The sequence below is a fragment of the Giraffa tippelskirchi genome, chromosome 13, assembly GCF_054371585.1.
Source record: "Giraffa tippelskirchi isolate mGirTip1 chromosome 13, T2T-mGirTip1v1.2.pri, whole genome shotgun sequence".
Lineage (NCBI taxonomy): Eukaryota > Metazoa > Chordata > Mammalia > Artiodactyla > Giraffidae > Giraffa > Giraffa tippelskirchi.
The window spans coordinates 95,934,832-96,067,268 of NC_137287.1; the positions used below are offsets into that span (position 1 = coordinate 95,934,832).

At 57.0% G+C, this 132,437-nt stretch overlaps 9 protein-coding genes, 1 long non-coding RNA gene and 1 pseudogene across 73 annotated transcripts; 6 read left to right on the forward strand and 5 right to left on the reverse strand.

Moving 5' to 3' along the window:
• The first annotated feature begins 28,086 nt into the window (after positions 1-28,086).
• NPBWR2 (neuropeptides B and W receptor 2) lies at positions 28,087-29,097 on the forward strand. Its single transcript, XM_081554009.1, has one exon. It carries the CDS (start codon positions 28,087-28,089, stop codon positions 29,095-29,097), a length of 1,011 nt encoding a protein of 336 aa, XP_081410135.1.
• Positions 29,098-32,672: 3,575 nt separating this feature from the next.
• On the reverse strand, positions 32,673-52,490 carry OPRL1 (opioid related nociceptin receptor 1). Of its 20 annotated transcripts, none has more exons than XR_014073235.1 (8): positions 44,690-44,754; positions 42,482-42,577; positions 41,794-42,117; positions 39,357-39,598; positions 38,192-38,284; positions 34,779-35,134; positions 33,400-34,667; positions 32,673-33,279 (listed from the first exon to the last, which is right to left on the reverse strand). XR_014073235.1 is itself a non-coding variant. In XM_081557393.1 (7 exons), exons 6-7 carry the CDS (start codon positions 35,122-35,124, stop codon positions 34,144-34,146), a joined length of 870 nt encoding a protein of 289 aa, XP_081413519.1. In that variant the 5' UTR covers positions 35,125-35,134; positions 35,324-35,405; positions 39,357-39,620; positions 41,794-42,117; positions 42,482-42,577; positions 46,003-46,087; the 3' UTR covers positions 32,673-34,143. The 20 variants fall into 20 exon arrangements, 14 of the variants coding, with proteins under 14 accessions (XP_081413519.1, XP_081413518.1, XP_081413508.1 ...); XR_014073240.1 differs by lacking the exon at positions 38,192-38,284 and adding an exon at positions 35,324-35,405 and having other exon boundaries at positions 39,357-39,620; XR_014073237.1 differs by lacking the exon at positions 38,192-38,284.
• Positions 44,828-48,133, forward strand: LKAAEAR1 (LKAAEAR motif containing 1). Of its 25 annotated transcripts, none has more exons than XM_081557431.1 (5): positions 44,828-44,886; positions 45,142-45,226; positions 45,773-46,173; positions 46,293-46,415; positions 46,516-48,133. In XM_081557431.1, exons 3-5 carry the CDS (start codon positions 45,781-45,783, stop codon positions 46,573-46,575), a joined length of 576 nt encoding a protein of 191 aa, XP_081413557.1. In that variant the 5' UTR covers positions 44,828-44,886; positions 45,142-45,226; positions 45,773-45,780; the 3' UTR covers positions 46,576-48,133. The 25 variants fall into 25 exon arrangements, with proteins under 25 accessions (XP_081413557.1, XP_081413538.1, XP_081413543.1 ...); XM_081557412.1 differs by having other exon boundaries at positions 47,549-48,133; XM_081557417.1 differs by having other exon boundaries at positions 47,552-48,133.
• On the forward strand, positions 50,114-56,313 carry RGS19 (regulator of G protein signaling 19). 10 transcript variants are annotated; one of them, XM_081557467.1, is made up of 8 exons: positions 50,114-50,232; positions 50,452-50,811; positions 52,140-52,276; positions 53,353-53,459; positions 53,670-53,791; positions 55,103-55,177; positions 55,256-55,502; positions 55,576-56,313. In XM_081557467.1, the coding sequence occupies exons 4-8, from the start codon at positions 53,430-53,432 to the stop codon at positions 55,765-55,767; spliced, it is 666 nt and encodes a 221-aa protein (XP_081413593.1). In that variant the 5' UTR covers positions 50,114-50,232; positions 50,452-50,811; positions 52,140-52,276; positions 53,353-53,429; the 3' UTR covers positions 55,768-56,313. The 10 variants fall into 10 exon arrangements, with proteins under 10 accessions (XP_081413593.1, XP_081413594.1, XP_081413592.1 ...); XM_081557468.1 differs by having other exon boundaries at positions 50,618-50,811; XM_081557466.1 differs by having other exon boundaries at positions 50,734-50,811.
• Positions 56,314-57,206: 893 nt separating this feature from the next.
• TCEA2 (transcription elongation factor A2) lies at positions 57,207-64,577 on the reverse strand. Of its 10 annotated transcripts, none has more exons than XM_081557400.1 (10): positions 64,390-64,577; positions 61,547-61,609; positions 61,132-61,237; positions 60,323-60,413; positions 59,184-59,314; positions 58,947-59,003; positions 58,452-58,606; positions 58,235-58,381; positions 57,588-57,659; positions 57,207-57,403 (listed from the first exon to the last, which is right to left on the reverse strand). In XM_081557400.1, the coding sequence occupies exons 1-10, from the start codon at positions 64,459-64,461 to the stop codon at positions 57,395-57,397; spliced, it is 903 nt and encodes a 300-aa protein (XP_081413526.1). In that variant the 5' UTR covers positions 64,462-64,577; the 3' UTR covers positions 57,207-57,394. The 10 variants fall into 10 exon arrangements, with proteins under 10 accessions (XP_081413526.1, XP_081413525.1, XP_081413531.1 ...); XM_081557399.1 differs by having other exon boundaries at positions 59,184-59,326; XM_081557405.1 differs by having other exon boundaries at positions 59,184-59,326; positions 63,708-64,577.
• A 169-nt stretch (positions 64,578-64,746) lies between these two features.
• LOC145532454 (uncharacterized) lies at positions 64,747-68,672 on the reverse strand. Its single transcript, XR_014073254.1, has 2 exons — positions 66,553-68,672; positions 64,747-65,155 (listed from the first exon to the last, which is right to left on the reverse strand). It is a non-coding gene; the product is annotated as an uncharacterized LOC145532454 (long non-coding RNA).
• A 6,705-nt stretch (positions 68,673-75,377) lies between these two features.
• Positions 75,378-77,249, forward strand: SOX18 (SRY-box transcription factor 18). Its single transcript, XM_081557397.1, has 2 exons — positions 75,378-75,849; positions 75,998-77,249. Exons 1-2 carry the CDS (start codon positions 75,492-75,494, stop codon positions 76,804-76,806), a joined length of 1,167 nt encoding a protein of 388 aa, XP_081413523.1. The 5' UTR covers positions 75,378-75,491; the 3' UTR covers positions 76,807-77,249.
• Positions 77,250-84,549: 7,300 nt separating this feature from the next.
• Positions 84,550-85,802, reverse strand: C13H20orf204 (chromosome 13 C20orf204 homolog). The gene is made up of 4 exons (XM_081552295.1): positions 85,764-85,802; positions 85,212-85,487; positions 84,976-85,128; positions 84,550-84,857 (listed from the first exon to the last, which is right to left on the reverse strand). Exons 1-4 carry the CDS (start codon positions 85,800-85,802, stop codon positions 84,711-84,713), a joined length of 615 nt encoding a protein of 204 aa, XP_081408421.1. The 3' UTR covers positions 84,550-84,710.
• Positions 85,803-89,028: 3,226 nt separating this feature from the next.
• On the reverse strand, positions 89,029-124,479 carry PRPF6 (pre-mRNA processing factor 6). The gene is made up of 21 exons (XM_081557347.1): positions 124,299-124,479; positions 122,430-122,598; positions 120,763-120,881; positions 117,947-118,025; positions 117,310-117,486; positions 116,958-117,113; positions 111,660-111,754; positions 111,082-111,238; positions 110,181-110,343; positions 106,061-106,179; positions 105,160-105,378; positions 100,057-100,179; positions 97,162-97,283; positions 95,586-95,724; positions 94,122-94,241; positions 93,755-93,931; positions 93,221-93,354; positions 92,509-92,600; positions 91,575-91,689; positions 89,654-89,780; positions 89,029-89,256 (listed from the first exon to the last, which is right to left on the reverse strand). The coding sequence occupies exons 1-21, from the start codon at positions 124,367-124,369 to the stop codon at positions 89,104-89,106; spliced, it is 2,826 nt and encodes a 941-aa protein (XP_081413473.1). The 5' UTR covers positions 124,370-124,479; the 3' UTR covers positions 89,029-89,103.
• On the forward strand, positions 119,255-119,329 carry LOC145533566 (U6 spliceosomal RNA; annotated as a pseudogene).
• Positions 124,480-124,613: 134 nt separating the features above from the next.
• Positions 124,614-130,665, forward strand: SAMD10 (sterile alpha motif domain containing 10). Of its 3 annotated transcripts, none has more exons than XM_081557475.1 (5): positions 124,614-125,625; positions 128,164-128,345; positions 128,426-128,597; positions 128,929-129,069; positions 129,283-130,665. In XM_081557475.1, the coding sequence occupies exons 1-5, from the start codon at positions 125,610-125,612 to the stop codon at positions 129,303-129,305; spliced, it is 534 nt and encodes a 177-aa protein (XP_081413601.1). In that variant the 5' UTR covers positions 124,614-125,609; the 3' UTR covers positions 129,306-130,665. The 3 variants fall into 3 exon arrangements, with proteins under 3 accessions (XP_081413601.1, XP_081413599.1, XP_081413600.1); XM_081557473.1 differs by having other exon boundaries at positions 124,680-125,625; positions 128,071-128,345; XM_081557474.1 differs by lacking the exon at positions 124,614-125,625 and adding an exon at positions 125,897-126,170.
• Positions 130,666-132,437: the final 1,772 nt, after the last annotated feature.

Consider the following 132,437-nt stretch of genomic DNA (forward strand, 5'->3'; position numbering starts at 1 on the left):
TAGCCGCAAGTTTTAAGGTTTCACAGCTTTGTCAGCCTGAGTGGTAGGGTCCAGACGCGCCTGGATCTGATCAGCACGTTGGACAGCGCTCCCTCGCCCGAGGGCCCTTTGTTCGCGCAGTCAGGACTGGCACTTGACAGTCCCTGAGCCCGGTGGGAGAGGCAATCCCAAACCAAGTCTCCCAGCCTTGCGTGTAAGTGACAGCAGCAAGGTGTCATGAAAACTTTCCCTCTTACACAGGGGGAAACTGTCAGGATTTTTTTTAATCATAAAATATTTCCTTTGCCATAACTAAGCAAGGAGCGCATTGTTCCTTTAAGCTTTATTTCATAAAAGGTCTGTGAGGAGGACACCTGTAATTTTAAAATTTGGAAGATCCACAGGGAAGCAACTTCCACTTGATTGGAAGGTTCTCAAATGCCACAGGGGACAAAAATGGGCAGATTTGCAAAAGCAAACTTGCAGCGCTCACTTAGGAAGTGTTTTGTGGGAGCTGGGGAGGCAGGCTCAAAGATGGCTTAGCTAGTAAGATCATTTCAAATAAAGTGTAATTACTTGTGCAAATCTGCACACAGACATTCCAAGTGTCAGTTCATTTGCTTCATAAAAACTCTTTCAAGTAATTTTGGTCTAAACTTTCTGCATCTGTAATTGGCACCACCTTCTCCGGTGACCAGCTGGGGGTGAGAGTTTTCTTGTTTCCCTCTGAAAGCGTCCCTGCAGATGGGCGCCCGCCTTAAAGCTGCAGACGACAATTAGGGCCGTTGTGTGTGGAGCCGCGATGGTCAGCATTAATATTGTATACGAACAGCTGAGGGCGAGGGGGGGTGCTGCCCCAGGCAGGCTCTGGCAGATGGAGCAAACAAAACCAAGAACACTCTCACCAGCATCCTGGGCTGACTCAGACACAGTCACACACACTCTGGCCGTACCATGAGAGTGTTTCGTGCTGACACAGCAAACACACCAACCCTCTGACACTGTGTGCACACTTACACACACAAACACACACTTAATTGGGAGAGTATTGCACTGTTAAAGTCTCCCACACACAGTAACTTTGCGTGTGATGGAAACACAAGCATCAGCGGCCCCAGGGAACCATTTGCTGCAGTGAGTCCCGGGTGGACAGGCAAGTCACACACACACACACCCACTGCCCTCTCCGCCTCCCACAGACAGGGCAGCCTCCACGGGCTCTGCAAGCCCCTCCATCAGTCTCTGAGGGCCCTGGCCTTGCTCTGAAGGGAGCGTGTGTCTGTCACCTCCTCAGCTGCCCAGAAAAGAGCACTGAGAGCTGATGGGGACACACAGCTAATTAGTCCCTTTGGCGTCTTGGCAGAAACCTGTGAACAAGCCGGGGGAGGGGTACTCAGGGGTGGGGGTGGAGGGGGGTACGCACCCAGGAAGGTCCCGCAGAGTGTCATCTTGGCTGAGCAGGCACACCTCCACTCAGAAACTTGTCCCGTGCGGTCACTTCATGCTGCAAAAGTTGTGACACAAACTTCTGTGTCCAGGGCCCTGGAGAGCTCCCTTCTCGTGCAGCCAATCGGGGGCCAGGGAGCAAATAATCACAAATTGATGCCCTGCCAATGAGGCTCCATTCCCCACACAAAGGGGCCCCGGGCCCCAGACAATGAGCCCTGCCTGCAGGTGGGAGGAGGCAGAGACACAGCCTCTTCTCACTAAGGGACCAATAAGTGAGGGAGGGGAGGGGCCCATCCTGAAGGTGCTCCCTTTCCCCTTCCCCTCCCCACTTTTCTGCCTTGCCCTCCCTATCCCTATCCCTCTTCGTCCTCTCACTTTCCTCTCCTTCCACTTCACCCCAGACCAAGTTAGGCCAGAAACCTGGCTGAAGACCACTCAGGCCAAGTGGGTGGGGTCAGGTCTAATTGGCCTTGACCTCCCCCAACACAAACATTGACTATGAGGGGCAGGCCCCTGTGGCCCCTGAACAATGGATGCCCCACCTCCCAGGTGCGAAGCTTGAGGGGAGGAGGGAAGATGAAGAGAGGACCAAGTCCCTCAGGGATGGAGGGTCAGGAGGGGGACCACAGAAGCAGGGCAGAGTGGGAGTACATGTGGGTGGGGGGTGGGTTAGACCTCTCTGTGGTGACCCCTCATGACCCACCCCATGCCCGTGACCCTTTGACGCCCATGGAAGTCTTTGGAGCAACAAGTTCAGCCATCACCAGACCTGGCTAAAGCCCCCCAGCTTCCCCTGATGCTGGGTGAAGCTCCCATTCACCCCTCAGGTGAGACAGCTCAAGTCTCCATCCCATCCTCAGCCTGAGTACTCCCCTGTCTGTGCGCAGCTGTCTGCCCCTGATAGGTGAGGCCCATACAGCCTGTGGCCACACTCAGGTCCCATGGGAGGCCCAGGAGATGGGCCTGAGGACAATGCTCTGTAAAGGTGGGAAGGGCAGATGAGACCCAAGGCCCCTCTGACATTCTTCGAGAGCAGAGGCCTCAAATCTGGTCCCTGGGGTTGTGGACCCCTCTTTACGAAGCCTGAGGGTGGTGAGTCACAGGCCCCAGGCTACCACACAAGCTGGAGGGATGGGTACTGGGGGCCGGGCTTCACTCTCCTGGAGCCAGGAGGAGGGAAATCTGGACAGAACCCAGGTTATCCCATGTTCCCTCATAGTCCTGTGACCACCTACAAACAGCTGACTGTCTCCACGCCTGTTGTGAGGCCTCCAGTGAGGGCAGCTGGGCAGGAAATGGACAAGCATGTGGTCCTAGGGGGAGCTGCCCATGTTAGGATGTAAGGCTGGGGGAAGGACTAGGCTGCTGAGGGTCTGTTGGGTCCAATCAAGGGACACAGGGGACTCCAGGGTTTGGCCTGAGCCCTGGGAGGGGCAATGAAATGAGCAGACAAGGGAGAGCAGGTGTGTGGGAACTGAAAGCCCTACTGTCTCCAGGACATGGGTTCCAGTCAGAGGTTCAGGGCCAAATAAGACTAGAAATAAAGGTGAGTCACCTGGTTAGAGGGCAGCAAGGTAAGGGGCAAATGTGCTTAGAGCCTAGTGAGGGGGAGGAGGGGGGAGGGTAGGGGCAGATGGGGGAACAGGGGCTCATGGGGAACAGGGGTAAATGGGGAAGAGAGGCTGGGGCTGGCTGGGAGGTCCCCTCCATGTCTGTCAGGGTCCCTCGTCTGCAGTGAGAGATATGCTTTCACAGAAGTTACCTCCATCGAGTTATCCAACCCTCCTGGGACTCCCCTGCAAAGCAAGGGCATCAGGGACACTGCCCACTGCCCTGCAGGTCCCCAGATGAGGCCACACCTGTTGGCTGGTGCTGAGTCATTGCTGACTATCTCTTATCACCTCCCATCCCCGGCCTGCCAACCTGGGAGACCACCAGGAAGACCAAAAGTCTCCCTCCTGGCACCACAGACACCAGGTCCCTGCGGTGAGCAATTCTGAGTCCACTAGGCTCCCAAAGCTTGGGGGAAATGCATCCTTGGATGGAGTTAACTAAGGCTAATGACAGAATAATAACGGGAGCAGCCTGGGAACACTTACGATGTTTCCCTTAATAAAACCAAATGACCTCGTAAGCCAGCACATGACAAAAGCCCTTGGACAAGCGCAGAGTCAGCTAAGACAAAGTCAGTGTCTTCTCTGAAGGCTTGGGGGCTGCAGGGGGTCCTCAGACTCCTTAGTTCTGCCTCCCCCCACTCAGTGTGCTCAGGAATAGTGGGGGCAGCACAGGAGTCCCAACATGAGATGTGAACTCTGAGGACTGAGTCAGAATTCACATTCCAACAAGACCCTGGGTTACCTGTGGGTCCCTTAGCATTTGAGGAGCATTTGCTGCTGGCCCAGTGGCCCCTGGGAGGGCTCCCTGCCCATACAGCTGTCAAGCGTGGCAGCCACCCCAGCCTCTCTTGGGCGGGGGCACTTATAGCTCCTCCCTTCCCTTGACCAGAAGCCAAGTCATTTGCTGAGCACAGCCATTCCACCCCAGGCAAGCCCTCGGGCTCCTTGGCCATGTTCCCAGTGAGACTGACACAGGCCACAGCCCTGCGGGACCAAAGTGACACAGGAGCAGGACCTGCTCCAAGGGTTAGGCGTGGGCTCCTGGGGCCACAAGGTGAGTAGGCTGGGAGGGCAGTGGGCACCGTGGCCAGCAGCACCATTTCTGGTCATGCTTTAGGAGGCCTTCATGTGTGTGCCCAGATGTCCCCTGGGGTATGCCCTGTGGTTCCCCTACTGGCTCTGCTAATAGCTAGCACCCGCAGGGGCCCGGGCACCGCCCTGCTTCCACAGACCAGAGGGGGCCCAGAGGTGATGACTTGAGCCATGAACAGTCCTGCCTGCTGCTCAGAAGCAGAAGGGGCAGCACTCTGGCAAGAACTGTCTCCTGGGGACACAGGCCCTGAAGCGGCTGGGTTCTGTGCATATTGACCCAAGGACAGCAGCTATTCCCAGATTCCAGGTTGAAGGACCCTCAGGCCTCTAGATTGAGGCTGGAGCCCAGTGGTCTTGGGGTCTGTGGGGCTCTCAGCAGATTCAGCTCAGGCCACGGGGGTAACTGAGGTGGGGACACAGCCCAGCCCATCATCCGGGTCCAGATGGACCCAGAGAGGCCTCATGTCCCCTCTCTGCAGTCTGGTATCAGAGGGCTGCTAGCTCAGAGTGAGGGGCTCAGAGAGTGAGGGGATCAGAGTGAGGGCATCAGAGAGCAAGGGGCTCAGACAGCAAGGGGCTGTAGTTACAGCTCAAAGCCCACCCCAGGTGTGTAGCCCTAGGATGCTGACAGCAGAGTCTGGTAGCCACCTGCCCCCCCCCCAACTCTGGCCATCTGGAAGGAAGGGAGGAAAGAAGAGAGGAGACAGAGGGACCCAACCCAGGGAAGGAGCGAGCAACTGGCCCATGGACTCTGCAGGATGTCCAGCTGCTCAGGGACCACAGCCTCCTGAGAGCTCAGTGCTGCCAGGACCGAGGGATGAGAAGAGGACGTACAGCTACAGTGCGGGAACAGGTGTGCGAGGCAGTGAGGGTGGAGTCCAGGGTTAGGGATGAGTACCGTGGTGGACACACAGGGACACAAGGGAGAAGCAGCAGGGAGAGGAGGCGGAAATCAGATGGGCTCAGACAGATGGACAGAGATGAGGGAAGCAAGAAGGCCAGTGCCTGCAAAGGGGTAGGTGGGAGACAGGCCCCAGGGCTCGGGGCCAGCAGCTGCCCCAGGAAAAAGTGAGGGTGAGCTAGGCGCCTCCCCTGATCCTGTCCTTCTCCAGGGCTTGCACCCTGCAGGGGTCGTGTCTCATCTGATGTGCGCGTGCATGTGTGCGCACACGAGCAGGAGGACAGAGAGCTGCAGGCTCTGTTTAAATGGCTTTGGAATTCTGCTCTCGGAACAGATGGCCTCAGAGATAAAGCCTCCGGAGAGCCTGGGCGAGAGAGAGGCCCTGGCGGTTGCCATGGTAGGCTGGGCCGGTGGCCTCTGCTTATTAGCGGCCACGAGAGCACGGCCCGCAAATGTCAACACGGGCTCTGGAGAGGGGAGCCCCAAGAGAGCCCCAGTGGGGAGACACCCTCACTTGGACATCCAGCCCCCACAGCAGCAAGAATGGAATGGAGCTTGAGGGAACCAGTGGGCGTTGGTTGGGCACAGGCTGGGAGGCTCGAGGACCCCCACCCCAAGATTCAGCCTTGGGACTCCTGGGCCGGACCCAGACACACTGATATCAGGTGGTTCCAGCTGCACCCCGAATTGGAGACCAAACCCAGGCTGGTGTCAGCGCCACACTCTAGGTATAACTGGATGGCTTCCCTGGTGAGTTGAGAAGTAAAGCCCTACCTCACACACAGTCCCCTGGTGTGAGGGCCAGGGTCTTGGAGCCCAGAAGGAGAAGGGGCTCCTGGACTGCTATCAGGGGACAGATCTTGGTGGCAGCTCTCTTTACCCCATCACCCCAACAGGCACAGGAATCCCATCTAAGGAGCCAAGCAGGACACCCATGAGGAGGGGGAGCCATGCACCCCTGCCCTGTGCAGGACCGACAGTGTGGGGGCCCCTTGTAGACCTGGTTGTTTCCAGGGCAGAGCCAAGACTGGAGCCCAGGAGTGTCTGGAGCCAAATCCTGGATCTGGGCTTTCGGCCCCATAAGGAGAGGCCTCAGGGGCCCCTTCCCCAAGCTGGGGAAAATTTCAGGGTGAGGAAGGTCCCACCTTAGGCTCCCAAGGGAGAATGGGGCAAGGGGAGGGTGACAAAGTGGGTGGTGTTGAGGTCTCACCCTGGTCTCTGCCTGGAGCGAACAGAAGGCATCTGATGGAGCATGAGAAGAGCCAGAAGGTGGGAGGCAGTGGAGATGGCCAAGGAGGGCTGGGCAGGCACCTGGAGGAAATCCACCAGGACAGCCACAAGGACCATGGACTGCAGGGCTTCCAGGAACCAGGACTACCCAACTTACCAGTTGGTCTAGACTAAGCCAGGCCTAGCAACAATGCCCAGGGTCCCAGGGTCCCAGGGCCACAGCGTCATCTGGGCCCCAACCAAATTCACGCTCTAGACATTCCATCTGGTTAGAGACTCTCACTGGTTAGAGCAGCTGGGAACCTTCCAAACCCTGTACTGTCCTCCCTGCCCCCCTGCACACAAAGGCAGAGCCCAGAACCTACTGGATGAGGCTTCAATTTGTCCATCAATAACCCTGACCTTTCTGCTATGAGGGCATGAATGAATGCATAGATGAGTAGGTGGGTGGATGATGGGTAGGTAGATGGGTGGGTGGGTGGGTGGGAGGATGGAGAGGTGAGTGGATGGATGGATGGGTGGGTGAGTGGGTGGGTAGATGATGGTTGGGTGGATGGATGGGTGAAAGGGTGGGTGGGTGCGCGGGTGGGTGGAAGGGTGGGTGGGGAGATAATGGATGGGGGAAAGAGTGGGTGAATGGGCAGGTGGGTGGGTGGGTATGTGGATAGATGGATGGGTAGGTGGGTGGGTTGGTGGGTGGATGGATGGATGGAAGTGTGTGTGGTTAGGTGCGTGAATGCATGGATGGACAGATGGGGGACAGCAAATGTATGAATGAATGGATGGATGAGCACAAGGTTTGCTGGTGCAGATCAGTACAAATGGGAAGGGCTACACGCAAGCTCAGGCACGGGGACATATCTCACTGGACCACAATGTGACAATCTACTGGGCCCTAGAGCCCTGTGTGCCCCTATCTCCTTGATCCTGACTCCACCACACACACCTCCAGAGCCCGAGACACATCCAGGCAAGGCCACCCAGTGCCAGAGGCACGTGTGACAACATCAACCTGAACCCCGCACACCAGGCATCCCTGAGTCTGGAAGACAAGAGGGACAGGCTGGCAAACATGGCCACCCCCAGCCCCAGGAGCACAGCCAGGGTAGGAGATGGAGAAGAGGTGCTGGGAGGGGGCGCCATGATCCCGGAGCCACCTGGGTCCTTCCCCTAGGTGGTAACCAGGAGGCTTCCACCCCACCTGGGGGAGCCCCAGAAGTCTTCATAGGAAGGTTTTGTGAAAGTGCAGACTGGGCTAAGGGTCCTCCAGCAACTGCAGGGAACCCCCTCACCCGTCCATCTGCAGCAGACGCAGGCCGACGGCTCACACAAGCCTGGGCGGGCTGTACCCCATCCCCCTGCCCCATTTTTGACCAGGTGCTGAGGCTCAGAGGGTGGCTGATGTGGAAGGCTCTCAGAGGCCCCCAGCACCAGAGCCCACCTCCCCCCACAGCACGGGGCCCGGCTGCAGCTCAAGCTGGCAGCGAGGGAATAAAACCCACTTTCTGAGGGACCATTGTCCCACCACCTGTGCTCCCGTGCTGCTGGCCTCCCAGCATGGCCGCTGGCTCCACCCCCAACCCCTCAGCTGCACCAGGCGGGGGCACCTGTATGCAAATCCCGCAGAGCACAGAGGGAGGAGGGTAGCCTCCTCAGGGAAGGCCCTGGAGACCTTGGGGTGACATCCATGTGCTTGGAGTGGCCAAAGGCCCCCCACCCCAAAAGGGATGAGTAGGATCCCAGGAGCAGGGGCTGCGGTCCCCAGCATGGGCCTGGAGACCCTGTGGCTGAGGGACAGGATACTCGGACTGTGGGCTTGCTGTGACTTGGCACAGCAGTCCCTGCTGAGCTTGAAGGTATGGCTGCACGAAAACACCACGATGGGCCCATTTGAGTTTGTGCCCAATAGTGGCAGGAGGAAGAGCAGCGACAGTAAGTGCCCTCAGCGGATGCCCACACAGTTATCTCAGTGCAATGTCACCGTGCTTCAGGTAAGACTGATCTGACCTGTTTTACAGGCTCACAGAGGTCAGAGGGCTTCTCTGATGGTCATGCAATCAAGTGACAGGGGAGCCACGGCCCAGTGCACTGTCCTGCTTCAGCCGAGGTGAGCTCCTTGGAAAGTCAAAAACCATGCCAATATCCCCCAGTATCTCCCGCGGGGCACAGGAGTGCAAGACAGATGCTCACGTGCACACCATGTACACCTGGGGTTTGGGAGGTGGGGGCCAGACAGACACAGAGCCCTAAGACCACACAGAGCCCTGTGACTGGTCCAGTCGTCCCAGCCCGTGACCTCAGCTATGTGTGTCGGCCTGACCATGTCCCACGGGATGCCCCTCCCTCTACAAGGCAGGGCCCACTGTCCTCCAGCACCTCCTTGGAAAGGGCCTGCCTAACCTCTGACATACCTCATGCCTAGAAGGGTGCTCACTCGTTCTCCACACTGGGAGCCTGTGTGTTTCCTGAAGGACATTCGAGCACAAGTTGTGCATGTCCACGTGTGCATACCTCTGCCTGGGCACGTCTGTGGGCATGTGACAGTGTACACACCTTGCACAAGGGTGAGTCCACATTTATGAGTGTGTGTGCACTTATGTGTGTGCCTCCTGTTGTGTGGTCACTATGTGAGCATCTGTGCATGTGTGTGCGCATACTTGTGTTTGCATATCTGTGCATGTGTGTGTGTGCATGCACACCTGTGTGCAAACACCATTCCTGCCCCTGTGCAGGGGAATGGCTGGAAACAAGCACAAAAGCTACAGGTCTAGCCAGTCACCATGGGAGGGCCCTGTGTGGACCCACCCCCATCAGCTGTGGGTGTACACCCAGATTCAGGCCAAGGTCCACGGATGCCCACTCCGCCCAACCCAGGGCCCATCGTGTTGCCTACATACCCCCCCTAGACTGTGAGCTCCCCCCAGAGCAAGGTGTCTTGGGTCTCAGCTCCCGGCAGCCCCTGTGCCTCCTGACAGGTACAGTTGTCCACACCAAGGAACAGGCTGCAAACCTGAGGCCACCAGTAAGAGCCCCCACCCAACACCTGCCCTGGGGGTGGCCCCTGCACTGCCTCTACTGCCCACTGGGTGAGGAGCCACGCAAGGTGGGCGTCTGGTCTGCTCTGCTCAGACTGGGTGCCTGTCTGTGCTTGATGGGTCTCCAGGCTGTGCAAGGGCCCAGCCTGGAGGTGCCTGCAGCCAGACTGCCTTCTGCAGATGATTTCCTAAAGTGTCTCATCTCCTTGCCTCTCCTTATGGTTCCTCACATTCACCCAGCGACACGGGGCCAGTATGTTGGAAACCGCTTCATCAGGAAGTGAAAACCTTGTAATGGGGACAGCCAGCACTGGGAGAGAATGTCCTGGCCATTAGGCATCTCCGGAGACCCCTCCGCCTTCCTGTGTTTGTGCAGGAAGCCTGGAGGAATGGAGAGGGGAACAGGAAGCAGCGCTTCACCACTGGGAGGCCCTCAACCAGGGAACAGGCATAGCAGGTCAGAAAGGAGCTCCACGGTTGGTCCCAGCATTTCCCTAGAATTTTGCTGGGTTGTGAGCTCTGCTCCCCTGCACCTCTCAGCATTCCTGCTTTGGGGAGCCCTCCCAGTGTGTTCTATGTCGCTTCAGTCGTTTCTGACTTTTTGCCATCCCATGGATTGTAGCCCTCAAGGCTCCTCTGTCCATGGGATTCTTCAGGCAAGAACAATGGATTGGGCTGCCACGTCCTTCTTCAAGTGGCAGCTGTGGGGACACAGGACATGTTCCAGCCCTGCGTGATGGGGCTCAGAGAAGGCTGCTGGCAGTGGGCGGGTGCAGACAGTCAGAGCAGGATGAGGTGGCTGGACATAGATGTCAGGTTAGCAGCTGGGGGTGGGCCAGTTGCCTTCATCTCCAGACCATCCCCGTGTCCACAGGAAACACTATCAGCCCTTCCTTAGCTGGAGAACGGGGGTACCCCTCCCCCGGCCCATGACCAGCATCTCCCTGCACCCTCCTGACAGCATCTACCACCCGCCAGGCCCCTGGGCTTCAGGGTAAAGCACAGGCCTCCACCCACCCTCCCTGGAGTGGGGCCACATACAGGAGGGTAGCTCCCTCTCCCCTGCCAGGATTTGCCCCATGCAGCTCCTTTCCTAGGTGCTTCCAGACTAGGTCAGCATCCTCAGTGTTCTCCTGGGCCCGGCCCCTCCTCCTGGGGGCCTTTATCACTGATGACCGAGTACTGTGTCATCATTCATCCAGAATCCAGCTCCCTGGGGAGGAGGGGGCAACACGGGCCTGTTTCACCCAATGCCCAGCTCAGGGCCTGCCCCAGTCTTGGGCCAGGGTAGACAGGTGAAGGAAGACAGGACACTGTAGACAGAAGATAGACTGCTGACCCCTACACACATCTGAGGGAGGCTGCATTGGTGGGGGGTCTCCCAGCAGAGATCCCCCAAATAGGCCTTTGCTGAGAGGCTGGGGGGTGGGGTGTGGTCGGGAGACAGGGGCAGGGTTGGAAGGGCACCAACACAAAGGGCTCTATCTGTGAAGTCAGATCCCTGCACCTGGCCTGCCCCCACCCACACCCTGGAGGGGAGGCACAGGCCTCCTTCTAGGGTGTCCCCAGCAGGGAGGAGTCACCTCCTCCAGGCAGACCCCTGGAACCCAGAAGGCCTCTGCCGCATGCAGGGGCAAAAGTGCCCTGTAGGCAGACGTCAGAGCCCTGAGCAGAGGCCACCCCACCAAGGGGTGTCGAGCTGCAACCCCTGGAGGCCATGGAGTAGGGGCAGAGGCTGGTACATCTCCCCTCCTCAGAAATCTGCTGCAGGCTCTTCCCTCAGCCAAAGACACAGAAGTAGGAGCAGCTGTGGCGACCTCGAATATCACATACTCAGTGTCCTCAGCAGAGGTTTAATCCCCCTTCTCCTCCTCCCCTTCCTTCCCCTCATCTCCCCCCACCCCCCACTGCCAGAGAGAAGAGGGAGAGGAAGGGAGGGAGGAAGAGGCGGGAGAGGCAAGAGGAGGGGGCCTTGAGTTTGCACCCAGCATTCTGGCTCAAGTGCTGAGCTTCTAACCAGCAGTCTTACTCTGGCCCCTCTGTTAGCAAGCCCAGGCCCCGGGTCCCAGGGAAGGCGGACCCTTTCTGTTCCTTTCCCCCACCCACTCCCACTCTTGGCCATGTCTCAGGGTCTGCCCCCACACCCACCCCACCGCAGACCCTCCGGAGAATGTGAGGCCAGAGCTGAGTCTCCGAGGAAGAGGACCGGCCAGGCTGGCGCAGCAGCTGCCGGACTGGAGGACGAGCAGGACTCATTCAGCTGATTCCCCCTAATTGCTTTAAAGTTGTACTAATTGAACTGATTGAAAACAGAGCCTAGGGGGTGAAGGAAAGGAAGGATGGGCTGGAGAATTCAGCGCCCATCCCCCAGGCCAAGCTGAAACCCCTCAGCTGCCCAGGGCCTCAGCCAGGGCGGCTCTTTGTTTCCTGACCCCTGCCCAGCCCCAGCCCCTGCCAGATTGGAAGGGGTCAGACTCAAACCCAGATTGGACAGAGCTGACTGGACAGGACAGGACCCAGTGTCCTTACACGTGCAGAATCCATGAAGGGGTTTGAGGTGAAACATCAGGCCCTGGGGGGCCACATGCAGCCCAACCCCCATCCACCATCACCCTTGACAAGCATCAGTCCTCACCCATCAGCCGCAGGCCCAGGGGTGAGCACCAGGGGTCCTGGACCCTCAGACCCCTCAGCCCTCTGTTCACAGGGCACTTTGCCGTTGTGTGACAGTTCGGCTCCCCCACCCAACCAGGAGAGCCAAAAATCAGGTTGGGACTTCCCTGGTGCTCCAGTGGTTAAGAATGCACCTGCCAGTGCAGGGGACACTGGTTTGATCCCTGGTCTTGGAAGATTCCACATACCACGGGGCAACTAAGCCCATGCACACACGCTCAGCAGCTGAAGCCCACATGCCCTAGAGCCTGTGCTCCACAACAAGAGAAGCCACTGCAGTGATAATCCCACGCAACCAGGGAGTAGCTCCCACTCGGCACAACTAGAGAAAGCCTGCACGCAGCAATGAAGACCCAGCACAGCCAAAATTAAAATAAGAAAGAAAAGCAGCTTGTCCCAGACTGTCCCCTGGAGCCCAAAAGAAGGGACCAGGACACAAGTGGGAAGGGGAGTGGGTAGGAAATGACCCTTCACCAGCTCAAAGCACAAAGACAGGCATGGGGTTTTGTTTCCCCGGTTAGTGTGCAAGCCTCCACACTCTCTGTCAGCACAAAGTCTGTGATTTCCTTCCTAAGCCTCTCTTCTGACACGTGCACTCAGCTGCCCAAAACTGCAGTGGGCTTGCCCAGTCCAGGCAGGCACAGTCCTGCCCCAGCCCAGATGGTGTTGCCCCAGTCACAGCCACCAGGCATTGCTGTAGATACCTACACAGCCCTGTGACCCAGCCCCCACCCCCCCACCCCTGTTCCGGCCCCAGCCCCAGCCGCTGGCGGGGGATGAGAGGGGGTGGGCAGGAGTCATGACTATGATCAGCTTAAGCATGGCACAGAACCAAAGCCTGGGGGCTCTCCACATGACCCCAACCACATCTACCCACTGGTCTCTAGGCCCTGTGTTGAACCTGGTCTTTCCCTTTTAATGGAGTGAGCCTCTTGAGGGGTGTGGGGGTGGGGGCTGGAGTCCTTTCCCACCAGCTAGCTTCAGTTTGGATAACCCCCCACCCATCCAGGTGCTCCAATCGAGTGGGACCTAAGAAATAAAGGGGCCAGTGGGGTGGGAATGGTTCACTCCTTTCCTCCTGCGAGACTTCAACAATGCAAATCTGTCTTCCCAACTTGGCCTGGTAACACTGCTGGGCCCCCAGCATGGAGAGGGGGCCCTCAGGGATCTGTACACAGGATGTACCCAGCCAGTGTCTGTCCTGAGGTGCCTGGAGAGGACTCTAGAAACCCTACCCAGAAGGTCACTCAGAGCGTTCAGACACTGAGGCCCGGGGCTGTCTGGTGGGGGCAGGGGTCAGCATGTCTGCATGCTGCCAGGGAGGTCCGGACCACCCAGAGGGTCTACAGCTCAGTTCCTCTGCTTCAGCACCACACAGGCTCACCCTGGGGCCAGCATGTGGAGGGGCCACAGGAAGGGGGGACCTGAGCCCCTGAGGGCCCAGCTTGCCCAGGACACAGGAGGTGGTCAGGGTAGGACAGAGGTGTGAGCAGGTCTCCTGGGGGGATGGAGGGGGAATGGAGGCAGGAGCTGGGCACTAGGTTCACCGCTTAAGGAAATGGTGAACCCTGGGGACCCAGGTGTCAGTTTATGTCATTCTCGGTCTTGTAGAGAGGTGGATGGGGAGACCCCCGACAGGCTGGGGGATTGTGATAAAGGTGGGGAGAGAGAAGAGATGAGGTCTGCCTGGGCCTCTGAAGTTGGGAAACCAGGAGAGGAGAATGTTAGAACAGGTCAGCATGGCCATCCTGCAGGGCTTCCTGCATTGGGCCTGGTCCCGACGGATATGAGAGACTCTCAGAGCAGGGATGGCAGGACAGAGTGGGCTGGGGCGGGGGCAAGGCTGCCCACCAGGACAGTGGGCAGGCATGGCCCAGGGGCCAGCAGGCCTGGAGGCAGACATTTCAAACAGCAGATTCGGGAAGTGGGGATATTAGGAACACGGGGAGAGGGAGCTGGAGAAGAAGCTGATTGGCAAGTGAGTAAATAGCAATTGCTTGATGAAAAAATGTTTATGGTGCAATTAGCAGCTGTGCCATAAATAAAAGTTTAACTGTGTTTATTATAAACTTGTTGAGCCACAGGAAACAGCTCTCCATGACTGAGCCAGCCTTTAAAACTCTGTTTACTTGGTGAAACGTCTTGCGTACAATGCATAATTAAGGGCCCTCTCAGCCTCGGAAGGCAATCTTTCTTCAGCTCTCCAGCCCTCTCAAACCCATCTCTCTGTGCCCAGTCTTGTTCTGAGCAGCACCAGACCTCTGAAGCCTGGACGGAGAGGCACTGATCCCTCCTAGGGCCCCTGTGGCCTCTGCCCCCAGTGCTGGGCATGTGACATCCCACCTGGGCTCCAGGTTCCTAAGTGCCCTTTCCACCTGGATGTGATCAAGTCAGCACAACCCACCCAGCCCTCTCCACTTCCTCCAGATGCCTTTGCCCTGGACTCTTTAGCTCTTCTTCCTGCCTAACTCTGCTTGGAACCCCTAAAGTCCTCCCTCTGCCCAGCCCCCACTGACTGCTCACTCCCTCCACCACCTGGGGGTCAACCTCCTTCAGCATGCTGCCTCCTCATCCCATCCCCCATACTCTTTGAGGATGAAAATATTCAAATACTTAGATGATGACAAACACTCAGGCCTCTGCCATCCTCCGCGTAGGGAGCATATCTGAAATTGGTTTGTATCATCTCTCCGCATGTTTTCATTGTTTTACCACCTACATACATAACCAAGAACAACGCATAACATTCCCTGCAGATTACATTTATATGATCACGCTGAACAAAATCCTCTGCAACTTGCTTTTACCGCTCAGTATTATTTTTGAGGTATATCAGGGCTGACCTGGCTGATTTTAACCCACACATTAACCCACACCTGTGTTTTCCTGCTCAGGTCCACTTTTTGTCACAATGAATCCATTTTTAGTGACCCTGTCTTCCTGCTGCTGGGTGCAGCCGAGGACCCTGGGTGCCTCAGTTGGCCCTGGTACACGGGCAAGGCTCCCGCTGCAGCATCCAGTCACGTCTGCTCACTTGTGCTTGGAGTATCCACATTCAGATGGGGCTCCCCTCCCTCCTTCAGTCATGAAACTTTCCACCCTAACCCCTGAACTTGCTCCCCACCCAGGCCCCCTGCCCACACCAAGGGGTCCCTGGGCTTCCTCTGGGAAGAACTGCCCCTTGGTTCTGCTGCTGCATGTGTTCTGGGTGGTTTTTAGAATTTTAGAATTTTTCATCATAGAAGGAAACAGGCCACGCTGCCACGCAGAAAGCAGGAAAAACAAGTACCTTTGGTGTCCTGAGGCAGGCTGTGCAGTGTTTGTGTCTCTCCCCCCAGGCAGGGGTACCTGGAGGAGGATGGAGTGTGGGGAGGGGATGGAGAGAGACCTGGGAGCTGAGCGTGTTAGGAGTCCCCAGGGCAGCAGGACTCAGCTGACAGGGAGAGAAGGAATGTGCCTGCTGCTCACAGTCCAGCCACTCCCACTCCTACCCACCCCTGTCCTCCCCACCCAAGACTGAACCCTCCTAGTTCCCCCCCCACCCCACTGCCCTGCAATGCTTCTGCTCTGCTTTCTGGGAATTGACACCTATGCTGGATTCTGTCAGTGCAGGGCTGAGAAGTAAAGGTGTTATCTCCAGCCCCACGTGGTTACCGACCCACAGGTGCACCCACCTTCCCCTCTGTGGGAAGAGTTGGATGAAGGCCCCCAACATTCGGTCAGAGGGCCACCAAACACAGCACTCATCAAGCCTGAACGATGGTGGAAAGGTGAGCTGTCCCTTTAATTTCTTCCCAGGCAGAAGACTTCCCAGACTACAGAAACAGCATTTTAATTTAAATTCTGATTCCACATTCATTCACAGAGAAGCTCTGAGCAGGGATTTCATTAAAGGCTTTAATAGATTTTATAGGACTTGTCACATCCAGAAGGTGATGGAGCAAATGCATTTTCTCTGCTTCCAGAATTTCAACAGCAACTCAGAAAACAAATTCACCATGAAAATGCAGAGCAAGGAGTTAGTAGCCTCACTCTAGGTAAAGGACCCATGGGTGACCCACCCTTCCTGCCCCAAACACCGGGCTATGGCCACCATAGAAATCAGAGGACAGTTAAGGCCCAAGGTGTGCAGACGATTATGTCAGGGGCAAGGGGGTTCCCAGTGGCAGTAGGCCCACAGGACGGCGGAGGCAGACACTTCGCCTAGGAGCAGGCAGCCTTCTGTGTCTATGGCTCCCTTGGTCTAGGGCAGGGGACCCAGGCCCTCAGACACAGGGCGGGGGCAGGCGGGCAGCTACCACTCGGCTCAGCCTCGTCAGAACAGACACACAAAGTGTGTGGTCAGCTCGTACAGGTTTGTCCCCGGGGAGCCCCACAGTCCTGGTGTTCTGGTGTCCAGGACAGCCCAGGCAAAACAGGGTCAGCCGCTCAGCCGCCTTCTGGTTCCCCGAGTGCAGCTGTCACCAGCAGGACCAGACACTGTCCTCAGGTCCCCTCCCCAGCCAGGGCACTGGTGGCCTCCTGTGGATCCTGGACCCTTCCCACAGGCACCCCAGGGAACCTTCTCCTTTGACCTGGCCAGGAACTGTGGGGGGCACTCCTTTGCACACCACATCCCACGTTGTCCCCACTCTGCTCGTTGCCACCTTCAAAGGCCCTGGGGACCCCTCCCCGGGACACCAGGGCTCAGTCATTGGCCAGTGATCAGTCATCATCACTGAACCCAGGCTCCTCCTCCTGCCCTAACATCTGCACCTTACGGCCCCTTCCATGAGGACCTCGCCTAGACACTGAATTTCTAACAGTCAGGGCCAGCGTTAGGGAACTATCAAAGCAGAGAGCCAAAACAATTGTTTTAAGAATTTGGCTTTTTTTTTTCCCCAGAAGGAGGCAAACAGTCACCCTGAGGAAAACTATCAGTGCTCAGAGCTTTGTGTGTAACACAAAGACTGTGGCTTCACGTTGTTTTCCTGTTGAATTTTATGTCAAGGAGCAGCATAACTTTTTGGCGAGGGCTACACGAGCGTGCTGAATGAGCAAACGAACAAAGGAGAGTATGACTCAAGGGGCAGTACAGGGCACTACTCCCCTGGGAGGAGCAGGGACCACCCCCCCAACCTCAACAGACCCTGCTCTGTTCAGTTTCACACGCCAGCCTCAGGCCCCCACTGCTCCAAAGACCAGCTCACCGGGGAGCCCCGAGCAGGAAAGGCCATCACAGGTGGGTACAGCTTGTGGTCAGCTCATTCCACACGGACCCTTCCCTTGGTCTCTGAGCCCTATAGCCCCCAACCCCATCCGGCACCCTAGGGTGCTCTGTCCAAGGCCCTTGAGGAGCTCCTCGAACCACCCATTCCCAAGTCAGTGTGTTGGCACAATAACTGGTGCACTGTCCTGTGCTATGTCTGGTGTCCAGCCAGTCCCATCTGCCCAGAGCCGGAGTGACCTGCAGGTGGGCCAGTGGGCTGTTGGTGGGGGCTGGCCAACAGGGAGCCCTCGGGAGCCCCACAGCCCTCCCTGCACAGGCCTCACTCCCAGGTCTCAGCTCCTGTTGGGCAGGCTTCTCAGGTTCCCTCAGGTCTAGGTGGACCCTACTTCTCCTGGGTAGTTGCTCTATACCCTGACCACATCTTAATTCCTTTATTCAGCTCTCCTCAAATTTCCCAATTTCAGGATGACGTGTCTCTAACTGGACCCTGACACAGATCCCTAACTTGGACCAAAATAAATTCTAAATGGGTCAAAGATGTAAATGTTTAAAAATAACCATAAAAGTACTAGAAGGGAACATGGAGAGCATATCACGAGCTCACAAAGCCCAAATTGCAAAAGACTGCTTACCTCACTTGATTTAAAATTTCCTACATGGCAAAACTCAAATAAATAAACAAAGCCAAAGTCAAATAACAAGTGAGGAAAAGTGTTTGTAAGTATTTAGGGATAAAGCCTTACTGTGTAAAGAGCCTGTCCAATCAATAAGGTCCAACCACCCAGTAAAAAAATGAGTCAAGGCTGTTACAGAACAAGCGAAAACGCAACTTTAAAATAAATTAAAACTGTTCAACCTGACTCATGGTAGGAGAAATGGAATTCTGAAGAGCAGGGTTGCCCTTAGTTTGGCAAAGATGCAAAGCTTTCCTAACATGGTTATGTTGGGAGGGTGTGGGGGACAAACACTTGATCCACTGACACGGGCAGGGACCAGGCGAACTCTGCGAAGGGCGACACGGAGGCAGACCTTTCAAAGTAAAGCCCACTCACACACGCACAGGTCTGTCCTGAAGCCCACCTGCCGCTTGGAAAGGCAAAGGTTCAGGGACATCACTGTCCATGAAAAAAAGACCCGTGAAATGTCCATCAACAAGGACTAACCAGCACTGTGGATGGGACAGCCTTATTGTTTGTGATGCTCAGAACAGCCTGGGGGTCCACAGGCCACTGATGGCGGGACCACAGGCCCCTGGGCTGAGAAGCAGGGGAGGGGAGGCAGGTGTGGGGGGTGGGAGAAGTGGGGGTGGGGGAAGTAAGGGAGAGAAAAGTGGGGTGGGAGGGGCAGTGGAGAAGTTGGGGAGGGAGGTCTGTTTCAACCATAACCCTCCTTGTCATACCCTTTTCTTCCTGAATCATCTGCGCTAATGGCTTAGTTTCCCTCCAAAAAAAGTAATAAAAAAATATATTAAAATATTTCATTGTTTAATCCCCAATCCTGCAGCGTATCCACTCAGGATAAGAGGTTCTGACCCTGGGATCTGGGGGTGGGAACACCTAAGTATTATGAACGCTGGGGGACCAGGGCTGGGGACAGCCCTTCTGCGAATGTTGTGGGTGTCTTCCAGCCACCCCAAAAAGAACCGTGGCAACCATCCTAAGGGCAAACTCAGGGAAACACTGAGTCCCTCTGAAGGCTGAGTGGGCAGCAGAGGTCTGGAGACACAGGGAGGGGGTCCCCAGGACCCTGTGGGATGGGTCAGGGCCACCCGGGCCCAGTTCTGTGTGGTCAGGCTGACAGCCCTTCCTGGAATGGCCGTGGACCCCAGGGAAGAAATGTGGCCAAGTCCCTGAGGCTCCACTGGCACAGACAGAGCTCAGGGTGGGGGATTATGAGGGTGGGCAAAGAGAGGGTCCCCACAGGATGAGAAAGGGCCCACCAGGCTAGTCTCCTTCCAGTGCAGTCTCCACTTTCAGCTGTCTCACCCCTCCCCCACCCCCAGCCTCGCCCGCTCCCCGTCACACTCCTCCACCCCTCCCCAATCCTAGGACCACAGCTCGAAGGCCACCACTCAGGGCTGGCCCAACCAGGTAAGCCTCTAGCGCAAGGAAGATCAACTCTGGATGGGAATTCCTGGGGGTGGGTCCCCTGGCCTCGGAACCCCAGGGTCACACCCCTCAACAGGAGCTCACACCTGTGTTGAATGAAGCCCTGCCGCCAAGTCTGGGGTTCCACCACAGGGCCTTCATTGGATACGTCCAGGCTAGACTTTGGGCACCTGGGCTAGGGCCACAGGACCTTCCCCCTGGGTCGCCCCCAGGCCATCGGTCCCAAGTCCTCTGCAGCAGTGCTCAGAATTGGCCACTGGGGGTCAGGGTTGAGCTGCACGAAGAGAACCCAGCTCCGCGGGGAACAGAAAGACCCTTCCCACCCACCCACCCAGCCCTGGGGAAATGGCTACCGCTCCAGTGGCCACCAGGCAGAGCTGATCCAAGAGGGCCTCTTGGAAGAGGGGGGCTTTGAGGGGCTTCCCTAACAACAGAGCTCCACAGCTCAGGCCAGTGGCTGGCCTTCTGGTCTCCCATTTCCCTGCATAAGCAGTGATTTCCACCCCCACCCCAAGGCCTCCAGGGAGTTCTCTCTCCTGCAGCTCCTGACCTGTCAGTAGCCTCTGCTCCCTCACAGCTGATGCAAAGCCAGCGTTCACTCTGAGCATCCACCTGGCCATATGAGCCCAAGGCTGGAACCCCAGACCAGGACCAGGGCAACAGGGGCAGGGGGGACTGGATGGGGTTCCTTCCAGCATCACAGAGCCCTCACTCCATCATCTCAGCTAACCTCTCCACACCGAGGCTTGAACACTATAATTCCCACCTGCACTCCTGACTGCCACCCGGAGGTGTGGACAGACCTCAGGAGAGACCTGTGTCCACAGCACAAGCACCAGCTCTGCTCAAGTCCACGCTCCTCCATGCTGGGAACGAAGCTGGGCTGTGAGTTTTCAGCTGCTCCAGCATCTGCCAGGCTCCTGGGGGCACCAGGCGGGGTGGGCACCGGGGCCAGCCCCCTGGACATCCTTTCATGGACATCACTGATGACAGCAGCTCCATTAGGAGCTAACTTGCCTCTTGCGCTAGGACAGTGAGCATTCGCCAGGGGAACGTCCACCAGAGCCCCTGCCCTCAACTGTGAAGTGGCCAGTGGGGTGGGGGGGGCAGTGAAGAAGCACGGACATGCGGGCCTCTGCCAGTGCCTGGCACACAGCCGGCACTGAAACCAGAGGAGACAGACCAAGGGTATCAGCAAAGGGGCCTCAGGCTGGGTGCAGGTGGGGGACGGGATTGTCTTCTGGCCACAGAAGCCCTCCCTCTGGGGAAAGTGTCCTCTCACATTCACCCGGGCAGGCCACCCCACCCCCGGTAAGTGGTGCGTCCTGGAACTGACGGTTTCCTGGAATGCAGATGTTCAGGGCTGAAACCTGGACAGTCACAGATAATCTGGCAGGGCTGGCCACCCTCCCTTCATAAAGGGGACGCTGGAGGTCACAGAGTCACAGGCAGAGAAGCTCTCAAGAGAACATAAAGTGGACACCAGGAAATGTGCCTGAGTAAGAACTGCTGGGACAGGGTCGCCATGGTGACAGAAGCACCCACACGTGGGCAGGGCCAGGTGGGAGCTGGTACTGACGCTGACTCACCAGGGCTGGGCATGGGGCCCGCGCCTCCTCCAGACCCGGCTGCTCCTGGAGCATTAAAAATAGGGCTGGGGGACTTCCCTGGCAGTCCAGTGGCTGAGAACCCTGTGCTCCCAAGGCAGGGGGCCCCGGTTCGATTCCTGGTTGGGGAACTAAGATCCCACATGCCACAACTAAGACCTGGCACAGCCAAATAAATATTAAAAAAAAAAAAAAGAATAGGTCTGGGAAGGAAGGACACCCAGGTCCTCGGCTTCACATGCAGCTCTGAGGACACTGATAGCACTGTGGGCCTCAGTCCAGGGAGAAGAGAGAAGCCCATGGAGCACCCACAGGGCCTCTGGGTACAGGAAGGTGGGCCTGACCAGGGCGAGAGGCCACCATGAAGCTGGGTCCTGGCTGACCCCCAACACGTCCACTGCTTCCTCCGCCCCCAGGCTGGCCTGGGCTCTGCTCTGTTCCCAGGTAGGAGCCATGAACGCTGTGCCCACAGCCCCTGCTGACCCTGATCTCCCCTCAGGGGCCCTCTCAGGCAGCGTTGGCCTTCCCAAGACACCCTCACCCAGCCTGGCCTCTGACCTCCTCTTTCCCATTGCCAAGTCCACCACCTGCAACGCAAGGGAGCAGTCTGCACAGGTGAAGTCCCCACCCACCCGTGTTCCCCGCTGATGCCAACTGAAGCTAAAACTGTGGTGGGCGAGGTAAGGGGAGCTATCTGTCTGGATTCAAACCTCTGTCCTCCCCCAGCAGCAAAAAGATGGTGCCTAGGGCCTTGAAACTGGACTTTCCCCACAGAGCTGTAGGACCCCGCAAGCCAGGCCAACCGGGTCAGCAGGCTCTCCTTCCCTCCCTACCACGACCCACGTTTACAGTTGGATGGGAGCTGAGGTCCCAGGCAAGGGAACCTGAGCTGTGTCCAGGCCCCAGACCTCACCCGTGCCCTGCACCAGCCCAGAGTCATCCTCACGGCCTCCATGCCCACAGCTGCGGGAGGCCTGTGCTCTAGTGATCTCCAGACACTGCAAACCTGTTCCGGGTCTTCGTCTACTGCTGGAAGCTCCTCTCACCGCCATCCCTAAGGACACATGAAGCTGAGTGCACTGTGGTGCTGACGGGATGGTCCCAGATCCCAGCCCAGCGCTTTCTGGAGGGCAGACAGGGAGGAGAGACGGCCAAAAGGGCCCAGACAAAGGGCTTCCAGACCCAAGTCATCACTCACAGCTCTAATCAGCTCAGTCCCCGGACAGAAGCCCCAAGCCGCCCCAAGCCAAAGGTTCCAGACTGGGCAGAGTCACTGCCCTAACAAGGCTAGTGGGTCCCAGCAGTCCCTATGGATGTGCTGCTAGGGTGATAACAAAAGGGCCCCCCCAAGAGCCCTAAACAGAGGCTCTGCCCCCAGGCCGGGCCCACAGAAGGGCATCACTGCTCCATGGACCAGCAGGGCTAATCCGGGGTCCAGGGCAGCCCCACCCTTAGGAGGCCCGCAACCCCCAGCTGAGGCTGTCTTCTTCCCATCCTGGAGGCAACCCCCACCCCCACCCCTCGCTCAGGTACTGGCTTGCACAGCCAATGCCCAGCCCTGCTTAGAGTCCTGGATGTCGCCTCCCTGGGCACCCTCAGCCGAGCCCTAACTCCTTCCCAGCACTCCAGCACTTACCCCTCTGTACTGCCCACCCCCAACCCCATGTGTGCCCCCTCCTAGATTCCCACATGCTGCTCCGAGATCCTCCCACAGGGCACTCAGAACCTCTCCCAGCCGTGGGTCTGGCAGGTCCTCAGAGCCCTGCAGACACCAGGCCTCTCCAGGGTCCCTCACAGCAGGACCCCAGAGACCACAGAGAGGGCCTGGCAGTGGGCAGTGCCCTGGCAAGGGCTCCTCCACAGGTTCTGAACATTATGGGAGAGCCTTGGACATGCCGACGAGACACAGCAAGGCGGAGGGCTGCTGCCACGTGCAGACCTAAGGGGGCCCAGAGGTGCATTAACAAGACACATGTGCGTGTGTGCGTGTCAGCCTGAGGGGAAAACGTAAACACAGCACGTGCCGGCAGCACGCTGCAAACGTGGGGCATGGAACACACACGTGTTCACCATACCCTTGCAACAGGTGCGTGACCGTGGGGCTTCCGGCCTGCCCTTGCCACCTCCCCCATCACGGATCCCCCTGCCAGAGATGCCCCCCCTGCCTGCACCCAGCCCCACCTGAGGAGGCTCAGTCTCTCAGTGACTGGCCTGGACAGCCCAGCTGGATCTAAAGGCACAGGCAGGACACAACCATGTGCAATCTGGAAAGAATGGGTGGTTCACGCAGACGCTGGGGACAGAGGGCAGGGCGCTGAGGTCTGTGTGCTGGGAGGACATGTGTATCTGTCTATCTGTCCGTGTGTCCGAGCCTGGGGTTGGTGCCAGGCAAGTGTGAAGGAGGAGGGAATAAGCAAAGCCAGAGGCCCGGCCCCGCAGGACCCAGTGCCCTGGCCCTACCAGCTTCATCTGTCCTCCCCGTCCCACAGACAGAGGGCTTGGTATGAGGTCAGCAAGTCTGGCTTCTGGAGCATCCCAGACCCTCTGGGCCCAGAAAGCAGCTGAGCTGTGTGGCCATGAGGCCATGTGAGAGGACAAGCCCTGCCCCCTCCAGGGTCATCAAGATGCCTAGCCTCCTGTCTGACTCACCTGCCCACCAACCTGCAGTAAGAACCACAGGTGAACCCAGAGGCCAGGTTCATGGACACTTCCTTCCTGGGTCTGGCTCTGACGCAGAGAGCTGTGCCGCCCCCCACACACAATCCCACCACCCACACGCATGTCCACAGGCCCAGCCATGCCTGTGACCCCTCCGGCCTGAGACCCAGAGGCAGCTGCTCCCTCCCTCCCAGTCCTGCCTGTGTGCTGAGTGACCAGGGAACTGGTCCACAAACACTCCATGAGCACGAAGACCTCCCAGGAGACGGCCCCACACTCACATCAGGGGCAGCACCTTCTAGTCGGCCCAGGAGGCCTGTCTCTGGCTGCTGGAGTCTGGGCAGGAGGGAGGGGACAGGGCCTTACCCCCACCCCTGGGGAAGGAAGTGGGAGTCCTCTGCTAACAGACCTAACAAACCCCCAGGCTGAGAAGGCTGGCACCCAGGGAGCCCTGGGCCTCCTTTCTGTATCCTGCTTCTCAGCATGGGGTGGGGCAGGTGGGCAGGGCAGGCTGCGGGCCCTCAGAGCATTCCCCAACCCAGGCTGTCCTTCAAACTCCCACATTCTGAAGGCCTCAGACGGGGTGGGCACCCACGGCCAGCCGGACTCTGGGCCCATCCTGACCTACCTTCCCACCCCACCCGACTCCCAGACCAGGCCTCCTGCCCAGGCCCCTTGCTCCCCCAACCCCTCACCCAACAGACCTTCTCAACCTGAGGACCTGACCTGCCCATCCTCCCCTCTTCAAAACTCTCAGGAAAGCCAGAGCCAGTGTCCCCGAAGGGGGGACTAAGCCCCTCCCCACCAGCAGCCTCCCTTTAGCCCCGTGCCCCCAAGCAGACCCCCCGCAGTCCCATGCCTCCCAACGTTGACCTGCCAGGCCTCCCCTACCTCCTCAATCTCAGCACAGGTATCGCCTTCTCAGCAAGACCACTCTGTGTATGGACGGCATCTCTGCTTTCTTCCTCCACTAGCTCCTTACCTCTGATTACACCCGCATTGCACTTGGCACTTCACACTGTTGCTTACTGCCTCTCCTGCTAAAGGGTCAGCCCTGGAAGGGCAGGGGCATTCCACTCCTGTTCACTGCTCTTTTCCTGGACAAACACTTGAAGGGCAGATGAATGACTGTGGGCCCAGGACTGGGATATCTGCGAACTGGCTGAGCGGAGCCCCCATAGTACCCTAGCCTGGCTGCCCCAGGCCTGTCCCACAGGCCCTGAGCCCAGGGCCTGCCTCCCGACCTGACCCAACCACCGAGTGTGCCCTGCCCCTGGGGTGGCTTGGTGCCCACTGGTGCTGAAGTGTTGAAGAGGGAGAGGCAGCCGGGCACCGAGTTCTCTCTCTGCTTCCCTGGAAACGGGCCCGAATCACCTGTCTCTTCTCATTGAGCCAAGCCTCCCAGCTATCTCCTTAGAGGCAGCACACTACCTGCAAGGCCGTCCCCCTGAGCCCAGAACCTGACAGCAAGAGAAGGGACGGGCCTGGACTCCAGCGCAGGGCATCTGCCCCCACCCACCGGGCCTGCCTGGACAGAGCCGAGCCCAGGTGGCCAAAGCACGCACAGAGGCACACGGGGGAGCATACACTCACCTCTGCCTGAGAATATTGATGTGTGTGTGTTAAGTGCATGCATCTGTGTGTGTGCGTGTGCGTCTGTGTGTGTGCACGGTTTGTGTGTGTGTGTCTGTGTCCGTGTGTGCATGTACGTGAGATGACTCGTCAGGGTCAGGTGTAAGGGGGCTGCCACACCAGGCGAATGACATACAAGTGAGAAAGCCGCTGGACTGAGCTTGCTTGTGACTTTACACCGTCTCTGGTCTTCCAGCTCTCTGGCCACGCTGGGCAGGGTCGGGGTGGCCACGCCCCCTCCCTCCTCCCTTACTCTTCCTCCCTTCCCTGGGGGTTGGTGGGTGGGGTAGTGGTAGGGTTCGAAAGGACCTGCTTCTCTCCACCCACAGTGAGTGGCTGTACAGAACACACACACAGCCCACGCAGACTCCCAAGGGCTCCCACTGCCTGGCCCAGCCCCCAGCCCCCAGCCCCCGGAGACAAGGCGGCCACCTCCCCACCTCGCCCTCCACAGCCTGAAAGCCCTCACAGGCTGACTGAAACAGCCGATTTATTTCTGAAAATGGAGCTCCTCTCCCCATAGAGACACGCACACAATGCCTGACCCACGTGCAGAAAAAGCCCCCTGCTGCTCCAAGGACCTAGAAGCAGAGGCTGGGGCACCCCTCCCCCTCCCCACTGCTGCACTGGGGATGAAGGACTTCTGAGTGATGGGCAACTGGGGGTCCCCACACCTGCAGGCCTAGTGCCTCCTCCTCAACCCCCCAACCCCTACTGCCCCAGGGCGCCCCATCTTCTCAGCTTCCACCCTCAGCCTACCTCAGATGTGACAGGCTAGGCAGGGAGCCAGAGGCCCCCAGCACAGACTCGGGAGAGCAGAGGTCAGACTGAGAAGGGCTCAGAGCCCCAGACCAGCCGTTCACTGGTGGGGTGAGCGGGGACCCCAGAATCATGGTTGGCCTCAAGGAGGCCAGGGCCAGGGTGGGAAACCACCAGGAAAGCTCCCCTGGTTCTGACACCACTGTGCCTCCAGCGGCTTGAGGGGAGACCTGCTTAGAAACCTGAAGTCTGGAGCAAGTTTGGGGTGGCATTCAGTGTCCCACAGAACTGGGGCAAAGAGAAGGAGGGGCCTGAGGGTGAGAACGCCCACCACAGGCCCAGGTCACGGGCCCAGAGGGACCACAAGTCCAGAAAAGGAAGCAGGCCTGCCAGGGTGGGGTGATGGCCTCAAAACCCTGCAGGCAACAGACCACCAGGCCTCCCTGAGCTGGCAGCTCACAGACCCTTGACCCAGACACCTACCCGAGGAACTACCTGGGAAGGCACTAGGTACTGTCACGAGAGCAACATCACGGCAAAAGCACAGAGACTGCCCAGCCATCCACACGCCACAGGTGTGTCCAGCAGAGAAAGAAAAGCACAGAGTCAGCCGGGGAAAAGGCGTGAAGCAGAGCAACACGCAGGTCTCACCACCTATGCAGGGTCCTGGGAGCCCAGCCGGTGACAGCGGGCCTCTCCAGGACGGACCAGGCACCAGGAACCACCTTTCGTCTGCAGCCTTCACCACTTGTGAGGTTTTTCACATGCACATGTTCCTCTTTTTAACAACAGAAAAGAAGCTGGGTTGTGTGTGGGCCACAGATTCTATATACATGTGAGGGCCCACAGAACCCCTGACCCCCACACCCAGCCAGGGACCTAAACAGACTCTCTCAGACACAGGTACAGAGATCAGCACAGAAAGCCCACACACACAGACATGCACACTCACAAGGTCAGACATGAGACCCACCGGGACACACACACATACAGGAAAGGGTGCCAAGGCCCACAGGGACCCAGAGACAGAGACACAGATGTGCTCACAGGAGCCCACGGGCCCACCCACACCAGGAGGCCCCTGTAACGCACACCTCCTGACACACGTGCACACTCGTGCACACACACACCCCAGGGCCGCCCCCTGGAGAGTCCAATCAGACAAGTGAGCCCCACAGTGATCCTGGGAATGAGAGCGCTGCCTCAGCTCCCCCACCCAGGGCTCCACAACAGCCAGCCAGACCGCCTTCCTCCCTACTCCTTCCCCCCTCCCCTCTCCCCTCCTCCCTCCCTCCCTCCCTGATGCAGCAGCACTGCCATCAGGCTAGAGACCTTGAGGGAAGCCAGTTCCTGCTGAGGCTGCCAGTGAGCAGGTCCTGAAAACCCCTCAGGTGGTTAAGGACGGTCTGGGACCCTGACTGGGGATCATCGGGGGAAGCCACACCTCCCCCATCCACCCTTGACGCTGCCTGAGCTGGCCACCACCAGTGCCCACCAAGGACACCAACTTCCAGCCACGTGTCTCCGAACAGGTCAGTGAGGAAAAGTGCAGGTGGCCACATGTGGAGGGTCTACAGTGTGACTGGGAGGGCACCACTCCAGGACTCCCCATCCAAGGGGGCCAGGGGTATACTGGGAGGTGCATTTTCCAAAGGCCTGCTTTGACTTTATGTAGCTTGTGCTGCGGGGTGTGGCTGGGACAGGGGCTGGGGTGGGGGGCAGACCCAAGCCCTCCCTTCTGAGGGATGTGGTCAGCAGGGGCTGGGGTGGGGGCAGATCAGAGACCACCCTTCCCAGAAGGGTTGTTGGCAGCCGCTTTCTGCAACAGGGAAGGTGCTTGGGAAGGGAGCCTGATCAGCTAGAAGCGCTGCCCGGGAGGAGGCACCCCTAGCACCCACCCAGGCTCTCCAAGGCCACTGGACAGGGTAGAAAGAGTCCCCCTGTGCCCATGACCCTGGCAAAGGGGCCACAGCCTCAGCCAGAAATCTTGAGGCACCTGTTGTTCTAAGCTGACAGTCAGGTCCCAGAGATTCTGGTTCTTTCTTTCGCAAGATCCAGCCCAAGGAAGCCCTTGCCCAGAACCCCAGCTTGGAAGCACCTCCCACCTTCCAGGGCACAAACCGTTACGGCCTCGCCCCATGATGGAGGCCACTGGGCCAGAGGGCCTGGAAAGCACAGGCTCCCCCTGCCCAGGTAGCGCAGGCACCAGCCTCTCATGGGACAATGGCACCAGACAAAATGTCACCTTCCCCGAGCCACTGCCTGCCCTCTACGTGCTGCTGCCAGTGGTATACTCCGTCATCTGTGCTGTGGGGCTGGTGGGCAATGCAGCCGTCATCTGTGTGATCCTGAGGGCGCCCAAGATGAAGACAGTGACCCACGTGTTCATCCTGAACCTGGCCATCGCCGACGGGCTCTTCACGCTGGTGCTGCCCACCAATATTGCTGAGCACCTGCTGCAGCGCTGGCCCTTTGGGGAGGTGCTCTGCAAGCTGGTGCTGGCCATTGACCACTGCAACATCTTCTCCAGCGTCTACTTCCTGGCCGCCATGAGTATAGACCGCTACCTGGTGGTTCTGGCCACTGCACGCTCCCGCCGCATGCCCCGGCGCACTGTCCGCAGGGCGAAGGTCGCCAGCCTGTGCGTCTGGCTGGGTGTCACGGTGGCAGTGCTGCCCTTCCTCACCTTCGCAGGCGTGTACAACAACGAGCTGCAGGTCACGAGCTGTGGGCTGAGTTTCCCACGGCCCGAGAGGGCCTGGTTTCAGGCGAGCCGCATCTACACGCTGGTGCTGGGCTTCGTGGTGCCCATGTGCACCCTCTGCGTGCTCTACGCAGACCTGCTGCGGAGGCTGCGGGCCCTGCGGCTCCACTCTGGAGCCAAGGCTCTGGGCAAGGCCAAGCGGAAGGTTAGCCTCCTGGTCCTGGCCGTGCTGGCCGTGGGCCTGCTCTGCTGGACGCCCTTCCACCTGGCCTCAGTTGTGGCCCTGACCACAGATCTGCCCCAGACACCGCTGGTCATCATCGTCTCCTACGTGGTCACCAGCCTCAGCTACACCAGCTCCTGCCTCAACCCCTTCCTCTATGCCTTCCTGGATCACAGCTTCCGGAAGAGCCTTCGCACTGCATTTCGGTGCCAGGGGGCATAAGCACCCCCCCTCATGGCCTGCGGACAGTAGAAAGGTTCTGTGCCTTTCAAGGACCACCCCACTGTTCACCTCTCATCACTATTTCCTCCAGACAGAGAGAGTAACACCCATGAAAGCTGCCCACTGAGCCTGCAGAGATGGCCATGGACCTTCTAGACCTGTGACTCTGCCCTCTGGACAGCCCCTGGGCAGTCAGCTGTGGGGATTCGGGTCTGACCAAACCCTCCCCCCACCCTGCCTACCCCAGGAGATGATCCTGGCACAACAGACATCCTGGGGGACAACTCAGGTAACAAAGCCAGGTTGTTGTTCAATCGCTCAGTCGTGTCCGACTCTTTGAGACCCCACGGACTGCAGCGTGCCAGGCTTCCCAGTCCTTCACCATTTCCCGGAGCTTGCTCAAAGTCATGTCCATTGAGTCGGTGATGCCATCCAATGAGCTCATCCTCTGTCATCCCCTTCTCGTCCTGTCTTCAATCTTTCCCAGCATCAGTGTCTTTTCTAAAGCCAGGGGTTGCTGCAGAAGCCAAAGACACACATCGAAGGAGGCCACAAAGCTCTCACAGCCTGAAACCCAGGTGACATTCCACCATGAGGCCTGTGCTGCATCCCTTTCTGGCTCCCAGATCAGGGTTCAGGGCCCCCCAAGAACCCCATGCCCCTTGTGCTTTCCGCACCATTGACTGTGACTCCCTCCTGTCCTGCTATGGGACCCAAGGCTCTTCTGCCAGAACTTCTGGATCCCACCGATAACAGGGGGCATCTGTAACCTAGAAGGCTGGCACCTGGACCCTTTCCTCCCTGACGTGTGGCCTGAGGAGCAGACTTGTGCTGAGCCTGGGGATGGAGTGGAACACTGATGGACTGGCTGCTCAGAGACCATTTCTGCCACTGGGGAGGGGAACAAGGGCAGGTCTCTGAAGACAGCTTTGGTGGGCCTTGGCCAGGCACCCCACTCTTGGCCCCACAGCACCCAGGTGCTCCCATGCCTGGGGCTCCAGCTTTACCATTCCGTGAGTCGTCTGCCTGGAACCCAGTAACCTGGGCCCTTTTGGGGCCTCAGGTTGGCTTTGGTCCTTGTGACATGGCTCCGGCTGGTCTGTCCAACTGGCAAGCAGGACCCACCTTTCAACACCCCATGAGGCGGCTACCAGGGTGCGTACCCACCTCTCCCAACCCAGGCACGTGAAACAGCTCAGGCACACCACCCCCCACCAGCCTGAAACAGGTCAGCGGCTACCTCCATCCTCTCATCTTCCCGACCACATCGTATTAGCAAGCTACTGCTTGATGACAAATTTTCCCCCCAAATTAGCAGCTCAGAGCAACTCTACTCGCTCACAAAGAATGTGGGTCAGGAACCCCAGGGCAGCTCTCAGCTGGTTCCAGCTCAAGGCCTCTCCTGAGATTCCAGGCAGGACTTCAGCTGAGGACCCAGTCACCAGAAGGCTGAACTGCGGCTGGAGAAGCGGCTTCCTCACAGGCCACTGGCAAGAAGCCTCACTTCCTGGCCAGGTGGACTGTCCACAGGCAGCTCGGGCATCTCCCAGACATGGCACCAGGTGGGTCTCCAGGGCAGCATCAGAGAGACATCCGGGGAGAACCTCCACACCATCAAGACCTATCTGGGAAGCCACTCCGCTACTTTCTGCTCCTTAGAAGCGAGTCCGCAAGTCCCCCCCGACACACACTCAGGGGCTGTGAACTTCTCCAGCCTCCACCAGCTCCCAGCCTCTCCAGGAAGAACCAGCTGTTCTCCAAGAAGACCGGCTTCCTCACAGCGTCGCAGTCACACCTCTCCAAGCAGCAGCCGTAATTACCTCGTCTGCGCTCATCCTGGGCCCCGTGAGCTCCTTGAGAGGAGAACTGAGACTCCCACACCCCAGCTGAGACCCCAGAGGCGCAGCAAGGTGTAAATGCGCTCGGCGGGAACACGGAGGGCGGGGGCCGGGCTGTGTCTGCGGGAAGCCGGCGGGAACGCGGGGGAGGGGCGCCGCGCGAGGGTCTCCCGCCCCGTCCACAGCAGAACATCGTCTCAGCACTGGAGGGGCCAACCAAGCCTCCTCAGCGGACCCCACACTCTTTGTTCCCCGAGGTGGCCTCCCCCACTCCCACAGCCGAGGCGGATCGGGCCGGCCAGGCGGTCCACAGGCCCCGCCCAGACGATGGGAGAGAGGGTCTTCACGCCAGACACCGAGGGTCGGGGAGCCAACCAAGATAGAGGGAGGGGAGAGTGAGTTACGGACCCCCGGGGGAAATGCCGCCCCTCCTCCACCGTGACGCCAGAGACGGGCTGGGGAGCGGGGAAGGGGTGTCCCCACGCTTTGGGCTCCTGGTCCCATAGAGAACTGGTCCTCTCCTCCAGTCCCCAGACCCCCCACCCCCCGCCACACTGCCAGGACCCCGGCTCAGCACCGCCCAGCAGGGCCCGTGGGTGGAGTCTCCGCGGGCCACAGCGCCCCTGGTGGTCAAAGTCCGGAGCGCCAGGTGAGCCGCAGCTTTCCCCGTCCAGCCCATCAGCTGACCCTTCCCCAGTCCCGCCTTCCTTGACAACCCCAACCCGTGAGGAGGACTGCGGTCCCTTCTGCGCAGGCAATGAAACCGAGGCTCGCAGAAGTCGGGGGACTGATCGTGCCCAGCTGGTGGGGGAGGGGCAGGGACCGGGCGGAGGTGTGGATGCAGCCTGGGGGAGGTTGGGAGCGGGGGTGGGGCTGGAGGAAGGCGGGGGAACCGAGGTGAGGTCCGGGTGCAGGTGGGAAGAGAGAGCCAGCCAGGGCACCCCCCTCCCCTTCAGAGGTCCCTCGGGCTCCTGGCCGGCCCCTCAGCTCCCCCAGGACTGGGACGAGCTCAGACCATCGCTGTGGCGTGGGCCTAGTAGGCAGGATCAGCGCAGCTTCCAGGAGCCCACCCGGAGCCGCCGCCTCTGCCGCGACCTGAGCGCCCCCCTCGCTAACGCCCACTGAGTGGCTCCTCCCTCTTAAACTTTACTTTGTTGCTAAAATTTTGTGTTAACCGCAATTTGCTTGTCATTAAAACGTATGTAAAACCCGACATTGGCCCCTCTGCCTATGCCCAAGCACTGCCACCCAGCCCTCTCCCTGACAGGGTTTTCTGCCCGAGGGTCAGCCCGCGTCGAACTGGGCCATTGCAGGGACCAGGAGAATCTCAGGGCCACCAAAGCAGCAGTGCTGTCCATCTGCCATCAAACTACCTTGGAGCCACCTGAGGAAAGGGGAAGGGGAGAGTGGGGTGGGGGTCTGCTAAGACTAAATGCAAGTGAAGAGAACCCAGCCCCCTGTGGGGAACCACCCACCAACTTGATCCACAGGAACCACTGGCTGCAGGGGCACAGAGTCAGTGCTTGTTTGGGGAGAAACTCTGTGCTGAAGCAAATGAGACAGGTCCCAGCACATCATGAACTATTCGACCCCTTCCCAGAGTGGAGACCTCCCAGGAAGACTGTCATCACACACAGAGCCTGGGCAGGTGAGGAGCAGGTTGGCATCCCATGCCCCAACCCCAGAGAAGCTACTCCCAAACCCCCCCGCAGGGTCAGAAACACCTTGTGGGCAGAGTGCTCTGACCAGCATGCAGGGGTTTATTCTGACCCTCTGTCATGACCCTGGAGACAGTTCAGGACAGTTTACATGCAGGGGAAATCACACTCTCAGCATGCACAGATACACGGAGACACGTTACACAGGCACATACTGACACATCTTTCAGCGTTGGAGAGAAAATGCCACAGTTGTAGTGGCTCTGGTCCTCACAGCCTCCTGCTGCTAGCAGCACAGAGAGGCCCACCCTCTCCAGGAACAACCCCACAGGGCCCAGAACCCCAAAGCAGGAGAGGACAGTCCAGAGTCAGCGCCTCCCCCTCTGCCTCAGGTCACCTGGCCAGGTCTGCAGCTTAACTGGCAGGTGTTTCAGTAGCCAGTCTGCATGAAGAGCCTTTGCCAAGTCACCGACCTACGGGCTTCATCTACAGACCAGGAGGGTGCTTCTCTAGGTGGCCATGGTGGGCAGGGTCCCCACGGCCCAGATAGTCCTTGCAGCCTTGCTCAGGTGGGCCCACCAAGCCCCAGCTCTCCCACCAGCTCTGCATATGAAGCTGTCCTCTGACTGGGCACTGCTTAAGACAAGTTGTAACAGCAGGAAGGTCCCCCACAGACACCTAGAGGCCTGAAAATGAAGTAGTGGTCAGTCACCGGGGATACAGAGCAGAACCTGGCCCACTACCACCCTTCCAAGGCCACCAGAACAGACAGGGCAGAGGGTTCTGCCGGCTGCACAGCCGCTGACCTCGGATGGAGTCTGAAGCGAGGGGTCTGGGGGGAGGCTGAGGGGGGCACGGGCACTGCAGAAAGATCACCGCAGAGCCCTCCCCACTCCCTGCAGCTGAGACCAGGCACAGGGGCTGCTCCACAAATGACAAGGGCCTGCAGTGGTCCTCCTGGGCACCTTGCACAACTGAACAGCCATGTCTGCAGTGCAATGGTTCATGTGTTCTGGAGGAAACAGGCTTGCCGAGAAACCTCCAAAGGAAGTTCCACTCTCAGAACAAGTCCCACTGCCCGGGGATGCCTGCTGGACTCTCCAGGCAGTCCCATGCCTGTCCAGCTGCCCAGAGGAGACACTGCAAGGCTCCAAGCAGACAGCACGCAGCGTGAGGGCACATGGGTCTGTACAGCTGCAGTTACACCTCCAGGTGTGTGTCCATCCACAGCAAGATGTTGAGGGAGAGACCAGAAGGGTCCATGAGGCTTGGCAATGCCAGCACACCTCTGGCCAGGCAGTCTCACCAGTTGAGTCGGTGCATCCGCCCCCTGCCCTGCACTAGTAGGACCAGGGCCTTGAGGGCAGCTGTACTGCTCTGACCTGTCCCATGATGGCAGCAGACCCTCCAAGGCCACAGGGCAGCCCGCGGAGGCTGGTAATACACAGTAACAGTGCGTCAGCCTAGAGAGCGGTGACCTGTGTGAGCTCTGTGTTTGGTGTGGATGGGCTCTGCGGGCTAACAGGCACCATGGGCAGGTCCACGCCTAGTCATGCTGGCCGCGGCACCATCTCGGAGGTCTTGTGGGCGAGAGCCACGTCCTTGGCAATGCTGCGCACACGGTCGGACACCTGCATCTCCCGTCGCAAGGTTGATGCACAGCAGAACTTGCGGAAGCAGGCTTTGAAGTTCTCATCCAGGAAGGCATAAAGGATGGGGTTGAGGCCGCTGTTGACGTAGCCAAGGGCTGTGCAGAAACGCAGGATGGCCACCGCGGTCTCACTGCCCGGCTGGACACCCAACCCTTGGACCAGCACAAAGACCTGGACAGGCGTCCAGCAGCCCACGAACACTGCCACCACCACCAGCACCAGTCGCGTGATGCGCCGCAGGTTCCGGTCTTTCTCCCGGGAGCCTGAAAGCAGGCGGACACCACGCAGCCGCCGGATCATCAGGCTGTAGCAGATGGAGATGATGAGCACGGGGATGATGAAGGAGAAGAGGAAGATGCAGACAGCAAACACGGGTCCCCAGTAATCCTGTGGGGTGGGGATCTCCACCAGACATTCGATCTCTGCAGGAAGAAGAGCGGAGTCAGGGCAGGTGGGCAGGGAGGGACCCACCCGAGGGACCCACCCAGAGCCAGGGCAGCAGGGTGCTGGGGAGGAAAGGCCACTGCACTGACCTTCATCTTCAACCTGTGCCGAGCCCATGATGGCAACAGGAACACCGACAACGGAGGCCAGGGCCCAGATGGCCACGTTGACAGCCTGGGCCTTGCTGGATGTCCGGACGTCGAGGGCGCGGATGGGGTGGCAGATGGCCACATAGCGGTCCACACTCATGGCAGTCAGCGTGAAGGTGCTGGTGAACATGTTGTAATAGTCGATGGCAATGACTGTCTTGCACAGGGCATTCCCAAATGGCCAGAAGCCCAGGAGGACATCTGTGCCCTGGAAGGGCAGTGTCAGCAGCACCAAAGTGTCTGCCAGGGCCAGATTAAATATGTAAATGTTGGTAGCTGTCTTCATCTTGGTGTGTCTGCAGGGAGGACAGGAAAGAAGGCTTCATTTGGCCTGTGAGACCTGGCAGCAAAGGGCAAGGGGCCCTTCTTCTTGGCCATCACAGGGGGCAACCACCCTGACCCCTGTCAAAATGTAGGCTCCTGGGCCCAGCCCAATGATATGGAGCCTGGAGGCAAATATATTAACAAATTTTTCAAGTACTTACAGTATACGAAACAGTTCACAACCTAAAGACTGGTCTGCCTTGGAAAAGATGGGTGTGTGGGCAGATGAGTATATGCCTGACCCTACATGAGAGCAGAGGAAGAACTCATAAAACAAAGAACCTGTCCTCCTCCCTTTCAAGCCTACCCCAAGACCCTTCTTGGACCAAAATGCTGGCCTTCCACCACCAAAGGTTTCCCAGGGACTCCAGAATCTGTAAGAGCACACCAAACCAGGCCTCACTGTTGCTTGGCAACTGAGACAGAAAAATGGTGACGGGAAGGGGATGGATGCTAATGGGATCTGATTGTATCCAAGAACTTGGCACAGGGCTGGGGAAATTGTGGGTGCTTAATATCTGCTGAATGAATTAATAGTTCTGATAGTAGTGATGGTAGTAGTGTTGATGATGGTGGTAATTATGGTGGTAGAGATGGTGGTGATAATGGTGATGATGCTGATGGTGGTGGTGGTGGTAATGGTGGTGGTGGCAGTGGTGGTAATGGTGGTAGTGGTGGTGACAGCGCTGCTGTTGCTGCTGCTCTTACTGGTGGCAGTGATGGTGGGGGTGATGGTGGTGATGGTGGTGGTGGTAACTGAGGTGGCAGTGGTGATGGTGATGGTGGTGATGATGGTGATGGTGGTTGTGGTGGTGGCAGTGGTGATGATGGTGATGGTGGTTGTGGTGGTGATGGTGGTGATGGTGGTGATGATGGTGATGGTGGTTGTGGTGGTGATGGTGGTGATGATAGTGATGGTGGTGGCAGTGGTGATGGTGGTGATGATGGTGATGGTGGTTGTGGTGGTGATAGTGGTTGTGGTGGTGATGGTGGTTGTGGTGGTGATGGTGATGGTAGTGGTGATGCTGCTGCTACTCTTACTGGTGGCAGTGATGGTGGGGGCGATGGTGGTGATGGTGGTAGCAGAGGTAACAATGTTCCATGTCAACTAGGCTACCATGGAGGAATCTGGGGTTTAGTTCTGCATCTTGGAGAAGGATTAATAATAATCCCAAAGAGGCCTTAATTAAGACAGAATAATAATGATAATGACGATGGCAGATGCCTATGCCAAGTTTTGAGTTTTATCTCATTTAAGATTTCAAAACTGCCAGTTTGATGCCCGCTCTGTACTTGAGGATATTCAGGCTCAGAGGATCTAAATGGCCTTCTCAATGCCATAGAGCTGATAAAAGGAAAAGTGGGTCAAAAGAACTAGGAGAGAAGCCACAGACAGGGGAAAAGATTTGCCAAAAACACATCTGATACAGGACTGCTAGTACTCAACAACAAGAGACAACCTGGTTAAAAAATGGGCCAAAGACCTTAACAGAACCTCACCAAAGAACATATACAGACAGCAAAGAAGCACATGAAAAGATGCTCCACCTCATATGTCATCAGAGAAATAGGAATTAAAACAACAATGAGATACCACCACATACCTATTAGAATGACCAGCATTTGGAGCTCTGACCCACTAAATGCTGGTTAGGACATGAAACAGTACAGCCACTTTGAAAGACAATTGGTAGTTTCTTACAAAACAGACTCTTTCCATAAGATGCAGCATCACCTACCCTTTGATATTTACACAAAGGACTTGAAAACACACCCAAATAAAAACCTACACATGTATGTTCACAGCAGCATAATTCTTAGTTGCCAAAACTTGGAAGCAACCAAGATGTCCTCCAGTAGGTGGATGGATAAATAAACTGTGGCTTATCCAGAAAATGGAATATTATTCAGCAATAAAATGAAATGAGCTATCAAGCCATGAAAAGACACGGAAGAAACTTACATGCATATTGCTAAATGAAAAAAAGCCAACCTTGAAAGGCTACAGACTGCATGATGCCAACATTCTGGAAAAGGCAAAACTACAGAGAGAGTAAAAAGATCAGTGTTTGCCAGGGGTTGGGAGGTAGCAAGGCTGAGGAGGATTTTTAGAGCAATGAAACTATTTGGCATGATACTATAACTGTAGATGAGTGTGCAAGCTCAGTCGTGTCTGACTCTTTGTGACCCTGTGGACTGTAGACCACCAAGCTCCTCTGTTTGTAGGGTTTTCCAGGCAAGAATACTGGAGTGGGTTGACATTTCCTTCTCCAGGGGAACTTCCCAACCCAGGGATCAAACCCACACCTCCTACATCTCCTACATTGGCAGGCAGGTTCTTTTACCACTAAGTCACCTGAGAAGCCCCATAATTGTAGATACATGTCATTATGTATTTGTCCAAACCCACAGAAAGTATCAAACCAAGAGGGAAACCTAAGACAAACTATGAATTTGGGGGGATTATGATGTGTTGATGTAGGTTCATCAGTTGTGAAAACGTCCTATTCTGGGAGGGATGTTGATAATGGGGGAGATTAGGCCTGGGGACCGGAGGGCAGGGACTATATAGGAAACCTCTGTACTTTCTGCTCAATTTTGCTGTGAACCTAAACTGTTCTAAAAAATTGCCTTTAAAAAAGAGCAGGGCCAGGCTTCCCAAGTGGCTCAGTGGTAAAGAATCCACCTGCCAATACAGGAGACACGGGTTCAATCTCTGATCAGGGAAGATTCCACATGCCACGGAGCAACTAACCCTTGCACCACAACTATTGAGCCTGTGCTCTAGAGCTCAGGAGTTGCAACTACTGAGCTATGCACTGCAACTACTGAAGCCCGTGTGCCCTGGAGCTCATACTCCACAACAAGAGAAGCCATTGCAATAAGAAGCTCATGCTCTGCAACTAGAGAGTAGCTCCCACTTGCTGCAACTAGAGAAAAAAGTCCGTGCAGCAACGAAGACCCAGTACAGCTAAATAAATACAATTAAAAAAAGAAGGGACAAGCCCACCCCCAGGTGCCACATTCACCCACAGCAAACCCTCCAGCCACAAGAGGCACACGAGCCTGGTACCATGGTCTCAGCACTGAGGGAGGGGCGGCTGCTCCTCGCAGGTCTGCGTCTGAGTGCACAAGTGATACACACCAAACATACAAATGTACAAGGGCATGCTCAAACGCATGCACACATATGAACACAGACACAAGGGCATGTACAAATGTACACATATGCACTGTGTAGCACACTCACCTATGCACACATGCATGCACTATGCAGCACACTCACCTGTGCACACATGCATGTGTTCATGCTCATTCATGTCCATGCTCACATGTACAAATGTGTGTGCTCACATGTGTTGTGTCCATGCACACAGATGCATGTACAAGGTGCAGTACACACTCATGAGTATGCACACACCCAGATGTGCACACATTCTCATGCATGTACTCGTGAACACTCACATGCCCACACATGCATGTATACATATGCACAGACATACACATGTGTGACCCCATACAGTCCCAATGCCATCCCCTCACATTGTTCCCACCCTGTCCCCACACTCTCCCCCATGCCCTTACCACTCCGGCTCCCCATGCTGTGCTCTCACACTGTCTCAGCCATCCTTCCACACTGCCCCCACACTGCCCCCTATGATGTCCCCTAGCAGCTTGGCTGCCACTCTTGACCCCACGAGCATTCCCATTCTGAGCGCCAGCAAATGCTGGAATTGGCCCAGACACCAGCAGTAAACTCAGCCCTGGAGCTAGAGGAAGGGGCTTCGTGCACCTGCCCTGGCATGGGCCTTGGACCACATCGACAAGAGCTGCCTCCTGGGATTGCTGGGGGGCCCATGAAATACTCGCGCAGCAGCTTGGCCAGGAGCCTGGCCCATAGCTGAGACCTGGAAGTCATCTCTCAGGAGTCAGGGTGACATGCCATCTGGGGCAGAGTGGCACCTCCTCCCGCACCCAGAATACCCCCCCCCAATCAGGCGCCTCCACCCTGAGGAACTGAGCACCCAGGGCCTAAGAACTGACCCTGCCCAGTGACAGGGTGACCAGGAACTGAAGGGGGAGAGGCAGAGTCCCCCTGCCAGGCCCACCCAGAGCAGGCCCTTCTCCATGCCCCTTGCAGCTGCCCAGGACTCACCTGCAGGAAACTTGGGGGAGGGGGGACACCCAGCTTACCTGAGGATGACGTACATGACGAGACAGTTCCCCAACAGCCCCCCGATGCACACAGCCAGGTAGAGCCCCACAATGGTGACCTTGAGCCCAAGGGGCAAGAAGGCGCCGTGGCTGGCGTTGAGCAGCAGGTGGGGGGGCAGCAGGCTGTGGTTGGCGCTCAGGAGGGACAGGTTACCCTGCAGGTGCTCCTGGTAGAGGACCTCCCAGAATGGGGCAGGGAAGAGGGACTCCATGCCAACACCCTGCACAAAAAGCCCACAGTCCCTGGGAAAGCACAGGGACACGTGAGCACAGCACCTCACACCTACCCAGCCCCAGGCCACAGACATGGAGACACACACATGTGCATACACAAATGTGCGTGCGCGCGCACACACACACACACACAGGAGCAGCTGGAGACATGCAAACATGTATGCCCAGACAGGGACACGCAAACACAGGTGACATGTGCACACTCAGGCACACAGTCTCAGCTGGCCTGCGGTTCTCTCATGGTGTGCGTAGAGGCGGTTACACCAGAGATAAATGTCCACCCACAGGGGCTCACGGACACATAGCACACACACACACACACCCAAACCCACCCTTGTGCACATGCAGGCACAAAAGCAACGAAGACACACCCAGAAACACCTGGAACACAGGACACAGTGCAGGGCCTCCACCCGCCCCTCCCCAACCCCGCCTGAGAGCCGCAGCCACCTTGGGTCCCCTCCACACCAGCCCTCAGCAGCTCAGCCGTACCTCAGTAACCTCTGTGGAAGCTGGGACCCCAGAGACCCTGACTCCCTTGGCCAACGGCAGAGCAGGGCTCGGAGCGCCTGCCTGACTCAGCCCTGGGTCCGGATGGGGCTGCGGCTGCCGCACAGTGGCAGCTGCTCCTGCTCCTTCTCAGACGCCAGACCAGACGCAGCAGCCTGGTGCGGAGCTGGGGGAGGGGAAGAGGCTGCAGCTCCACAGCGGGAGGGGCCGTGCAGGCTGGAGGAGGGGGCCCCAAGCTGGAGGAGGACAGATGCGAAGACCAGGGTACACCCTCAGAGATGAACAATAGAGCCGGGCTTGGACACACGGACACAAGAATACAGCTGCACACAGGCACTCAGACACATGGACGCACACCCCCCACACACAAAGACACACAGGGACTTGGGGACAGACCCACAAGGACATACAGAAACATACAAAAACATGGGACAGAGACTCTGGGGGACGGACACAGACAGACAGACATGGAGTCTCGTCTCACACAGAGACAGGGCCTTGTGTGGACTTGGACCTGCCCTGGCTGGAGTTCAGTGCCCAGAACACTGCCCCTCAGCTAGGCTCTCAGGGCTGGTGAGCCAGAGTGGGCTGGCAGGTGGGTGGACATGTGGCAGGGCCCCTGCCCAGCCAGCCCCTAAAGATCAGAACCTCATAAACAAGCAGGATGTCTGACTGCCCAGTGTGCCCCTGGGCCTCCTGTGTGCCAAGCCCATCATGAGCACAAGCTCATCTATCCCCACTACCCCTGACCATTGCCCTCAGCATCACCTTTGTGCCCACAAGAGAAGTAAGCCTCAGCTTCTCAGCAGTATGAAGCCACCTGTCGAAGTGGCAAAGACAGGGTTCAAACCCAGGTCTGTCTGCCACTTGGAGACCCACCAAGGACAACTCTGCCACAGCTGAGTCCCAGAGAAACATTTGGGCATCATTCCCTCACAGCCTGGGCCCCCAGTACCCACACCGCTGAACATGCCTCCTTCCCAGCACTGGGGTCACATGTCATATGGGTGACCCCTAAGCAGAATTGCCAGCCCTACCCAATCATGGGGTCGTTCTTCCCACCCAGGCTCTGCCCACACAGCCTGGACCCTGCTTGGAGCATGTGTCTCCAAGGATGGGGACCTGGTTGCTAGGCAACTGGCAGCAACGTTGCTAGGATACCTGACGAATCAGGAGAGGACAGAGCAGACAGATACCCTAGGACTCAGAATCCCAAGCTGTCCCGGGATTTCTCTCTGCATCTTCACTGCAGTCAACTCAGGGACACGTGCGGAGACACAGGGCACAACCACAAAGGCAATCAGGACACAAAGACTCACAAACACACACAAAGATACCCACACAGGCACCCCGGAAAATGCACAGACACAGCTACGTGCTCAGAGATGCACAGACATCTCCGACCCACAAACACATGTGCCACAGCCACGCAAACCCACACCAGGGTGCATGTGAGGCACATGGTAGACGTGGGAGAAGAAGCAGATCAAAGCCTCAGACACTCCCGGCACACACACATGCATCACATTCTCCAGGTGAAGCTTGAAGCCCGTGGGAGCCCAGCAGGGAAGGAAGCCAGGGGGGCTCAGCCTCCTGCAGCCTCCCCAACTGAAATGGGCTCCCCAAGGTCTGAGCAGCCAATCCCCTCCCACCGCCCACTGTCTGGGCCCACCTGGCCACCAGCTTCTGGAGATGCATTTCCTAATGGCCTTCAGCCTGAGGGAGGGGTTGAGCTAGAAGGCTGCTATGAGGCTGAATGTGAGTTCTGGTCTGGAAAGACCTCCCAGGAGGGCAAATCATATGGAGAAAGCGCAGAGGGTGGTTGCAGGCTGACATCTGGCCCCTCATAGGCAGTCTCAGTCCAAGGACAGGTTGGTGGGTGGCCAGGCTGGGATACTGATGACATCCCCTGGAGATGGCAGCCCCCCAGCACTGGACCCTGGAGTGTTCTCACAAAGGGGGCTGGCCCAGGAAATGGCTTCGTCTTTCTGGACCCCTGCATAGCCAGGATGGGACACAAAACGTATGTGTCACAATTGGGGCAGCAGGGAACACATGTGAGCATTTGCATCAAAGCAAGACAACCCCAAACACACACACCACACACAGGCAAAACAAAACATGCAGGGGCATCAGGGACATCCCAAGACACAGCTTCCACAAATGACAGCACCGATGTCCACAAATGCAGTGACAGCCTGACCAGTGCTGCACTTAGGAGATCACAGGCATTTGGGGCAGGACACAGGTCCCAAAGTGCTGCTGACACCCACAAACACCTCACTCTTGCACCAGGAACCCAGGCCCATCAACACCAGATGGCACACTGGCTGCTGCCCCTTGGTCCCCACATATCTCACCACCCCTGAGCAGGGCACAGGAATCAAAGCACAGTTGCTGGCAGCCTCCAGGGAATTCAGCCATCCTCAGGGAATTCAGTCACCAGACTAATTGTGCTGTTAAAAGGTAAAAGGATTTTCATAATTCTGGGCTTCTTCATAAAATATTACTTTTTCCTTGTGATCTTAACTTCTTAATATTTACATACAGTGACAGAATTGTAGGTTTGTGGTATCATGTTAAATTTTGCAGCCATTTAATAATACTTATTAATATTATTTCGAAGTTTTATTTTCAGGCCTTGGCATTGATCAGCATGCCCTTAGATCTCAGCATTTCCATCTGCCTTTGACAAACCCAAGACCTGGACATAGAAACAAGCAGGAGATGTGGCAGGGTATCTCAGAGTGGCTGGCCCAGACAGCGAGAGCACCTCCCATCCCAGAAGAGTGGGGACAATGGTGGAGGAGCAGGAAGAAGCTCCACTCAGGAATGTGAGCTGTGCCAGCATCCGGCCCCCTCAGGAATCAGGAGGAGAGGGTGTCAAAGGTTCTCAGTCCTATAAAAACAGAGGGAATCCCTTCTTGCAGGAGACCATGTCCATTCCCCATACCCCACATTCATACCATAACTCCCACCCTACAAGCCTCTTCCCCCTGCAGCCCCCTGGCCTGGACCCGGGAAGCTGAGAAGAGGGCCCAGACTTCTGGCTTAGAGAGCTCCCTCCTGGGGGAGCACCAAGTAAGGGCTAGAGGTGGCCCAGCCTGGATTTCATATATCCAGGAGGCCTGCCTGAAGGAGGCAGCCTGCTAGGTCAGCCTGCCTAAGCCCTCACTGCTTCTTCTGGAGCCCAGAGACCTTCAAAAGCCACCAGGTGTAGAGTCTGGGATGTAGAAAACAAACCTGTGGTTACCAGGGAATAAGGGGGGGAGAGGGGATAAATTGGGAGATTGGGACTGACATGTATACACTACTATAGAAAAAAAAGTGGATACATGTATAACTGATTCACTTTGCTGTACACCTGAAACTAACACAACACTAAATTGAGTACACTCTAACAAAAATTTTTTTTAAAAAAGCAGCAGCAGCAGCAGCCCCCAGGTGAAGCTGAATCCCAAGGCCTAGTGTGTTTGTGTTAGTCGCTTAGTCGTGTCTGACTCTTTGTGACCCCATGGACTGTAGCCCACCAGGTTCCTCTGTCCATGGAATTCTCCAGGCAAGAATATTGGAGTGGGTTGCCATTTTCTTCTTCAGGGGATCTTCCCAACCCAGGGGTCGAACCCAGGTTTCCTGCATTGCAAGCAGATTCTTTACCATCTGAGCCACCAGGGAAGCCCTATCCTAAAGGAACCAGCCCAGTGGCAGGAAGGGGAAGGTCCCAGGGACAGCTTCTCAAAACTTGGGGGTGAGAAGCATGGACTGTTCCATGCAGCTTCAGGAAGGGGGTGGACGGCATGCCAGCTCTGGAGATTTGGGGCTACCGAATCAGAGCTTACCCTCTCACTGGAAGCCAGAGCAAACTTTCAAAAAACAATAGGGATGGTCAACAGCCTCCTTCCAAAAGGCCAGAACCCTGAGACACCCTCCCTCCGCCCCCCACCGCTAAAGCCAGGACAGTCCCTCCCCTCAGGGGCTCAGGTCATGAACGCCCAAAAAGGCATCATCCACAGGCCCAAGTAGACAACCAGGAATGAAAGGGAGAGGTATGCCAGCACTGCGGGAACCACCAATACATGAACAAATTATGGACCTAATGCACTAACTCTGGCCTAACATAAACTGGAATGAGTCCATGGATTAATGAATCTGGAATAAACTGATGAGTGCATGAACAAATTAAAGAATCAAATTAAGTGAATCAGTTATAAAATATTATGAAACTCATAAATACATAAATAAAAGGATTCTAGGAGCCAGGACCCAGAGATTCAGGGTTCATCAAAGCCTCAGTCTTAGTCTTAGACCCCTGGACTCCAAACTTGCCCGGGGAAAGGGGAGAACCCTGTTCTGCTGTGGGAGGCCTCTAGGGCCATGCAGAGGGGAAAGGGGCTCAACTTGAAAGGTCTCCTCAGAGCTGCGCCCCTTGACCCCAAAATTGGCCAGCAGACAGCTCTCCAGCCAGGAAGCTGAGCCCACAGCCCGTGGAAGAGCACCTCTGGGGCTCCTCGGAAAACAAAGAGCCCGCACTCTGGAAAAGCTGTGGTCATCTCCCCCAGGGTCCTTACACCTGGGAAGTCCCTCGGCGCAGGTGTCCAGGGCATCTTCGCTCTTGGACCAGGGTTCTAACTGCGCACCTTCCGAGGGGTCGCCCCGCCTCCACTGGCATGGGGGAGGGGCAGGTCTCCTGGTTACCGAGCAACCGCGTCAACAAGTCCCTGAAAGTCCGGGCTGAGTTGGAGGTTCAGATCCGAGAAGGTGGAAAGTATGGGGTGTGGGGACGGGAGGCAAGGGCCAGGGGCACTCCACTGCCCGCTGCTCAGGATGGGGTGGGGGAGGGAGCGGCGGCCAGCCTCTGTCCCAGTGTGGGCCTGGAGCTGGCCTGGGGTCTGTGGGATGGGCTGGGTGAGGAAAGGAGTCCTGCAGGGACTTTCTGGGTGTTTCCCTTTCCCACCTCGTGGGCCCTCCCTCCCCACTCGCCATCTTCTCCCTGGGATCCACTCTCCTTTACCCCATTTAGACCCAGAGGGGACAGGCTGGGAGGATGGCATCTCCCGGACAGCAAGCCAGCTGTCCACTGGACTCTGAGCCTCCACCGCACACAAGTGAGACATCCCATAGACAAACTGACCCACATAAGAAAATCAAACACACACACACACACACACATCTCCCAGAAAAGCATGAGTCGTCTGCTCAGATACAAGAAAGACCCACAACCAATATCTCCAGTCCCAAACACTAAAACAGAGGGGCCTAAGGCCAAGCCGGTGGTGGGACTAAACACAGTGAGGGTCCCGGCATGGGGAGTGTCCACCAAGCCTCTCCTAAAGCAGTCTCAAGCAGTCTCCACCCCTGGGCAGTGCTTGAGGTCAACTCAGAGGTCTCAGCCTTTTCTCAGTGGACAGAGAAACAGCCCCGGGGCAGGAAGGGAGTGGATCAGAAAGTTCTAGCGGACTGCCGGAGTGAATACGAAGGCTGAGCTGATCCGGACGTGTGCGAGGTTGGGGTAAAGGTGCAGAGATCAGAGGTCCTGGCCCTAAAGTGGGTCCCGCAGGGTCCAGAAGGGCCAGAGCTGGGCGCCCAAGGTGGGCCCAGGTCAGGCCAAAGGGGCGGGCGGTAAGGGCTGGATGTTGTCTTCCCTCCATAAGGCTGAAGGATGCAGCCGGAGCCAGCGGAGGAGACCGGGAGGAGGGGCCCGCGGGAGCGAGCAAGCAAGGGCGCGCAGGGAGCAGGGGCCCGCGTGGGGCGCGCCCAGGCGGAGCCCCCCAAGCCGGGCTGGGCCCTAACGCTGCAGGGGCTGGCGGCTATGCGGCCCGCGCAGCGCCACAGCCACCTGCTCTTCGGCGACCTGCTGGAGGACGTGGGCGCGGCCGCTTGCCTCTTTCCGTGCGAGTCAGCGGAGGTGGGGTACCGCATGCCGGATTCGCGTGCGTGGACGCTGCCGCTCGAGCCACCCGCGCAACGCCAGGATCGGCTCGTCGGCGTCCTTAAGGCCGCCGAGGCCCGCGGCCGAGTCCGCGCGCTCCGGCTGCGCTACGCCCGCATGCGGGTGAGGCAGGGACGGGGCCTGACCGGGGGGACTTCCGGGACGGGAGCGCTACAGGCCAGGCGGGGCACCTGTCGTCGCTAAGGCTCCGCAACAGCCCGGCCCCGACCCCGATCCCGCAGGCGGAGGAGATCTCGCTCCTCATTCAGCGCCAGAGGTCCGCGCGCGCCGCCATCCGGCTGGAGCTGTTCCTGCCGCCGCAGCTGAAGCCCACGAGGATCCCAGATCCCCTGGACAGGCAAGAGGTGCCCGCGAGCCCAGGAAGGAGCGGGAGGGGAGGAGCGGGAGGGAAGGCCCGCCCACCCGCCTCCCCGCACACCGGGCCCAGCCCCTCTTCCCCCGCAGAGGAGGCGCGTGGAGACCATCCTGAAGGAGAAAGTCCACGGCAGCATCTTCCCGCGTTGACAGCGACCCCACAGCGCAAGACCGCGCCCCACCCTCCTACATAAAGTCTCATTTCCCAACTGCCCCCTGGTCTCTACGCTTCCCCTCTCTAAGTCCCCCGGTGGAGGGAAGGGGTTAGGATGGATGCTGGGTCTCCCACATCCTATGTCACAGGACATCAGGGTACACGGGATGCAGCTCCTCCAACAAAGTGGAAAGGTGCAAATTGGCGGACATCAGATTAACAGGGGGCAAGAACATTCCTAACCCTCCAAATCCCATGCTGCCCCCAGCAGGCAACCTGATGCCCTGTGAATTCGTGGGGGTCTCCAGTCTGGCTGTGCCAGGAAGAAGAGCCTGGCTGGGCAAGAGTTACCCCAGAAGTGAGGGCAACCTCAGGGAGAAAGCAGGACCCCTAGACCACAGGCCATTCCACCAGAGGGTCAGAGAGGAAGCTGACGTTCTGGGCAGGAGAGTGACTGCAAGAGCCAATGTTGACCTTCAGACAAGAGCCAGTGCTGGCCTTCGGACAGTCAGCTCTGCCTAGGAGGGTCTTCAGAAGACAGGGAGACTGGGGAAGGGGATATCTCTTAACGGAGACCTCTGCTTCTCAGTCGTGTCAGACTCTTTGCAACCCTGTGGACTGCAGCACACCAGGCTCCTCTGTCCTCCACCATCTCCATGAGTTTGCTCAAATTCATGTCCATTGAGTCGCTCAGACAGAAAGTCACCCTCGGTTTTCCTTTCCATCCTGATAGTCCCTCTCTGCCCCTTTGATTCCCCCTTACTGGAACACACACACACAGAGAACAGGAAGGACACCACCCCTGTCCCAACCTGACAAACCCACATCCTGCAAAACCTCTGGATTCCAAAGAACATCTTTAGTTTCTGAACAGATTTCCCTTTCAAGAATTTACTTTTCTCCCCAACACAGACTCTTTGCAGAGCCTGGGATTTCTCTTAGCCGGCTCTCCTTTTTCTTCCTTCTCAGCAGTCCAGCGGGTTATCACAGAGGTGCGGGCCTCACACAAGGCCATCCCCTGCCAGGAGGCTCCAGCAGAGTCACCAGCCTAGCAGAGAACTGGTCCTAGAGGAGTGCATCCTCTACCAGCAGAGGCCAGAGCTGGGGTCAGCGAGGAGTCCTGTTCAGTGGCAGCCAGTGCACTCCCTGACCGGGCTCAGGATGGGGACCAGAACCCTCTGTGTCCCCAGCAAGCCCTACTCCCACACAGGACACTTGGCCAGTTCTGAGCTGTTGCACCCTTGGCCTTGATCCAAGCCAGAACTGTGTGTGGAGCTGAAGTCTGGAAGCTCCAGGAGAGAGGAGGGAGCTCTCTACAGGAGAGTAGGCAGAGAGAATAAGGAACAAGGGAGAGAGAGTGACTTGGGCATGGGACAGAGCAACGTCTCTGTCCCAGAGCAACAGCCACTTACCTGCTGATGCATGCAAGATGCCAGCTGGCCCTGGCTCCCCTGGTTAAGCTCCCTGCAATCTGAACCCCAGCATTCCATCTCTGGGGGAAGTGCCAAGCACTGGAATGACTTCATCTGTTTAGTAAAAGCACATTTCACTTCATCACTCCTCTGAGCCTCCATTTCTTTATCTTTAAAAAGGAAGCCTTAATGAACTCACATGGCACCATGGCCCCAGGTGAGTGCTCTGTAAGAGAGGGGTCACTCTAAACAGGCAGGCACTGAAGGGCAGAGGACAAGAGAGGTGCACACAGCCCTGAGGAGCCTTCACAGACAGCTCTGCACCAGGTGGGGGCTGGCACAGGGGGTACCCTTTGATCACCCCACCAGGGAGGCGGCCTTGGTCTGGAGAGAACACCTGGGAAAGTGGCCGAGGACACTGCTGCAGGGCCTGGAGGAGGTTTCTGCTATGAGAAAGCAAAGCATGCAGGCCACAACCCAATGACTGGGGACTGTAAGGGATCCGGGCAGGGGGGTCCCCCAGGGTGGGGAGCTCATGCTCTAGACAGAGGGTCCTGGGTTCAAATCCCACCCCCAGTGTTACCCCAGGAGAGAAGTACGCCAACCCCCACCACATCCAGCTGCCCCACACATCTCAGGATGCAGGTGGAGGTGCCATGTCAAGCATCACAGTGTGAGCATGGCTGTGTGGCCTGGACTAAGTGTTCATCCATCTTTGAAGGCCTTACCTCCTGGGACTGTTATCTAGGCTAAATAAGAAGCAGCCACCTCCCATCTGGGCAGGCTTCTGGCCTCTGCTCCTGCCCGGCCAGCCTGTCAACATGGCAGCCAAGCCCCCTCCCGCCCACCCCCCCCACCCCCGGGCACACAGCGTAAGAGGCCCCCCAGCCTGCGGGGCGTCTCCCTCCTCCCCAGCCTTGGCCTGCACTCTCTCCAGCTCAGCTCTGCCTAGCTGCTCTGCTGGCTCCAGCTCTATCCTTTGCCAAGCAAGATGCAGGTCTGAAACACCCGCTCTCTGCTCTGTGGTTTTCCTTAGCCCTCCTCACCTCTCACCCAGTCTGCAAGTCCATTTCTTGTCTGCTCCACGGCTGGTCTGTCCTGCCCACTGCCAGGTCCCAAGGCTGACGTGTAGAGAACACCCAGATATTTGCAGGATGAAGACAGTATGTAAACTCTCCCCTTCCCTTTATATCCCCAAGAGCGCTGAAAAACGTGAGCACGTACAACTTTGTGCAACTGGAAGGCATTTTGTGAGCAGGCCCTGGGGACCAAGGGACAGGAGCTGTACATGCTCTGAGGCCGGGGGACTCAGACACTCTGCAGACCACTTCCAGAGCAGGGTCAAGGCCGTCCAAACAAGGGCCCAAAGCATGCTGGGATAAGGAATTTAACTCACATCTGTACCGAGTCATAAAATACGAGATTTGGCCAAAGAGAAGAGACAGGCATTCCTGGCAAAGGGGAGGGTGTGGCTTTCAACTTTAGAACATCTTGGGGCAACTGGAGGAGTTGAAAGGGACTCAGCCGGCCAAGCGGACAGGGACTTTGGCGATCCCGGATATAAGAACCAGTACGCCCCCCCCGACCCCCCCCCCAACAGTGGCGCTGCAGCCCAGGAACCGCCTTCCCTGGGAAGGCCCTACAGCACGGTGACTGACAGCACGCCCTTAACTGTGTTTCACAGCTAACGATACTCAGTGCCAGGGAGCCTAGGGACAGCCCGAGAGTGACCACGGGGTCCAGTCCTTTCCAGCCGCCTCTCTCTTCCTCAAGAGAGGCAAGCAGCCTATGGAGTCGCCCCCTTCCACCCACTCCCCCACCCATCCCCGTAACGGTAACGCTGGACCGGACCAGCCGAGAAGAGCTAAAGGCACGGCCACACCCCCAGCTGCCGCAGTACCACTTCAGCCGCTCCGGGAGCCAGAGGCCCCAGCATCAGCACCTCATATCCGCGGGCCACTCTAAGCAACAACGGGGACCCAAGCGCCGCGCTGCAGCGCGCGGAGCGGTGGGGAGGGGGCGGGTGGGGCGCAGAGCCGGCAGAGCTCGGGGCGGGGCGCGCAGGGCGGGGCGGGCCGGGCCGGGCACCTCCCCGCGCGAGGAAGTCCCGGCCCCGCGCTTTGGGGAAGTGCGGCCGAGGCGCCTGCGCACTGCACCCTGCGCCCGCTCCCCGACGATCCGGCCGGACCTCGGAGCGCGCGGGCCGGCGGCTGAGGCGCGAGCGGCTCGGGAGCGCGGCCGGTGAGTGCGCGCGCGCGCGGCACCCAGGACGGCGGCCCTGCCCCTCCGGCCCGGGGCCCGTGGGCTGTGCGGGCGGGAGCTTCGGAAACCGGCGCCCAGATCCGCGCCCCAAGGACTCCCGCCGCGGGGTCCACGTGGACCCTGGGCCGCGGCGGGACTGGCTCCCGTCCCCGCGCGTGGGGGAGGGGGCGTTGCAAACGGGTTCCCCTTTTTCTGCAGCTCAAAGCCTGGGGAAGTGATTGCTCAAAGTGGGGGGGGGCCGGAAGAACCCAGGTTTCCGCGTCTCCAGTCCCCCCTTCAGCCTGGTGGGGAGGGGCCGAGGCGGGACACCCGTACTGCCCCCGCCCCCACCCCGCTGGATCTGGCATCCACTCATCCTCGCCAGTCGGAGGGGAGGCGCTGCGCCCCCGGCCCGAGCCGATCGGGGGCTCCTGGCGCCAGCCTCGCTCCAGAACGCGCAGGAGGACCTCCTGCCGTCTGACTTGAGTCCTACTGCTGCAGTGCACGCCCCTTCGGCAGCCAGGGTGGGGCCCAGAACGACCTGGCCCCTCCCGCCCCCACCTCGCCTTTGGGTCGCTGGTGAGTGGGGCGCGTGGCGAGTTCCTTGAGGGTAGGGTGGGGGCGTTAGAGGCCGGAGAAAGGGGCAGACTTCCCCAGGCCAGACCCTTATTAGCCGAGAGAGGGAGAGAGAGAAGTGGGTTGCCCTGCCATTGCAGAGGTGGGCTGGGTCGAGGGTCACCAGGGCTTGGAAGATTGGCCTGCCTTGGAGCCGCTAGGCTGGGACTTCCCTACCAGCCCAGTGGTGGAGGGGCGGGGGCGAAGCAGACAGGAAAGGTGCTGAGGAGGATGAGAAGAGAATGGAGCCCCTCTGGCAACCCCCCTCACAAAGGTTACGGCATTTTTTCCTGGGATTGTCACATTTTCTTCTTCTTTTTTTGGACTGGGCGGGCTCGGGGACGTTCTTTTTCCTTCTGTGGAGCAGAGCAGCAGCCGCTCCCGAGGGAACCTCTATCCCCAGAGGCCAGACTTACTGCCCGTCCAGCTTCTCCCATCCCAGACTTAGGGGCCAAAGCTTGGATGGGGCTGGGGAAGGGGAAGGAGCCCCCTTCCACATGCCCGGATGAGAGGCAGGAGCCCTGATTCTGATCCTGTACCCCCACCAGCAGAGAGAGCAGGTGCCCCAGAGGCATAAGTGGTCCCAGCCCGCCTGGGGATGATGCAGGGAGCCAGGTCCAGGGATGGGTGACAAGGTCCAGGGCCTACAACCAGGGCAGAGGAGCGGCCTGTCCCCCTCTCTGCCACAAACTCAGCCTCCAGCACCTGGGCACTGCACTCTCAGGCAGGTCCCCTCCTCCAGTTCAGAGCTGATTTGGAGAAGGCAGCCTACCTAGGGAGTTTAATCTTCAGGGAGCTAGGGGGCGGTGGGGGGGAATTGGGGCCCTGCCCCCACTCACAGTGGGTGGAGATACAGAGGAGGAAGAGCCGCTCTGCCTGGGGAAGTCACAGCCCGACTGGGGTACAGCTACCAGACCTCAGAGGTTGCCACACCCCTTCCTTTCCCTAGAAACTTGACCCCTGCGGGAAGGCAAGCTGTGGGGCTGCTGTTTCCCCATCTTGTCTGTTTGCTGGAAGCTTGAGGGTCCACCTTCCCATGATCCAGGGAAAGCCAGGAAGGCGGCCAAGGGCCAAGACCCCATGGGCCCCTACACCTGGCCCCCAGATCTGGGTCAGGGCAGGGGCCTCTGCATGCTCAGACTCTGGAGACAGGGGTGCCCTCAGCGTGCATGGCTCGGGCTGTCACCTCTGGGCACCAGCACCTGGTCAGCAGACGGGACGCCGGGGTTGCCCAGCCTGTGACCGCCCTGGGGCCCGTCCTGCAACATCGTTTTCCTCTCCTGCCATCGCAGACCCCAAGAGGCCAACTGAACCAGACAGACACTGAAAGGCCAAAGCTGAGGAATGGGGGGCAGCAGAGAGAATGTTCATTTAATGAGAAAATAAAGTGAAACCAAGTCGTGAGCCTCTCGCGGCGGGGTTTCAGAAGGTCCGCTTCCCAGACGTGCCAGGGGCCGCCCCCGGCCCGGGGGAGGGGGCGGGATGCCTTACCTGGGCCGAGGTGGGGGTGGGGTGAGGGCAGGTGGGAAGGCGTTCAAAACTGCCTCCTGGAGCCTGATTGGCCGCCCCGCGCCTCGGTCCCCGCGTTCCCAACAGGGACCGCTCATCCGAGTGGGACTGGGCACCCCCCGCACGCCTGCACTGCGGAAGGGGAAGGTGCGCCCCGATGCCGCTCCGAGCGGAAGGGACCCCGCGGCTCCTACCCGCCCGGGAGCAAGACGCGCCACCGCCCGCCTGCGGCAAGGCCTGGGGCCGCAGCGGTTTCCGCAGTCTGGGGGTGGGGAGGGGAAGGGAGGCTGGGAAACCCGGAGGTGCCAGTCGAAGGTTGGGTGCGGAGCGAAAGTTGGGTGCGGAGCCAGCGTCCGGGCTGAGAAGGCGGCGGTGCCTGGCGGCTCTCAGCCCTCCTCACCCGTGCCTGCTGCACTGCCCGCACCCTCAGGACGTCCTGCCTCAGCCCCAAGTCCTACTCAAGTGCTCCGTGCCACAGGCCTGGTCTGCTCCCTCTGCGGAGTCCCTGGGAGCAGGCGGGGGTCCTCCAAGGCCCCCGCAGCCCTTCCGAAATCCTGGTGGGAAGCAGCCTCCCCAACTCCCACCACCCATCCCCTGGAAAACCTGGGATGGAGGTTCCAAATGTCTACCACCACCCCTGAGAGCCTCAGACTCTGGGGGCCTGCAGCCCCCTGGGAGGGGCCAGGAGCAGGAAACCAAGAAAGAGGAACCCCTGCTTCCGGCTTCCCAGGGAGCAGGCAGATGGGGGTGTCCCAGAACCTCCTGTGGAGATCTTGTCTGGGGTCCCCTCCTTCCTGATCCCCATCCCCTCACAGCTGCGGTGTAGACTAGAGTGGGGGTTGGGCCTGGGCAGAGTAGTCTGGAGGTGGGAGGCCCGGGAGAGCCCATGGTGGGGGGGGCCAGGGAGGCAGGTAGGGAGAGACTCAGAATGCCTGGCCGGCTGCAGGCCAGGGCCGGTGTCAGGTTCTCAGTGAGAACCCCGGCCTCTCTTCTCAGACCCCCAGGCTGTGGTGACAGGAACAGGTGTCCTGGAACAGGCACCACGGAGCCCTGGCAACCTCCTCCACCCATCCATGCCCACCCCACCTGAGGCTGAGAAGCAGGTGGGCTGCCTCCACCCTGGCCTCTGGCCCTTGGGGGGTGGGGGGCTGAGGGCATGACTAGGAGTTCAGAGACCCTTGGAAATCTGGGAGGCCACAAGGGTCAGAGCCCTGGGAGCAAGCAAGCATGGCCTCCAGTGGGCAGTTGGGATGGAAAGCGGGTGGTAACCATGGGCTCTGCCTGGAGGCTGAGGCAGCCCTGTCTTCCCCCAGCAAACAGGGCCAGAGGAGGCGGACCAGCCCCCCTCGATGTCCAGTCATGATGCGGCCCCCCCGGCTCCCCCCAGGCGAAACCCCTGCTGCTTATGCTGGTGCTGCTGTTGCAGCTGCTCTTGGTACGTGGGCCTGGGGATGCTTGATGTGCCTGGTGGGGAGGGGGCGCTGAGCAGACCTAGGATCCAGGACCCTTGCTCCTTAGCCCTTAGGAGGCTTTTGAGGCATCACCTCCAAGTAGGGTACCCCTGCCACCCACAGCCCTTATCCAGGGGCTTGGTGACCAGTGGTCAGTGCAGGTGGTATCCACATGCAGGCACCTGGCGTGCATGCATGTGTGTGTGTGTATCTACTGTAAGCTAGCTCTGTGTGTGTATGTGTGTCTGCTGTAAGCTAGGGGGGTGTGTGTGTGTCTACTGTAACATGAAGGCACCTGGCGTGTGTGTGTGTGCACATCTCTGCTATAAGCTGAGGGGGAGGTGTCTGTCTTGTCTGTCTGTCTGTCTCTGTAAGCTGGCCCAGACTGGCCCTGGGGACTAAAACAGAACAAGACAAAAGCAGGTCCTACAGACAGCGTCAGGTGGAGGGGCTTTGAGCAGAGACCTGGCCCTGGGACAGTCGGTGGGTGGGGGCAGGCATGGGGCCTCCAGAGGTGAACTAGTTTCTAGGCACATAGGGAACGTGTTGGGGTTTTTGTGCCTTGCAGAGGCATATGGCCTTTTGTAGGTTTTCACTCCTTGGCTGTTGAGTGGACAGCGCTGAGGGAACCCAAGTGGGGATCAGCTGACAAATGAAGAACTGAGATCTGACCCCAGGCCTGAAACAGAGAAACTGCCTGGGGTTAGAGATGGGAGACCATGAACTGTTAGGACCCACTTAGCCTTTGCCTGTAGAGACCAGGAGAGGAGTTTGGCAACTGAAAGGTGGGGTTAAGGAGGGAACTGAGTTCTGTCCACACCCTCGAGTCTGAGATGTCCTTAGCCGTGTCAGTGACCCTGGTGACCGATGTCCTTAGCTGTGTCAGTGACCCTGGTGACAGGGTCTGGCTAGAGGTGTGGACTTGGAAGCCATCACCAATGCTACGCCTGGAGCTAAGGAGAGAAGCAGGTCCCCTGGGGAGACAGGGGTCAGACACATGGGCTGGGCCTTCACCACATCAGTGGAGTCTGTAGGAGAAAGCAGCAAGGGTCTAGGTCAGGCCAGGGAGGGAGGGAGGCAGACACCTAGGGCCTGTGAAGTCCTGAAGGCAAGGAGACTGTCCCAGGGTGGTCCCAGGGCGGGACCAAAGACTAGGAAAGAAGCAGACCCACCTGCGATGGGTTCACCTGTGTGTTGAGAGCCCCGAGGCCTCCTGCCCGTACTAACACCTGTGTGTGTGTCCTGCATGCATACGTGTGCCTGGAGGGCAGTGCCACCTTCCTCTCTGCCGGCAGGAACGAAGAGCGGCGGCGGGCCTGGCGAGCCTCCCGGGAAAGCAGGCTGCAGCCCCTCCCCAGCTGCGAAGTCTGGTGAGTCTGGCCCTGGGGTTCTGCGCGGGAGGGGGCGGAGCCTGACGCTGCCAGCTGATGCCCGGCTGCGCCCCGCAGCGCTACGCCGACGCCGAGGCCGACCCCGGAAGAGGTGCGGAGCTGGGCTCAGTCCTTCGACAAGCTGATGCACAGCCCCGCGGGCCGCAGTGTATTCCGGGAGTTCCTGCGCACGGAGTACAGCGAGGAGAACATGCTCTTCTGGCTAGCCTGCGAGGAGCTCAAGGCCGAGGCCAACCAGCACGTGGTGGACGAGAAGGCCCGGCTCATCTACGAGGACTACGTGTCCATCCTGTCCCCCAAGGAGGTGCGCCGCGCCGGGCCCGGGGTGGGAGGGCGGGGGCGCCTCCGCGCCCCTGACCGTGGCCCCTGTCCCACAGGTGAGCTTGGACTCCCGGGTGCGGGAGGGCATCAACAAGAAGATGCAGGAGCCGTCGGCGCACACGTTCGATGACGCACAGCTGCAGATTTACACGCTGATGCACCGAGACTCCTACCCCCGCTTCCTCAGCTCCCCCGCCTACCGCGCCCTGCTGCTCCAAGGGGCCTCCCAGTCCTCCAGCGAGGCCTAGGCTGCCCACGTGACCGCCCAGATGTGGGACGCCTCCCGCGGCAGAGACTCCTTTCACGAGAGCGCTTCAGCAGGTGTCAGGCACACCCACCGGGCCCAGCACCCCGGGGTGGTCCCAGGCAAGAGTGCCAGGTGCAGTGTCAGAGGCCCCTTCCTCACCCGGGGGACGCAGTGTCCCAGGGTCCGGCTGAGAGGCAGGCGTGAGTGCCTCTGGGCCCAGGCGACCTTTCTTGAATCAACCACCCCCTGCCTCTGGTCACGGAGCCCTCCTGCTGGGGTTCCCACGTGGGGAAAGAAGGTACCCTCCCTGGAAGCATCCTGGAGCCACAAACCTCACAGGGTCCCTGGGAAACCCTTTGGTGGAGAGCAGACCTTCTGTTTAGTTCTGTGACACAAGGAGACCTCTGCCTGGTGCCATCTGCATCCCGGGATCAGACTGAAGACCTCAGAACTAGGCTCAAGGCAGCAGGACCTGACTTCTCTTTTATATGATCATTGAGTTTAAACCAGGAAACATGGCACTGTGTGTCTTATCAAAAAAAGAAAATGTTTTCATATTTAACTACGCTCCTCTTACTCCCAAAATAGAATCTTATTATTGAAGATATTTTTAAAGCACAAGTTTTTCCTCTCTGAGAGGATGAGGAGTTGTCTGGGACCTCCAGCAGGGGAGCAGCCCTGCCCGGTGCAGGGACCAGGTGCTCAGCCCTCCCCATTTGAGGGCCTATGATCAGGCAAGTGCAGCCCCCAAGGCACCTTGCCATCAAAGCTGGCAACACAACAAGAGGCACTGGCCAGGTCCTCGGCAGGTAGGGTCCCTGGCAGGTATCAAAGATTGTCTCCAGAGGCTGGGCCAGCTGGGGCAGGACACTGACAAAGTGACCTCTCAGAGAACCTGGGTGCCAGGCGATGGCACTTATACTGTGTCAAAGGCCCCACAAGGCACAAGCTTGCCACTCTGATCCCTGAATATCCAGTTGGTAAAGCAATTCAGAGCTGCATTGGGGCCCAGGACCCTCATCAGGGGTCCACCCCCATCTACACTGCCTCCACGAGCAGTGGGGCAGCGACATCCTGAAGGGTTACAGGCAGGCACAGCTGTAGGCCCAGATTTCGCCTCCCTGCATGATCCCTGAACCCTCAGCTGCAGTACCTGGAGAGGTCATGAGACCCTGGGTCCTCTGTGCACCCAAGGCCCCTCCCACCAGACATTCATGCTATGCGCACCCAGCCCTGCCCTGCCATGGGCACACACTGGCTCTTCCCTCCAGGGCTGTCCCACCGGGCCAAGCATGTGTCACCTGGCCCCAGGGAGATGGGCTGTTCCCACAGCAGCGGGGGTTGGGGGGAGTGACAGACCAGAAGTGAGGGGATGGGGACCCAGCTTGAAGCCCAAGCTTGTGCATGGCCCACCAGGACCAAGGGCTAGGGACAAAACAGTGGCAAAAAGAAATATTTAATGGTTTGAGGGGAAAGGTGCACTGCAGGTAGGACAGGGGGCAGGGTGTGCTGCCTTCTGAGGGCAGGTTTCCAAGAAGCTGTGTCTGTATCTGTCGGCAGAAGATGGGGAAAGGGCACTGGCCAGCACTGGCCACGGCCCAAGGCTGCAGGCACACGTGCACAAGGGCTCAGCAGAACTGCAAGAAACAGACAAGAGGCAGCAGCTATGTGGCCTGCAGGACCCTAGAGGGCAGGAGGCATGGTTGGGGTCTCCATCCAACACCTTCACAGCTCCCAAGAGACTGGCTAGCATGGCCATCCCCAAATTCACATTTCAGACACCCACCTCCAAAGAACAGGACAGCCTGGGCTCACCCCTACCTTCCAGCGGTACCCACACTCGTTGCAGACAACGAAGGTGGTCATGGGCTCATCAGAGCTGCGGGTCTGCACCTGTGGGGAGGGCCGTGGTGGCGGGGTACCCAGCTCCAGGGGCTCAAGTCACTGGCAGCTGGAGGCCCCTGGGAGCAGGACTTCCCTGGAGTCACAACCTGGGGAGCACCCCTTACATCCTCAAGCAGCACTGGCCTCATGACACCTTGGCCCTCTTGGATGACCTGGGCTGAGCCTATCCAGCAACCCCAACCTTGGGGCCACCCCAACTGCTTTCTGCTTACAGGGCCCCCTGACATCTCTTGGGGCCCCATCAGTGTCCACATCCATGACTCAGTGTACTCCCACTGCCACTACCGGGCACCCATCCTCCTGCCAGCAGCAACACAGTTGAGCCAGGCCCCCCAACTTTAGTGACCCAGAGCATGCTATACCCACCACCGAAGGCTGCTTACTAGGGACCTTGGCAAGGAGGAGGTCCCAAGGGTGACGGCAGCTTCCAGCCCCGTCGGAGGCTAAAGTTGGGCCTGAACCCCAGCATCTCTCACACAGTGCACCCTGTGTGCGTCCACCCAAGTGGGACCCAGCTGTCAGAGCAAGGGCAGGGCGGGGCCCCCGAGGCGGTCAGCGCTTACCTGCGTGTAGGTGCAGTTCTTCTTTCTGCACTTGCCACAGGTAAACAGGTCCGTCTGTGTGCCACCTGTGCGTGCCATCTGGTGCTCGCGGATGGCCTCCTTGGTCATGGCCTTGCGGATCTCCTTCAGCTCATCGCTAGCCATCTCCTAGGGTGAGGGGCACATGCTTAGCCCGCAGACCCCCAGGGGCAGCCCCCTGCGCCCCTGGTAGGCTCACCTCTGAGGTCATGACAGCGATCTGCTGGGGTGTGATGGCGCCACACAGCACATTGCGCCGCAGGCCGGGGTTCTTGGCATCCTTGAGGTTGGAGAGGCGGCTCCGCACGCGGTTCTTGTACTTCATGTCTGTGTTTCCCACGTCCCGGAAGATGCGTGTGGGCGTTTAAGGACCTGTCCCAAGGCCGACGCCCTGCCCTCCAACCCATCCCTGGGCTAGTGAGGGCCTCTCTGTGGGGACCATGTCAGAAAAGCCTGCAACTCGGGGTCCACACACTGACACATTCCTGGCTGAGGCCCCACTGCAGGCGCAGGGTCTAGGACCTAAGTCCACTGCAGGCGCGGTCAGACCCCATAGGGTCTAGGAGGGCCCCCGACTGCCCAACTCCCTGTCAAGGGGACCAAGCAGTGGCTGCCAAGGGAACTGGGCCCGGTTAACCCTGCAACCCCCAGAAACTTCAGCCCACCCGGCGCCCAGCCCCCATACAAAGGATATATTCTTCGATCTGGCCCGCCAGGTACTCGCAGTCTGCACCAGTGGCCACGTGGTCATCTGTAAGAACGAGCCCTGACCAACTGCCTGCTAGCTCCACCCCCCTCATGCTTCAACCTGTGTGGGATTCCCGACCCCAAGGGCAGCAGCAACCAGTTGGATTCAGGCCTCTGCAGGCAGTGTGTGTGTCAGGAGCCAGGACCCTGAGGTGTGCTGGGCGGCCCCAACCCAAGCACTCACGGTCTGTCTGCAGGGCAGCGGTCAGCATCTCACGACACTTGGTTCGCACAGCATCACAGGTGACTGGCACCGGGGGAAATGTGGTGATCCTTGGTGTCGAGGGTGTCCTGGGCAGCTCTGGCCTCTTGCGGCTGGAGAGAGGCCTGCTCGGGCCACATGCACCCCCATGAGATGCGGTCCCCAGAAAAGCCAACATCATAGTCACGATGCCCCCCGACCTCGTCTGCTCCACTCTGACAACAGCCCACAACCCTGCCCATCTGCAGTCAGCTCCAGCGTGTCCATGCAGTTCAGCCAGAGACAGTGAGGCTCACTGGGTGGGGCACAATCCCAGATGGGGTCTCTGCCTCAGGGAGGCCTGGAACATGGGGCCACAGTGCCCGATGCAGACTGCCAGGTCGGGGCTAGGGGTCATCCAAGACCTGGTACCACTACACAAGCAGCCCCACCCCTCGCAGGTCTGGGCAGCCCCTGTATCCAGCCAGCCCTCCTCTCACACCCCTATATCTCGTGACCCCATGATCTCCACGGAAGTCAGTGGAAGCAGGCAGCTTTCTGGAGGAAAAACAACACGTGCAGGTGGGCGGATGAGCCCACATCTCTACAAGGCCATGCCATGGATTCAGGGTCAGCTTTTCCTGGCCCTTGGCCACTGCTGTCCAGTGAGGTCAAGAGCACAGCTGCCTCTCAGCCACAACCATCACCAGGGCGGCAGAGAGGCCTCATGGCTCCAGAACCTGCATCATGCCACAGGCTGGGGTATCCCCAGGGAAGGAGGGACCGGTATCAACAGACACCAGGCCAAGGGGGATATCCAGAGCTGGCCAGTGAGAACCACCCCTTGACTGGGCCTGGAGCCAGGGATGAGAGCAACAGGCTCCCCCAGGCCTGCTCAGGGTGTGCAGCCAGGCAGACTCAGCCTCCCCTCAGATGCTCGGGGCTGAAAAGACCCAGAGGAGTCTCTAGGGGGTCAGTGTGCAGCAAGAGGCTAACCCCAGGGAGAGTCCCAAGGAGAGGGAAGGACCAATGTGTTTTGGGGACCTCAGCTCCCCAGCCCCAGGGCTCCCAGAACTCAGCACCTTGGTCTGCCGAGAAAGCGGGGCCATGGAGGGGAGGCATGTGCCTTCTGGACGCGCTACCTGGGGTCCTGGGCCTCGGTGGCCTCCTTGGAGGACGACGTGGGCAGAGACCCGCCCCTCCTCCGCTCCCTGGCTTTGGCGTCTGAAGCATCTACAGGTGCCAGGAAAAGAAGGAAGGGCTGGCCGGGAGAAGGCAGACCAGGAGGGCAGCGCAGGGCCAGCTATGGGGGCAGACCACCACCAAGGCACAGCCCCAGCCCTCGGACCCTGCCTCCAACCCCAGCTTCCTGCTAACAACCGGGGTCCTCTCTCCCCAGCCAAGGAAGGTCCTGGAAAGGCCTCCTGAGTACAGAAACTCTCCACAGAGTGACGGCCCCAGAGATGGAGCCCAGGACATGCAGCTCTCTTCCCTGAGGGTTTGGACAGAGCCCAGGAGAAGCTGGGAAGGGAGGGGCACCTCGGGGTCTAGTGGTGGCATCCCAGTTGCCCCACAGCCCCACTTCCTCTGAGTGGCTGCAGACCACCCCCCATCCTCCTCCTCTTAACCCCATGTCCTTCCTACCTGTTCCTCCTCCACCTCCCCTCCAAGCTCTCCTCCCTCAGGTCCGGGGCTGCCCGCTGGCTGCCCTGACACTTTTCCCCACGTGACCTCCCACAGCTCTGTCAGGTCCCCCTCCAGGGCTCAGAGCAGCCCCCCTCCACCTCTCCCTTCCCTCCTTATGGAGCCCCTCTACTCCTGGTGCTCCTAGACTGGTCACTCCCTGCTCCGGGGCAGCACAGCCAGAACCCTACCCAGTGCTGCCTAGCGAGGGGCCAGAGTCTTGGGTGCCCCTTGCCCCCGAACTCAGCCCAGGCTGCTTGACCCGTACCTAGGAGCTTCTTCCAGGATTTGATGAGGGACTTGGCTAGTGTGACGACCTCCTCATCCGAGCTCTGCTTCCGCAGGGCATTGACGGACATGCCAACGCGGGTGGACTGCAAGGCAAGCAGCCAGGCTGGGGGCAGCAGGCAAACCGTCCCCACAGACCCACGGTGACTCCCACAGGGCAAGGCTGGGGACCAGTGAGGGGAGGGGGCGCCCTTCCTGAGGGTGACCGTTCCATCTGCATGAGCCTCAGTGAGAGACACCGTCGGTTTCTCTTAAATGCCCATTCCTACCTCATGGAGCAACAGAGAAAGGCAGGGACTGTTTCCTCAGGGGCAGGGATTCATGCCAACCAAGGGCGGGGCAGGGGCAGGAAGCCCTGCCAGGAGCTGGGAGCTGGGGGGCTCACGGGGCCCTACCTGCAGCAGATGCAGTGTGACGGGCATGGCCTTCAGCTCCCGCAGCAGGTCCATGGCTCCCTCCTGGAAGAAGGGAGGACCCACATATATGACTCTCAGCTCTTGGTGGGCAAGCCCACCTCATCCTACACATGAGGGTTGGGGGAACAAACACAGGCAGTGACAATTTGGAGACCCACCTGGGTCAGATGCCCCAGGAACGCAGGCACAATAAGGGAAGCAGCTTTGCACTTAATCCCAACCCACCACCACTGGACCAACAGGGGAAAGGGCCACAGCCCTCCCTGGCAGGGGCACCACACCAGGAAGAAACACAGCCCTGAGAAATGCCCACTCCTACCTGGTCCCATGTCCTCCGCCCACGTAACTTTGGCAGCCTCTCCTCAGTGCCCCTTGCTGAGGCCAAGACCTCAGGGGCTATTGCTCTCCTCACATGAACCCCCACACCCTACTCACTCCCTCCAGCCCTGTCACCTCACCTGGCCCAACAGAGCCCTGTCTCCCTTCTCTGACCAGCACTCTCGCCCACGTCTGCTTCCTCCGGGGCACACACACATGAGCCCACACACATGAGCCACATGACGCCACGGCAGACAGCTCCCTGGGGCCCTTCAGGACCTCTGGCCCTGCTGCTTCCACCACCAGCAGCACACCTGCCCCCGTCTCCTCGTAGAGCTCTGCTGAAACCACAGCTCTGTAGTGAGGGTGAGGCCTTGCACCACCCCACCCGCTCCGGGCTTTGCCTTCCTCCACAGAAGCCTCAGGGAACCCACCAGTGAGGTTTCACGTGTGTGTGTCTACATAGGGGAGGCAGCCACCCAAGGCAGCCTGGCTGCGGGAGGGGCACAACCTGCCCCTTCCCAGTCTGGATGCCATCTCTGCTTAGGCTGCAGCCTCGCCCTCACCACCCCCGGGCAGGTCCTGCCCCTCAGGCTGCAGAGTCCAGCCCCGTGGTAAGCTCCTCACAGGGGACAAATGGTCACCAGAGACAAGGGCACAGCGCAACTCAGCAATCATCTTCCCCAAAATGGAGCCCCAGGCTGTGGGACACCAGCTTTCTGATGCCTCCAGACCAGGGAGGCATAAAACAGGATTCCCAGTCATGGCCCCCTACTCCCTGAGGGGCCTTGAAGGCACTGGGACCCAACACAAGTCTCTGCTGGCTCTCACTCACCAGTCCATGGTGCCTCAAACCTCCTCACGCCCTTCCCAGTCCACACCTGTCCCCCCTCCTCATTTTCCCCTGGGCTGCCATCCACGCAGTGCCCCACCTAGATGTCCCCTCCCCTAGCCTGGCCTGGCCCCACCCAGTCCTCCGTGGGTCCCATGACCCATCTCTGCCCTGACCTGGGGGTCATTTGTTTTGTCTCCTCTGGGGAAAGCAACTTTTTTCTCTTGGCATCTCTGGAAACAGCCATAGACGTTCCCACACCCCTGCTCTGGGCTGCCCACTGCCTCCCAGGGGTGTGAACATTGTGCAGGGTTTGGGAAGGAGGCAGTGTTGTTGCTTGATGGATGAATGATAGCATGGGAACCAGCCCCCTTCACCGCCTGGGTGGAGAACCCTGTCCAAAGACCAACTCAACCATGCTCAGCCCAAAAGCCAGCCCCAAACCACCAGTGAAGGCATACATCCCTGGGGTGGTTGGGCAGGCATCTTAAGCCCCAAGCTGAACCTCCCCCACAACTCCCACCACCACTTGCCCGCCCCAGGAGCTGAGTCCGGGGAGAGAGCAGGTTTTGTTTATTGAGCCTCTCTGGGAGCAGCAGGACCCTCTCCACCCCTAGAGGCAGGTACCACCCACCAAAGATGCTTCCTATGAGGATACACAGGTCACCTAGGCCCAAAGCTGAGAGGGGCCTGGAACTGGAGGCCCATCTGCTAGCCCCTCTGAGCCTGGGCTGTTTTTCCCTAAGGTTCACTGGCCTAGAGACAACGGAGGACCAGCCCCACAGCAAGCACAGCTGGCTGGGGTCCGAGGCCCCGCGATTCCCAGGGCAGGCTCAGGGCCTCCTAGGGCTCTTTCCCGAGGTGCCTACACATTTACCCACTCCCCAGGAGCTGCTGGCTGAGCCCTGGCTATGGAAGGGAAAGAATTTATTAGAGCAACCTGGTTCTTGGGCGACTGAACAGACAAGGGGAAAAAAAAGGCCTTCCCACCCAAGAAAGCCCTCTGGCCGGCTGGCTGGAGAAATGAGACGTCGGGGCCGCCGCAGCCCCAGACCAGGCAGAGGTAGGGGAGGCGCCACAGCTCCAGGGAACAAGGGGTCCAATCTCACACTCCAAACTCTTGAAGGCGGAGAAAGGATGTGGGAGACCTAAGGTGGGACAGAGGGCTCTGAGTCGGGGTGGGCCTTGGCGGGGAGTTCTGGGGGACTGCGAGGATGCCCAGGATGGGGAGGAGGAAGGCGAAGGCGGCGGGTGGCCAGTCAGGGCTGTACAGGCCCGGACTTCAGCGAGGCCTGGAGGGGCGGGGCCGAGGAGGGTCTCCGCCAGCCCGGCCTCCCGAGGGGTCTGGAGTGAGGGGTGGAAGCAGGCGAATCCCAGGCCTGCGGGATCTCAGCCTGACAGTTGGGGTCTGAGTCCAAAGCGGGTGGTTCCTGGGACAAGGTCCAGGTCGGATCGCGGCCTCTGCCGTGGGTGCGAGGTGAAGGGTAGGGCTGGCCCAGGATGGGGGTCTCGGCCTCTGGCGGGGGTCTCCCCGCGTCCTGAGAGTCTCTGCCAGGGCGGAGCCTCGTCCTGCCCTTCGAATGATCACCGCGACCCTGACGGGGGCTCGGCAGGCTCGGCGGGGGCTCGGCGGGGCGGGGGTCCCGGGGTCCTGACGGCCCGCGCCCCTCACCGCGCTCTTCTTGGTCACCATCTTGTCCAGCCTCCGGGCGATCCGCGCTATCTCCTCCTCCTTGCCCATCATCGCCTCGGGGGCAGCGCCCCCAGCGCCTGCCGTGCCAGCCTCAGCCTCCCGGCCCGGACCCCGGCCCTGGCCGCCGCAGCCTCCCGCACCCTCCGCAGTAGACGCAGCCCCGCCACGAGCCGGAGACCCTCCGTTCAAACCCCCGGCCCCCGCGACGCCGCGCTGCATCTTGGGACATGTAGTTCCCGCTCCCGCCCACCCTGAGCTAGCCCGCCCCGCTCCCGACCACAACTCCCAGGAGCCAGGGAGGCGTGCAAGGCATCCTGGGAAGTGTAGTTTTGACGCGGGCCGCCGCCCGAGGCCTGCGGAACAGTAGGATTCAGTCTCATAAGCACACGCGCGGGCAGTTAGTCGGTGGAGGGCGCTGCGGCAGCGCGGGACACGGCTGTGCGTAGGGGCCGCAGCGCAGAACGCTGCACTTCCCTCCGGACACCGCGCGGGGGCGACCCGGGTCCGACTGCAAGAGGCTGCTGAGGCACGCTGGGGTCCGTCCCCTCTCCTCACCCCATGAGCCCTCTTTCGCCCCCTTCTTCAGTCCGGGGGCCGCTGCCCGATCCCAGTCCTGCGCGGACGCCCTGAGCGCTCTGGCTGGAATTGTGGTCTCGGGGACCCTGGAGGCCTCAGTCAGTCAGTCAGTTCAGTCGCTCAGTCCTGTCCGACTCTTTGCGATCCCATGGACTGCAGCACGCCAGGCCTCCCTGTCCACTACCAACTCCCGGAGTTTACTCAAACTCATGTCCATTGAGTCGGTGATGCCATCCAACCATCTCATCCTCTGTTGGCCGCTTCTCCTCCCGCCTTCAATCTTTCCCAGCATCAGGGTCTTTTCAAATGAGTCAGTTCTTTGCATCAGGTGGCCAAATATTGGAATTTCAGCTTCAGCATCAGTCCTTTCAATGAATATTCAGGACTGATTTCCTTTAGGATTGACTGGTTTGATCTCCTTGCAGTCAAGGGACTCTCAAGAGTCTTCTCCAACACCACAGTTCAAAAGCATCAATTCTTCAGTGCTCAGCTTTCTTTATAGTCCAACTCTCACATCCATACATCACTACTGGAAAAAGCATAGCTTTGACTAGATGGACCTTTGTTGGCGAAGTAATGTCTCTGCTTTTTAATATGCTGTTTAGGTTGGTCATAACTTTTCTTTCAAGGAGCAAGCGTCTTTTAATTTCATGGCTGCAGTCACCATCTGCAATGATTTTGGAGCCCAAAAAAATAAAGTCTCACTATTTCCACTGTTTCCCCATCTATTTGCCATGAAGTGATGGAACCAGATGCCATGATCTTAAGTTTTCTGAATGTTGAGTTTTAAGTCAACATTTTCACACTCCTCTTTCATTTTCATCAAGAGGCTCTTTAGTTCTTCACTTTCTGCCATAACGGTGGTGTCATCTGCATATGAGGTTATTGATATTTCTCCCAGAAATCTTCATTCCAGCTTGTGCTTCATCCAGCCCAGCATTTCTCATGATGCACTCTGCATATAAGTTAAATAAGCAGGGTGACAATATACAGCCTTGACATACTCCTTTCTCTATTTGGAACCAGTCTGTTGTTCCATGTCCAGTTCTAACTGTTGCTTCCTGACCTGCATACAGATTTCTCAAGAGGCAGGTCAGGTGGTCTGGCATTCCCATCTCTTTCAGAATTTTCCACAGTTTATTGTGATCCACACAGTCAAAGGCTTTGGCATAGTCAATAAAGCAGAAATAGATGTTTTCTGGAACTCTCTTGCTTTTTCGATGATCCAGCGGATGTTGGCAATTTGATCTCTGGTTGCTCTGTCTTTTCTAAATCCAGCTTGAACATCTGGAATTTCATGGTTCATGTACTGGTGAAGCCTGGCTTGGAGAATTTTGAGCATTACTTTACTAGCGTGTGAGATGAGTGCAGTTGTGCAGTAGTTTGAGCATTCTTGATGTTGAAGCTGAAACTCCAATACTTTGGCCAATGGACATGAGTTTGGGTAAACTCTGGGAGTTGATGATGGACAGGGAGGCCTGGCATGCTGCAGTTCATGGGGTCGCAAAGAGTTGGACGCGACTGAGCGACTGAACTAAACTGAACTAAACTTGAGCATTCTTTGGCATTGCCTTTCTTTGGGATTGGAATGAAAGCTGACCTTTTCCAGTCCTGTGGCCACTGCTGAGTTTTCCAAATTTGCTGGCATATTGTGTGCAGCACTTTCACAGCATCATCTTTTAGCATTTGAAATAGCTCAACTGGAAGTCCATCACCTCCACTAGCTTTGTTCGTAGTGATGCTTCCTAAGGCCCACTTGACGTCACATTCCAGGATGTCTGGCTCTAGGTGAGTGATCATGCCATCGTGATTATCTGGGTCATGAAGATCTTGTTTATATAGTTCTTCTGTGTATTCTTGCCACCTCTTCTTAATATCTTCTGCTTCTGTTAGGTCCATACCATTTATGTCCTTTATTGTGCCCATCTTTGCATGAAATGTTCCCTTGGTATCTCTAATTTTCTTGGAGATCTCTAGTCTTTCCCATTCTGTTGTCTTCCTCTATTTCTTTGCACTGATCACTGAGGAAGGCTTTATAATCTCTCCTTGCTATTCTTTGGAACTCTGCATTCAAATGGGCATATCTTTTCTTTTCTCCTTTGCTTTTTGCTTCTCTTCTTTTCACAGCTATTTGTAAGGCCTCCTCAGACAGCCGTTTTGCTTAATCCCCAGCACTTTATCCTGGTTTGTCCTGGGGAGAAATCAGATGGGATCTGGCCTCGAGGCTGGCTCCCTAACAGTGATGGCCCAGACCCTGCCCCAACTGGTGCCTCCACTAAGGCTGAGTCGCTGTCTGGCATGAACCCTTCTTGACAGCACAAGTGATGCTTCTGAGAGGTCTTTCTTGATCCTCTCCTTCTGACTCTAGTGTTAGGGATCAGAAGCTATTTGTCGGACATACATCTGCAGTGCTTTGCTGTATGCTGACCATATGGGTTGACACTCTCTCCCCTGTGCTGCAGGCTTGTCAGAAGCCATGGCTGAGCTCAGCATCTCCAGAGGCAGGGCCCTACCCACGTCTTCAAGGACCCTGGCACCTTCCTAACCCCATCCAGTGCCGGGCTTTGAGTGAGGGAGGCTTCCAATGTGCGGCTGGGTTGGACGTTTTAAGCCACAAAGACTCAAGCATGACCTCTGAGCTGGTTAAGGAAGAGCATTGCCCCTTATCCCCCAGGGTGGGTGGGGCCTGGGGGTTTTATCCTCTGCCCTCAAATGGCAGAGGCACAGGGCTCCCAGCCAGCCGGGTGAACACTGAACATTGGGCACCCAGAGGAGGGCAGGGACTTGAGGGATTGAGGGCTGTATTACAGGGGTTTGGAGTTTGTCCCCCAGCCAGTGACCATATCCAAGCTGCTAAAAGGGACAGGGGTGACCACAAGTCAGGGGCCAACTAGGGGGATGGGGGAGATGGAAACAGGGCAGGTCTGTGAGCTGAGGAGGGAGACTGGGCCAGGTGGGAGGGAGAATAGGACAGGGTCTCAACCTGGGAGTCATAGACCATCCCCTGGCAGAAAAGAAACCCCATAGGAAAGCCTCCCAGTCACCTCTGCATCGCTCTCCAAGGGATGCATACTGTCCCTTCAGTTACAAATGAAGCCATGAACATGTCACAGCAGGGCCAGGACTGACCACAGCACAAACTAGAACACTTTCATGTCTCAGCCATTGTGCTGATGCCCCAGCATCCTGCCACACTCACTGCTGCCCTGAGCTGCAGCAATAAAGAAGCGCTTGGGTTCTATATCACACATTTTAGAAAATAATTTGTTGTCTTTCAGTGTAATTGTTTCCATGGTAAACCCGGGCTCTTACTTTGGGACAGGGAGGCAAGAAGGGGCTGTCAGCTGAGTACAAGGGCCCTGTCCCAGCCCAGCCAGAGAGGAAAACCCAGACGGCCCACCTTGGTCCCTCCTCCTCCTACCTCTGGCAAGGACCACAGAGACAGCTCATGAGGAGCCAGGCATGTCTCAGAGGCTCTTGACTGAGGCCACGAAGGCTGCAGACGAAGGGAGACCAAGATGCCAGTGATCAGGAGGTGTGGGAGGTGGGCGGGTGATGGGGAAGAGTAGACAGGCAAGTGGGGGTGGGTGACAGGGGAGGTGGGGGCTTCCCTGCTGGACCTGGGGATCACAGCCCTTTGCCTCATGACGGGAGCCCTGAACCCTGACAAGGTGCAGTCCCATATAGAAGCCACCACCACAGTGGGAGGAGTGTGACCCCAAGCAGGGTCCAGGCCCGGTGACCTGTCTTGTGGCCTGCAGGCTCCAGCAATGAGCAGAGGCCTCTAGGTGGCGGGAGTGAGCCACGGATGGCATGTGGACCAGGCCCCTCCACCCCAACCCCTGCCAGGCCAGGAGGTCCAGTTGGTTCTGGCCACAACCATGAAGCAGCCCAGGTGAGACTGTGGTTAGTCCTGGAGAGAGACTCTCATGTATGGGTTCTGTGGGTGAGTCTCACTCTGGCCAGGGCTCAAGCTGGAGTAGTAGTGACTGACTAACCCCCAAACACTGACTCTCCATCCTAGAAGTCCCTGGTCCCCTCATGAGTTCATGACCCCCGGAACCTTTCTCAGGACAGTCACCGTCCACCCAAGACCCCCTGGACCCTACTGAATCTTGGGAACTTCCTCCTCCAGCTTGCCCTCCCAGCAAGCTGCCTGGGCCTCCAGATCCTACCCCCACCCCAGAAAGCTGTGCCTGCAGGGTGACCTCAGCACAGTGAAGTGAACCTGGCTGTACCCACAGCAGAGTGCTCACTGGGGCTCCAGACCCCACATCCTTTTTGCTGTATCTGGGGTGTTGGCACACAACCCAAGTCACGCGAGGGTTGTGTCCCATCCTGCAGGGGTCTTCCACACTTGACCCCTTTATGGTGAGAGATTCATGGGTCTGCCCACAGGGGCCCTACTCTGTGGGGCGCCTGTCCTGTCCCGGGGGCTCTGTGGGCAGATGCAGCCCTGACAGCAGCCTGTGGACACCCCAACAACACTTCAAGGTCCATCCCACACAGACAGGCTGCACTATTGGCCCATAGGCCTGTCCCTCCCCCATCCTCAGACCACGGAAACATCGGAAGCTCAGGCCATTTATTTTTCTATTTGTGTCCCCACGCTTGCCCGCCCAGAGCTGGCCATGACCCCCGCAGGTCGAATCCTGCTTCCCTTCTGGCTGGGGCAGGGGCCTCGGTGGGAAGCCCAGTGCTGCCAAACTCACGTGGAGCCCCCTCCCCCTTCCCATGGCCACAGGGGTCGGGCAGGGAGATGTCACAGTCCCAGAAACCCCCACTCCCTCTGCCACGCTGTGGGCAGTGCTTCCCTGACCCCGGTGCCCAGCTGTTTCTGCACCTTATTCCATCAGGCCCTCCAGCCCACCCATGGGCCGCAGGGCTCTGACCCCAGCCAGTCCCAATCAGGCCTCCCTCAGGTCCTGGCCTCTGAGCTCGGCAGGGCGGTGACCAGGGACCAGGTCCAGCCTGAGTCCTCTGTCCTTCATGCCAGTGCACATCTCATCTGGCCAGTGCTCACTCTGGGCCTCAGTCTCCTGGTCTGCAGAATGGGAAGAAGCACCGCCCCCAGCAGCCTCTCCTGGAAAGTCCCAGCCCCGCCCAGGGATTGGCTCAGGCCCAGCTCCCTCCCCCAGAAGAAGCACTTTGGGGAGGCAGGAGGCACCCCCCAGAGGCCAGCAGCAGAGGCCCTGGCGGCCTGCTCCAGGCTCGCTCTAACAATGTGCTTCCCCCACACAATTCCCAGAAACACCGCCCTCCCTGCCCTGCCAGCCCGCCAGGCTGGCGGCCACTCCACCCTCCCCCTCCCCAGGGGCCCCAGCAGCAGCAGGGTCAGGGGCCCTGATGAAAGCAGGAGGTCTAACTCACAGGGGTCCCCAAGGCAGTGCCTCCCAGGGGTCCAGGCACACCAGCCCTGCCCTGGTGGAGAGAGACAAAGGAAAGTCCTTTGGGGCAGCAGACCAGGGGGCCCAGGAGCCAGGCCCCATTCCCAGAGCGACTCCTGCCTTCTCTGCGGGTGGAGAGGTGGTAAGTACTTCCTTCTGCCTGCACTAGGCCACCTCCACACAGCAGCGTGGAGTGGAGAGCTAAGTCTGGTCACGCTGCTCCCCTGCTCAAAACTCTCCCAAGCCCCCATGTCTTCTTCAGAGAAGGAAGCAAGACCCTCCAGGCCTCCCACAGCCCTGATCCCTTCTCCAGCACGTGCCTGCCCGAGGGCCTTTGCACATACTATTTCCTCTGCACAGAACACTTCCCCGTGTGTCCCATCATTGCTTTCACGTACTCTTCAGGGTTGGCTCCACGGTCCCCTCCTGAACGGACAGGCAGCGAGCACCCTGACACAGCCCCTCTCTCCTCCACAGCCTAGGGATTCTGACTTGTTGTGGATTTGTTGATTTGTCTGTCTCTCTGACAGAACGGAAACTCCCTACAAGCAGTGCTTGGGTCTGTTTTGTTCGCGGCTACACCCCTATCTCCTGGAACAGGGCCTGACCTGTTCAGGTGGGTCAGTAACCAATGGGTGGATGGATGGGTGACTCCTGAGCCTCAGAGAAAGGGGCGGCTGGTCCCCAAGACACAGGCCTGCCTCCTGGCCCAGCTGGCAGCCACAATCGGTTGGACCATCAGAGCCATCTGTTAACCAATGCCAGGGCTTCAGTAGAAAAGAAACACACAGTGGCTGTGCCCACCAGGCATCATGGGCCAGTGACCACCTGGAGGGCTTGGCTTCTCCTTCCGTGCTTCCCAGGGCAAATGAGGACTGTCACCGGAGCCTGGCGGGAGAGAAGAGGGGCTGGGCCAGCCCAGAGCAGGGCAGTCACAGGGTGGGGCCTCAGGATACCCAAGTGTGTCAATGCATAGCCCCCCAGGCAGGGCACACAGAGAGCCCATCTCTGTCGCATCAAGAGTCTCCAGGGAACCAGGGCACCACTCCTGCATCACCCGGGCCTGGGGCACTGAGGTCTGAGCAAAGACGCCTTCCCAGCGGCTGCCTGAGCCCGGACTGACTGGCTTGGGGGAGGAGCCAAGGGCAAAGCAATAGGCCTGGCAGGCTAGCTGTGCCGGACAACTGGACAGACAGAGTGTCTGGCGCCTGCTCAGCCAGGCTGGCCCTCTGCTCTCTCCTCGCAGCTGTGGCCTTCCTTCCTGAGCTGGTGTTTCCTGGCTCCTCCCTGCTGTTGCCATGGAAACTGAGAGCAGCCTGGGGGCTCCCCCTGCCCTCCCCCTGCCTGGTTCCCACGGAGCCCCCGCTGAGCAACAAGAGAGGCCCACACAGAATGCACGACACTGGAGAACAACCATGGCCACACGCCCCAGGGCTCGCCCTGCTTGGGACCCCAGCTCCCATCTAGCACAGCGCCCCTGCAGGACCCTGACACCTGGGACATCCACGAAAGTGATCTAACATGACCGGCCACAGCCTGTCTGCCGCCATGAAGCCACCGTCACAGAGGGCTCCTCACACAGGCTACATTCAGTGCCCCTCCCCCAACTCACAAGTCCCCTTCAACCCAAAGAAGCCCCCCACCCACTTGGTCCTGCTAGTCTGAAGCACTCAGGGGCAGACCCAACCCCTGCACCACAGCCCTGGGACCTGCAGGGGTGCCATTATCCCACATGCCCCACAAGCACCCCCAGGAGCACACTGACACCCAAGTTCCTAGACCACCCAGCTCTAACCAGGACTTCCAGGTCCCCACGACAGTGACAGTGGCAAATCGTGCCCAGACCCCAGCACTCCTGAGACACTGCCCTGTGAGCATGAGCACCGCACCAGTTCCCTTGCACCCCCATGGCCCTCTGCGCACCAGGACTGAGAGCAGGAAGGTATGGGCAGGACAAGCCAGCCACCCCAAGCCTGAGCTCCAGCGTCCCCCAGAATTAGGCCTGCTGCTGGGCGAGTCATGCACGCACATGGGGAGTGTGCCCATTTGGTTCTAGGCCATCAGGTGGCCTCCCCACCCCCATCCAGCCTTTGGGGCAGCTTCAAGGACGAACAGGAGGATCTGGGCCAGGCCTGAGCCCTGGTCTCCAGGACCACAAGGCAGGGCCTGAACTGGGTGGCCTGGCTCCAAAGCCCAGGAGTCAGGAGACCAGCGACCTCTCCACCTGGACCTGTAACTGATAGGGACCCTGCTCCCGCCCTCTAGGAGCAGGAAAGTCCTGCCCCTAGGGACTCAGTAATTGGTCCCAGCCCCGCTCCTGCTCCTGCAGCAAGCCAGGCCTGGGCGGCTAGGAGCCTGTGAGGTCTATGCCCCGGGCAGTGCCTGGGAGGTCCGCCACCCCCAGAGCCCAGCCAATCTCCCACTCAGAGGCACTGAGGGGATTACCCAGAAACCCTTGCAGGCTTTGCCCAGAGCCTAGGAGTCCAGGCTGAGAGAGGGAGCGGGTGGAGGGCCAGGAAGGCAGCGGCCACTGGACACCCAGGCCAGCCCCTGCTCACAGAACAAGCTTGCCCGCCATCCTACCTCCTGTCTGGGGAGAACGGGGGCTGCAGACAGGACCTCCCAAAGCGGGCAGCAGCAGACTTGGACCAGGTGGGTCCTGGAGACATAGGAATGCCCGCAGACTGTGGGGCCATAGCTTGGTGGCCAGTGAAGTCTTTGGGAACTCCTCCCCTGGTGGATGTCCAGGGCCAGACCTCCACTCCCCGCAGGACCTCATCTCCCATGGCAGAGTCCAGCCTCATCCCCACACCCAGGCAGACAGACACAGACCACACACAGACACACACCTCTGATGCCCAACTGGTCACACCCACGACAGCCCTTCCACAGCCCCGGGGCGTATCCCCAGCCCTGAGGCTCCAAGGTCAGGGCCACCCTGACTGCAGCTCCCACCCCACTGTTTTCCCATCTGGATGGTGGGCCAGAGCTAACCTCAGCCTTGCCAGGCAGCACACAGAGGAGGGGAGCCTGACCCCGAGGAGGTGGGGGTCACCCCAGGAGGCTCTTCCCTGCCTTGCTGAGCCCCAGCTCACAGGACGTGACAGCCGGACACCTGAGTCCTGGAGCTCAGCCAAGAGGGAGGGCCAGTGGCTGGCGCCAGGCGAAGCAGCCCTCCTGGGGGGTGGGGCCCTGGTGGTGAGGTAATTCTGGCCACGGAGTTCCCAGCAGCTTGAGCTGCTCAGCTCTCAGGGGCTGCAGGAGGCCAGGCAGGGCCCCGAGGGAGCTGAAAATCCACCACAAGGTCAGGGGCTGGAGTGGAGGAACCAGAAGCCACCTTCCCAAGCCCAGTGGTGATCAGCTCAGACTCCTGCTGCTCAGGCTGAGCCAGGCCCTTGACCCCAGACCACACCCAGAAGGCTGCAGGGCGATGTCACCTCTGCCAAATGCTGGTCCCATGGACCCATCCTTCAGCCCCGAGTCTTCCTCACATGTCTCTTCTCCCAAACCCAGTCCACCCACATTGGTCAAAGGCAAACTGGCACCTCTGGGAGAAGTTGTACACCCATCCACCCTCAGGCCCCCCATTCTTGCCTACCTCCGAGGAAAAGTCAGTCTTCCCCCCAGACCCAAGGGGACCCCCTCAACTGTCCCCAGTCCATCAGCATGGGCTCAGTGTCCATGAATTAGGCGCCAAAGCCTGGGCGATGTGGAAACCTGATAGGAGCCTGCGCTGAGGATGGGACCCAACCAACCTCATGGATAAGGAAGGACCCCTGTGGGGGTGCTGGCCTCTCCCCAGGACAGCTCAGGAGCAGCCGCTTGTGGGAGTTGTCAGACCCACAGGGGACCTGCCCCCTCATAAGCCCTGACTGTGGCCTAGAGGGATTACCAGGGACAGAGGATCCAGGAGTTCTGGCCACCCACACCTAGGATCACCGTCACCTGAGGTCACATACCATGGAGCTCCCAACACATGGGATGGGGCTCCTGACGAGGTAGTGGAGCTACAGAGCTCCCAGACTGCCAGTGGATGTGTAGGAGGGAAAACTTATCCTACATCCCACCACACACACTCACAGCCCCCCTAGAAACACCTTCAGCAGGGGGGCAGGGGAGCAGCCTGCCTGGGGAACACCCCTCAGGATCTGGGAACCCAGACATCCTCTGGAAGGGGTGGGAGGGGACTTCAAGGAGGCTGGCAGCTCCTCTGGACACCCTCAGGGATCTGATGCCCAGGGGAAGGCCCCTCCTCCTGCCACCTGCCCCAGCCTCACTCCTGCAGCAGCGTTGGCCTGGCCGGCTAGACTGGGTAACCAGCTACTACAACTGATCAATCAGGCCCTGGGGAGGGGGATGAGACGCGGGGCTCCACCCACTGGACTCCTTCCCTTGCTCTGCTATAGGTGCCGGCCATCTACCCTCTCCTCCAGGTACTCAGCTGCTGCGGTTAGCCGACTTTCCAGCGCTTGCGAGTGGGGTGGGGGACACGGTGAACATCTCCCTTAACCCCATGAACAGACCTGGGGATCGGTGGGGGAAGGGGGAGGCTCAAAGTTCCCAGAGCTGCAAGTTCCACATGTAGGTGAAGGACGAGTGAGAAGTGATGCCTGGGGTTACTCAAAGCAGCTCCCTCAAGACACAAAGCGCTTTTCCCAAGGTGAACTTCCCCGGGAGTCAGAATCTGCTGGGAAGGCGGCCGCCCCCGCCCCCAGTTCCTGCCCGGGGGTCTGGTTCTGAAAGTCTGACAACCCCCACAAGGCCGCCCCCTGCCAAGCTTCGGGCCACATCAGCCGCCCTCTCCCACTCAGGGGGGTCTCTCCTTCAGAGGGGGTGCGGGGGGCGCCGCTTCGAGGAGGCCACGGCGGAATCTCGCCCCGCGGAGAAGAAAGAGAGCCCCCGGGAGGAGGGGGGCGGCCCCAGCCAGCCCCGGCCCGCCCTGTCCGCCACGCCGCCCATTGGCCCCCGCGCTGCTATATCTGGGCGCCCACCCGGCGAGAGGCCACTGCCGTCCCCACCGCCGCCCGCCCGCCCGCCCAGCGCGTCCGACCTCGACGTGTCCGCTGCCCACCCTCCGCGCTCCCGCGCTCCGTTCCGCCCAGGCCGCGCCCAGCTGGAATGCAGAGATCGCCGCTCGGCTACGGCGCACAGGACGATCCGCCCGCCCGCCGCGACTGTGCATGGGCCCCGGGCCCCGGGGCCGCCGCTGAGCCGCGCGGCCTCCCAGCCGTCCCCGCCGTCCCCACCGCGCCCGCCGCGCCTGCCTCGCCGCCCAGCCCGCCGCGCAGCCCGCCTCGCAGCCCCGAGCCGGGGCGCTATGGTCTCAGCCCGGCCGGCCGTGGGGAGCGCCAGGGGACCGACGAGTCGCGCATCCGGCGGCCCATGAATGCCTTCATGGTGTGGGCGAAGGACGAGCGCAAGCGGCTGGCGCAGCAGAACCCAGACCTGCACAACGCGGTGCTAAGCAAGATGCTGGGTGAGTGGCCGCGAGGCAGGGGCGGGAGCTGGGGGGGTGGTGCGGGCGGGGTCCCGGGGGACCTCACGCCGGGGCGCGTGCTGGGCTCGGCTGTCAGCCCGCCAGCTCTCCCGACGGCACCCAGCTGACCCGCGCCCGCGGCCCGCAGGCAAGGCGTGGAAGGAGCTGAGCCCGGCGGAGAAGCGGCCCTTCGTGGAGGAGGCGGAGCGGCTGCGCGTGCAGCACCTGCGCGACCACCCCAACTACAAGTACCGGCCCCGCCGCAAAAAGCAGGCGCGCAAGGCCCGGCGGCTGGAGCCCGGCCTCCTCCTCCCAGGCTTGGCGCCACCGCCGCCGCCGCCTCCCGAGCCCTTTCCCGCAGCTACGGGCCCGGCCCGGGTCTTCCGCGAGCTGCCGCCGTTGGGCGCCGAGTTCGACGGTCTGGGGCTGCCCACACCGGAGCGCTCGCCGCTGGACGGCCTGGAACCCGGCGAGGCCGCCTTCTTCCCTCCGCCCGCGGCGCCCGAGGACTGCTCTCTGCGGGCCTTCCGTGCGCCCTACGGCCCAGCCGAGCTGCCCAGGAACCCAGGCGGCTGCTTCGGAGCGCCCCCGGCAGAGGCGCTTAGGACCGCGCCCGGCCCCGGCGCGCCGCTTTGCGGCCTCTACTACGGCGCCCCGGGCGCGCCCGGCCCGGGCCCCTACCCTGGCCCTCTGTCGCCGCCGCCCGAAGCCCCGCCCCTGGAGAGCGCCGAGCCGCTGGGACCCGCCGCCGACCTGTGGGCCGACGTGGACCTGACCGAGTTCGACCAGTACCTCAACTGCAGCCGGACTCGCCCCGACGCTGCCGGGCTCCCGTACCACGTGGCGCTGGCCAAACTGGCCCCACGCGCCATGTCCTGCCCCGAGGAGAGCAGCTTGATCGCCGCGCTGTCCGATGCCAGCTCTGCTGTCTACTACAGCGCCTGCATCTCTGGATAGGTCTCCCGGGGCACTGTGCGATGGCTCTGTCTCTCTCGCAGGCAGAGTTGCCGCTACTTTTCACAGCCCCGCAGGAACCCGCGACGCTGGGCCTTGGCCGGGTCGAGGGCACCCCGACGGGAGGGTCCCCACGTACTGGGGCTTGGCTGGGAAGCCCAGGCCTAGGACGTGTGGGCTGACCCTGCCGGGGCTAAGCTTAATCCTTTTCTTGCAGTGTATTTTCTAGAACTAGGCTGTATTTTTTACTTTGCCTTTTTTATATTCATAAAACAATATATTTAAGTTTTAATTAAACTTTTTCTCCCAAGGGGTTTCAGTGATGCAAAGCACCAATGTAGCAAGGGCTTTTTAAATAACATTTGTTTGCTGTAAAGGAGGAGCCAGGAGCTGGGTCCCCCTGGACCAGGCGAGGCCACAATAAAGCACCTCACCTTTCCTCCGAACTCTAGTGTCTGTGGTTGTTGCAGGGGGGATGAGGGGGTTGGGGGTGGGGAGGAGCAGCTCCCCCTACAGCCCTGGATGCACCCCTCCCTCCAAATGCCCTGAGAGCCTGACTCCCAGCTGGGCCCACAGCAGGCCATTCTCCATCCCTCCAGGACACTACCCCAGGCAGCTGGTGGGAGGCAAGAGGTGTGGGCACTCCTAACCCTCCCAGCCCCCTGTTCCCTGCCACTCTCTATTTTAACTCAAGCCTAATAGGGGTCAGACTACACCCAGAAATCCCCCCACACTCTCACCCAGGTTTCACCATCCTCATCTCATCCTTAAAACTTTCTTCAAGCCCAGTGACTGCCTAAGACAGCACCTCTTTCTGAAGGAGGTTGGTGGGGTTGACGCCTGTCTGCAGACCTGACATCCCGGGACCCCAGTCCATCATTCTCACTCAACCCAGTGTCCCAAGAGAGGGTAGCACCATGACCAATCCCTGCTGCTCCCCAGGGTGACCTGTGCAGGCTCTCCAATGACACATGGCCAATGACCAGTGCAGGGGGCTCCAGCTTCCCATCTCAAGCTTCCCATGTTGAAATCCATCCCTCTAGCCCTGTGCTCCGTCCCAGCAGGACCGGATGCCCTCTTTCCATACAGCCTCCTTGGTCCCCCCAGCACTGGGGAGCCCATGAGTTCAAGGAAAGTTTGCAACAATGATCTTAGGCAATTCTTTCCCGGGACAGGGTCCCAACACCAGTCCTCCGCATACCCACACTCTTCTCAGGGCCACACAGGTCTTCCAAGAGGTCTTCCAAGAGGAGGGGTCATGTGTTCCCCTGGCCTGTCCTCCGCCAGTAGCATATGGGGCTGATCTCTGACAACCCTGACATGTGCACCCTGGGACATGGGCATCTCATGATGATGTGGGCTGCTCTGTGGCTGCCATGAACCTGAATCTGACTACATGTGAGCAAGTTTGCACATGCTCCAAGCATGGCAGTGATGCTGTGACAGTGTGACCATGTGATTCAACGTGACCCTCCATGATGACTGTGTGTGACACCCAGCATGTCTGAGACTGTGTGCATGTGTGTCTCCCTGTCAGCTTGGGTGTCGGTGCACAGGGGTACACTGCCTGAGTGTGTCTGAAGGGGTGAACAGGCAGTGGGCTGTTCTTATTGGTGTCCTTCCTCCAAGGAATCACCTCTCTAAACTGGCATGAGCCTCACACCTCAGCAGGTGGAATGGGGGAGTGACACCTGGGTCCCCTTCACCCCCATCCCCACCACATTGTGAGCAGGGCCCAGAGACCTCCAAAACAAAGGGACAGAGAAAGACAAGCCGAGGAGATGGATGTGGATGTAGAGAGAGGAGTCCTGGGCAGGTCAAGGCACAGACAGAAATGGCCTCCAGGACACCAAGGACAGTGCTGGTACACAGGAAGAAAGCAGGGAATGAGGCCCAAAGGGACACCGGTGGTCCAGTCCAGCTGCATTCGTCATGGCCAGGGGCAGGGGATGGGGGGGAGCTCTGAGACACCAATGCCAAGTCTTGGGCTGAGGCACAAAGGTCATGTCACCCATTAGTGTGCACACTCAGCTCCCATGGCCTTCGACTTCCGCTTTGGGTAGGTCTGGAGGACAGGTGACCCACCCACTGGAGCCATGGGTCAGTTGGGGCAAGGTGTGCCCCCCACCTTGGAGATAGTCTCTGTAGGAGGCATAACCACAGTAGCCAGAGTCCAGTAGCTTCTGCCCCCTGCCCCACTCCCAGGGCAGACCCTCCCATATCTTCACTCCACTCCCTGGCCAGGACAGGGCAAAGGGAGTGCCAGCCCAGCTTCTCCTACCGCTGAGAGACCCCTGCCTGGGCACAGGCATCACCTCACCTGTGCCCCCATCCCAGAGACACCCATGGACACACAGAGAGGCTGACTGTCTCTCCTGTACAGGGAGCAATTTTCTAGCATTCTCGTCACCTCACCCTTGTGGTGGTGGTGGGGATGGGGGCCCCAGGGTGCCCAAGTGGGAGCGGCCAAGCAGCTTGCTCCCCAGAAGCCCCTCCCCCACTGCCAGGGTAGGAGGGGTGGGGTCTCAATTTAGGGGCTGGGGGAATTCAGGAGCAGAATCAGGACTGTGAACACACACACACACACACACACACACACACACACAGCTGGGGGAATTCAGGAGCAGAATCAGGACTGCGAACACACACACACACACACACACACACACAGCTGGGGGAATTCAGGAGCAGAATCAGGACTGCGAACACACACACACACACACACACACACACACAGACACACAGACACACAGACACACAGACACACACAGACACACACACACACACACACAGACACAGACACACACACACAGACACACAGACACACACACACACACACAGACACACACACACACACACACACACACACACACACACACACACACACACACACACACACACACACACACACACACACACACACACACACACACACACACACACACACGGCAGCTGTTTCCAGAGAGCAGTCAAGTGGGCACCACGCAAGACCCAGGGCAGACTGGCCTCCTAGGGCCTAGAGACCACAGCCTCAGGGCCTGGGTGGTTCCAGCCTTGGATCAGGCTTCCCACCCCTCCCCCTCTTGGCCCCACCCACCTGCTTCCCGTAGGGTCAGGAGAAGGGAAGTCCCCACCCCCAGCTCCCGCTGAGTCAGGCCCGCCAGGAACAGACCCAGGCGACCTAGCTCCTGGCGGGAAGTTCTAGCAGCCTGGCCTGGCTAAGTCACAGCTCTCACGCCCAGGACCCAGCCTAGCACTGGGGTGACCTGAGCTGAGGTGTGGAACCCTCCCCTCAAGCTGCCAAGAGGAGGAGGAGGTATGCCTGAGAACAGGTACAGTGCACCCCCTCTCCCCAGTAGACATGGTCATCACCACCTCCATAACTTCAGTAACATCCCGGACACAACCAGCCACACACCATGCCAGCATGAGGGCTGTTCCCAACAAGGCTAGGCTGGGCAGGTGAAGAGGGACTTAACTCTCCACTTGATGGACAAACCCCTAGACAGCCCAGTCAGTCAGCTGACAGCCTACAACACTTATGTTGTTGTTGTTTAGTTGCTAAATCCTGTCTGACTCTTTTGTGACCTCATGGACTGTAGCCTTCCAGGTTTCTCTGTCCATGGGATTTCCCAGGCAAGAATACAGGAGTGGGTTGCCATATCCTCCTCCAGGGGATCTTGCTGACCCAGAGATGGAACCGTGGTCTCCTGCATTGGCAGGTGGATTCTTTACCACGAGATGTTTTCAGTAAAGTAACATAAATGTGTATCTCTAATGACCAAGTCTGAACAAACATTAAGTATCTTAAATTAATCTGCACAGCAGGCAGATTGTTTACCGTCTGAGCCACCAGGGAAGCCCAATACGCTGGAGCAGCTATCTCCAAAGGAGGGGATCCAGAGCAGCTGACCTCCCATCCCAACAGGTCCTCAAAAACAAGACTTGGTCCTCTACCCGCCCATCCACCGCCACTGCTGCTCCAGGTTGGGGATGGGCCGTAAGGAGCAGGCTCCAGTCCAGTCCACAGAGAATTTGGGCCAAGTGTATGGGGTTTCTGGTCCAGGACTGGGGAGGGGGAGGGATGGGAACACCGATGTTCCTCTTTTGTGTTTCACAGCACAGCCCACTCTGCTTCCTCCCACCCCCTCTACCTCTGCACAAGCACCCAGCCTCCTGGGGAAGCCCAGCAAGGCTTCCCACCCTCTGCCTTATCTCCCAAGACCCCATCGCCGTCCCCGGCCAGCTCCGGCCAGCACAACCCCGCCCCATCCCCTAGGACCCCTCCCTTCCCTGTCCCCTCCCCCACGACCCCGCCCTGTCACCCCCATGACTCCACCCCTTGCCTCACAACCCCGCCCCTCCCCCACACAACTCCCCTAGCCCCACAACCCCGCCCATCCCCACGACCCCGCCCCGTCTCCCACGCCCCTGCCCTCCCGCGCGAGAAAACAGGAAGGGGCCCGCGGCGGCGGCGCTGGGAGGAAGCGCAGGAAGCGGCGACGGGTGCGGCGCTTATCTCGGGCCGCAGCCGGACCCCTGGCCTCACGCCCCGCGCAGGCCGGGCAGGGGGCGCGGGGGCAGCCGGAGGAGAGGCCTGCTCACCTGCTGGGGGCCCTGGCTGCCTCACCTCCCAGCAACAATTATCACAACCGGGCCATGGAGAAAGGCGACAGGACTTCATTGAGCCAGGCTGTGCCCCTCCAGCCCGGTGGGTGACCCAGGGGCCAGCGTCCAAACCCAGGGCGCCCCACCTCCCCCACAGCGCACAGTACCCTCCGCCCCTAGGCCCTGACCTCCCTATTTCCCCCCAAACAAGGACTCGTTTCGCCCAGCAGGTGCGCACTCTCTGCTGGTTCTTCCGGGCTTTAACTTGGGATGGGGGGATGGTTGTTTGTTTCTGTTTACAAAGCTAGGTCTTTTCCTGGAGAGGGGTCAGGATAGGGACTGTCCCTGGGCGCCCCCCCCCCCTCCAGGGTCCTGCAGGCCACTGGCAGGGACAATGGGCGCCAACACCTGGCACTCCTCCCCCACGAGTATATGCTTTGCTTCCTGGAGTGGGGGCCTCCTGTGTTTCCGCATCAACCATGGCTGCAACAGCCCTCCATGCACACCTGCAGGCGAGGACCCCACACTCAGGCTCATAGGCAAGGGCCAAGGGCCCTCAGGTCTGGTGCAGGTGTTTCCTCCCTGGCTTTGGTAGCCCCCAGCGCCAGATGCAGGGTCTGACCGACTCACGTCCTGCCTGAGTCCTGGCTCCGCGAACATGGGAGGTGCCTCTGTTCAGAGTCTGGCATAGCAGGCACTTGTCTCTCCCACCACCTCCTGGTGCTCAGCTGGGCTGGGGTGGTGGCCAGTTGGGGACGGGACATGGGGGAGGTGCTGTTGGGGCCCATGAGTGGGCCTCGGGCAGGGCAAAGCACTCTGCGGTTCTCAGAAGAGCCAGTGCTCTGGGTTGGCACTGACCCCAGCCCTATGGTCTGCTGGAAGCCTGGAAAGGGGCAGAGTTGGGAGGTAGGTAGAGAGTGGGGCCTGTGGGCGGGGCAGGGGAACACACAAGTGGCACAGTTGGGATTAACTTCTTGGTTTTCTGAATCCAGAGACTAGTTTGCCTGTCGTCCGTGTTCCAGATGTTCTTTCAAAGACTCCCAGTCTGGGGAGGCCGTGGGACTCGGACTACCCTTCAAAGCCTGCCTGGGCCCTCCTTTGCAGCACTGTGCATGGGGGGGTCTAGCTTCCTGGCTAGTGCCCTGCAGCCCCATCTGCCACCCTGCACAGCCCCTCCCTCTGGGCCCCAGCCTCCACCCCGGTGGAAGCTGCTGAGAAGGCACGCATGTAGGACAAGGTGCCACAGGGTGCAGGCCCCAACCCCACCAGGTGTGTGCTCCAGAAATAGTGCAAGAACCAGGCTCAGGCCACATGCCTGGGGCCTTGGTGGGGAAGGCAGGGCACTGGGGCCTGGCAGATGCCTCGCATCCACAAAAGGTGGGGCCCATCCACTGCACAAACCACCTATACTCTGCCCTTGGTGGCCCCATGACCCATGGCCCTGACCTCACCATTGAGTCTCTATCTCTCTGCTGGTCCCTCACTACCGGGGCAACTCTGACAGGAGCCCCCAGGGAGAAACCCCAGGTCCCGGCTGCAGGAACATTGTCTGCCCCTGTAGTTGCGGCCCAGGACCCAGATGGAGGTTGTGGCCCTGTAACTGAGGCCTCTACCCCTCCTCCCATCTCCCCTGAAATAGGTTTGCTGGAACCTGCCTCAGGTATGGGTGGATGTAAGAGCTGCCCATTGCCCACCCCACCATGGCAGCAGCCATGACTGCCCAGGAGGCCACACCAAAGTGGTGTTAGGAGCAGTGCTCTCCCCACAGGCCCTGGGGCTGGGGCAGAGAGCCAGGTGCCCTTGAGGAAGCGGGGGTGGGGGGGGGTGGGGGGGTGGGGGGATGGGGGAGAGGGGAGCCTCTGTGGAGGGCCTGTCCCCTTCCTGTCCCTGCACTCAGACCCTTGGACTCTCTTACTGACCTTCTGCAGGCCTGACTCGGCTCCCCCATGCATTGTGCTCCAACCACAGTGGGCCTTTCCCCTCCTACCTGGATACCAGGCTTACATAGCAGGAGCCAGCCATGTGACTGCTCCCCTCAGCTGCTACTCCATCAGTGTTCCCCAACTTCAAGATGAGGACTCACCCAGGGACTCAGGTCAGCACTCTGGGGTTGCCTGGACCTCTCCTCACCCCATTCACATCCAAGCCTCTCCTTCAGCCTCACCTTAACTGCACAGACCCCCTGCAAAGGCTCCCCACACAGGGGTGTCCCTCTGCTTGGGGCCTGGCTCTCTTCCCAGCTCTCACACTTCCTGGCTGAGATTTGGGGCAAGTGCTGAAACCTCCTGTTGCCTCAGTTTCCTAGTTATGAACCGTGGACAGTAGTTGTTGCTGCTTTGCTCAGACTGTGTGTGTTTACACCCACACACTGGGGGTGATCAGGGGCAGCTGTGCCCTGCTGATGGCACCAAGACCTGTCTGTATCTCTCCTGCTTGCCTCTGTTCTGTCAGGGTGCCCCCGGGCAAGGCTGCTTCAGTACCTACTGGGTCTGTCCACCTGATGACAGGTGTGCCTGCCAAGCATCTGCCTTGGCCAGGTGCTCTGCCTGCCCTGCTCCCCCCTCCTCCACAGGCTGTGATCTGGGAGGGACCACAGACCTCCAGTCCTAGGGATCCGACCCCCACCCATCCAGGCAAGCATAGGGTCCCAGAGCGCAAGACGGTGGGTCCCTGGCTGGCCTGTCCACTCCCACAGGGGGGCTGCTGCCACACTTCCCAGGCCGCAGGAAATCGCCTGGTCCAGCTTGCAGCCAGAGCCACAGCTCGCTTCCCTTCAGGCCCGTTTCCTTTATCCGGTTGTTTTGCTCCGAATTCACAAAGCTCAGCCTTCCCCTCCCCTCCATTTCCACCCTTCCCCCATCCCAGATTGGAGCAGGACGGATACGCTGCTACATTTTAGGGCCAGCAGGAGTCTCCCACCCCTATCCCCCCTCCCTCCCGCCCCCCTCGCCGCATGCAGCGCCAACTGAGGGGGAGTCCCATCCCGTGGCGCCCCCTGCTGGTCGAGCCTGGGAGCACCACCCCACGGCTCTGCCTTGCTCCGCGAGTGTCGGTGGCCTCAGCGTCCCCTCCCCACCGAGGCGCGGACCGGGGCGGCCGGGCCCCACAGTTGGCAGGTGAAGAGAGGTAGAACCGGGCCGCAGCACCAGCTCAGTTTATTGGGGCCTCGCTCGGAGCAGAGGGCGGACCCCTTCTGGGACCAGCTCGCCAGGCGGGCACTGCCTCCAATCCCAGGCCCCGGGAAGAGTGCGGGCCGTGGCGTGGGAGGGGCTGTTTCCCAGCCCCGCGTGCTCGGGGTGCTAGGACCCCCAGGAGCCGTCGGTGGCCGCGGCGCGCAGAGCGAACAGCTTCTCCCAGCAGGTGGCGACGGCGTCCAGGGCGCGCAGCAGGAGCCGCCTCCGGCCGCCCAGACGCCGGGAAGGGCGCGTCTCCGGCCGCCAGCTCCGCTGTCGGGGACGCTTCGGTCAGGGCGTGGGCACGGTCCCCACCCTCCCCTCTCCCATAGCTCGTGTTGGGTCCCTGGGAAGGGAGGCCGCGGCCGTGGGAGCGGGCAGGGACGCGCACCTGGCGCAGCTTCCGGCAGTGGCGTCGCATCACCGCCTCAGTGCGCACCGCTACAGTCCACGCCGCCTTCTCCAGAGCCCCGCGGCGGCCCCCGGCCACCGCCCCACGTAGGGTCCGACCCAGGGCCACGATTGATAGTAGGATACTGTGCTCCTGGGGAGGGGAGGAGACGAGGGACTGGGGGAGGAGCCCGGTAGGGAAGGGGCTGGAGGGCTGGGGTGGGAGTGTCTCCATACCTTCTGGGCGCCACATGAGACTCCCACCCGGCCCCGCCGTCTGGAGACCGCGTCTCCAGTCAGGTTTTTCTGAATGAAATGGAGGTGTCTGGAGCCCGGTCCAGCCCCTTCGACCTTTGGCCTGGTCCACCTCACCGCGGCCTGCAGGTCCTCGAAGATAACCGCGCGGTAGTGGTGAAGCACGTCGGGGACGCTGCAGGCGCCGATCCCGGCCCGGCCCGGAGCAGCCCCCAACAGCGCCAGCAGGAGCGCCCAGAGCGCGGGCTTAAGAGGCCCCTGGAAGGGATACCGGCTCTAGGGAGGGACCGACCCTCCGACCCTCCCGCAGCGCTTCGAGTAACGTGCTTCTCCTCCCCCCACCCCCCACCGGGACTCGTTGAGCTGGCATAAAACAGAGATGTTGCCATGCACCTCAACAAATGCTCTAGGCACCACACTGCTCTGGCAGGTTTGGGGAAAGATAAGCATTAGCATCCGCAGCCCTGCTCTGCATGCCAAAGTGCCAAGACTGGAGGGCAGGGCTGAGCTAGGTCTGGGTACAGAAACAAGTACCCTCCATACAGCCTTGCTCCTGGCCATGCCCTGACCCATGCCCATCAGAGCTGGGCTCTCCTCTGCTAGGCACCCAACCCCTGGCACTCTGCTCACCTCCAGATGCCCCACAGGAGAGGGCAGAATCTGCCCCCCTCTATTGCTGGGCAGCTCCCCCCCATCAATGGCTTGCTACCAGCTCTGAGAACCACGGGAGCTGGGGTCCCTCTGCACCCCCAGCCCAACCATGACAGGGATGAGGGCTCAGAGATCAAAGCCACACTCCTTCGGAAGGGGAAGGCTTGGGGAAAGCCCGAGGCAAAGGGAGGAAGGGGACCATGTTCCACCCGACCAGGCCTCCCCTCCCCTAGAATAGGGAACTGGCTCTCATGGATAAGAAGCCACCACCACCCCCCACCCCCAGAAGCCCAAACATCAGAGAAAGCCGCTTGTTGAAAGGCTCCCAGCCCCCAGGCTGGAGTCACACAGCGGCTGGAAATTAATCATGTGAACCCAGTGAGACTTGGGACTCAGACACAGAACTTGACTCGGCTTCCCAACCCGGTAGGAGAACCTGACCACACAGGGCTGGAGCTAGAGTCCACGGGAGCTCTGCCTGAGGCACCGGGCAGCACTGGCCGGGGGAACACATACATGCAATTATTAGCTGTGGCCCCTTCTCCAAAACTACCCCCTCCCCAGACAAACTTCACACAAGGGCCAACTGAGTCGCCCCTCTGCCTGTTGAGGGTCAGAGATCATAGTAAGAACAAGAGCCACTGGTGCTGGAGGGATGTCCAAGTAGGGTGGGTAGGTTGGTTGCCCAGGGGGTCTCGGGAAGGCCTGTTGGCCCTTGAGCAGGGCCCAAGGCTGAGGCCAGTTCAGCCCCGGAGGACAGGGTGGCCCCGGAACTAGGAGGGCAACTCCCCCTCCCTCTGTAGCTGCCAGGAAGGACAGGCAGGAGCACCCAGGGCAGCCTGCGGTGACGGGAACCAAGGGGGATTTCCCGGTGGGGGCACCAAGGGACAGCAGCCCAAGACAGCTCCCACCCCGGCGGCCCACAGCTGCTCACCATGGGCCTCTCAGGATCAGGCCCTCCCTCACTCCCGCCAGGGGGCCTCGGACATGATCCTGGGGTCCTCAGGTGGGGAGTGCGGCTGCCACTCCAGGTCCAGTTCCGAGCCCGGCCAACAGAGCTCCCCTGGACGCAGGCGGAGGCAGGCGGACAAGGCTTTTGAAGTTGGCTCCTCCGAGCAGAGGAGGGAGGGAGCAGGAGGGAGGCCCAGGATCCCAGCCTTCCCCCTCCCTCTCCCCACCCCCTATCCAATCACTTCTTCAATTAACCTGACCCTGAAGCCCAGCCCTAGAGGGCTGTCTTCCCATCCAGTGAATCTTGGATTAAGCCATCAACCGGGGAGATCTCCTCCGCCAAGGCAGGGGTATGGTGCTAGGTGGGCAGGGAGCAGGGTGGGGCCCAGCTGGTAGGGAAGGGGAGCCAGGAGAGGCAGGGGCCTGCCAGCAGCCTCCTCCAGGACCTTCCTTGATGGTCAGCAGGTGCTGTCTCTTCCAGGAACCTGAACGCCGGCAGGACCAGGTGAGCAGAACTTCACCCGCCCAGCCCCTAGCTCCTCCACCCTGACGTCCGGGGGTCCTGCCCCAGCAGGTCCCAGGAAGGGGACTTCCCAACACCTCGCTGGCCCAGCGCTCAGACGAGATGTCTCCTGCTGCACAATCCTCCTGGGTTAAGGGGGTCTTTCGCTGGGGAAGCTCATGGCCACTCGCCCAAACCACCTTGTAGGGAGCTGGACCACAGCACCCTGCCAGGCAGCCTGTGGACACCATCCTGCCCTGCCCCCAGCAGTGCTTCAGAACAAGGGGAGCCAAGGAACTCAGCCTTGAGCTGAAACTGAAACATGTCAGTGGAAGAAAAGCTAAGATATGTTTTCCCCAGGGAGAAAAGCAGTTTCACCACCACCCCAAGGTGTTGAGAAAACGACCCCCAGGCAAATGAGAAACACATTTGCACGTGTTATCAGATGCTCTGGAACCTTCTGGCCCTGTGGGAGGTCTCACCTGACCTGAAGTCAGAGGAAGTGTCCAGGAGAAGCCACACCCAACTGAGAGCTCCAGCTGCCTGTGGCCGCAGCCTGGGCCTCAAGTTTCCGTATCTGTGGAGGGACAGGCTGGCTTTCAAGCTCTTAGAAGGGCAATGGGCAGGACCCCTCCCACTTCCTCCAAAAATGACCAAAGGAAACTCCAGAGGCTCAGTGAAGACACCCAGGAACCTCCACACAGCTGTCCAGACTGGCCTCACAGAGGAGAGGAAAGATTTCCAGTCTCAGACCATCTTGAGGCACCAGCACTTCCTGACCCCAAGCAGGGACAGTCTGATTCTGCCCCGGGCTGGTCTGGGGCAAGGATCTGTCCTCTACAGGCAGATGCCCACGCCCTGGGTGCTCACGAGGAGGGTGTGCCCCCTACCCTTGGCAGCCATAGGTCAGTGACTAACTCCAACATGAGGCAGAGAAGCCCCTCTGGGATCACTTCTTACAAAAATATGTGGCAACAACGGCCAGCCGCCCTTCTCGTCACAAGTGACAAATCTGCCCACGGCCTCTGGACCACCCTTGACCTCCAGCTAGATGCCTCCACCCATAGCCAACACGGCCCCTTCCAAGAGAGCTGGCTAGTTTCCAACTGGACACAAACCCAGGGATCCAGAGCCCAAGGAAACCTCCTGTCCTCACACAGTGGAAGCATATTCAAGTCTCCAGGTAACCAGCGCATTTTCCATCCAGAGAAAGAACGGTTCCAAGAGCTTTAGGGTAAAAATCACTAACTACAAATTAGCAAAAATGAACTTCCCCGCCAATGGGAGCAACCCTCTCACATGCCGAGGGCCTCTTCGCCATCCTGCAGTAGAACCTCGGGCCAGGCCCAACAGCACTCAGGAAAGTCACTCTCCTGGGGCGCACACAGCCTGCCACTGGGGGACAGGAGGCACAGACCACCCTGGGGCGGGAGAAGACCTGTGGGGGCACTGGAGTCACCTGGCCAGCCGGGCCCTCACTGTTCTCACACACAGCTTTTACCCAGAACACAAGTTCTTGCCCCCATCCCCCAAAAGCCTTGTGGAGAGTTGCCCAGCTCTCCTGGCGCTTCCTTTGCGGGGCATAGGCTCTTATGAGGACTGGAGAGCTAGCCCTATCCAGTGTGGGGGCCAGACTGGGACGGTCAAAGCACATGAGGGTAGGATTTGGAGAAAACCCGCTGCCATGAACCCCACGACTACTAGAAAACCTTTAATTAACAGCCAGGACGGCCACCACCCCCACCCTACCCCCACCCCTGCGCAAGACACTCAGAAGGTGTTCTTGATGCGCGCCGCCACCAGCACCAGGATCTCCCCAATCTTCCGCTGCCAGTTGGCGATGTCCTTGGACGTGGCGCACCACAGCTCCCCATGCCGGGGCTCGGCGTTCTCGCAGCGCCTCCTCACCTCCTCCCGCTGCTCCTGGGTGGGGACCGCAGGTGCTTGAGCCAACCCACTCCCACTGCACTCTACCAGGCCTCACACCAGTGCCCGCCCCCACCCCCCAAAGAGGACCCAGCTTCCACATCAGGGGGGGGGTGGGGACCCCGAGGGCGCTGGGTTCTGGGAAGTCTCTGTCCAGCAGGACAAGACGGCTGTGACACAAAGACAACTCTCAGGCCTCCAGCTCCAGCCCTGTTTCTGCCACGGCCCTGAGTCCCCATCACAACCAACTCGTTAAAAGATGCCCCCGAGCATCTAAATTTCAGGCTGAGAGACTCCAAGGCTACAGCCAGAAAGCAGCCATGGAAGCTGTGTCAGCCGCCAGCACTTCGCTCGGGACTGGTGGGGTGGGGATCATGGGCAGCAGGTGCCTCACCTCTGTGCCGTGCTGCAGTTCAAACTTGTAAAAGAAGGCCCAGGCATCCCCCAGATCTGAATCGATCTTCACAGTGCGGTGGAACCACTCTCGGGCCTTGGTGATCTTCCGCTCACTCCAGAACAGCCTATTGAGAAGCAGCAGGGCGGGACCAAGTGGCCATATGTGAGTGCTAGTGGTGCTCTGGGGCCGTGGGAGCCACGCTGGAGGCAGCCCTGGCCTCCTCAGGTCACAGCTCGCTCCATGGTGGGACAGACCTCGAGCCTGGTGACCCACTGCACTGGCACAGAGTCAGGCACAGGGGCTGCTGGTCTTGACCTCTCCCTGGAGGGCTCAGGCTCCCAATGGGGTGTCAAGGGATGAGGCCTGGCCACCCGGAAACCCCTCCAGGTCACTACCTGAAACCCTCCTTCCTTCAAGTGTCCACCCAAGGCATTTCTCAGAAAACCACCCACAGAGCAAGAAATTATTATCTTCCTCTGAGTAAAACATCGGGAGATGAAAGTAACAGATCTGAGAAAAAATTCAATCAAGACTGTGATTAGGGAAAGTGAAGTTTCTGCCTGCTCCTCCTTTTCACCTTCTGGAACATTCTGTCCTACCAGGCATCTCCAGAAGGAGCTGAAGCCCACACTGAAAACCTGGTCTAAAAGCAGACACAGACCCCTGAAACTAGGCCCAGGAGAAGATCCACAGCATCAGAAACTGAGTCAGGGTCCTGGGAGCCTTCCCCACGTGCCAGCGAGGGCATGACGGGCACTCTGACAGCCAGCTCCACCAGCTCCGCAGTCAGGTTCCAGAGCAGACGTGCACTAGGCACCCCCAGGCAGCTGCCTTGGCTGGTCTCAGCTACAAAAGGGAGTAATTTCATGCTCTGATAGCTTGATTGTTTTTTAAGCCTTGTGGTATTCTTAATTGCTCAGTGTCAGATAAACTGTGATTTAAAGAGCACAAACCCAGATAGCAGCACACAGAGCACCAGCCTGGGAACAGCAAGGAGGGACCTGTTTACTTTACAAAGCCTTTTACGAGGTTTTATGGCAGCCCTATCAGAGTGGAGCGGGAGGTGGAAGCACAGGCGAGAGAGAAGGAGCCCCAGGGACCCAGGGGGGGCCTCAAAAGTTCGTGGGAAGCCCCACACGCAGCGCCCTCAGCCCCACAGCAGCCGGGGAGGAGGTGCTGGTGGGCACTGAGGAAGCAGCTGGACCAGCAAGAGCACACAAGAGCCCCTGGCCCCACACACCCCTGCCCTAGGCAGAGCCCTGACAAGCCCTCCACCCCAAGCCCAGTCACTTCCCAGCCTGACCACACCCAACCACAACCTGACACTCAGGTTCTGCTCCTATCAGGCCACTGTCCTCCTTTGAGAAGGGAACAGAGAAGGTTCAGGAGGTTCTGAAGGCCCTCCATGCCTCCCCAGGGAGCCCTGGGCCCAGCACCCTGCACAACCTGGCAGTGGGGGGTCGCCTGCTCACCTCCTCTTGTCCTTGAGGCCAGCACCCTGAAGGACAGGTGGCCTCCACACCCCCAGGCACACCAAGAGCCTGACCAACGGGCCCTAGATTGTTCCCAGGGTTATACAGGTCAAACAGTCTAGTTTTTGGCACTAACACAATGGAAACAACTGTCTTGCTTAAAGCTGTCTGAACCAAAAAGGTTCACTTGTAACCTAAATTCCGTGTGGACCAGTGTCAGCAGGCCTGTGTCTGTCCTGCAACCCAAGACCCATGTTGGAATAAACTGAAAAGTGCCAGAGACAGAGAGTGTAGAAACCTGAGAAGGAACCAGGACAAGGGAAGGAGGGTCAGGGGCCTAGAAGAGGCCACCATCCCAGGGGTCATGACCAGGGAAGACTGCCTTGTTCTGGGGACCTGGAGACCCCATCAAGAGGGTTGGCACTGCCACCAGGACCCCTACTCACTTGGCCACAGCCAGGAGCACATGGGGGTCATGCTCACACTTCTTCAGGGCGTCCACACTCTTGGTCTTCCGCTGGGGCCTCGCCTCCAGGAAGATGGCTTCAGACCACAGGACCCCTGAAATCCAGACATGCAGATGCCCACCTCAGCCATCACACACAGGGAGGCCTTTGAAGACTCAGGATATCCCCATCTGTGCCTCCCGCGTGGCCGGGCCGCCTATGCCACCCCCCACTCCATACCCCCCAACCCCACCCCACGGCCTGCCCAGAGCCACAGGGCCCCACTGGCAAGGCCATGACATCGTCCTGGGGGGCAGGGAGGCTGGAAGTCCCAACAGCCTCCAACGTTTCATTCCCACTGACTAACTTCACAGCTGAGAATTCACTGTAACAAAGGAACAAAAAGTGCTACCAAGGATTTATGCAAAAAGATAACCTGGTATTGATACCAGCCTAGACATCAGCCTGAGGCCATATATCTGACATAAACCCAGAAAATTCTACGATGCCACTAAAAACTGTTCACTGTTAAGGATTCAGTGATAATGAAAAATCTTCACAGAATTTTCAGCTGTAAAAAAAGGGGGGACAAAACAAAATACACAGTATGACTTGATTTTGTGCCATAATACAAATTGTAAAAATACAAAAAAGCTAAAATCAGTGATTTCGAGTACTGGACTCACAGCAATTTTCATGTTCTCTTTTTTTACCCCAAATTTATTTATACTGCACATGTACTAACTTACAGACTTGGGGTAAAATAATAAAAAATTAACTTCTAAAAGAGAAAGAAATGGTAGCATCTCAGAACATGCGGTCCAACTGCCCACATTGAGACTTGAGTTCAGTCATCTAAATGACCAAGCATAATGGAGGTATTTTTGCAGCTGAATCTGACACCTGCTGCCTGCAGCCTGGGGTGGGTGCTCACCAGAGTTGGGGCACTCCTGCAGGGCCTTGGCCATGAGCGTGCTGGCGATATTCTTCAGCCCTGCACGGTACTCCAGCCGCACAGACTCCAGCCTGCAGAGAGAAACCCGGGCAGGGTAGAGCACTATCCACAGGCAGCCCGACGACAAGCAGAAGGTCCTGAGGAGCCTCAGTAGCTGGAGTTGTCTGCGCTGCCCAGCAGCTCATCCACCGGAGAAGGGAGATGTGGGTGATCCCCACCCTCAAGCCTATGGGCGGCCACAGACCTGGACTCTGAGGTCATCCAGGTGCGAGTGAAGATGGGCAGGATAAAGACAGGCCTGCTGGTGGCTGCTGCGGCACCTCAGGGCACTGACACCCTGAAGCCCCACACCTGGAGTCTGTGTGCACAGCCTCCTATGGACAGAATGCCATCTTTATCTGGCAAACTCCTATTCATCCCTCAAAGTTCCTCCCAGATACTACCTCTTCCGCAGAGTCCACTCTCTCAGCAGCATCCACCCCAATGCCCCATCATTAGCTCTTGGTTCCCGGGCACCCTCAATCCCAGCACAAGCCACACTGCATCCAACTATCTTCAGGTTCGTGTGAACCCTCTCACAGCTGGGACAGGACTCCTCACAGACTGCACCTTCCCACGGAGCCTGAGCTGAAAGTGCCGCACCGAGGACTTGGTGTGAGTGAGGTCAGCTCCTGGGGGCACAGGAACTCACCACAGGCCGGGGTTCTTTGGGTTCTTCAGGCGAGACTTCTCCAGAATGGCCCGAGCTCGGGTCAGCTGTCCAACCTTCTCCTCCAGCCGGGAAAGCAAAAGCCACAGGGGGGTGGAGTGGGGACATTTCTTCAACTGCAGCCACAGACACGAGAGAGAAGACTCAGTGGGCGTCTGTGATGCTGTATTGGCACCTCGAGCTGAGTCAGGGCTACGTGTGCCCTCAGAGAACCAGCCATTTCACACCCAGGTGTGTCACTATGCACTCGGCTGTGTTGTGCACATGTGTATGGGGCGTATTCGTGAGCACACTGTGTCATACACATGTGCACATGGGTGTGGACTCAGGAGCCTGTGCCTTATATGGGTCGTAGTCCGTACTCTGCCGAGTACAGCAGTTACAGCCGGGCAGGGGCAGAAGCCTGGGTGAGGGAACAGACTGGCCCCGAGCCCACAGCTCCCCTGAGCCTGGGCACAAGCAGGTTGTAACAACTCCTATCTGAGGTGAGGTGCCCCGTGTGGGGTGGAGGCTCACCCCCTGGTTGTAGGCTTCCCGGGCCTTCTCCACGAGCTCCTCCTGCTCCTCAATCTGCCCCTTCATCATCCAGAGCTTGGGGAAGTCCTCGTAGTGCTTTAGGGCCTCCTCGCACAGCTCCTGGGCGGCCACAAGGTTCCCCAGCACCCACTCCAGCTTCACGGACTTCATGAACACCTGGGGAGCAGACAGCCTCAGCCTGGCTCTGGCATTTGCCTCACTGAGAGCTCAGCCCAAACACTGCCCCGTGTCTTTGGGACAAGCTATGGCTACATACATCGGTGCATTTTAAAGCCAAGAGTGAACAAATGAGCTCTGAGCACATGACCTTGGGGGTTGCTCACAGCTGGCAGGGGGCTTCCCTTACCCGGGCAGTGGGTGCGCTACTCCGCGCCTTGGCCAGCAGCCGGCGGGCCCGCTCATACTCATTGTTCTCAGACTCCAGCTTCACGGCCGCCAGCCAGATCTCTTCGCTGTTGGGATTGGCCTGCAGAGGAACAGCAGCATCAGCCATGAGCGGAGCGAGGGCTCCCCTGGTTGGAGGCAGCCAGTCCAGGAACTGGGCCGTGCCGTGCCGTGCTCTGCAGCAGGACAGTCTGATGAAGGCATGTCCTGGACTAATGGGCAACAGAGCCCCAGGACATGGACTTCCTCATGAACAAGCTGGCCTACCTTACTGGCACAGAAGTGTGGCAGCCGCAGCACTCAGGCCGTGCTGCCAGTCACCACCCTCTGCCTGCTGCAAAAGTTCACTCATGTCCCACCTGCATGGATCCACCCACCCAATCCTGCTTGCTCCCAAGCCTGAGGATGAGGAACTGGCTGCCCAGTGTGTCAGTGTGGGAAGGACAGAAGGATGCCTGGGTTATCACAGCCTATGCGGAGAGGGTTCCCAGGGTCGGAACTAGGCCACATACAACCCAGAGTCCAGCAGATATATGGGCAGTGCCTGCCAGTCTCCTGAAAGCACAGTCACCTGCTGGCCACACTCAGCCTGACCATGTCCCCAACCTGAGAAGCAGCCCCATGGAGACAGGTAAGGAGAGGAGAGCGCAGGACACAGGCAGCACTGCCTGGCGGTGGTGGGAAGGGCCAGAACCACCCAGAGAAGAGCAGCGTCCTCCACCCGGGGCACTCAAACAGACACAACAGCAGAGGGAAACCCAGGCCAGCCCCCTCCACATATTCACTCAGGAAGGGACAGGCGTCACTATACCAGCCTAGATGAAAACCACAGAGTGACATCGTCTTTCCAGTTAATAGAAAAGCATGCTGGAAACCGCTGACTGAACCTTGCTGTCAAAAACTATTAGGATGTTCCATGTGACAATAAAAATCAGAGAGAAACACCGAGCTCCCGGCACCAACCACGATGCCACCCTCCACAAACACAGCTCCACCCACTGACGGCCGGGGCGGCAACGGGCGGCCCACGTGGGACCCAGTGCAGGTGCCTGTGCTCAAGTACAGGGACAGGACTTCCTCCCGCAGTGCCAGACACCCGCATGTTCACAGAGGAGGCGACACGTGTGGGGACACAGCTCTCCACTGGCTGTCCCATTCCTCCTGTCTCCCTGAGTCTATGCTGTGGAACACTGAGCCCAGGGTCACACTGAATGGCAGCAAACAACAGGTGGGTATCCATCACCCAGGCCATTTTTCCTGCTCTCAGCCCCCCTGAGGGCCCCAGCTGCCCACAGAGCACCTGAACTCCCTGGGTCAGACCACGCTCAGCCTCTCAGGTCAGCTCCTGTCAACAATGCAGGAAGGGCTTGGGGGAGGTAGGCACAGGACCCTGGAGCCCTCAGGCCACAGCCCACTCCTCACCCACCTGGAAGGCCAGAGCCAGGATACTCCTCGCCGCAGGCACATCCCCGGCCAGCCACTTGGACTTGGCGCCCATGAGCCACAGCACCTCTGCTTTGGGGCAGTGGGCCACGGCCCGCTGCAGCAAGGCCTCCAGTGACTCCCTGCAAGACAGGGGGACGGTCACCACAAGCACACGGGCCACTCGCAGCCAGGCCACGAGCGCTGAAAAGACAGTTACTGCTTCAAAGTTCGATGCTGTAAATGATTTACCAGACTTTTACAATGGGGAGAGTGTGGGGAAATCTTTTCTCTCCATAAAGGCTCTAAAATCAACTACTGAGGAGGGTGCTACAAAGCCACGCATTGTTCAAACAGCAGAGTCTGATGGAGCTTCTCAAGGGAGCCTTTTATAGCCGGGTGTCCCGGAGGCGCGATAACTTCGTGGTCTGGGAGCCGGGGGCCTTTTCATCTCTAACCACAGATCTGCCAATAAAGATTACAACCTGTACCTACTCTTTGGCATCCAGAGAAACTGTCTTATTTCTGGAAGGAAGTTATTTTAGGTCACTATCAAGCAAGAAGCCCGGGTTTCAAGTATGAAGCCCCAACCCTGTGTGGCCCACCACCCTGGCACACCCCCGGCACAGATGTTCTCCTTAGCTCTCTGCAAGATTGAGTACACGGAGTTGCTCTGTGTGGTGTGAAGCCTGACACCAGAACAAGAAGGCTCGGCCCCCTCAGCCCACCAAAGGCACCAGACCCGGGGGATGGGAATTGCCCCTGAGCCCAGGGACGAAGACCTGTGAGCAAGGCCCTGCTCTGGACAGGACAGTTGGGTGAACTTGCACAGTCATTTCAAAATATGCCCAAAGGAGTTAACTGCAAGACACAGAGAAGCTAGTGGGAGTGTGTGTGGGGTGGGGGTGGTGGGACAGGAACATCAGGCAACAAGACTCCTAAAAAGCCTGAGACTGAATGAGACAAAAGAAAAGCAACAGAGGACCCGTGCTGCCAGCTGCAGCTCAGGTGGGACCAGCAAGGCCCGAACACAGAGGATGTGGTAGAGGATCCAGGCAGAGACTGCCCACCTAACTGCTGACTGAATTGCAACATCTAATTCAATCAGCACTCACAGCCAATAAGGCAGACACAAAAGGTTTTTTCAATTAAAGAGAACAATTAAATAAAATTGTCACGGACCTCCTCAGAGCACAAAAACCAGCCCAAACCCAAATCCAGCACAGCTGAAATGAAAAACAGGCCTGCCTGGGCCCAGATGCCACACCGCCCACGCTGCTGAAGCCAGAGCCTCACAGACGTGGGCCTCCAGGCCCCAGCCTTGCCCCAGGGAGCCCTAAGACCCCAGTGCTCCCAGCTCACTGCAGGCAGACGGGCCCCTCAGTGCCTTGGCTCCTCAACTGTACAGCAGCAGGAATGCTATCGCAGAAGGTGCCAGAAAGACAGCTCGGCTGAATGGCCCAACTGCCACAGGAGAATCCACCCCTCATTGCAGAGGCCTGACCTCCCAATGAGGCTCTCGCCCACCCATCGGGATGTGAGGCCTAAACATGGCACAGGATGGCAGGCCTGCCACATACCTGGTGCCGTGGTTCTTCTCAAAGTATGCAGCCCGCAGCCACACGCTCTTCTTGCTGGGGAAGACCTGCAGGGCATAGGCGTAGATAGCTCGGGCACATTCCAGGGCGTTGTGGGCCACGCACTAGATGGAGAGAGAGAAGAGAGGAGTGAGGGGGACAGAGAGAGGAGTGAGCGGGCTGGGCGCCACCAACCCAGGAGGGGTACCCGCTCCATGACTGCTGACCCAGGCCCTGGAAGCCAGTTACAAAGACTCTGGGGCTTCCACAGTACAGTTGCTAGGACTCCAGGGGGTTGGTGGGCCGGCCTGCCCCTGGGGTAATACTGAGCACCAAGGGCTTCTGCTCCTCCGGCAGGCCACACAGCGCTGAGGACAGGCCTGCTCCAACCCAAGCAGAGACAACAGAGAAACAGGAAAAAGTCTGAGAGGGCTTGAGGGTTCTGCTCCCCAATCTGACATCTGCAGTGTGACACCCACTGAGGCCCCCATGTTGTCGAGAGAGATAAGGTAAGTAAGGGGAGGCATGGAGTTCAAGCCCACACTCAGAATTAAAAGGGCTCAACGACCAGAAGGAGATGGACTCTGCTGCCCATTTGGCGATCTATTCCCAGGGTAGAGACTGCGGCAGACTGTTAGGTCATCCTTCACAATTTTGTCTTAATGTCACGTAACAAAAAGCCTTTAAATCACGACAGTTGACATTAGAGTGTCGTTAGTGCTCACGAGGCACCCAGCTCACAAATGAGACACCAAGTGAACTGCTGACAGACAGCAGCCAGGGCCTGTGTCCAGGGACCGGAGGACAAGGTGAGCACCTGAGTGGACAAGGGAGAAAGGAAAGCTCTGCCGGTAGGAGTCCAACAAGCATCTGTCATCAAACACAGGTGCCATGATATTTAGAAAACCAGCACATGACACATTCTGCAGTAGTAACTGACTCAGGCCAAAAGTAGCACTGCTGCTGCTGCTGCTGCTAAGTTGCTTCAGTTGTGTCCGACTCTGTGCGACCCTAGATGGCAGCCCACCAGGTTCCCCCGTCCCTGGGATTCTCCAGGCAAGAACAATGGAGTGGGTTGCCATTTCCTTCTCCAATGCACAAAAGTGAAAAGTGAAAGTGAAGTCGCTCAGTTGTGTCCGACTCTTTGCGACCCCATGGACTGCAGCCTACCAGGCTCCTCCGTCCAGGGGATTTTCCAGGCAAGAGTACTGGAGTGGGGTGCCATTGCCTTCTCTGAAAAGTAGTACTAACCGACCGCAAACTATAGGGCTTACTTTGCTGAGAAGTGGCACGTTTATGCAGTCTCAGGGTCTCCCCACAGAACATGAGTTACAAAGGTCTGCAGCAGCCTCCCGTGAAGGAAGCTGGCAGACACCCCTAAGCTGCTCAGAGCTGAGTGTGCCCCCACCCACCCAACAGGACAGAGTCCCGCAAAGAGGAGAACCCGCCGTGAGGACACAGTGTGGAGACCAAACCAAGGGGTCTGTACCCTCAAGTCAGAATCATGAAAAATGATGACAGATCAAAGCTCCCTCCCCCACCCAGACTCAGGGCCATGGACCCTGCACATTTGACCCTGGGCATTTTTTCCAGTAAAACCCAAAAAGCATTCAGTGAGCCCCTCAGTGAGATCTGAATAAGGCCCCAGATTACATCCTGGTCCTAATCAACGCTGATCTCCTGAGTCTGATAGCTGTGCTGTGGTTGCACAAGAGAAGGTTCCTTTTAAAGAAACACACACTGAAGTGTTTAGAGGAAAAGGGTCACCACATGTGTGATGTGGTCTCAAACACTTCGGGGAAAATAAAGGCCATGTGTGAGCAAGCATGTGCACATGTGGAGAAGAAAAAGGCATGTAGTGAAATCAGTAAATGTGGGGGCATCTAGGTGAAGGGCATAAAAGAATTCTCCACACAGTTTTGCAACTTTTCTGTAAGTCTAAAATTATTTTAAAATAAAAGGCTATTAAAAAGAGAGGACCACATTTAAGGTATTAAAAGCCTTAAATATGTTTATCCATCTTGAGCCCATAATCTCGTCTCTGGAACACCACTCAAGGGAGTCTCCTCAAAGTGCATGCTTCACATGCAGGTGTTTTCTGAAATGCAGGTTATAGCAGAGACGGCGGAGAAGGCAATGGCACCCCACTCTAGTACTCTTGCCTGGAAAATCCCATGGACGGAGGAGCCTGATGGGCTACAGTCCATGGGGTCGCTAAGAGTCGGACGACTGAGCGACTTCACTTTCACTTTTCCCTTTCATGCGCTGGAGAAGGAAACAGCAACCCACTCCAGTATTCTTGCCTGGAGAATTCCATGGACAGAGGAGCCAGAGGAACCTGGCGGGCTACAGTCCATGGGGTCACAAAGAATCGAACATGACTAAGCAACTAACCGGAGAAGGCAATGGCACCCCACTCCAGTACTCTTGCCTGGAAAATCCCATGGACGGAGGAGCCTGGAAGGCTACAGTCCATGGGGTCGCTAAGAGTCGGACACGACTGAGCGACTTCACTTTCACTTTTCCCTTTCGTGCACTGGAAAAGGAAATGGCAACCCACTCCAGTATTCTTGCCTGGAGAATCCCAGGGACGGCGGAGCCTGGTGGGCTGCCGTCTATGGGGTCGCACAGTCGGACACGACTGAAGTGACTTAGCAGCAGCAGCAGCAGAGACGGGGGTGGGGGATGTCCAGAGGTCAGGGGTGAAGAGCTGGGAAAGCACAGGAACTGGACCAGGTCAGGGTAGTGAGCGCTCACACCCCAGCTCTGCAGCAGACCCCAGTTAATAGAGAACTATGCTCCTTACAGTTGTGACTACATTTAAAAATCAGCACATCAGAAAGATTTACAAACCAAACCCAGTTCCCCACAACACACACTCCCACTAGCCACACTCACGCTGTCAGCATCTTCCATCCACGTGTGCTTCCGGTCTTCCTCCTCAATGCCAATCCCGATAACAGCACGCATGACTGCCTGGCAGGTGGCCACACTCCCAGCCTTGTCACACTCCTCAGCATCCTGAAAGAGGGCACAGAACTGAACTCACTGCCCAGAGCTGCAGGGGCCTGGCAGACGGACACTGGGCCAGGGGGAGAGGGCTGCCGGAACCCTCAGGGCCCCGATGCTGCCACCCACTGTGAAGCATCCTTTCCTCCCTCACAGCAGGTAAGTGCTTCACACCCCCAACCTATCCATTTAACAAATATCACAGAAGCACCTGAACGTGTACCAAGTGCTAGAGTAGGCAACCTGGTGGCCACAGGAAAGTTCCAAAGCAGTGGGAATAACATCTTCATACTGTCACACATGTTCGTACTGTCGGCCTGCCTCCAGATTCAAAATGGACAAAAGGAAGAGCCGCTCTAACCCAAGAGAGAGACCTGCCGGGGGTACAGAGCCCAGCACAAGGAAAGCGAGACAGTAGCCTGGGGAGAGACCAGTCACCGAGGAGCTCCGGCAAGCAAGTGGGCAGGGTGTTCAGCAGAAAAGCACTGGACTTCAGGAGAACAATCCTCGGAACGAGCGGAGAGGACAGTCATGGTTCAGAGACAAGACACCAAGTATCCTGAGGCTCCTGCATGGTGGGCAGGCAGGACCAGCAAGGCAAAGAGGAGGGCTCGCTCACACCCATCAGACCACAACATGGAGACGCAGGCAGAGGTGGGACGGATGCAGGGACGACCTCTATCGAGGGCAACTTCAAGCTCTCTATCAAAACAAAACTCACAGAGGCTCACCCGGCAAAGTGTTTTAAGGAATATATTCCCATTCATGCCAAATGATGGGTGCGCCAGGACACCATTTGCAACGGCTAACAGAGTAAGAAGCACCCTGCTACTGCCGTCACCGAGAGACCTAGGCTGGTGGGACAGGCTGAGTCAGGCTTCCCTTTCCCCGGCTATGAAGGGAAAAGCATCCCAGGCAGAGCAGAGCTAAGGCCAAAGGCTCAGGAGGTGGCCCAGGCCGGTCCTCCGCTGGGGGCAGAGCACAAAGCACGTGGCAAGAGGGAGGAGAGCCACCCAGGGAGATGGCCCAGGCAGCCAGTCTGCCCAGCGCCCCCCACAGTCTCCACTGAGCATAAACCAGCACAGGAGGGAGGGAAAGAACTGTCCAAAAGGATGAGCAGGAGTGTTCCTGAGAACACAGGTGTGTCCAGGATAGCACCTGTTCCCACCAGCCAAAGCGGAGACCCCCCAGGAGAGAGAGGACCCTGAGCAGAAACCCGGAGAGGCCGTCTTTACAAAGGGCTGAGTCCCAACCTGCCCCACTGACTGCAGTCGGTCCCACCCAGCAAGTGTTGAGGCAAGACCCACAGTGTCAGAACACCTTCAGTAACAGAACCAAGCTCCAACACCAGAGCCTAGAACGTTCACAGAGGCACAAAAGCACCCTGCACCCAACAAGGGAAAATGCGACAAATGAAAGGTTATCAGGGAAAGACAATCCATAATTGAGAGGAGAACATCTACCAAAATCAACTCTGAACAACTATTATAACCACGATCCATGTGTGGCAAATTGCTGTGTGGCAACATGAAACAGGTCAAAGAAGGTTTTTAAAACAACCAAAATTCCTGTTAGTGAAAAATGCAAGATCTGAGATGAAAAATGTCCTCAATCACAGCAGATGAGACATTACAGAAGAAAAGATTAGTGAAACGTGAGGACAAAGCAACAGAAGTTATATAAGATGAATCGGAGCATCAGTGAGCAGACAAGCTCACATCACACCCACAGGAAAGACCAGACATCTCCCAGAACCAGAGGGGGCTCTCACCACTGCTCTTCAGCAGGTCCTAAGGCCCTAACCAGGGCAATCAAACAGGAATAAAGGCATCCAGGGACTTCTCTGATGGTCCAGTGGTTAAGAATCTGCTTTCCAATGCAGGGGACACAGGTTTAATCCCTGGTGGGGGAACCAAGATCCCACATGCTACGTGGCAACTACTGAGCCCACGCACCACAATTAGAGAGAAGCCCCATGCACTGCAATTGGAAGATCCTGCGTGCCACAACTAAGACCCAATATAGCCAAAGATAAATATATATATATATATATTTTTAAAACACATCCCGATTGGAAAGGTAGTAAACCTGTGTTTGCACACAACGTGATTCAATATACAGAAAATCCTAAAGAATCCACTGAAAGTATTACAATTTAATAAATGATTTTGCAGGACATAAGATCAATATTTAAAAATCAACTGTACTACTATATACTAACAACGAACAACCTGAAGATGAAATTAAGAAAAAAATCCCATTTGTGACAGCATGAAAAATAGTAAAACACTTTGGAATACATAAAGTAAGTGCAATACTAATATGCTAACACACTATTGAAAAAAATTTTAGGGGCTTCCCTTGTGGTCCAGTGGTTAAGAGTCCACCTTGCAATGCAGGGTACACGAGTTCAATCCCTGGTTCAGGAAGATCCCACATGCCACAGAGCAACTAAGCCCATGCACCACAACTGCTGAGCCTGTGCTCAAGAACCCGAGTTGCAACTATTGAAGCCCTGAGCCCTAGAGCCCATGCTGTGCAATAAGAGAAGCCACAGCAATGAGAAGCCTGCACACCATAAAGAAGTGCAGCCCCCGCTCACTACAACTAGAGAAAGCCCATGCGCAGCAACAAAGACCCAGCAGAGCTCCTCAAATTAAATAAATAAATATTAAAAAAAAAAGTTTTAAAAGAACTAAATAAATGGAAAGACATCCCACGGATTGGAAGAATTACTACTATTAGGACAGCAATAGTCCCCAAACTGATCTACAGATTCTATGCAGTGTCTATCAACATCCCCTCTGGCTATTTTGCAGGATCTGACAAGTTGATCCTAAAGTTCACATGAAAACACAAGAACCAAGCACAGCCAAAACAATCTATAAAGAACAAAGCAGGAGGACTCACTTCCTGATTTGAAAGCTTCCTACAAAGCCACAGTATGCAGAACAGAGTGGTGCTGGCACAACACAGATGCACAGCCCAGTGGAGGACCAAGACTTGGAAGTGAACTTCTACACGTAGAACCATGGTTCTCCACAACAGCGCTGGACTGTAGGGGGAGACTCAGCTGGGGGAGACCCAGCAGAGCCAGATGATGGGACATGCACTTATAAAAGCATGAAGCTCAACTCTTAATGCAAATGGATCACAGACCTAAATGTAAACACCAAAAAAATAAAAATCTTAGAAAACAGAGGAGCAAACCCTCATAACCTCAGGTTACAGAAAGTTTCTTTGATATGACACCTAAAGCACAAGTAACAAAAGAAAATAATGAATCGGACTGTATTAAGATTAAAAAACACTTGTGCTAAAAGCAACACATCCAAAGTGAAAAGACAATCCACAGAATGGTTGCAAATATTTGTAAATCATGCAATCTGATAACTGACTTGTACCTAGGATATATATAAAAAATTTTTGCAACTCAGTAACAGATAATAAACAATTAAAAGATAATCCAATATATAATACTAAAACTCACTGAATTGTACACTTTAAATGGGGAAATTTTACAGAATGTTAATTATAGCTTAATAAACTGTTAAAAATAAAACAAAAATGACTTAAAAATGAATAGCTCTTCATGAGCTCTGAGACAGCTCAGGCAGCCTAATGTGCAGGTTGAAACCTGAAAGAGGCTGAGCAGAAGAAACAAGGGACACAAATTTTCCAAATTTGGTACAATTTGGAAATCCACAGATACAAGACACTGAACTCCAAACACAAGAAACATGAAGAAACCACACAAAGCAAGTTACAATCAAACTGCTTAAGGCCAATGATATAAAAAAAATCCTTAAAAGCATTTCGAAATCTTTTAATTTAGAAACGTTTTAAAAATTTTTAAAAGAGACATATGTACAGAAGAGCAAAGATGACAGCAGGTGTCTCACTGGAAACAAGGCCAGCAAGAACAGTGTCTTTAAAAAATACTGAGAGGAAAGACTGCCAACCTAGAGCTCCACACTCAGACGAAACATGTGATGAAGTTTCCTTCATCAGATGAAGTACACAAAGATGAAGTAAAGATTCTTTACAGATATTTGAAGGCTGGAAGAAGTGACCATCAGCAGGCCTGCTTGCAAAAAATGGTCACAAAGTCCGTCAGGCAGAAGAAAGAGGACACCAGCTGGAAACTGGATCCACATGAAGGTACGAGAATGTCAAAATGGGAACGACATGGTTAGACAGCACTAAACAAATATTAATAAAGGGGCTGAATCCAGACGATGAGACTTCGGGGGTATACATGAGGCCTTGCACCCAAAATTTTAAAATATGCCCACCATAGGCATGGCAGAGAATAGCACTGCTGCAGGGGCCCAGGAGCAGGACACAGCATCCCGACACCCTCTCCTTCGGGGGAGGGAGATGCCCTCAGCAATGACACCTGGAGCAGCAGAGGGGCCACTGGGAGGAGGGTAAGCAGAATAGTGGCAACAGGAGCAAGAGAGGGAGAGGGGCAGGTTCTGGGCCCTCTTCTGAGGCTGAGAGGCAATGGTGAAGCACGGGGGCTGGCCGTAGGGCTCCTCCTGACAGAGCGAGGCGGAGGCAGGTAAAGAGGCACTTTTCCTGGCTGCCCATGCAATGGCTCACACAGCGGGAGGAGGAGGCAGGAGAGTGCACCTGGCCTGATGGCTGGGTTAGAACACCTTCAGAGACCTGGCTGGCCACAGTCGAGAAGAGTGACAGATGTGCTACGGCTCATTCTCTCTTAAATCATATTCTCTCCTGGAAAAGCTGCGCTGCCCACATGTGTCAAAATGCTAAAGTCTCCCTTGAGCTGCTCAGGCTTTCACACCACAGAAGCCACGAGGCGATGACATGAGAGGCCACCCCATGCCTGCTTTGCCTGCCAGCGTGAGGACACACCTCCCAGGTGCCACCCCGAAGTCCCGGCCCTCCAAGGGACTCCAACGAGCAGGAGGACATCCATACTTAAGTCCGCTTTAAAGCAGACACCACAGCACCTGCCGACCTCACCTGGATCCACTGCTCGCGGTTAATCTCCACGCCATTGGCGCGCAGGGAGGTGATGGCGCGGTCAATGATCTTCTCCACCATCTGCGTGTTCCCATTGGCCTCCTCCAGTTTGGCGGCTGTGATCCAGATGTGGCGGTCCGTAGGGATGTTCTCCCGGGCCTTGTTTAAGACCTTGCGGGCATTCTCGTAGGTCTCCAGCCTCGCCAGGGCGAGCCAGAGCTGCACAGAGAGACCCGCCAAGTCAGGGGCACTCTCCATGGGATGCAGCACGAGCTCTCAAGGACCATTTAAACAGGGCCCAGGATCATGTGCAGTAGCACTTCCTGCCCATCCGAAAGCTGTCTGGTTACGCTTCTGACTGATCTAGTGGCTAGGCGACAGGCCCTCAGTCCCACATTCCAATCACTGGTTAAAGGTACACAGTATTAGGACAGAAGGAGAACAGGACAGGACTGTCACCTCACAAACCGAAAGGGCACGGGTGTTCAGCTGCCTGGAGTTCTCACACCCCAGCTTTTGATTCTCAACATTTCATCACCAAAAATGTGTATGGGCTCTATTTATTTTTATGTAAATAGATTAAGATTAATTTTGTTTGGAGAATTTCACAACACACTTAGGATAATTAAAGACAGGCTGGACATCATAGACCCACAACCAAAAGTCACTTCAGAGAATGCTATGAACCAGAAATCTAAAACTCAAGAAATCCAAGCAGCTCTGAGGCAGAGCCACCCCTAGCTGGGAAGACAAGCACCCCCATCCCCCACCACTTCACCCTCAGGTCCCGCTGACAAACCTGCGGCTGAACCAGAAGGACTGCTCCCTGCAGGAGAGTGCTCAGCACAGAGCTCTCCCTGGTGAGCTCAAGGCTCAGGCCCCCTCAGGGTGGGAGACTCACCTCCACGCTGGTGGGGCAGCACTCCACAGCTCGGCTGAGCATGATTCTAGCGTCTTCTGGCTCTTCCAGCTCCACAGCCGCCTTCCACAAGCGAACTGAGTTTGGAACGTGCTCAAGGGCTGGGAAAGGTCAAACAAGAAACCAGGTCACAGAAAAAGGGAAGCGAAAGCAGGACACTGCGTTGCAGAGAATGCAGCTGCCAGCATGGCCAGATGGTCTCTGCCCTGGGGACAGGCTGGGACTTCACATGGGTCCCTTGGGTCTAGACAGACACCAGAGAGACCAGTACAGACACCCCGAATCAGCAAGCAAGGTGGCAGAGAGGGCTGTGCATCATCTCATGCCTGTTCACACCTGAAGATCAACACCAGAAGATGAGGCACCCGCCACCCAGGAAGGGCCAGCCTTGCAGGCCACGTGTGAGCTGTGGGGAAAAAACATGCCAACAACTCTGGGGTCCACGCCTGCCCAGGCTGGCAGAGTAAGGGTCCTCCCTGCACCCCAGGGGACATGAGAGCAAAGGAACCACGTGCTGCACCCCCGGGTGCAGTGGGGAAGGGGGGCCAGCAGGAGAGGCCAAGACATCCTGCAGTCCAGAAACTTCCAAATCTCTGTTTAATAAGCACAGCCTTTCCTTCAGATGCAATTTACCAAAAAGGCCAAAACACTAGACCGCTGAACACAAAGCCCCACAGCAAGGCACTGCAGAGGACGAGCCAAGGCCTCTGGCAGCTCCTGGCAGGAATGACGGTGACTAAGAGCCGACAAAGGGAGGAAGCCAGAACAGCACCCAAAGGAACTCCTCTTTCTAGAAAACACATGGGCCAAGCTCGTGGGAAACAAGACACTAGATTCTATCATGCAGCATCAGTGGACCCAGTCTCTCATGTTCCTCCTCCAGTGGAAGCAGCTCCCCTTCCTTACCAGCCTGTAAACGGGGCCTGCTGCAGGCCCTGCAAATGGGTGCCCCTTCTTTCCCACAGCCAAACCACATGGCAGTGGCTCCAGGTAGCCACACAGCCCCCTGGCTCCTGAACAGGAAGCAGTACATGCCCAGATGCTCTAGACAACTGGGCTGGAGGAGGGGAGACACCCTAGGACCCCTGCCCAGGGCCTACCCCAAGTCAGTTTCAAAGGTTCCCAAGGTCCAGGGCTCATGAGGACCTCCCCACTATGACAAAAAGCAAGCTGCCACTCCAGAACCACCTGCCATGGAAGTCAATGCCCCAGGCTGGGGCCCAGACCTCTGCAAGGATCATAGAACCACCACAGCCTGCAAAGAGGTGCAGCCAAGGGCTCAGCCCCTGGGCTTCCAAGGCCTGACCACATCTGTCACTCAATCCAGCAAAGGCTGGTGCCAAATGAGGGACCCTTGCAGGAGGCCACATGTGGTGACAGAGGCGCTTCTCACTCTGCCAGGACCCACGGGCCAGGAGGGCTTCTGACAGGCAAGCAGCCCTGGGCTACATGTCACTGTGCCTGGGGGAGCCTGGTCCCCATCTCCATGCATTTGAACTCGACCATCCAGAGGTCTTATCCCAAGGGACAATGTCTCCACCAAGATTTGTGGCCACGGTTCTCATGCAATGGAGGCTGAGGCTGACCCAGCTCTCTGGCCTCCAGGTATTGCTGGACCAGCCTAGCTGGCAACATGAACCCTGACCCCTATGGTGAGACCCAGCTGCCACCATGTATGGGAGGGGAGACTGTAACCACAGCCCCAAGCATCCTGAGGCCTGGCAGTGCCGTACCACTTCCCAGAGTGACCATCTCCAGGAAGCAGCCCAAGAAAGCAAGACTACCAAGGGGACAGCCCCTCAGCAGTGATGTCAGAGAAGGGGGCCTCCCACCTCACCTGCCTCCTGTGCAAGGTCACACTGCACTCCAGTGGACCAGGGCTCATTAATTTCACCCAGTGATGGACATAACGCCCAGGGCTGTCCCCACTTCTCAGGAAAGACTGGGAACTCCTCCACTGGCACTTTATCAATAGCCCACAGGACTGGAGCTGAAGCAGACTACTGCTGAGCAGTCCAGCTCTCACAGGGTGCTGCCCAGAGACTAGCCACCACGCTGGGTCAAGGTCATCACCAGAAGCTGTGGCCTGCCAGAGAGGAAGGGCCGGCCCGGGCAGGAGTGGAGCAATCTGAATTAGACAGCCTGCAGTCCCAGCAAGGGAAATGTGCTGCCACCCCTGTGCTCACTTGCTAGCTAAGAATGCATGGTCTAGGGACAAAACCACTTCACACTCCAGGCCTGCATGATCAGCACAGAAACATGGAGCTGACATCTTCGTCGTGAGTGCAGCCCACGGGAAGTAGCTGCAGCTGGGCCCACGTGTGTCCTCAGGCATGACAACATACAGTTTGAGGTCAAGCACCCCCCCCATGCCACTTAGTCACCTAAGGTCTCAGGTCTCAGAGCAGCACATGAAGCTCAAATTCTCCCAACATAGGACCAGGACGCCAGCTGCACTAGCCGAAACCCAGAGCTCACGCAGACACTGAGGGCCAGCACAGAGTCCACCCCAGTCACTGATGGAAGGAACTGTCCTCAGTCTCCACACATCAGATCCTTCCCACAGCAGCATCAGGGTTCCCTAGAGCTAAAGCAGGCATCTTCAGCTGTGCCCCCAGCACCTGGAGAAAGAGCACTGTTTGTGGAAACACTGAGGATGGGTCAAGTCAGGACCAGGCCTGCAGAGCAGGGCAGAGGCCAGCTGAGGGTTCCATGCTCTTCCCACTTTGGGGAAGCCCGAGGGAAAGGAGAGCAGGGGGGCCCACTGCCCTTGAGACCCCAGACAGCCTGGAAACCAATCACTCAACATCCCCTGGCAGCCCCCTTCCAGGCCTAGTCCCCTCTCCAAATCCGAAGCCAACTGGAAGTGAACCCAGGTAATCTGGGGGTGAACAGGGAGTGGCCACAAAGCCATCCTGACCATCCATCACGCTGTGGCAGGGGAAATTCAGGAGAGCATTCCTAAACAAATAGTGCTAATTACCCAGAGTCTAATGTGTTTGTCATTAGAGAACTATTTTCCTGGCTGAAAAGAGATGAGCTGATTTTTATAAACCAAGACAGGTGCTAACTTTGCACCCCAGGCTCATTTTAAGTGCAACAGGGCTGCAATCAAGAAACCAGACCCAAGAGAGGACAACACACTGGAATGTACACATACTCACGCACGTTCAGGGTCACACACAAGGTGGCCACCACCTAGCCCCTATCAAACACAGAGTAAAGCATCAGAAGCTGCAGTCCACAACCCCAGCGCCTCCGATGGCTCATGCAAACAAACACCTCAGACCACCCACTACAAGCTACTCTCAATTCCATAAAACACACCTATTTCACCCATGTTACAATTCAGGGGGAACCAGCCATCAGCACAGGCTTACTCCAGGTCAGGCTTCCGACCAGCAGGGGCTGAATCTGGAATGAGCGTCACCAGCAGCACCTCCCCACAGCTCTAGTCAAGGACCAACATTGTTCTTCGCTCACTTCTGCAATAACGAAAGACAAACTACCCACAGAAGCTCCATCTTAACAGTGATTCCTGGGTGGACTCAGTTTCCCTGATGTGCAAACCGTCAGTGACATGAGCCAATAGCACATAAGCCAACACACTGCCCTGCAGGAGCTTCAAAAGATGGTCAGGAGCTAATTAACGTGCTTCTGTGTTGTGACCACCCAGGCAGTAAAGACTCAAAACCAAGTGGCACCTCCTGCCTGCCACGGTCCAGAGACAGGACAGCCAGCACCCATGAAGCCGCTTCAAGCAGCTCCCTCACTTGGCACAGTAGGCCCAGTGTGGCCCACCGGGGACACAGAGCAACTGCCCCCAAGCAAGGTCATGTAGCAGGAAGAGGCAGGCGTGAGCTCCCAGCCCAAGCACCACAACCAGAAGTTTCCCTGAAGACTGTCCAAGGGCAGGACCAACATAGCCCAAAATAAAGCCTGAAAAACGTCCACCACTCTCGAACCCTTCCAGCAGAGCCTGAGCAAAGCAGTGGCAAGGCAGCTCCCCTGGCCAGCACCAGGATGGGGAGGCGGCACCCCTTCACCTTCGGGGATGCAGCCCAGCAGCACCACTCCTGCCAGGCCCCTAAGGGAAGCTCACCTTTACGAAGAACCCGCTTTTTGGCACGGATGTCTGTTTCCAGCTCTGCTGCTCTGATGTAAATCCTAACGGACTGTGGGAGGTGACGGACAGCTTGGGCCACCACAGCCTTGGCTGTGTCCCCAGGCTGCAACCTGGCTGCCTCCAGCCACACATCCTCACTCTGTGGGACAAAAAAACAGGTCGGTGAGGTACGTCAGGCTGGCAGGGTGGTTGGCACCCCCGAAGGGCACACACGCGTCTCAGAAACAGGAAGGGCTGGGTTCATCAGACCAGTGGGCACGCCTGTCCCAGAGACCCCCCGAAACCCCCACACGTGGGAATGTGGCTACAGCACGTCTGTGCACGGGAAAGACACATCACCACACTGTGAGGAGAGGACAGCCAGCTCTCTGGGTAAGAAGTCACCCCATGAACAAGGTGGGGACACACAGGCAGGCGGTCATGCATCTGCTGGGGAGTTTCAGATCAATGCCCATGTCTAGGGGAAGAATTCACAGGACGTCTCTCACTGTCAGGGTGCCCCAGCACTCACAGTCAGCCTATAGTCCTGAGGGTCTCAGGACTTTCTAGAGCTGATCATCACGCCCCCTAAGGGTGAGGCCCACCTCCAGGTTCTGACGTCAGGAAGGGGGAAGGGCTGACCAGTCTTACTCTCTATCATTAAGGTTATCTGTTGAACAAGTGGCAGTCAAGTTTTCACTCCAAGTGAAACTAAGCAGGAAAAGCCCTTTCCTGCCTTTTCCCTGTCCTCCTCCCTCCCTGTCCCACTGCCTGGAGCTTCAACACCAAAAGGGGACAAGGAAACCCCTCTAAGTCCAGCTTACTCCCACAGCATCTGGCGTAGCCTAGATGCCAAGGCCCCTCAAGCGTGTGGTGCAACCTCAGGGAGGGTCCCTACCTTGGGGCACATCTCCGTCCCCTTCATGATGAGGTTCCGAGCCACTTGCAGCTTGCCAGTGACTTCCTCCAAGCGGGCCGAAGCGATCCAGGCTGGCGGGTGGTGTGGGTTTGTCTCCCGAACAGACTTGAGGAGCAATCTTGCCTTCTTGATGTCACTGTGCAGGCAAGAAAGCACAGGGTCAGACTGCCACGTGCTGCGGTTGGGCCTGGCCAGAGGAGGCACCCCATGGACACAACATCCAACTGTCACATCAGATGTCCCTGGTGACAGAACCAAGTGAAAACTTGGTCGGCACCCTCCCAAGCCTACTGCACCTCCATGCACACAGGCACCGAGCACCAGGGCTAGGTCAGAAGCATGGGAGACAATTAGCAAACTGCTCACTAGTTTGGCACACACATAGATTTTGAATGCTACCTGTAACAAATTTAACATCCACATACTTTGAATGGAAAATCAATCAATTCTACTCTTTCTTAGAATAACCACATTCTGGCTACATATTTTTCAAATAAAATGCAATATGTTCCCAGGAACCTGAGCTTACCCAGCCGCTAGCCCTCCAGGGTACTCACTTGATGTCCCCTCCGTGGGTCGGAATCATGGAATTCAAATCTGTCAGATAGCCTTTGGGGTCGACCACAGTCTGCCCACTCACTGAGTCAGACACCTGCAAGACAGGCCGAGCCCAGTTGGTTGGACAGAGCCAGGAATGCCTGGAACAAAGTCCTTGGAGGGTCCCTGAAACCCCTTTCCATAATCCCAACTATCAGTGGACACAGAAACTTTTAAAGAAAGAAAACAACTTACTCAAACAATAGTTTGTAACAATAATGAGCAAATTTCACCTATACAGGACAAAAACTTACATTAAAAAAAGGGAACCATAAAGTCCCAGGGGGAAAACCCAACTGAACATAAGGCCATCCAAGACTGAGTGAAACCCACAAGTCAGAGACTTCAACTAGTGTTCTTTACATTTGCACACAGCAATTCACTGTAGTATTCTCTCAAGTTGTGAGTCACAAGGGACTTCCCTGGTGGTCCAGTGGCTAAGACTCCACACTCCCAATACAGGGGCCCAGGTTCAACCCCTGGTCAGACAATTAGATCCCACAGGCTGCAACTAATACCTGGTGCAGCCAAAGAATTAATTAATTGTTTTTAAAAGCTGTGAGTCTTAAAGTTGCCATGACAACCACACACACACAAAAAAAGCCTGGGTAAAAAATCATCAAAATTGCAGCAAGAAAAGGATGAAAGGAAAAGTGACACGAAAAAAGAAATAAAACTCCCTTTGTTTGCAGGTAACTTAAGCAATGAGAAGGAAAAAATCAAATTCCCTTCATTTGCAGGTAATGGATTATCTCTGTAGAATATCCAAAAGAATCAATGAAAACCTTCCAGAATTAACAGGTAGTCACAGCAGGGCTGCAGAACACAAGGTTAATACCTATCGCTATCCCACACACCAACAGGGAACACTCGGAATCTAAAAGTAAAAACACAACAATACTTAGAGGAGTACCCAAAACTGCAAAACACAGTGGACCTTTACCACAGGTTTGAACTACATGGGTCCACTTACACTCGGATTCTCCCCTTCCGCAAGTAGCAGAGTGCTCTGTAATTTGTAGCCAGCTGAACCCACTGCCGTGGGACCACCCATATGGACAGTCCTTGAGTGCACACAGGCCACTCTAAACCCCACAAAGTTTAGAGTCAATCATACCTAGACAATTAATCTAACAAATATGTACAAGATCTGTAAGAAGAAAACTACAAAATCTTAACGAATGAAATCAAACACTAAATCAATGGAGAGAGTTTTCGTGCTCACACTCAGAAAGCTTAGTGCTGTCACACAATGTCAGTTCTTCCGACCCTGATCTGGAGATTCAATGCGTCCCCAGTCAAAATCCCCACAAGTTACCTGTGATACTGACAAGCTGATTCTAAAGTTTACATGGAGAGGAGGCAAGAGATCCAGAGCAGCCAACACAACACCGAAGCAGAAGAACAAACTTGGAGAATATGACCCAACTCAGAGACTTATTATAAAGGTACAGTAATGATGACAGTGTGGTAATGGGGAAAAAAAGACAAATTGGTCAACAGAACAGAGAACCCAGAAATAGTCCCACAGAAGTTCAGCCAACTAATGTCCGACAAAGGAACAAAGGCAACACAATGTAGAAAGAATCTTTGTTGACAAACGGTATGAAACAAGTGGACACCCACATGCAAAACATGAACTGAAGGGCTTCCCGTGTGGCTCAGTGGTAAAGAATCAGCCCCAATGCAGAAGACCCGGGTTTGATCCCTGATCCGGGAAGATTTCACATGCTGCAGAGCAACTAAGCCCGTGTACCACAACTACTGAGCCTGTGCTCTAGAGCCCAGGAGCTGCAACTACTGAGCCCATGTGCCACAACTACTAAAGCCTGAGCATCCTAAAGCCTGTGCTCGACAAGAGAAGCCACTGCAATGAGAAGCCTGTACACCGCAACTAGAGAAAAGCCTGAGCAGCAACGAAGACAGCACAGCCAAAAATTAATTAATTAATTAAAAAACAAAACATAAATTGAGACGCAGATTTTACACTCTTTACAAAAGTTAACTCAAAAGGAATCACAGAATTTCCCTGGTGGTCCTAACTCTGGTTAAGTGGTTAAGACTCTGCACGTCCAATGCAGGGGACACAGGTTTGATCCCTGGTCAGGGGACTAAGACCTGATATGCCATGTGAGGCAGCCAAAAAATTTTTTTAATTTAATTAAAAAATAAATTAAAAATTAGTATGTAATATGCAGTTTAAGTTTTTTAGTTTTTTTTTTAAAAAGGGGGGATTACAGACTTAAATAAGATGCAAAACTATAAAACTCCTAGACAATAACATAGGAGAAAACTGACATGACCTGAGGTTTGGCAATGACTTTTTTAGATACCACATAAAAGGCACAATTCATGACGGGAAGAACTGCTATGCTGGACTTCATCAGAATTACAAATTTCTGTCTGTGAAAGACACTGTCAAGAGAATGAAAACAGGCCACAGCCAGGAGAAAACATTTAGAGAAGACATATTGGATAAAGAATTGTTATCTAAAATACAAAGAAAACTCTTAAAACTCAACAAAACAAACCATCCAGGGAACTCCTTGGCAGTCCAGTGGTCAGGGCTTAGTGCTTTCACTGTCAAAGGCCCAGGTTCAATCCCTGGAGGGGGAAATAAGATCCTGCAAGCCACGCAGTACAGCCAAAAAAACAAGTCCTTGAAAAAAATGGGCTAATGACTTGAACAGACATCTCTCCAAAAAAGAGATACAAATGACCAACAAGCACATGAAAAGATGTTCAACGTCATGAATCAGGGAAATGCCAGTGAAAACCACAATAAGCTACTACCTCATACCCATGAGAACAGCTACTAGGAAAATGTCAGAAAATAACCAGTGTTGTCAAGGATGCAGAGAAACTGGAGCCCTTGCACGGTGGTGGCCTGCTGGAAAATGGTATGGAGGTTCTTCAAAAAAGTAAACCAAGAATTAACACATGATCCAGAAATCCCACTTCTGAGTTTACACCGAAAGGAACTAAAAACAAGGACCTGAACAGGTACACCAAAGCTCATAGCAGCAATTGTCACAACTGCCAAAAGGTAGAAGTGTCATGACAGAAGAAGAGTAAACAAAATGTGGTTTATACATACATACAATGGAGTACCATTCAGCTTTTTCTTCTTTAATATTTATTTTTTATTTACTTGGCTGCACCAGGTCTTAGCTGTGGCACCCGGGATCCTCAGCCTTCATTGTGGCAGGCAGGATCTTTAACTGTAGCATGTGGGATCTAGTTGCCTAATTACGGATGGAACCTGGGCCCCCTGCATTGAAAGCTCAGAGTCTTAGCCACTGGACCACCAGGGCAGTCACTCACTCAGCGTTAAAAAGGAAGAAAATCCTGACACCTGCTACAACGTGAATGAGCCTTGAGGATATAAATGAAGCTAAGTGAAATAAACCAATCACAAAAGTCAATCACTATACGAGGACCCAGAGTAATCAATTCAGACAGAACGTAAGATGTGGGCCAGGGGATGGGGAGTGAGAGGCTCAGTCTGGGAAGACAAGAAAGTTCTGAGACGATGGTGGTGACGGGGCACAATATGGATGTACTCAATGCCCCTGACCTATACACTTAAAATTGGTTAAGACTGGAACTTCCCTGGTGGTACAGCGGGTAAGAATCTGCCTGCCAATGCAGAGGAGATGAGTTTGACCCCTGGTCCAGGAAGATTCCACATGCTGTGGAACAACTAAGCCTGTGCACCTGAACCTGCGCTTTGCGACGAGAAGCCACCGCAATGAAGCCTGAGCACCGCAATGAAGAGTAGTCCCCGCTTGCTGCAACTAGAGAAAGCCCACACACAGCAACTAAAACCCAGCACAACCAAAAACAACAAAAAAATTTTTAATGGTTGAAACTATAAATTTTTATCTTAAAAAAATATTTTAGCACAAAAGAACTACGATAAAGGCTTCTTTAAAAAAAAAATCCCCATACACACAACAATAAACAACAAACTAGATCCATGGAATATAAATGACACTCAGTTTCACCATGAACAAGTATGCAGAGTAAGGGGAGGCTCTTGAGGGGACAGGCTTTGCCCTTCAGACTGGCAAAGACAGAGGTCAGCTCCCCCATGTTGCTGAGTGCGAGATATCCTGACTTTGAGAGATACTTTGGCACCTAAGTGGAAATATGCCAATCTAACAATTCTACTTTAAAAATACTATAAAAACGTTCACCTAAATCTGCAAAGATAGAAGCACGAGGAGCTCATCAAAACGTAGTCTGTGATCACAAAAATGTAGAAACCACCCAAAGGATCTATCAATCAAAGACAAAACCATGATACTCACAGTGAACTACTTTCCAGTTTATAAACACGTGTTTAGCAATACAAAAATGTGCAATTTTTTGGATCAGTAGGCTGTTTTTCTCCTGTAAAATATTTGCTCACTATAAAAACTCAAGTATAGCAAAGGCTCAATTAAAATTTAAAAATTTCACACTGCATCAACAGGAATGGTTGAGTAGTTCACTCTGCTGTTTTTATGTTTCTCAGTATGTGTGAATTTTTTCTGTAAAAACGTTAAACACAAAGTGTTCCCAGTGGTGTGGGTGTGCAGATCCATCTGTGTGGGTTCACTCTCTTCAACACACACACTACTCTGGGTCTGGTTTTCATGAGCATGACAACTCCTTCCTCATTTGCAGATTCTTTTGATTTTATGGTGCTTTCTGTCGTGCAAAAGTTTTTAATCTGTACATAGTCAAATTTGAAAGCACTGTCCTTCACAGTTTCTGACAAGCATGTCATAAGGTGAAAGGGTCTTTATCCAGCCAAGGTTTTCTGGAGCCAGGAACCAAGCACACACCCCATAAGGACACAACAACTCACTCAGGTGTGGGAGGGACACACAAGTTTAATTTTCATGTAAAGAGGGAAGGGCATTAAGTGACATCAACACTAAGCACATGGCTTGTCATGAGTGCCTATTTGGGCTGCTCCTCAGGCAGCCCCGTTACCTGCCACAGACCCCAGCCCCTGAGGGAGCAGGAAAACCACACCAGGCGGCCCTTTGCTGCTGGTGCCAAGTACAACACACCTGTACCCACCCCAGAGGACCAGCCTGGGGCAGAATCCTACCACTCTGTGTAACTGGACACATCATAGGTCTGTTTAACACACGACAAAGCACTTCAAAAGGTGAACTTTTCACAAATGTACATAAATTTAATAAGCAAAAACAAAATTATTTAATATAATCTATAGGAAAATAACGCATGACACAAGCTCTCACCTGGCTCAGCCTCATGTCCATCAGAGTGTTCCTGGCCTGGCCAATCTTCCTCATGTCCAGCTCACCTGTGCCGGGTGTCATCAACCCAGGTGTCATCCCACCCGGGTATGGGGTGTTCAGTCCGCCTGGATAGGGTGTGTTCAGGCCTCCAAATTGCTGGGGGGGTAAGGACAAAAGGCTGGCCTGCATTTTCATGCATTTCATTCTCATCTCTCCAAAGTCTTCCCACTGAAACCTGACATCTGAACTGTCAGACGGACTCCAGCCCCTGCCCCGCCCGCCCCCTGCTCCCACCACTGGTCTGTGTGACCGCACAGAAGGAGCCTTGTCCACTGTCTCTGTGGAGACTCACAGTTTGCCGGGGATCCACTGAAGTGTGGTTCTCTCCAGTCTGTAAATGTTTGGCGAAGAAACTGTCGGGAACTGGGGTCAGCTTCTCATAGCGGGGATTTCGCTGGCGTTTGTTTCTGGCGTCACCGACCTCAGGGATGCTTAGCCACTCTTCTTCTGTGACTTCTGCCAGTTTCCTCTGGAAACACCACGCCCCCCAAAACATTAATTCTCTGGCAGAATTTCACAGGCACCAGAAAAACTACTTTTTCCCTGACCCCTATCACCCAAATCATGGTGCCTGAAGGAAGGGCTCTGATGCAGACATATTTCTCTACTTCACTTAGAAAAATCAACCTGTTGGATCTGCTCTACTTCACTCAGATGTAAGTTGTTCTGTCAAAGCCCAGAGGACAGGGTCAGAAAACCTGACATCTAAATGACACAGCTACAAAGTTACAAGAAAATCAGCCCCTCCGTCCCACCTGCTCTGGTGAGAAAATGCTTTCTGCACACATGCACTTAGGTAAGCACACCCCAGTAGGGCCCTTCTCCCACCCTCTGAACAAAACACAGAGCAGAGCCTCATCACTGAGCCCCACAGGCTCTGTTCTCTGCTGGGAAGGGCGTGAGGAACAGCAGGTCACCCGTCTGCTCACTTTGAGATCTGAGAACTGCTGCTGAATTTTGGGACGCTCCATGCGATATTTCTCAATTTCTTCTTTCTCTCTTTGCTCCCTAGAAATAAAATGTGTGTACACATTAGAAATCCTGGATGTCCATTCTGAAACAAGTCACTTTATTCTCCTTCCTAATTAAATCACCAACAAGAGTAATTTCACACACTAAGCAGCTAAATCAAATCTATTTTAAGGCAACAATGGACACATGCACAAATAACTCAATTTGCTACCTGATAAAAACTAAAGAGTTGTCCTATTACAATAAACACTTGCATTTGACACAAGTATGTGCTGTGCTTAGTTGCTCAGTCATGTCCGACTCTTTGTGACCCCATGGGCTGTAGCCCGCCAGCCTCCCTTGTCCATGGGGATTCTCCAGGCAAGAATACTGGAGTGGGTTGCCCATGCCCTCCTTCCTGACACAAGTACATTTACTACTTTAAAATTCTACAAAATCTCAAAGGTAGGGCCATCTTATGACACTTATCTCAGGAGGAAAGATGAACCACAGTCCTAGCGGCCCATCCAAATGGGTTCCTGGTGACTCAGGCCAGGCTGATATGAACACAGAGAGCAGTGGGCAACGATAACAAAGAGTCAACCAAGTGAGCTAAACCAGAGGGACGCCAGTCCAGTGATGACGACTTCACAACACTGAGATTCACGCTTTCCTCCATAAGGTTAGATAGGAATCTGAATGTACAGGGACAAATGATGCGCTTGGAAAAGACAAAAACCTCTCCGTGACCAGAGAAAGTCCATCATCACAGCTCATGGTTTTCTGGCCAACGACATTCCATGTGATTTGAATCAAGCCTTGGCCTCACTTCTAATCCACCAGAAACACTGACAGGGCAACAAAAGGAACTCTAAGGAGATGGGCAGTCATTCAGTAAAGGGGTGGGGTGGGGTGTGTGTGCCTAGGAGATGTGCCCAAGAAGCGGTTCTGACTATCCTGAGTGGGAAAGGCAGTACGATGATAACCAGCTACTAGGTTAACAAAGATGGACTCACTCATCGCCAGGACAAACTGACCCTGCAAGGACCTAGCAAAGCCCACCTGCAGAAGCAGGCCAAGCAAATATGCAAACTGAACACTGCAGGCTACATGGCCTAAAATCACTTAATACAATTTTCTGAATGTATACATGTCACTCAGGTTTTCCTAAATGAATGAATTCCAGAAGATTGAAATCAAGTCTTCTTTAACACACAAAACCACTTAATTACAATACATATAAACTCATGCACATTGAAGAATGTGCTTTTAAAAAAACTCCCCTGGTTCTCACTTCAGCAGCACATACACTAAAATTGGAACAATACAGAGAAGACTAGCATGGCCCCTGCACAAGGATGGGGCTTCCCAGGGGACGCAGTAGTCAAGAATCTGCCTGCCAACGCAGGAGATACAAGAGACATGAGTTTGATCCCTGGGTTGAGAAGATCCCCTGGAATAGGAATTGGCAACTCACTCTAGTATTCTTGCCTGGGAAACTCCTGGACAGAGGAGCCTGGCGAGCTACAGTCCATGGGATCACAAAGAGTCAGACATGACTGAACACGCACGTATGCATTCATGCGTGTACTACAACGACACACAAATTTGTGAAATGTTCCATATCTTTGTATTGTTGTATGGCAGAAACCAACACAACATTGTAAAGCAATTTTCCTCCAATTAAAATATAGATTTAAAAAATAATGATAACTCTTGGTTAAAACAACTGCTCTGAAAAACAGAAGTTCACGTCTCTAATAAGATATTCAAAAAATTAAAAGTTCTACATATGAGAAATCAAAGAACTCTATGTTTAATGAGCAGTAGAAAGAAAAAAGTAAACAAAATGTTACCTGTCACCTTCCAGGCTTGTGAACATTACCTTTTTACCTAAACTTAAACCTCCCTGTCCTAATATTCCACAGTGAGAATCCGTTCTTATTGTAGTAAAAAATATAAAAAATTTATAAAGCAATGAAACTAAGCAATAAAACGTATTATAGTCCTGTGTTTACTTCGCATAAATTTCCCCAGTAAAGGACAAGGAGCCAGAAAGTTGCCACTGAGGTAACATCAAGGACAGATATGCCAGCTCAAGATCTGTGCTACACACCCACCTGAGCTACTAGAGGGAAAACACGAGGGCCCCGTGGTGGGGCAGGGAGAGGGTGGGTCTCCACAGCCTGCCTGAGCCTCTTGCCCTCCGGCTCACTGCAGTCTGTCCCCACCAGCCCAGCCCCACAACGACGTGAGCAACAAGACTCTCCAGACACAGCTGCCTGTCCACGAGGATTTCGATGGTCATTTGCTATCTTCAGTGAATCTCCAAATTACTTAATATACACTCATCAATATCAGCATACCCATTTCAAAGATGGTAAACCCAATGCACAGTCAGAATAATCCCCCCAATTCTGTGGATTTCCAGAAAGTCAAACAAGGAGTTCCTAAGCTCTCCACTCTGGTCCTAGGCCCTGAGGCTACTGGGAAACAGTCACAGACCGAGCCCCAGGCAACCTCAAAGCTGAGCAGACAAGACGTCCTATTCTTGCAACTTTTCTCCAAGCCTGAAATAAATAAAAACTTTTAAAAAATAAAAACAAATAAAAACTTTTAGGACTTCCGCAGCAGTCCAGTGGTTAGGACTCCATGCTTCCACTGCAGCGGTCACAGGTTCAATCCTGTTGGGGAATGAAGATCCCACATGCTACACAGTGCACCTAAAAACAAACACATTTCCCCCCCACCCAAGTTAGATAAACACAGAGTGAAGAGTGATAACCTGTCTTACCTTCTCTCCTTCCTTCTTTCATCCATCCTTTTGTCCAGGGCTGCATAGATAGCATCTGCTTCCTCATCATCTTTTTCATAAGGCCCACTTGAGAAGAGACTCCCAGCATAGCCGTTAAACTGAGAACCAAACAACATTCTTAGAGGAACAGCTTCTCCTCCAATACAACCCCCACTAGCAGCAACAGAACACATCTAACTGCAAAATACTAGGTCAACAATTTTTTTTCAAGCAGTCAAATCAAAATTGAAGGATAACAAAATAGCCGATGAGTACTCTTCAAAATTGTCAAGGGCATGCAAGAGAGTGTATCTACACCAATCAGAGGAGACTAAGGAGACACAAGATGCAAGGTGGGATCCTGGATCGGGTCCCAGGCAGGAGTAGGACACAGGTGGAAAAACCAGGGGAATTGAAGTAAGAACTATAGGTTAATTGTGCTGTGCCAATGTTAATTTCCTGGTTTCAATAATAGTACTAGGGTGCATAGAAAACTAAATTCAATACCCTGAGATAAACCATAATGGAAAAGAATATAAAAAAGAATGTATATAAGTGTATAACTGAATCACTTTGCTGTACAGCAGAAATATAGTATTGTAAATCAGCTATACCTTAAAATAAAAATGAAAACAAATAAATAAAAACTTAAAAAAATAAAAATAGGACTTTCCCTGGTGGTCCAGTGGTTTCCAATGCACCCCCAAGCAGGGGGTGCTGGTTCAGTCTCTGGTTGGGGAACTAAGATCACACACACCGTGCTGCACGACCAAGAATAAATAAGTAAATTTTTAAAAAACACAATAATAGTACTAGGGATACGTAAGATGAGGAGAAACTTGTGAAGGGTATATGCAGGAAGTCTCAATACTATTTTTGAAACATCTCTATAACTTTAAAATTATTTCAAAATTAAATTTTTATTTTTTTAATTCAAAATTAAATTTTTAAAAACCTTTTCCTCTGAGGAAAAATGCCATCTGTTGTAATATATCTATAGAAAACCTCATAGACCAAATAAGAATTAACTAAGAAGATGAGAACTAACGCAAATGAAGACAAACATTACCACCAATTCCACTTATAATTCCCCTCATTAGGGCTTCCCTGGTGGCTCAGTGGTGAAGAATCCACCTGCCAATGCAGGCGACATGGGTTCAATCCCTGATCCTGGAAGATCCCACGTCTCAGAGCAAGCAGCCCATGCACCACAACTCTTAAGCCTGTGCTGGAGAACCCAGGAACCGCAACCACTGAAGCCCATGCGCCCTAGAGCCCATGCTCCACAACAAGAGAAGCCACCACAATGAGTAGCCCTCTCACTGCAACTGGAGAGTAGCCCCTGCTTGCCACAACTAAAGAAAGTTCATGCAGCAATGAAGACCCAGCACAGCCCCCCCAAAAAGAATAAGAAAAATAAAAGTTTAAGAAAAAAAATTTTTCATCTTTAAAAACCAGCCAAGATACATCAATGTGACAGTTGTAACATTAGCAAGTGCATCTCTTCTGAAGCAACCACAAAAGGGCACATTTCGTTGTATCTGTCCTGCTCCCCCTCACACTCTATACATGCTGTCCCCTAACCTTGAGCAGCTGAAACTGTCAATATACCCGTTACTCCAAGCCCCTCATCAAATGCCCACAGCAGACTGTCCCGCACAAGTCACCTCATCATAATTGGTGTCATTAAGATCCTCGTCATCGTCATCTGCAGCCTGGCTCTTCTTCATCTGGTCCCCGACAGTCCTCTTGCCTGGGGGCGCATGGCGGTCATCCACAGGATCATTGGCATCCCGAGCAGGCCCGATGTCTGAGCGGGTGGTAAAACCAGTGGCGCTGCAGGAAACCCCAAGGCATCCATTTATCCTGTGCCAAGACGCTTCACAGCTGTCACCTAATGACACCTTTTTCTAACTCTGGGAAATCTTCAAAAAGCCTGGAGACAGTGAACTCCATACAGCTTTGCTCTCACACACCGCCTGTCTGCCCTCTTCAGGAGAGAAACCTGAGGAGGTTCCAAGGTTCGCCTGGGCACCAGACCTCCTTGATTCTAGGTCCCAGCCTCCCATTTCCAACAGTCTGCCAATCAGCCCTCTCCCAATCCACCAGGTCCTCAATCCAATGCGGCCCAGTCAGAGTTCCTCCTCTGTGCCCACCCTACAGCTGTTCTGGGCTGTTTCAGTCAATGGTGACAGTGCTCCCCCAGGCACCACAGCATCAACTTTGCTTCCTTCTCCCTCCCATCTCATTAGAAAATATCCTGATGCTGGGAAAGATTGAAGGCAGGAGGAGAAGGGGACACTAAGAGGATGAGATGGTTGGATGGCATCACTGACTCAACGGACATGAGTTTGTGCAAGCTCCTGGAGATGGTGAAGCATGGTGTGCTGCAGTCCACGGAGTGGCAAAGAGTCGGACAAAACTGAGCAACTGAACAACAACCCTCCCATCTGTCTCCAATTCTACAGGCTCTACCGCCCAAATCCCTCCTCCCACCCTGGCTACCCCCACATGTAGCTCTCCTGTTTCAATGCAGCTCTGAGCACAGTATACTGAGGCATCTGCCTCTCTAATGCCTACAGGAGCTCTGGTACCTCTCTGCTCCTGCAGTTCCACCCACACATATTCCTCCCAATCCCCTCTTCTTCCTCCACACTTCATCTTCTTTCTCAACTGCCCAACACACAATGGGTCAGTTTCTTCTTTGACCCTGCCACAACTGTACACCCTTACATCCTCCTTCTAAACTTGGCTCGTATGTTGGTGGCTGGAACCCCAGAGTTGTAAATCTGTTCCTCTTTACGTACTTATTTACACAAATAACTCATCTCTCCTGTCAAACTGCAAGTCCACTGACAACGCTGTCAATTATCTTAGACTTCTGTGTGCCTGGATTCTAACGTGCATAACGCTGGACATACTACTCCCAACAAGAGAAACCCAATAGTCTTCTTGACTGAATAAGTAACAAACAAGTAGGATGATGACTGCTCATTTACTCAACAATATACGGTAGTCACCTGACCTGGGGGAAGCGGTCCCAAGGCTCACCAATGCCACCCCTACCCTCGGGGAGTAGAGAGTCTGAAGAAGCAGCAATACGACCAGCAGCACCTCAGAAGTGAATGAGGTACCACGGGAGTGGCCACACAAGAGGACTCCAGCCCGGCTCGTGGGGAGAGAATCTGTCAAGCTCAAGACAGGGATGGGAGGTCTGCCTGGCCTAGGGGTTAAAGTAGCCATGGTGCTCCGACTACATGACGGTGACTCGCGACCTCGCCACTGCAGACTGGCAAGACGGTGCTGCCACCCACCCTGGGGACTGAAACCGGGCTCAGAGCCGGCACGCCAACTCCAACCGTCCCGCCACCTCGGGGCAGACAGCCTCCCTCGGGTCTGCCTAATCCAACGCGCTGTTTTTCCCACAAGGATCAGACTAACCCCAAACCATCCCTACTCTCGTCCTCCCAGTCGCCGTCGGCGGGCACCTAGACCCAGGCCCCTTCCCTCAGCGCGCGGCCCGCTCCAGGCCTCACCCTCGGCCCAGCCCCGGCACGTAGCCGAGAGGGGCGGGCATGCCCAAGAACGGCTTCTTCTTCTTGTTCATGGCGCCGGTGACGCCTAAGGCCAAGAATGGAAAAGACCCTGGCCGCGGCCAGAGGCGAAACACCACAAAACTCTTAAGTTCCGCCGCAGGAAGCAATTGCCACCTGTGTCACCCCGTGCCCCGGAAGCAGAGCCTCCCGTACGACGCGGCCCCGCCCACCGCGGATTCCCCGGGCGGAAGTTCACGAAACAAGACTTCCGGTAGCTTCCAGCGGCTCCAGGCCGCGGCTAAGGGGCGGAAACGCAGAGCGCATGCGCGGGAGCTCTGCTCCGGGCCCCGCGAGCGAGCAATGTCTTGCTGGACTATCCCTGCGAGACCTTAGAACTGAGCAGGGGTGGCCGTGCTTACAGACTGTTCTCGATGCATTTCTGAGACCTTCCTGTTCTAGCAGGACCCACGGCTCCTCTTATTCCCCGAGCCACACACTTTGCCCTTCAGAATCGCCCTGGCCCTGGGTCAGGGCCTAACACACCTGAACGGGCTGCACACCTAGGCCGTTGTGTAGAGCTTGGTGGGGTGTATGTGTCGTGATCGCTATGCCCCCGTGTGCAGTCTACTGCCCTGGCTCTCAACACTCAGATTCCTGGGCCCAATTCGGGCCCTTCCCACACCCCCACTATACCCTGAACATTCCTGTGATCCGGAGAGGGTCAGAACCCAGATCCTAAAGAGTTAATTGATGAAAATAAATGCAGCAGAACAAGCCAGTATGTGGGCATGGGTGGCCACAACATGTGGGTGAATTCCTTGTGTGTTGGTAGGCACAGATGCAAATCAGACCATCCCTACTCATTTGAGGTGGACATGCAGAACTGTCCTGTATACATGTCTGAGTGTCCATGTGCATCTTTGCTGAGATGGCTATGGGACATTCTCTGGCCCCCACATATACCTGGGGAGAGCCATCTGGTTGTTGGCAGAGCAGGCAAAAAGCTGGTCAGGAGTCTGGCCTTCTACTGGAGGAGGCAGCTGCCAGCCTACCCTAACACTTCTCACTGGAGTTCCGAAGCAAGCACAGTGCTTCTGCCTGAGTTTCTCTCTTCTGTCTGTCCCCACCCGACCCCTTTTTGACACCACGTCCTGGGCACTGAGTCAGATTCCAGACCTACAGAAGGCAAAGGAGAGACCCTGCTGTCCTCCTGAAGCTCACAGTGTGTGCGGGCTGAGACGGTCAAACTGGCTTCTCTGGGGAAACAAGTGCCCATTCCAAGGGAGATCTCCGTAGAGATCTGCAGAATGCATGAATAAAGGAATGGGTAAGTAAACTGACATAGGAGAATGGAGGGGAGGGGTGGGTCTGGCCATTGACCTAAGCCCCAGAGGGCAGAGGATCCCAGGAGAAAGTAGGATACCCTTTCCCCTTTCGGTGCCTGCCTCAGATGCTCCTGCGGACGCCTAGACGCCAAGCAGCTGCACAGAGTCATTCGTTCTTGGAGTCATGCCTAGGTGCGCACGGCCGCCCCTTGCCCTGGCAGCCGCCCTCCGCGCTCGCAGATCCGCGCGCCGCCGACACCCCTCGGAGCTCCCGGAGCGCGCCCGGCTCTCAGGGCTCGGCAGCAGGTGCCTCGCCGCGCAGACTCGCCGGGCGCGGGGACCGGCTCAGGCGCGGGGCCGGCTGAGGCGGGGCGGCGGCGCGCGTTCCCCGCCGGCCACACGGGCCGCCCTGCGCCCGGCGAGGGGCGTGTGCACCGGCGGGGACTCGCGGGCCCCATGTTCACGGAGCTGAGAACCAAGCCGAGCCCCCCGCGAGGCCGTGCCGGGGCTGTGCGCGCCGGCTTCGGGGAGCGTCGGGATGTGGATGGTGAGCGGGGCTGGACCAGGACGCGGGGCTATCGCTGTCTGCGGGCTCTGAGGACCAGAGGGACAGGGGCAGGTCCTGGCGTACTCTGAACGGCCCCCGCAGTCGGAACAGGGGGCGCGTCCCGGCCAAACCGGGTCCCCAATGTCTTTGTCCCGCGCTGAGTAGAGAGCGGGGGTTGCGGGGGCGGCGGTCAGGGCTTGGGGGTCGGCGCGCCCTGGCTTGGGGGAGGTGACCCGCCGGGGCTTCTGTCCCCAGGCTAGCACCGCCCTGCGGTCACTTTTTCCTTCGCGCGGAGTAAATCTCCTTCAGCCCCTGCAGTGGGGCCCAGAGGGGGCCAAGGCCACGGACGTCTTGGGAGCCCCCGCCCCATTTCCTCCTGGAATTCTGCCATTGGGGCTGGAAGGGAGGGACTGACCGACGGACTGACGAAGAGCCCTCCCCCGGTGTGGGGAGGAAATGGGCGGGGCCTGGCTGGCCCATGACAGGTGCAGCGCGGGCAGAGACTTCCAACTGGTTATCCCGCCCAGAGGCCACACCAGGCGAAGCCCTGCGACCCGAGCGCCCGTCCCCTCAGGATGCTGCCTTAGAATGAGTCTCCTTCCTCCGTACTAGAACCCACCTAGGCTAGGCAGCGGCCACTCTGGCCACACCTTCTATGTGACCCTAGACCTCAAATTTAGAGTTACCGGTGGCCATCCAGTTCCAGAAAGTTGCAGGAATGGGAAGGAAGGAGTGGGAGAAGGATGTGGGTTTCCCTCAGTATTGAAACCACCTGGGCACATCACTGAAGCCAGCCCTCAGTGGGGTGAGGAGGTGTGTCTGTCATAAGGAGGGTTTCTCACTGTCCTGCTGACGGGGTAGGTGGAGGACCCCAGCCTGGGATCCCCATCCTGCCTGCTGAGTCAAGGCCTGGATGTTGGAAAATGGGGCAGGATGGGCCCTGCTTTCTGTCTGTCCCCAGGGTGCTGTTGACTTGAGGATACCGTACATCCATCCACTCAGTCATTCACAATGTTTCTGGGCACTTCCTGTGTCCAAAGACCTGTGCAAGGCTTTGGGAGGGGCTTGTCCGGAGCTCTGCCCTCCCCTGACTTGTGTCAGCAACCAGCACAGAAATGACTGTAAAACTAAAATGTGATGAGTGTAATGAAGTTGGTGTGGGAAGAGAAAGCAGAAGGTGTCAGCTAGGGTCCCTGAGCATGTGGCTGCAGCCTGCATGTCTGTGCTGACCAGTGCAGGAGTGCCAGGAGCTACCCTGGGCTGGGGGCCTGCATGGGGTTGGAGGGGAGCAGGAACCTTGTGGGCTTGCCCTGAGTTCAGCTTCTTGTTCATGAGTCATAGCCAGTGAGCACAGCAGGAAAAGGCCGAGCCTCGAAGGAGGGCTGCAGGGACTGGGTGCCTTTGATGACATGGGCAGGCAGCCCAGCCAAAGGGGTCTCACCACCGCACAGGGGCTTCCAGGGTGCTCGGACCAGCGTTTCCTCGCAGGCAAGTCCTGTGTGTGTGCCCTGGTCAGATGTCGCTGTGCCAGTCCAAGGAGGGGTCAGGACTGACCCAGGCTAGTGCCTCACTTGGCTCTGAGTGTGAAGATCCCTGGCAGGCATGTCTCACTCTAATTAAATAGAATCCAACAAGGGATTTCTGTGGTGGTCCAGTGGCTAAGACTCTGTGCTCCCAATGCAGGGGGCCCAGGTTCAATCCCTGGTCAGGGAACTAGATCCCACACGCTGCAACTAAGACCTAGCATAGCCAAATTAAAAAAAAAAAAATCCATCCAGCTCACCAGAGCACAGACTGTGCTTCCCGAAGGTGGTGTCCTGAAGACAGCTCTTGCACACTTCCTTCTGTTTAGGGGGCTGGTGAACGAACCCCTAACTGGGAAAGTGCTTCTCCCCTTCAGTGGAGGGAAGATGGGCTGAGCAGCAGGAAGCCAGCTCACAGGGAGATGAGCCCCTGTCCCTGACTGCTGTGACCAGGCACCCCTACTCTGCAGCCACTGCCCACTTCAACTTCTGCCGGACCCTCCTGGATCACACGGTGTCGGCCGAGAACATCCCCTGCCCCCTGCCTCGGACACCGGGTACCAGCCTCACGTGGCACGACTCCCGAAGCCAGAGGGCAGCTGGCGGCCGGCCGGTCAAGCTCCTGCAGCAGCCTGGCACCGAGACCCCCCAGGTACCCACCCACCCACTATACCCACCTCAGCACCTGCCCTGCTTGCCACCTCTCTCCACCAGCCACCCCTCTCCCCACAGGGCCGGCTGTACTCTGACCACTATGGCCTATACCACACGAGTCCATCCCTGGGTGGCCTGACGAGGCCCGTGGTCCTGTGGAGTCAGCAGGACGTCTGCAAGTGGCTCAAGAAGCACTGTCCCCACAACTACCTCGTCTATGTGGAGGCCTTCTCTCAGCACGCCATCACTGGTGCCTGGGGGGTGGGGGCTGGGGGGTGGCAGAGGCATGGGGCTCCTCCCCCTTCCCCTCTTTCTCCAATTCCTCTTCTTTTGGGTCTTTGTTTCTGCAGGAGTCTTCATCATCTCTCCCAGTCCCTCTCTTTCTGCTGCCACCTGGCTTTGCTCTGCTCAGTCTCCATTCATCCTTACCCTCCCTTCACCTCTCTCCCTTTCTTGCCTTGTCTCTTTGAGTCTCTGTCTCTGCCCACCCCACCTATGTTTTCCTCTGTTTCCACCTTTGCTCTTGAAGCCCCGTGGATGGTGACCTGGGCTCCACCCCTCTCCTCCCCCCCCCCCCACAGGCCGGGCGCTGCTGCGGCTGAATGCAGAGAAGCTGCAGCGGATGGGGCTGGCGCAGGAGGCGCAGCAGCAGGAGGTGCTGCAGCAGCTGCTGCACCTGCAGGTGCGCGAGGAGGGGCGGAGCCTGCAGCTGCTCAGCCAAGGTCAGTGGGAGGAGCCAAGAGAGCTGACCTGCTCAGACAGGCCTAGGGGTGGGGGACTGGGCCTGGAGGGGGCCTGGAGGATCCCTGGAGTGCAGGGTGGGCACACTGACCTCAGGAGGGTGGCCTGGGACCTCAGTAAGGGCCATCCTGCACCCAGGCAGAGGGGACAACGCCCGAGGCCCGCAACTCTCCTTACCCCCATTCACCTCTTAGCTTCCTTCGGAAACATGTCCTAGCTGCTGCCTAGGCTTGAAATCCGGACCCCAGCACTGTGACCGGAGCCCCAGTGAGGAAGAAGCAGAGTTGGCCTCGCAGCCCCTCTCAGACCCTGCGTGGCCAAGCCTAGTCCAGTGGACAGGTGGGACCAGCATCGCCACCGCCAACCATCTCTGGTTGTGCGCTCCGGGCTTGCCTGGGAGTGGGGTGAGTGGGTAGGCAGGGGCCACCTACCAGGTGGGGTCCTTCCTACCAGGACCTGAGCCCAGACCCACCCCCTGGTGCTGCTGGCGGCATGCAGGGCAGCCACCTGGAGCCAGAGCAGATTTGGACATCCCCCCAGACTCCCAGGGAGCCTGTTTATTTATACTCCCTTCACTCGCGTTGATGTCCACCCTCCACTGCCTGCTGAGTCATGCGTCTTCTAGGCACCCTGCCCTCTCCCAGGGCCAGAGGTCTGCCTCTCGCCCCATTCACACCATTCCCCAGCCCTGAGAGGACTGCCCGCACAGGTGGGATGAACTGCCAAGGCTCCCTTTGGTGTGTGCCCCTCCCCTGTTCCCACCCAGAGAGTGGTCATCAGCACAGGCCCAGCCGGGCACCATGTCAAGTGCTCTCACTCATTTCTGAAACCCTTACTATGCCCCATCTACTCATGGGGACTGGGACTCATACCCAAGACCTGACAGACACAAGGAGGACCACACCCAGCACCAATACCAGGCTCAGCTATGTCCTGGCCTTAGGTTGCGGGATGGCTCTCTCCTCCCAGGGTCATGGAGACTGCCTTCCAGGCTTAGTTAGGGGTGGGCATTCCAGGAAACCTGGATCCACACAAGAGCTGTCTTGACAGTAGCACCCCCTGCCCACCCAGGGGAGACCCAGCCAGCATCCATGCAACCATTCCATGGGTCAGAGGGCCCCAGATTTGGGACTGGTACAGCCGAGCAGAGGGAGAGCTAGGGTGGTCCCGACAGCCCCCACTTCTTGTTCCTCTGCCTACTCACTCCCCTAGGGGACTCTGAAAACCTCAGGTCAGTTGGTGCTGAGCCATGAGCCCCCAAGCTGTGCCCTGAGCCGGCCTTGGGATGGGAGGAGGTTGGTTGTTGAGGGTCTCACATGGAATTTGAACAACTGGCCTGGTGCCTCCCACCCTGTGCACCCACCATGGGAAGCCCCTTGTCCTTCCAAGCTGCCCTGAATATCCCTAGCCACCTCATGCCATCATGACATGACCCTTCCCAGGGATCCTTCCTCTCTCCCCTAGTGCCTCCTTGTCTTGCCCCCTCAACCTCACTGTGCTCCTGTCTCGTCTTCCTTGTTTTGCGTTTTTATATTCTGACAAACGAATCAGAAATAAACTTGGTTCTCAAGTGCCCAGAGAGTGGTATCTGACTGGGACCATCCAGGCATGTGGGGGTGCTGCTCAGAGCCTTGGTAGGGGGCACAAGCCTGGGCCTGCGAGGAAGGTTGCCCTGAGCACCTGCCTCCAGCTGGGGCCACTAGGGGGCAGTGGTGTCCCACCCTGGCTGACCACCTGTTTGCCCCAACCAAGACCCTGCCTGCCTTGGCTGCTAGGTGGGCTGCACTCAGATGCAGAGGCAGGTGTGTTAGGTTCCTAGAGCTGCCTTAACAAATGACCACAACGAGGAGGCTTAACACAACAGAAACCAGCTTTCTCATTGTACTACAGGCCACAAATCTGAAATCCTTGGGCAGCACTCCTTCCGGGACTCAGGAAAGAACACCTCCTCGTCTCTCTCAGCTTCTAGGGGCTGCCCCAGGGGATCCCTGGGCTCATGGACACACCATTCCATCCTGAATTCTGGGGTCCCATCACCTCTATGTCAAATCTCCCTCCTACAGGGACACTTACCTTGAGAGGTAGGGCCCACCTAGATAAGCCAGGATGATCTTGTCATGTCAAGATCCTTAACTTTATCACGTCTGCAAAACCCTCATTCTAGATAAGGTCCCACTCATGGGTTCCAGCAACCTGAAATGACTGTCTTTTGGGGGTCCCCATTTAGCCCCTCACACAAGGTAATGCCCTGACATAAGAAACACATGGGTCACAGTACTTGCCCCCATACGTAGCCACACAGCAACCAGGCACACACAAATACTAACAGAGGGGCCCCTGCAGCATGGACACATATGCACCAACACAGAGACACACAGACACCTGTGTCCAGATGTACAACACAGTGACACACAGGGTCCCAGCATCCTGTGACCTCCTAACACACAGAAAACACCAGGCACAGTGCACCCCCCACACACAATACACTCAACATCACATGTTGCCCTGTGGCCTGGACACACACCCACTAAGACCTGGACAACCATTTGGGTACTAACATATGACATGCATCTTTCCCACCTAGCATGGGACACAGACATACCCTGACAGCCTGATGGCTTGACACATGTGGTCACGCAGACACACACCTACACAGAGGGGTTGACATGCCTCACATGCAGACTTACACGGGGAAAGCTGTAGCCTTGGACGCACCTCAGGGCATACACAGTGACTACCTCCCAAAATCCTGCAGGTCTTGACCCCAGGGTAGGCACAGTGAACTAAGGAGGGATCACCCAGGCCTCTCTGGCTCTGATTTCCAAAGGAAGGACTGACTGACCCCCCCACCACCACAGAGGGCCCAGCCCTGCCTCTGCCCCAGAGTGGACATGCCTTGAGAGAAGCAGCTCCAATGGGTCCCTGGGAGAACAGGATGCACATCTGCCCATGAGCTTTGCGCCCTGCCCACAAGTGCAGCCGCACCTGCTCCAGTGTGGACAAGCAGAAGAGGCGGAAAGGGCCTCAGGGAAGGGGGAGCTCTTTGTGCCTCCGGCTCCAAACTACTCCCCTACTTTACTTCATTCATTCCAAGTTGTGGTGAGGTGGGTGCCCTGTCACATCCAGACCTGATACCAGCAGCCCCGCGGAGGGCCCAGTTCTGGGGCACAGAGGAGCAAGGCACCGGTGGCTGGTCTAGGACTACCCCCCAAATTATCAAGAGGATGATCAGTAACCCTGAGAAAGCCCATAGGCCTCAAAGTACTCGGGCACTGCCAGGAGCCAGGCCATTTCCCGAGGGTGGCTACAGGCAGACGTGGTTACAAGGCTGATTGTAAAAGAGGCTGGA

Bases quoted from the DNA above. Each gene is read 5' to 3' on its own strand.
- RGS19 (XM_081557467.1), top strand. From the start codon at position 53,430: ATGCCCACCCCACCTGAGGCTGAGAAGCAG. The intron at 53,460-53,669 runs GTGGGCTGCCTC...GTCTTCCCCCAG, and splicing joins CACCTGAGGCTGAGAAGCAG to CAAACAGGGCCAGAGGAGGC. The intron at 55,178-55,255 runs GTGAGTCTGGCC...TGCGCCCCGCAG, and splicing joins CTCCCCAGCTGCGAAGTCTG to CGCTACGCCGACGCCGAGGC.
- NPBWR2 (XM_081554009.1), top strand. From the start codon at position 28,087: ATGATGGAGGCCACTGGGCCAGAGGGCCTGGAAAGCACAGGCTCCCCC.
- SAMD10 (XM_081557473.1), top strand. The intron at 128,598-128,928 runs GTGCCTGGGGGG...CCCCCCCCACAG, and splicing joins CTCTCAGCACGCCATCACTG to GCCGGGCGCTGCTGCGGCTG. The intron at 129,070-129,282 runs GTCAGTGGGAGG...TTCACCTCTTAG, and splicing joins CCTGCAGCTGCTCAGCCAAG to CTTCCTTCGGAAACATGTCC.
- OPRL1 (XM_081557382.1), bottom strand. From the start codon at position 39,589: ATGGAGTCCCTCTTCCCTGCCCCATTCTGGGAGGTCCTCTACCAGGAG. The intron at 38,285-39,356 runs GTAAGCTGGGTG...TTGTGCACTCAG, and splicing joins GTCATGTACGTCATCCTCAG to ACGCAGACCTGCGAGGAGCA. The intron at 35,135-38,191 runs GTGAATGTGGCA...TCCTCCCTGCAG, and splicing joins GGCTGGAGGGTTTGCTGTGG to ACACACCAAGATGAAGACAG.
- PRPF6 (XM_081557347.1), bottom strand. From the start codon at position 124,369: ATGAACAAGAAGAAGAAGCCGTTCTTGGGCATGCCCGCCCCTCTCGGC. The intron at 118,026-120,762 runs GTAAGACAGGTT...TTTTATTTCTAG, and splicing joins GAAAGAAGGAAGGAGAGAAG to GGAGCAAAGAGAGAAAGAAG. The intron at 97,284-100,056 runs GTGAGTGTGGCT...CTCTCCATCTAG, and splicing joins GGATGGAAGATGCTGACAGC to TGCGTGGCCCACAACGCCCT.
- LKAAEAR1 (XM_081557412.1), top strand. From the start codon at position 45,781: ATGCAGCCGGAGCCAGCGGAGGAGACCGGGAGGAGGGGCCCGCGGGAG. The intron at 46,174-46,292 runs GTGAGGCAGGGA...CCGATCCCGCAG, and splicing joins TGCGCTACGCCCGCATGCGG to GCGGAGGAGATCTCGCTCCT. The intron at 46,416-47,548 runs GTGCCCGCGAGC...CTTCCTTCTCAG, and splicing joins ATCCCCTGGACAGGCAAGAG to CAGTCCAGCGGGTTATCACA.
- TCEA2 (XM_081557399.1), bottom strand. From the start codon at position 64,461: ATGATGGGCAAGGAGGAGGAGATAGCGCGGATCGCCCGGAGGCTGGAC. The intron at 58,382-58,451 runs GTGAGCCTACCA...CCCTCACCCTAG, and splicing joins TCGCTGTCATGACCTCAGAG to GAGATGGCTAGCGATGAGCT. The intron at 57,660-58,234 runs GTAAGCGCTGAC...CCCTCCCCACAG, and splicing joins AGAACTGCACCTACACGCAG to GTGCAGACCCGCAGCTCTGA.
- SOX18 (XM_081557397.1), top strand. From the start codon at position 75,492: ATGCAGAGATCGCCGCTCGGCTACGGCGCACAGGACGATCCGCCCGCC. The intron at 75,850-75,997 runs GTGAGTGGCCGC...CGCGGCCCGCAG, and splicing joins GGTGCTAAGCAAGATGCTGG to GCAAGGCGTGGAAGGAGCTG.
- C13H20orf204 (XM_081552295.1), bottom strand. From the start codon at position 85,802: ATGGGTCAGGGCATGGCCAGGAGCAAGGCTGTATGGAGG. The intron at 85,488-85,763 runs GTACTTGTTTCT...TATCCCTTCCAG, and splicing joins GGAGCAAGGCTGTATGGAGG to GGGCCTCTTAAGCCCGCGCT. The intron at 85,129-85,211 runs GTATGGAGACAC...TCCCCTCCCCAG, and splicing joins TCTCATGTGGCGCCCAGAAG to GAGCACAGTATCCTACTATC.